General features: G+C 37.6%; 9 protein-coding genes across 9 annotated transcripts; 3 read left to right on the top strand and 6 right to left on the bottom strand.

The window, feature by feature from the left end:
* Positions 1-2,888: 2,888 nt before the first annotated feature.
* On the bottom strand, positions 2,889-4,832 carry LOC140242922 (uncharacterized). The gene has a single exon (XM_072322669.1). The coding sequence runs from the start codon at positions 4,830-4,832 to the stop codon at positions 2,889-2,891; it is 1,944 nt and encodes a 647-aa protein (XP_072178770.1).
* Positions 4,833-9,480: 4,648 nt separating this feature from the next.
* On the bottom strand, positions 9,481-10,365 carry LOC140242921 (uncharacterized). The gene has a single exon (XM_072322668.1). It carries the CDS (start codon positions 10,363-10,365, stop codon positions 9,481-9,483), a length of 885 nt encoding a protein of 294 aa, XP_072178769.1.
* A 132-nt stretch (positions 10,366-10,497) lies between these two features.
* LOC140242920 (uncharacterized) lies at positions 10,498-41,509 on the bottom strand. Its single transcript, XM_072322667.1, has 3 exons — positions 41,389-41,509; positions 22,403-23,028; positions 10,498-10,551 (listed from the first exon to the last, which is right to left on the bottom strand). The coding sequence occupies exons 1-3, from the start codon at positions 41,507-41,509 to the stop codon at positions 10,498-10,500; spliced, it is 801 nt and encodes a 266-aa protein (XP_072178768.1).
* A 5,782-nt stretch (positions 41,510-47,291) lies between these two features.
* LOC140242919 (uncharacterized) lies at positions 47,292-48,179 on the bottom strand. Its single transcript, XM_072322666.1, has one exon. The coding sequence runs from the start codon at positions 48,177-48,179 to the stop codon at positions 47,292-47,294; it is 888 nt and encodes a 295-aa protein (XP_072178767.1).
* Positions 48,180-48,934: 755 nt separating this feature from the next.
* LOC140242917 (ubiquinone biosynthesis O-methyltransferase, mitochondrial-like) lies at positions 48,935-61,084 on the top strand. The gene is made up of 7 exons (XM_072322664.1): positions 48,935-48,946; positions 55,853-55,992; positions 56,393-56,528; positions 57,152-57,298; positions 58,384-58,626; positions 59,915-60,074; positions 60,899-61,084. Exons 1-7 carry the CDS (start codon positions 48,935-48,937, stop codon positions 61,042-61,044), a joined length of 984 nt encoding a protein of 327 aa, XP_072178765.1. The 3' UTR covers positions 61,045-61,084.
* A 5,727-nt stretch (positions 61,085-66,811) lies between these two features.
* LOC140242659 (uncharacterized) lies at positions 66,812-77,881 on the bottom strand. The gene is made up of 7 exons (XM_072322416.1): positions 77,759-77,881; positions 76,388-76,716; positions 72,892-73,127; positions 71,335-71,485; positions 69,838-70,006; positions 68,743-68,910; positions 66,812-68,273 (listed from the first exon to the last, which is right to left on the bottom strand). The coding sequence occupies exons 2-7, from the start codon at positions 76,613-76,615 to the stop codon at positions 67,198-67,200; spliced, it is 2,028 nt and encodes a 675-aa protein (XP_072178517.1). The 5' UTR covers positions 76,616-76,716; positions 77,759-77,881; the 3' UTR covers positions 66,812-67,197.
* Positions 77,882-84,442: 6,561 nt separating this feature from the next.
* On the bottom strand, positions 84,443-88,205 carry LOC140242916 (general transcription factor IIE subunit 1-like). The gene is made up of 2 exons (XM_072322663.1): positions 87,544-88,205; positions 84,443-85,190 (listed from the first exon to the last, which is right to left on the bottom strand). The coding sequence occupies exons 1-2, from the start codon at positions 88,203-88,205 to the stop codon at positions 84,551-84,553; spliced, it is 1,302 nt and encodes a 433-aa protein (XP_072178764.1). The 3' UTR covers positions 84,443-84,550.
* A 3,641-nt stretch (positions 88,206-91,846) lies between these two features.
* On the top strand, positions 91,847-113,661 carry LOC140242915 (uncharacterized). The gene is made up of 4 exons (XM_072322662.1): positions 91,847-91,903; positions 107,688-107,882; positions 111,408-111,515; positions 113,499-113,661. Exons 2-4 carry the CDS (start codon positions 107,757-107,759, stop codon positions 113,649-113,651), a joined length of 387 nt encoding a protein of 128 aa, XP_072178763.1. The 5' UTR covers positions 91,847-91,903; positions 107,688-107,756; the 3' UTR covers positions 113,652-113,661.
* A 5,416-nt stretch (positions 113,662-119,077) lies between these two features.
* LOC140242660 (uncharacterized) lies at positions 119,078-127,900 on the top strand. Its single transcript, XM_072322417.1, has 3 exons — positions 119,078-119,199; positions 120,923-120,991; positions 124,076-127,900. Exon 3 carries the CDS (start codon positions 124,315-124,317, stop codon positions 125,743-125,745), a length of 1,431 nt encoding a protein of 476 aa, XP_072178518.1. The 5' UTR covers positions 119,078-119,199; positions 120,923-120,991; positions 124,076-124,314; the 3' UTR covers positions 125,746-127,900.
* Positions 127,901-144,179: the final 16,279 nt, after the last annotated feature.

Here is a 144,179-nt window from a genome sequence, read left to right as displayed (position 1 = left end):
GGCGTTTCCTGCCTTGGAGATCCCCCCACCGGATCACTTGCCGATGCATCCCGGTGAGCTATTATTCCAACCCCCTTTCTCAAGACAGTCACCCCCTCCCATCTCTAGTGATCTCATGTGAGACTACAAGCTGTCATTAAAGGTCCTAAAGATGATGTTCGAAATTGGACAAAGGAAACCAAACAAAATAAAATATCTTCCAAATCTCATGATATGGTATTAGAAGTCCAAAAAATGAAGAGAGATACAAAAATCATAACCTTTTTAAAAGTTGTTTTTGGGTGAAAATTCAAATATAATACATTTTTGACAAATCATCAAATTTATGTTATTACGAAAAAATAAGAGCGAATTAACCTTTGGTGTGTAAATATCAAAGTTAAAGTAGATAAGAATAGATAATGCCAAACTTGTTCAGCAGAATCTTGTCTGTTATCACTTAGGTTTTATAGGCCAAGAAAGCTAATAACATAAGTTTGTGTGATACGTAATTTGCAACACAAAAGCAATTACATGGTCAAGTGTCGTCGACATGATCGACTTTCTCTGCAAGTCACATTTTTTTTAGGTTTATTTTCCTCGTAAATAGCAAGTAGGAGGGGTACTTTTATGCTGGAAGTGTAGACACAGTGATCTACCATGTTCTATAAACAGGGCATAACAAACATCTCATAAACCTTTACTCCATGAGAATAGTCTTCTTGCGAGAGTGTACATTTACAGATTATTATGTCCTCCACTTTTCGCAGTTTTCATGCTAAGATAAAAATACAATCGATTTTTTTACAAGAATTTATTCAGTCAGCCGAAGCAAGGACGCATCGGTCGCCTAAATGACTAATTTTTTGACTTGGCCCCATCAATATTAATTTCTATTTTTACTCAATGTGGGTAACCACACTGATCATAATGCTTATTCTTCAAGATCATTGTCACAATCGGAGTATGGTTTACACTCCTCTTTCTGGTTTTTAGTCATGAAGATGTGAGTAAAGTTTGCAAGTGGGTAAAAGAAAAAGAAAGGTGAGATGAGGGCTGCTGTGTTTTCTTGGTACTGCTTTGAAGATTTGTTTTCTTCTTCTAGTTGATCTATTGACACTTCTGGGAATACACAGAGTAGGCAGATTTAGTCCCGTAATAGTCCTGTATACAGACTGTATAGTGAGCCATTTTCATGGTCCGTAACAAAGCATGTTGGAATATACTTTTATTCTTCTTACCCATTGAGTTCAGTACAGCTATGTGCCATCATATGCAAGGTTGGTGTTACCATGGCTTGGAGCTGTCACAGTGATACCTCCTTGATATAACAGAGGTGAACATAGGCCTACTCCTAAATTCTACTGTGAAAAACATCTTAGCCCAACTCCAATCACAAGATTTCACTCAGTACAAAATATCTCTGAAAACGTGACATCAACAATCTTTATTCAGTTAGCTGTTTTTTTTTAATGAAAAGTATAGTCGGTCTTGCATACGCTAGGTTTGACATTGTAAAGTGAATGCACAAAACAATGTGTGTATCTACAAAATGTACAAAATATACTGAAAATTTAATATACAGTGTCAATTCCAAACATCGCCGACATGCTACTTTTATTATCATCACACATTACGTTTGTGTAAGTCAACATATATAATAGTGCTTTAATTTCAAATTTACATAGTGTACTTCGACAGCATTTCTGTCGATTTTTATTTCATGTCATACAGTTTGGGGTGTGTGTCTCATTGGAACAGCGTGTACAGTCACATGGTCATAATTTGCGTGAAGTACGTGCTACCGTAAAAATTTTGACAGATTGCCGTGCTTTTTCCTTCACTGTCAATCAACTATTTGGTATTTTACTTATAGCTTGTTTTCAAAAGCAAGGATATCAATTTTGACCTCTCATCAACACTGAGACGAATGAAGTCTCCTTGGGTATCAATTTTCGTACTACAGAATGAAACTGTCCATACTTTAAGGTTTCCAGGAAAATATCCTCGTTTCTCTTCAGTTGCGAGATCCCACCAAAATGTAGGAAGAAATTGGAACTGAAATTTCCTAGATTCAAAGCCTTCCCATAACCGTTTGTTTGCTTGTTGTTTGTTACCTTCTGTGTTTCCGAGATTGTATTGAAAAAAACTGGAAGCAACTGGATTTCTGACAAACAGAGTCTTGTGAAAATCAGTTTTAAAGTCGAGCTGTGAAAAACTCTTAGATAATACAACAGGGATCTATACTTGTGATAGTGTGCAAACAAGTTTCTTGCAATCAATTTGGTTGTCCTTTTTCAAAGAATGATATTGTGAGATGATAGACGTAATGATGATTACAAAATATACATCTTATGACACAACCATTCTTTCTACATATTTTCATTTTTAGCTCTTTGAGAAGTACTGGATTAATCGTAAACTTGTCATCAGTCATGTCAGTAGATAGCAATATGACATGATCCTGTTCATTTGAACCTGGTCAGACTTCCAATGTGTCCTGGAAGAAAAAGATAATGTAAAAGAAAGGTAAGCTTTCATGATTAAAAAAAAACAGATACACTTTCGAGACGTCGGAATTTGTGCAGGTGGTATTAAGATAAATTTTCACGTTGAGAACATAATCCTATTATCTTTTAACATCTTACTTTCTTTTCAGTTTTACAAAGGGATGTGATGAGTAATCATTTGATAAAGTATCTTCATGATTTATTCATTCCTTTTATGCAATAATTCATCATGCACTATATCCATTACAATACGCTACATTGATAGGACAAATCAGTCAATCACGCAAGATTACCATATGTGGCCTTCTGGTTATTAAGACTTCACGATTAAGATGTCTATGGAGCATTGTTTGAATCAATCTGTTCACAATCTTTCAAAAACAGTGCTATATCCTCCCTTTATATTGGTGTCATATATGTATGATGACTAAAACTGTTCCTGGAAGACTTTGAATCAGTGCTCAAGGGTCTTTCGGTTTGTTCAATGCCGACGGCGTATGTATGTTGACTGTGTTCAGGAGACATTGCAAAGTTATCATGTTTCTCAGACGCAGGGGATACTATGGGGGTCTCATAGACGTGATCACTTGACCTACAGCTAGCACCCTTGTCATGCCTCTGATTTCTATCGTCAGTTTTCTCTGGGCGTTTTGCAACTGATGGGGATGATGCTTTGGTTTTGCGATTGGCTAGAATCTTAGCAAAGAGTGCAATAAAGCACACTGTCAGAATGACAAACGCCACAACACCCGAGACCACAACTGCTACAAGTTTTCCGACTGCCATCTTTGTTCCACCATCGTTGAGTCCCGTATCGGTACCTTGAGTTACAGGTTGTTTCCAGTAGTTGGAATCATTTCCTTGGTTGACTCCATCACAAGAGATCACAGAGAGCCATTCTGTCATTGTATTATTGGAGCCCTGGTCTACACTCTTACTGTCAAACCCATCTTGAGATGATACTGACACTTTTGTACCACGAAGATTGCAGGACATGGTAATATCAGTGTATGCTTTAGTATGAGAGTTTAGAAATATTACTTTGCATGTCACATTTTGGCTGACAAATGATTTCTCAAGATATCTGAATTTGAGGGAAGACACATAAGGGGAACTTGTGGTAATGACCAAGTCATCAGTGACATTGTTAGTGATCTCGTAATCATTAACAAACCATTGGAAGTACACCCAATCATTGGTTGAACACCTTGGATCTAGAGAGCACTGTACTCCTGTAGTGCTCCACGAGCTATCCACCTCAATGTTGTTGATGCTTAGACAAACACCTACAGATTGAAAATAATCATCCGGCGTGAGTGTACTGCTGCTGATGTAATAAACCCTGGTAACATTGGAACCTGTGCCTTCTAAATTTGTTGCAGAACATGTAACAACAATTGTCTGGTCATGTGAAAGTCTTACATCAGTGGGCCTATCTGTAACTCCAGGAACTGACAAAGTTACAGTCTTAGATGTTGCATCACATCCCCCTAGGATGCCAGGCGGTGAGCAGGACCATTGGTAGAGTGTCACGTCCGGATATCCACCTGCCATGCAAACTAGAGAGAGAGGATGAGAGGAAGAGATCTCTCCTCGCTGAGGATCCACCACCACCTGTGGTGGGCGAAGCAATCTGATTGGACCAATGGAACATTCCAACTTTCTGTCGGGAAAAGCGAACGGACTTGTGACCTGACAGAAGAAAATCATGTGGTCCATATTCTGTTCCATTTGTAGATCAATTCTCAAAATGCGTTGCAATCCTGTATCAAGCACTGTGGGATTTGGCAGATTAGCCTGTGGCTCTACCCTCAAACTTAGATCCACCGCAGGTTTGCTCCGAGGAACTTCACAGGATGCTGTCATCACTTCCCCAAGCCTCAGTTCTACCTCTCCACCTGGGCTACAGGTGAGCTCATCAGCACTTGGAAAGTACCCAACAGTCATTTTAGCTCTTCTCGATGACATGCATACTGGATCGGCATCTCCATGCAACTGAAAAGTATGGAGGATGCAAGTAAAGTATTGGTCAATCTCACCAACAGTGAAGACATGAAGCCGTGACTCCATTTGGTATTCATGTGTATTGAAGGTATCCACCTGCTTCGTCTGGTAGAGGTTTGGCTCAATTAGCCACTCCAGTCTCTCGGTGTCTCTGAAGAAGCTGAAAGCAATGCATGTGAATGAAACGTTTTCGCCTGCTGCTGCAAACGTGTCGGCAGGCTCCTGGCGAAATCTGTTTGATGTGGTGACACATGCTGATGATGCAAAGAGACACCTCATGAGAGTGATGAAGACGATCACATTCATTTTTCTTTGATTGTATTCGTGGAGAAGATGCATCTTGAGTGATTAAAGTGAAAGCACAATGAGCAGAAACAATATTCATACCACTCTGTGTTACAGCATGTTTGTTGTCCCGGTAAGATTTAGAGTCTTCGTGGTGTTCTGTTCCTTTTCTCATGCATCACGTATACATGGAACTGGATGGATAATTTATAGTCTGTAATGTAGTTGTGTTTCTGCTAATGATGAGTAACAATAAGATTTATTACTTGCATCCTATGACGTTGCGCTCTTCGAAAGCAAATTGAATACCTGCTGTTCGAGATGTAATATAATGAAGGGGCAATTAATAACTTGACAACTCGAGTACATTATTTGTGTGTGTGTTATGTACCCTTACAGGGGCAGATCCAGGAATTCCGTAAAGGGGGGGGGGGCGTTTACTAAATTAAAGGGCGGGGCGCAGGCACCCCTCCACCATTTTTTTTTTGTTTTTATTTCTTTTGTTTCGACAAAAAAAAAAAAAAAATAAAGGGGGCGTGCCCCCGGTACGGTCCTCCCTGGATCCACCACTGCCTTATAGCGTCTTTGAACATTAACTCTGTTTCTTAAAATTAGGATTCATTTCCAGTGACTTCATCAATTTCGTATGATGAAATCTACACCCTTTATATATTGTGCACATATCCGTATTAGGGATTACTCACATGAGCAGTCAATAGAACGGATAGACAAGTGGAAAGGTCTTGTAAATATAAATCTGAACAAAACTTCTTTGTACTAGAACAACCATAGTGCAGAAAGCGAATGAACGCATGTAGGGATAAAATGTCCAGGAGACAATACCGTGTATCAAGCTGTAAAGCAAAGGAAAAAAATGTCCATACGAGAAAACGTCAAGCACACACACACACACACACACACAAACACAAAAATGAAATGAATTAACTTGCCATTAATGATTACCATGATTACAATGGAGATAAAATCCTCAAGGAATTTCACATCGATTTCAAGTTTATATCTTTACTATTAATATTTTCAGGTCAGTAAAATGTTGTGGATCACTTTTGTATAACTGTCTTCTCCTTACTACAGGCCTACACGTCCAGCCTTAATCCGTGCTTTGTCCACTTTAATATTGAATCTTATCGAGTTTCATTCAGCAGCTTTCGATTTTGTGAGGTGTGGTCTTCAACTATACCCATCTTTTAAACTCTCAGTTTTCATCGCTTTAAAATAAACTCCTGTCGCTTCGTGGGTACTCATTGATATTAATGATGTTGCCTCTTGGACTGTCCTTGTTGGAATGCTTCTGTCTGTGACTAACACGTGATCTGTGTACCGCTGACATTTTTACCTGGTACTGAGTTCAAAGCAAAGTAAGTATACCAGTCTTTCCGGGGAATGACTTGCTATGGACAGTTCACTTCCTTTAAGATAATCTTCGCGCCGAATGACCTCTTGTCTGCAACTGTGTGGGTTTCAAGATGACGTTAAGCCACTGTCTGAAACTTCTAATTTTGGACATTTCGTTTGCAAAGATTCTGCTTGTCATAGAATCTGTTTTCAAAAATCGCCTGACTTGCTGTTCCAAGTCTTATTTATGATTAAAAGACTATATGTACTTGGAAACTAAGAATAAAAAGCTTAACGAAAGGTTAAGACTGGAAAAAAATATTTGCAAGATATAAATTGAGCATACATCACATTTTCTATTTGTCTCCGTATCAGATATATACAGGCAGCTGTGATACGTTTCGTTGCAAGTGGAAGAATTGATATCTTGATGCATATCTTCATAGAATAAGTGAGAATAAAAATTGCAATGAAGCTGTGTTATCGCTGAGAAGGCTAAAAAACTCCAAAAGATAAACGAATTAACATTTTTTTTTTTCATTTTATTAAGGATTTAGGATTGTTATGTGATTTATAGCTAAAATGTTCACTGATTTCTTGGTTAAGCAGACTATTCCATTTGCCGCTCCCGATCACAATTGTACGCTCAGACATTCCGTTTGCCAGGCAATACAATATTGTGCAAGGATCGTTCATCGCAATTCATCATCACATTTAATGATGAAACAATCTGCATGGCTACGCAGACCATGATACTCAAGCCTATGAACTATCCCCTTAATCTCGCAACAGATGCTGATGCATTACAAACGTACTTGCAACCAATTCTACATCTCAAAAAAAAAAACACAAAACAAAACAAACAAACTTTGATAACATTGAGAGGAAAGTCCTTTGTTAGTTCGATACTCCAAAGGACGCAGGTAAAGGGGAGACCTACCACTGTCTGAAGGTGACATTTCCTCACTTGATTAAGAAGTCATCACACACAAAGTCTCCGTGAAAGATTATGTCCGTTTATTAGCAGATAATTCTTCGGTATTACTCGGACAGCGAAAAGGTGTGATATCATGTGGTAATCTTAAAAAAAAAAAAAAAAAAATGTTGATATCTTCAGAACTGGACGTTCCTGACATCCAATGCAGTTTAGCTGCCCAGAAGAGCGGTCGGAAATTCCGGTTTCCTACTGTGACAACTACATACAGCTAGTATAAGGGTTCGCTGTCTTGCAGCTTGTAGGACCCCCTTGTTGACAGTGGTTAAGATGTTGATGTAGAAATCTAGTAATTGAAAGATTTGTCTGTCGGTTATATGCTGTGTGCAGCACAGTACACAGGTAGAGAGAAGCCGGAGCATTAAAAAACAGATCTCCTTTTCTAGAGTCGTCAGGCGCTTTTCAAACTAAAGGAATAATTATAATGTTTCAACGAAAAGTATCTTATAGAGCAAGTGTCTATGAGGTAGGATTGGCACATGATTTCAAGTCTTGATACGGGTGTAAAGTAGCCAAGAGCACACACATCCGACTCACAAAAACAACCTGCTTCAATAGATTCATCTGATAGGCCTATTTTACACATACTCTTTGGTTGACAAGGTGGTGGTTGTCCAATTAACGTCAACACAGGATATTGCAAGACATGAACCAATACAAACCTATAGACACAAACGACAATCTGTTAGAGGCATTATTGGCCATTAGAAGGTAGAATCAAAGACAGATTTGGTGAACACAATACTAAACTGGAGTTGCTAATACCCCCATCTCACTAGACGGCGATTCCGCTACGATCATCAAAAATCGACAAAGCGCGGCGGATCGTGGATTGATCGCTTTAAATCTTCTCCATCCATTCGTATCTTGAGCGGTTCAGAAGCGCGGAGGGTCGCCACCATCGCCATGGTCGGCGACCTCGCTACGGAAGTTTTGAACATGTCCCAAACTTCCGTAGCGAGGTCGCCGTGGTTTTAGAGCGTATCACAATCGCCTCACGAAAGCATTAAAAGCGTCACATTCGTAACTCTGACGGGGTAGCAACGCGTTAGGCGTAACTCAAGCGCATCGAAAGCAGCCCCCATCGCCCATGAAAATTACCACTTTTACAGTATTACGTAACAGGAACCAACCATGAACGATAGAAAGTGATTCACAGACCAGGAAGGTGGACATGGAGAAAAAAAGTATAAAATTCCTTTTTCCGTGAACGTATACTCAGTACGAAACTAATCTGTTTATTAAATTGTCTATTTGTCAGCATTCCAAGTCGATGAAAGTAAATTAAGTTGTAATCTTTTCAAATATATCTTTATAAAATTTTCTCATTGTAGGATACGATTTGTAGGTTGGTCGTAAGCCAGTTCTTTAATATTGTATACACATTACCCTTTTAATTGAGTAGGTGACTTAACTAACAGTGCAATTTCACATCAGGTCCTAATTGGTGTGTTCTAGAATGCTGTAAGAAGTAAGGGTAAAACCATATTCTGCATATATTGATGTTGGTGTGACACAGACATCTGACTGAAGAAATTCAATCATAAAACCCATTTTATACCCCGATCGCTTGAGATCGTAGCATGAGCCCGGCGTAAACGTATCACTGTCGCTCCGATCGTATCACTGTTGTAGCGAGGTCTTGACAAGCGTACGAATATCGCAATACAGTTGGTTTGATCGCAGAAACAGCGCGTCTTGTCGGCCTGGAAATGCGGCAACAACGTGGCAGAGTCGTATTATCATCGTGGCGCTATCGCCTACAGCACAGGTTGAGCGTAAAGAAACCGTAGTGTAATCGCCTCGGAGGCCAAAAATGGAGACGGACGGAGATCACGCCACGATTTGTCAAATCGTCACGGATCGCCATGGTCGCCTTCTTAGTGAGATGGGGGCCCTATAGGGCACTAAAAATGAAAGAAAACATCATCAAGCTAAACCTATATGAAGACATATCCAGTGATTTTTCCAAACTGACTGACAATGGGTAAGCTGCTTTTATCTCCTTGAAGCTCCAAGCACTCCTTTTTTCAAGCTTGCCTACCAGCATTTGAGACTCCAAAATGGTCTGAAAATCACACATTGATTGTTTCTGTGACACATGAAATTTGCGTTTCACTGAATTTCCATACGTACATAAAATAAAAAAGACATCATTCATCGTTTATTCAACTTCATGACTTTGCCATTTCTACATCTCTAGCAAATTCGTCATGTATTCACATTGATACAAAATGGCTTCACATGATCTCATTAGTGTTCTTGGCAGATTTCACCAACACTTCGATAAAATCTCTCTGCATGATTTACTTTTTTTACGCAGTTCTCCAAAGTTCTGTTGTAATGTTGCTTTTAATCTTTACACAAACGTCGACAAGCAAAGACGCATGTGCCGACAGTTGTAAAAACCATTGTTGGGACTGTGACTCCAAGAATGGCTTTTACGAGGGAGGAAATATGCTGCAACTGTTTCTCTAAAGATGTCTGCATATCATTATATTGCAGAGAGGAAGGTTGTGTAGGTGGAGAAGAAGAACACAATACCTCTTTACTGTGACTTTTATACTCCATACACGTACACATATCTACACCATTCTCAAATGTAGCAGAGCAACAGAATACAGGCTGATCTTTCTTGGTCCAAAACATTCCACTCAGATGGGTTCTGTTGATATTCATGTTCAACGGAGGCAACCTGAGATCAGAATTGAAACAGGCGATGTAGGCAGATTGTGTGCCCATTGTAGCGTGACAGTTTATAACTGTCCAAGTTTCGTCACTACCAAGGTAATTCTGGATAGAGAAATCTGATGGCGCAACACTGCCACACGTAGCTGGTCCTGGGGGAAAATCAATTGATATGTAATGACTTTGAGTCTCTAGAACCGTAGTCCCATGCATGTCGTATAGAACACAAAGGTACGCACTCTCGTCCTCTCTTGTAATGTTGGTGATACTCAGTCTCACCACTGTATCTTCACCCCTTGCTTCCTTAGATACCTTTATTCTGTTTGCCTGCTGAGCATTTAAGTGTTCTTCACCATTTTTGTCGAATAATATGTTTGAGCCTTTCCTTATCTCAAGAGACACATCGTTATGGTTGATATCAGGGAATGTATATTCTGCAAGTGCATCTTGCCCTTCAGTGAAACTTAATCTTATTGATTTAGCTGGGATGACATGAGTTAGATACACTGATATGACGAGCCATGAAAGTAAATTACGTAGACTTTCCATGATTTCCCAACTAGGCTTTGTACAGTCAGTAAAGCGAGATAGTGCTTAGAGTGTGGTATCCAGTTCTTTTTGCATTACCCACGAAATTTATATTTAAAAAAAGAAAATAGCTGTTTGCATATCCCGAGTTCCTCACAAGTCAGGTTGATCCGGTTGTGTCTCAGGGACCACAATGTCCGAAGTGGCCTGCGTTTTCATACAGGGGAGTTGTTAGAAGAGTCGAAAGCCAGTAGGTCTATATACGTCTGTTCCAAAGCCACTCCGAAATGAAATATCTGTCAATATTCCTCTGCAATCGTTGTCCCAAATAATGGCTGAAGAGATTTGTTTTGCCGAATGAAAGCTAATCGTACCTGCAAGAAGACATAATTTGGTGCGAATGAAGAGAATGTTTTACACACAAGTTCATACACCGCTTATGTACTTTTGTAAATTTATATGTTAGTATTAAGTGTTTCATTTCTTTTTTCTAAAGTCACCTTTCAAACTTGATCGATAGGGAGGGGAAAGAAGATCTAGTAAATTGTTTCAGTTGTATACTTTTTCTGTGATTGTCCCTTTCCAATTCTCATTATCGGCTCATGATGTGCATGCAGACAGCACCCTACCGAATACATCATTTTTATTTATTTTTTTTTAATGCTATCAGGTTATAATAAGAGAATTCTTATTGAACATAAAACGACATGGATGGATTTTTTTTTTTTCAAGATGACATAACAAGAACTGTTCAATGAGTAAAGGGTTGGAACAGTACAACAGATGAGTGGGAGAAGTGATTATAATACAAAGTTCTGTCTTACCTTTGTATAACTTTGCATTGTCCGTTTTCGTCATATTTTTGAGAGAAAATAGCTCAAAAACACCACTAGCTACTATACGCATAATCTAAGTTCAACTTTCAGATAACATATCGCAATACAATAAAAATAAAAGTTCAGTGCGATATTGTTGAACACCGGAAAATTCTCCTGTATACTTTCAGATATATTCTAAAACAAATTCATAAACTTTTAGTGATTCATAAGACAAAATACTCACCCTTTTCGTCAGTCTCTTGTTCTCTTTTGACTGCACCAACTGTAATTGTACTTTGAATAGTAAAGGGATGGTATACTAAAAAAAAAAAAACAGCCTTGTGGGAGGTTGATACAAAGAACAGTCTACCCGAAAATGTCACTGTCCCATATGAGGTAGGCCTGCATGTTTGTGCACTGTGCATTAGTTATATGTGACATGGAAAGAAACGATTGGACCATTCTCTGTTAATCTTCTTCTGATAGATTAATAGTCGTGCACTGTGCGTGACTTCCAGGCACAGTCAAACAATGGAATGACTTACTCCAATGATATTTTTTGCGGTACCGACAGAGCAAAGTCTGTCATAAAAGAGTAAAAAATGTAAAGTATTAATGTATCTGATGTCACCAAATGCACGAAGGGTGATATCGCACAGCACAAACTTTGTTCTTATATACAATATTGTTTCTGCAGCTGATAAGGTTTCATGACGTGATGATAACTGGCGTCTATGCACACAATATTGCATACCGGATGGCATGTACACATGCTTGATAATAACTGGTATAGATATAATTATAGACTTTGTAGAACAGTGTAAACTGCAGGTGTAAACTGCAGGTGTACGAGCGCAAAGTGCAGTCGAATGATAATGATAATCATTTTTTTTCTTTTGTCAATAGAGTGGACCTTCAGACGAAGTAAACATTACACGTATCTAACTACACAGATCAAACATGCCAAAGCTGTGAGCAAAATTTATATACTAGTACTCCATAGTTTCCTCGAACACACAACAAATCATTGTTTTTGTCCTTTTTTTTTTTTACAGAAGTGATAGCCATGATACTGTATCTTAATTAAAAAAAAAAACAAAACAAAACTCATCTGAATGATCCCAGGAAGACAAGTATGGCAACCATAATCTTGGCTACAATTCCACGGAAACATACGAATCTCTTCTTTACACTCTGCCGGCTGTCCTGAAAATTAAACAATAGGCCTACTCTTGGAGGGGAGGGGGAGTCTCATCATTCTATTGATGACCATTCAACATTTACTTGCTTTTTAATGTTAATAACTTAAGGTGCAATGTAAGTTAATTACCTGGCTTGACACGTAACCATGATTATGATTACAAATACATGTCATAAATAAAGAGTATTGATTCCACCATAAAGAATTTCAAAGAACACGGATACGTGTCTCTGCCTCGCTTGTGCTTGTGCTATCTGTTATAGTTCACTGTTGTATACTGGCCTGTATTGAGGTAGCATTATAGCTTGAAAATCATGGACTATATCATAATAAAAATTTATATATACATGTATATATATATATATATATATATATATGAATATTATGTTTTATATCATATAGGTTAATTAGATACACACATATATATGTATTTTATGTATCATATATTATTATGAAGAGTTTGCTCGCAATTTTTGAAGATTTTGAAGTACCGTCTCTGTCATAAAGTACAAAATAATACCTTTTAAATGATATATTGGTCACTACATATAAAGGTACATTTTTGAAGTTATGGTCAAAAGAAGCAAAAATGTTCTTTTTATTCTCTTTATTTTTCTTGACATTTAATCGCAAATATCTCCATTTGGCAAATATGGACTTATCGGTTTTTGCGAACAAACTCTTCATAATATATACAGGAAAGGTTGAGAATGACACAAGTAACAAACGATTAAAATTTTGGTAGTGATCCGAGAATTTCTGGGGAATTTATGAAGGATTTTTGATATTTTGACAGGTAGGGCCAATGAACTTGGGAGATCAAGCTGCGCATTTTTTTAGGTTTTAAGGACGTTCCTCAGTTGTGTTTGTGCGCATCCTAGCTGCGCAGGTTGGCAGTGACGTAACAAAGAGCGTAGAAGCGCACGCACGATGGGTGGAAATCACTGCTCTCTCTGGATGAGCCCAAATAGCTTTTCCCAGTGGTGGAGAGGAGAAAAATTTTCGTTGGGAAGAGCAAGATCATGGGTGGAAAGTAGCTGCTTGGCGGAGGTCTGCGCTCTCAGAGTGCTTTTCTAGCTTTTAATTTAATTCAAATAATAAAACCAAAAGAGTGCACCAGAACAATGAATTTCAATTCTTGAGAATGATGCAAAAGCCCATCCCATAGCCTCTCCATCCATACACTTGTAATTTATGAAACATACATAACGCCGTTTTATCATCAACATGTAACTTGCAACATAGAAAATGATCATCGTATCACATGATACTATCTCTGTTCTGCTCTTGTCTGTATGATTATTTCTATTAATGTTAACATAGATCGTGTAGATCTCCTGCATATCGTCTTAATAATCATATCTCTTTTATTATGGTGTGAGGTTAATGTTAGAGACTCCTCCCCCCCCCCCCCCCCCTTAAAACTTCCCGTTTGAGATATGCTCGGATTTTCTGCGATCAGTACAAACGAGCTTACTGACCTTCAATGCTTTTAACGAAAATTCCAGATTAACACACAAGTTTTGTACAATCATGTAGATAGTATAATATACTCTAAATAACCTGATACATTGTTCTTCCAACATAAGTTCAATGTTGCAAAATAATTTGATTCATTGGATTGCCATTTCCTATTCGAGCATTTTGGTTTTGGCGCAATCAGAAGAAGTATTATTGTCCTGCTGCATGATGAAATTTGAAAACTTTAGCGATCAGCTCAATTGCTTATACGAAAATTAAAACAAAACGAAACTCGCTATCGTTCTTGTAACTTATAGTGTAAGCGTGATAAAGAATCATACATGTTTACAACTTTTATGATGTCACCAATAAACTTCGATATACATTTCTCGAACACATGCGTCTCTATATCATAATATTCTGCAAATGCAATTAGTAAAATTCATACCACGATTATCTGTTTGCAAATTACAGTAATTGGAGCATGGGGAAACACTGTAACAGCAATTATACGTACTTATGAACTCATAACGGAGTTAACATATCCTGAGTTTCTCACGATCCAGTTTTCGATTAAGCATTGTAATCTTTTAGATGTTTATGTGTTCAGTCCTATATACACAATGTTTCACAACCATTTACCAATCTTGACGCTTACTGGTATCTAGTCATGTCGCCCGGTCTTGTCGACAAGTGCAAAATGTTGATTTCATGAGTCTGCTGATAACGTTGATTAATGATTGACATTAAAATGAACCCCTGATTTATTGCCTGCATGTTTGCAAAATACAACAATGTAGCAATGTCAGATATAATTTGATGAAGGACCCAAAACACTTTAATTTTGTTGTATATAATAATATCAATATATAAAAGATTTAAATGTTAGGCTCTTGTGTTTAAGAGAGAAGCATGTCTATCATCGCTCAAAGTTTCATGTAGCCCAAGATAATGTCTACACGTCTAGGCAATAAACATAGAGTTTGTAATGGTGATAAGGTACTCTGGAGCACGTATAGGGGAAGCATTTTATTGTCAAAATTTAATGTTGTCTGTTACTTACCTGTCATTACTTCCTGGTACTCAATGACTCTTTTTTTTTCTTTATATAATCCTCATTTATGATGGGGAGGGGTTATTTTACTGCTTGAAGTGTAAATGTTGACTTAGAGGTAGCGTTCATGGTACCAGATTTTGTAACATTTCATTAAAGAAATGCATGACTGTGGTTTATTCTTAAGGAGCCATAATATTTTACATTGGTTATTTTTAGAGCAACTTAAGTTTTCACAGACCTTTTATTTTCAGTCCAACCACATGAAGATTGTCGTTTCCTGTATTAAGAAATTTACAAAGCCAAGTACTAGAGGGAATAGAATATGATTTTTGCAGGTTTTTTTTTTTCTGCTATACTGTTTATGTACCATAATATTATTATAGAGCAGGGTGATAACGCATGTTTCTATTGCCTCTTATTATTTTTTTTCTTTTGGGGGAAAAAATCTTACTTAGTCTTCACTTTCAACTCTAATAACTTTGGAATTTGAGTTTGAATGAATTTCCACACCATGGCTTGGAACACCCTGATCAGCAAGGCTGGTTTCGCTAGGATTATGCCACTGCTTTAAAGTTACAGTATTAGTCATGAATACAATGATTTCACTCGTAACAGAGCCACGAGTCATGTGGCTCATAAGTCATACACCTCATCACACCAGTTATAAAAGAGCCAACGAATTATACAGTCGACGAGCTCGACAACAGAGGAAAAAAAAATGATCCCCGAGAGCGACATTAGACCATGGGGTTTAATGTACGCATGCAGGGTCTTTTTTTTCAAACTTTAGTGTTTCAATTCAATAACTTATGTTTGCATCACTAAATGGAAAGAAAATTATACAAGTTGAACTTTGATCAAATCAACTTTTTTGAACAATTCTAAGGAGAAAAATGAACTCAACGCAAAATATAGGCCTATGTGTACGAATGAACGTAATGGTATCATGAATTACATTAGTTGCCCAGTGTCGAGCTCTTGGGCTGTATGGACCTTTTTCCGATGCCGAGCTCTTAGGATGACCCCCTTTTCAACTTGGGACAGTATTGCCGTGTAAGAGCTGCGTTGAAAGAGCACTGAGATTAATGGTTGAGTAGGATAATTCATGTCCTGTATATATCGTGCCCGTTAAAAGTGGAGGCAGATAAAGGGGAGCCGACGGTGTGTGGCTGATGTTAAGGTTACCTGCTATTGACTATCCTGTAAAATGACTTCCAACAAGATTATTATTATTTTTTTTTCATTATTTTATCTTATTTCATTTTATTTATTTTTTTATTTTTTTATTTTTTATTTTTTTATTTATTCTATTATTATTATTATTTTATTATTCTATTATTATTTTTTTTTTTTGGGGGGGGGGGGGGGGGGGGGGGGGGGGGGGGGCTTCCTTACATCTGATGGCAAGTTCGGTAATTTTGTGTTTCTATACCGCCGTGCAATAATCGCGAATAGCCAGTATTACATTTGGGACATCCATGCATTATAAGCAATGCACCACATTCGTTTGGTTTAGTTTAGTTTAGTCTTCTACTTTTTTTTTTAATTATAAAAGACTATATATATATATATATATATATATATATATATATACATATATGTACGTATACTTCATATATATATATATATTTACGTGTATATATACATATATATTGTAGCGAACAACGGGGCCTTGGCACTTATGCAGACCGAGCCGACCGTCCGTTTGATCGAAATATACGATCACTCTATGAAGAGGATAAAACCTTAAGTTTCCTACCACTTGTACGTCACCAGTCTACACCTTGCACTTCACACTATCTGATTCAAAGGCACATTCTCACTTCTCACATCTAATTCACCCAACACACTGACCAGTGAATTTTCACTCTCACTCCCGACGTCGTTTCTAGAGTACGTCGTTCTCCGACGTTCGCCCTGGAAGTACGTCGTTTGTTCTTTTCATTTCCAAAGTACTGAACTTCGTTCTCCGACGTCTGTTCTGAAAGTACGTGGGACGTACTTGTTCCTTCCAAAGTACTGAACTTCGTTCTCCGACGTCTGTTCTGGAAGTACGTGGGACGTACTTGTTCCTTCCAAAGTTCTGAACTTCGTTCTCCGACGTCTGTTCTGGAAGTACGTGGGACGTACTTGTTCCTTCCAAAGTTCTGAACTTCGTTCTCCGACGGCTGTTCTGGAAGTACGTGGGACGTACTTGTTCCTTCCAAAGTTCTGAACTTCGTTCTCCGACGTCCGTCCAGATACTCAGTTATCCCACGGTGCAGCAAAGCCCGCTCGAGAATGCTCGCAAAGGCTGCTGGATGAGTTGTCATCTGCTGCAGAACCACCGGATGCCATCCTAGTCTCACCAGCATTCGTTCCAACCAGTACTTATATTATACTGAACACGAATGCATCACAATTTCAGAGGCGATGTACTGGAACACCAGCTTGTTTATTTACAGGTATAGTGTGTACATGCTGTCATTTCGAACATCGTATCGAGTACAACACACAAGTTCAATCTCAATCCTCCTCCTTTTTTGGTCAGAGTGTATGAGCAGAGTATAATGGAAGAATGTTTTTATGCACTTCACCCCTTTTTCTCTTACAGTACGAGGTTGCTTTTAGTACCTGTGTGGAATTATTATAGGCATGGTTATCAAATTCCCCTAAAATTTCCTTTATTCTTTCTTTATTTTACACAGAGTTAAGCTATCCCTTTAAACTCTTCACAGTTTGATTGAAATCATTTAAATCAAACATCAACACCATATTCAGTCCCATAACTGATCATGTTTACTAATTAATCAACGTTAATTGTCTAAAATGTGTCATATGGCCAACCTGTATACCACGTATACACACACAATGCTAAATGTATGTGTCAAACCTCTGTAACACAACTTTGAACTAACTGTAGGAATTATTGCTGCACTTATCATCCATACTTTTTATCACTATCTGAATCTCCACAAAAACCACTAATTGACAAATAATCATCAATACAGAAGACTGACTTAAAGGAACAAATCAAACACTCTTTTAGAATGCATAGCTTGTTACATGTATAAATCAGCACAAAGTAACCACGACTACATTGTGTTACTGAATTTATATGAACAAATTTCGCTTTAACAACTGTTTCGCACAAATTCCAAATGAAATGCACTACACACTACACAAAATAAATATCATTTTGTTACAATATATATATATATCCATCGAATATATATTTACGTATATATATACATATATAATAATTATTACCCTGCATCACAAAACCAACAAAAAGTCGCCATACATGGATTTTTAGTAAAGAGTAGGTTCTGAAAGAGCATGCAGACTCAGAAGATTTAAAACGATGTATACCTCAATTCAAATAGACTCTCCTTTTGAATCCTCTCCAAATACATTGGAAAGAATGCACACAATCTGGAAAATTGTGTACTTAGATAAGGGGCTCTGAAGCATAAAGTCTATTCAAGTGCTTAATCCGACACATTCAAACCGTGACTAATGATATCTTTCAAAGCAGTAGCATCATCCTTTCTAAAGTTATTGAAGTTGAAAGTGAAAAGTATATGTAAAGGATTTTTAACAAGTGAAAAGGGGATTCTATGACACACATAATCACACTGTCCTACAAAAAAGGGGGTTCAAGAAAAACTGACAAAACATATTTTCCTGCTTGTTTTATGATCCCAAACTTAAGCATAATGTAGAAGACTTGCTCTCTCAGAAATATGAGAAACTGTAGACTGACTGGGTTGACCCGTTTCACCTATTTTGAGTCCTTACACAAAGTCAGTGCGTGTGACTTTCGGATGGTTTGGGGATGCATGACCACATAATACTACAATGCCTCATCATAATTACTAAAAAAACAACAACAACAACAACAACAACAACCTTGCAATTAAAGATTGGTTTGAGATTAATGTAGATTGACAGAAACGTGACAGAAACAATTAGAAAGACTATGAAACATTTGGCCAAAAAAAAAGATATAAAGATAAAACAGTTCTTTCGACAGTCCTATCATAAGCATAAAGCCCGCCTTTAACAACATGGACAATATTCTAAAAGCGGACAATAACACGACACGTGTCACATTATGATAATATTATGAACTGTTAAAAGCAAGACAAATTGATACAAAATATTCGAAATATTCTTTAGTCTTGGCATGAACGCATCTCACTATGCTTGGATTTAGAAACAACAAAGCTAAATATTGAAGTTTTCTTTTGCATAGACTAAATTACTGAACTATGACTATAATAATGATGATAATGATTATAATAAGTACTTTATATACTGTAGGACATCACTCTTTCTTTTGTTCTAAACATTTTAGCCCTCCATGGACTATTTTCTCAATTTCAAAATTTTACAACTCATAATATTCAGCTTACACAAACAATGGTGGTGTCTATTTTGAAGGATGTGAAAGAAATAGTATAGATCGGTTATTGCCGCCACTTAATAAAAAAAAAAGTTCAAGAATTAAAGGGTGTTGATGAATTAATAAAGTCTTCTTGGAAAAAAAACCCACAATATATATGTTCTGAACGGAAACGACTGTTGCGACATGAATCGTCGCCTGGACGACATTTTTTTTTTATGCTTGTGCAGTGCCCAATTTTTGACCTCGGTGGCGACAATTTGTGATGGCAAAAACAATTGTTGCGACATAAATTGTCGCCCCGTCAAAAATTGTCGCCCCCGGCTCGGGGCGACAATTTGTGACGGAGTGTGTGTGTGTGTGTGTGTGTGTGTGTGTGTGTGTGTTTGGAAACTGTGCATGTGTGGTAGTTGTATAATGGTAGTGGTTTGTTTGTCTGTGGACGTGCGCCTGTATGCGTAGACCTACGTGTGCATGTGGGTACGTGACGTATGCATGTGTATAGGGTGTGTAGTGATGCGTGTTTGTGGGCGCAGTTTTGTGCCTGCATAAGTGTATAAATATCTGAGGGGTTTGGTGTACGTGGGCTACGTACGTATGTGTGTTGTGTGCGAGCGTTCGTGTGTCTACGTAAGCCCGCAGGAGATAAAAGGAACGAAACATTCAAGCGATACAATTCCCACAACACGCACAGCGCTCCATCACACACACACACACACGCACGCACGAACGGACACTCAATAATCATGTGCGCGCGCACTAGCATACACACTTCCTTGAAACCTCACCGTGACCGTGACCGTTACATGGCTTGTTTGCATGGATGTAGCCATGTAAGTTATGTTTTGGTATTTCAATGACTATGTCAAGAATGATACTAGTATTACCCAGCAAAATGTGCTTCGAGGGCGGGCGACAATTTTGCCGTCAGCCCTCATCATAAATTTTCGCCAGACGACAATTTGTGACGGGGCAACAATATTTAAGCCGCCAACTCCGTCAAAACTTGTCGCCTGTTTCAGGGGACGATAATTTTTGATGAGGCGACAATTTATGTCGCAACAAACGACATTTGGATAGAAGTCCCCCTGAAACGGCAATGTAGGAAAAGTATCACATATAGATACACTGTATTCGTTTCGCCCTGCATATTGGTTTGAGATATTTTCCAAGGTCACAAATCTATTAGCATTATATTGAACAGCGACTTCAGTGACACTTTGTATTAAGCTGTATCGAAAACTCGCGAATCATGTCGCGTATAAGATCTCCACCATGGAGCCATCATAGGCCATCTGTTTAATGTGACTATTCTTGGGCGCAAAATGAGCACAGAGCATAAAGTAACACTGCAATAAACGAAGTCATCCCATGAGACCGACGCCCACGAGTTAAACAGCCCACGTGTTCGACATCGAGAAAAAAAAAAGGGTACATGAGTCTTACAGCACATATTGTGCTTGACACTGAGTAAAAACAGCCCATGAGTTCGACATTACAACAAGGGGCCTGATAAATGTGTCGGTCTCGTGGGCCTAATTGTTTGCTTAGTGTTGAATTAATTTATCTTAAGCCACTGTTTACCACTGGAAGCAGTGACTTAAAATGTTCCAGTTATCACATTTGATGCATACGTATAGGTCAGTCGTATCACAAAACTTATTATCCTACATAACCACTATATACAAATTTCGGCATAAGACCAAAAACATAAGGAGATATCACTATTTTTCTCAATAAACCTTTTTTACTCCTACCTGTAGACTGATTATTCTAGAAACAATCTCAATAAAAGTATTGCTCACATTAAAAAAAAAAAATCTAACAATGTATCTTCATTGTAACATTGATTATACTGATTAACATTTTTACATTAGTTGTTTCTATCCCTAACTTATATGAATTTAGAACTATTTTGAAACTCTACAGCTGGGTTTTTGTTTCATCTGCAAATGGTAAAAAGTGCCTAATTTAAACTGATCGTTGGAATCCAAACCGGACTGAAGTAGGCCTATTGTAATGTAACGGGTGGTGTTACATGTGGAATGTTATTATGAAGCAGAAATGAAGGAGCTCAGGTACAGTTTTGGTACATTTCATCGATGCAAAGTGTTTATTCACAATCGTTCAGAAATATCATGATGAAGTTCAATGACAAGTTAAATGACGAGTATGTACATCAGAGTAAAATATAGAAGTATCAAGATGCAGGAGAGAGAGCAATATCAAGTAGAGGTTGACTCTCTGATGTCGAAATCATGATCTCCTTGGGGCCTTGGAAAGAACACTAAACTTGGAAATGTTCAATGGGTGATGGGTGAGAATTTTGGTAAGACAACCAATCAAAAAGGGATAACTAAAAAAGAGTGACCAAAGGGGTTGTCCTATAGGGGTGATGTTTGACCAATTAAAAGAGGGGGATTCTTTTGTGGAGGAGGAAGTATTATAAGATAAGGGGCAGACAAAGAGTCTGGTGGTTCACAAGGTGTGTGTATATAATCTTTGGGTAATTAAACCAGGGACAAAGAAGGGTTGTTACAAGGGTGATTGAATGACTCCTTGATGTAAACATCAAACAAGGGTAATTAACGACAGGAAATTAATAGTAAACAATCTTGGTGTTATATTCTGAGGTGAGTTTACAAAAACAAGGGAATTTAAGCTGAGTTGTTAATGAACAGGAAGTTATCCCCAAAATATCCTAAATATACATTACACTATATGTGCGATAATTAAGAAGGAAGCATGAAGTAAGAAGGGTAGAGTTTACTGGAAATGATTATTCACGCTTATTAAGAGTCAAAACAATAACTTCTCTATTTACGTATATCAAAATATATACCCAACACACTAATAGATTTAATGTGAATTAAGAGTCAAGAATTTACTTATTTCAATGCATCTCTTATGCATTGCTTTCCCCAATCCCCATGAATCTCCGTATAAAAGTCACGTAAGAATAAAATTACATCAGTTATCTTTTTTTTGTCGTTGTTTTACTTCTTCCTCTTTAGAATTACATAAACAACAATTGATAAAATAATTAAGACGAGAATGGCTATTGTAACGGAGTAAAGATGCCACAATTGTTTCTCCAATGATTGCATTGTCTGAAAGATGTCATATTGAGACACAGTTTCCATATAGGAAGAACACAAAACCTCTTCGCTGTGACTCTTATAGTCCGTGCATATGCACCTGTCCATGCCATTTTCAAATGTGGCAGAGCAGCAGAATACGGGTTTGTCCTTCATAGCCCAGAACATTCCACTCAAATGTGTTCTGTTGAAATGCATGTTCAAAGGAGGTAACCTAAAATCAGGATTGAAACAGGCGATATAGCCAGATTGCGTACCCATTGTAGCAAGACAGCTGATAATTGTCCAGATTTCGTCACTACCAACATAATTCTGGCCAAAGAAATCAGGTGGTGCAGAACTGCTACATCTGGCTGGTCCTGGTGGAAAATCCACTGATATGTCATTGCTTTGGGTTCCTAGAACCGAAGTCCCCTGACTATCGTATAGAACACAAAGGTAAGCACCTTCGTCTTCTCTTGTGATGTTGATGATGGTCAATTTTACAACTGTATTATCACCTCTTGCTTCCGTGGATATCTTTATTCTGTTTGCTTGCTGAGCATTCAAGTTTTCCTCACCAGTCTTGTGAAATAATATGCTAGAGCCCTTCCTTATTTCAGTCAATACGTCATAAGGGCTGATGGACAAAAACGTGAACTCCACAGACGCATCTTGCCCTTCTGTAAAACACAGTTTTATGGATCCGGCTGGTAGGATATTAGTTAAGAATACCAACACTGTTATGATGAGCCATGACTTTGAATAACGTCCACTGCCCATGGTGTCATATCTTCTTTACATTCGGCAAGGACAGATGTTCAGAATTTATCCCGCTCTGGTTTGCATTATGCAGAAAATTTCTGTTTACAACACAAAGTTGTTTCAGTTGGTACTTCCACAGGTTTAGGTACGTCCAATCAGGGTGAAACTGACTCAATTTTTTTTTTGTCTCAAAGTAACTCTAAAGGACCTCTGAATGTTTGAAGCGGCCTATATTGTTCAAAAGCTGTGGTGCACTCTGGAGGAAGAGTTGAGTTCAAGCTTTTGTCTTTGAATCAAGTTTGTATACTGAGGCGGCTGCAATGTCACACTGAAATGAGCCATCAGTCAATTGTTATTATGCAATTCTGTGATCCTGTGACTCTCTTGTCGAACACAGTCTCTGAAGAAATTTGTTTTTCCAAATAAGGTGTCGTACCTGCAAGGAAATATGTTTAGTGCAACTGAAGAAAATGTCTATACACACGTTTTCAAATACACTACTTCAGAAGATTATGCCTTGAATATTACATTTCGGCACTTGATTAAATTCATAATACTTTTTTTTTTCTAAAGTTGTATTTCAGCCTTGATAGGAAAAGTTTATTCACTGATTTTTTTTTTTGGCTGTTCTTGTCGCATGATCGCACCTCTTCACTTCTCATTACATTGGTAATGCATACAGAGACACACCACTGAGTGTCATTTTTTCGACCAGCTTACGGAAGATTTCTTATTAAAAGTAAAATTACATTAAATGATTTTTTTTTTTTCTAGATGACAAGGCACACTATACAATGTGTAAGTGCTGGAACAGTACAACAGGAGATGATTAGGGAATAACATAATACAATGGTTTTCGTCTTTGAGCGTTATTGAGAAGCAATTTCTTCAAACGCACCATATACAGTGATATACTTATTCTCGATATAAATCATATTCTTATTTTACAGTCACATCAATTTTCTGGTAGTATTAGCAGTACGATTAAAAATCTCAAATATACAGCGTTGGACGATTAGTTGCAAAAAAACAGTAATTTTCATAGATATTTCAAAACAAATTGAAAAAATGTTAGTACTGCTTTAGACAAGATACTCACCTATTTCAGCAGTTTCTCGCCTCTTCTAAGTAGAAGCTTTATTTGTATTTAGAATTGGGAAGGCATCCTCAATCACAGTCTTACATGAGATAGAGACAGAGAATAGTCTGTCTATAGCATGCAATGTCACTCTCACATAATATACTTAAGATATATGTTTGTAAATCATGGATACGTTACATGTTTTCTTATGACGTTGAATGAAATGATTGGACCGTTCTCTTTTAATTATCTTCTGAATATAGACTAGAAATCATGTGCTGGTCGTGACTTCAAGGCAAAGTCTAACATCTTTGAAATATACCATATCTACAGAGCAAACTCTGTCATATATAAAAAGATTTATACAATTCATAAATATTGGTGTTTCTGATACGTGACCGTATACACGTAATGTGACATTGCACACTCCAAGTTTGGTCTTAACTTGCAGCTATAGTCATTATACTGGCCTTTGCATGCATGCAACTGCAAACATTTGGCGTACATGCGTGATTAACTAGTGTACTCCTTATTCATTGTTATCACAGTGCAACTGCAATTTTTTTAAGACGGTAAGTGTAGCCCTTCATTTGCTTTTATCGATAGAGTACATGGACTTTGATATTTAAATGCAATATTAATGTATAACTGTACAGATCAAAGGGGAGAGCAGAATTTCCTATACATGTACTTCATAATCTCCAAACGTCGTTACACATTTTCATTGTGTGTGTGTGTGTGTGTGTGTGTGTGCGTGTGTGTGTGTGTGTGTGTGTGTGTGTTTAAGAGTAAAAACATGGTACATGTTGTATTGGCAGGTGTTTATGCAAAAAACAAACAAACAACAAAAACAGCCAAAAAATAGATCAAGAAGATTAATGTTGATCATGCTATGAACTGTCATTGTTTATGTGACAGTTGTCATAAAAGGTATCATAAGATGTCAGTTTTGTTTTGATGCTTCAGTTCAATTGAAGCATTTAAGAGATAACTCGTGTCACTGTGATTGTTTACATGTAAAAGCAATTAATTCCCATTTTTCATATATCTTTTACTGTTTTGTACACATATTATCCGTCCATCATTTAGTCAGCAAACAATGTTGACAGATACACAGTCACACGCAGGAGAAAATTAACTAAAACGATAAAAAAATAGACGCATCAAGATCACTTTCTTCCACATTTTACTGTCGAGCCGACGTAACATTGTGGTACCAAACAAGCGGCTGTATCACAGACTACAATGATCGATTATCATCGTTATATCGCTCTTCCACATAATCGATCATCCATCATGCTACACTGACACAGCCGTCGATCGGCGTACCTTTGAGTCAAAATTAGCTACTTTTCTTCTGTAATTGACAATGAAATTCCATGAAACCGTCAGATATGGTCCATCTTGACATTTCTGATAGCCACAAGAAGTTTTCATTGACAAATTAAGGAAGGAAATGGTAGGTGTGCATGGTGTGCATTTGTACATGATTACCGAGTATATTATATACAAAATATCGTGATATTTTGAGATAAAATTAGAACATGTACAAATGTGGAGGGGACTACTTAGAAGCACTGCTTGTTAATGTAGTCCCCCTACAGATTATAGACAAAATGATATCAAAGATATCAAAGATAAGGCGGAGTGGAATAACGAAAACACCATATATGCACTATTTACAAGGGCACAATTATGAACCGTGCTATTCAATTTCAATTCAATAGTTTATTTATTTCCATCATCACAAAGAAAGAAAAGAAAAAGTTGACATAATCCAAAGTGATACAATTTTTTTTTCATTTCTCTTACACTCGTCCGATAAAGGATTTTTTTTCAATACAATATAAAGTATATTATACACGAATGGTGTCGTAAAAAGAAACAATGCACTTTGTCATGGCAACAAAAATAGTAAATAATCACAATGATGGAAAACAGTGTTCCACTAAAAAAGCCACGCTTGTAAAACGTGGAACACTGGAACAAAACAACAACAGCACCAATTTGTTATACCAAATAGACATATTCATTTAAATTCTTCTATATACTATTGTACATTTTACTAATTGATATAATGATGTTGATACTATGAACAATACTTACTAGGATTTTAGGATGCAATCGTATAAACTATATAACATATCACATTTGTGGCACAGACACTATGGGGCCAGGTGTGCCAGGAAAATTGAATGGAAAAAGATATGCAATCGGCCACAAAAAAACATAACGACGACAACAACAATAACACAATACACAGAAATAACAAAATTTGAGGAAATGCACTCAGACAGATACTGGACAACGAAGAACGAGGAAAAAGTAGCAGGGGATATACAATGCTATACAATGCTATGGATATACAATAAGTAATGTAATGTTACATAGCACAGGTTTATGTACAAAGTGTTTACAGTGTTCATTATATACCATAAGAATAATGAATGATACAGAAGATAACCTTCCGAGTATACTTAATGAAAGTACTTCTATAGAATATCGATTGAAATATACAAACGTTTGATTACCATAAAACTGTTTATTAATCATTGTCAAGAAACACATTTTTGAGCTTATACTTAAAGCTATTTAAGCAGCTCTGTGCTTTTTTTAGTGAACGATCAAAGGAATTCCAAAGCTTAGGACCAGTAAACATGAAATTTCTGTTGCCAAAACTAGTTCTGTTTTTAGGAAGATGATGGTCATTCGCATACCTTGTTGAGTAATTATGTATAACATTATTTTTTAGAAACATTTTCTTAACCCTATAAAGCCCAAGCTATTTTGACCCCTTCCAGGCCAAAGGGGGGGGGGGGGGCATATTGTGCCCTCCCCCCCCCCCCTATATTACTTCTTTATTATATGATGTATGACCGTCATATTTGGCACATGGATAGAGGAACTCATACTCTTCATGACCCAACATTTGAAATTTCTCAAGGTCATCCACTGAGGGCGCTATTAGCCAAAATATAAAGAAATACATAGGAAATTCACTAAAATCATTTTTTTTTGTATTTCTTTATCCCGAGCATATATATTTTCATTTCATATCAATCATTTTAATATTTACTCCAAGGGAAAAGCAAGTCAACCTTCACTATTTGTTATGGTTGACATTTCTCAAGGTCAACATATGGGGGCGCTATTCATTACAATATAAAGCAATATATGAAACCTATGATATATTGCTTGGAATTAATGGATACATATATTGGTATCACATTTCATATTTCCAAAATATTGAAATTTTGAGTTTGCAGATTGATAATATGACGACAAACAAATGATATTACAGGTAAAGCTTGGGTGAAGATAACACAAAATAAAAGGGTAGTCTGTGGAAAATGCTGTATTTTCGATTATTTCTATTATATCTATTGTTTGATGACTATGTGATATAAAAATAAAGGAAATAATAAGAAAACCATTTCAGAGTAATTCACAACCATAATTACTTCACCATTTGGTCCTTCAGCAAATTCCAGCCAAGATAACTCCCATTTCATTAATTATTATATTGTTAACTGAAATTGGAACAAAAATCATGCAAAATCTGACAAACATGGTTGTCAGTTTACTGTTGCTATGGTAACCAGCAATATCGGACATAGCTAAATTATACATCAAAATGTTCGCAATAAGATTTTATATAATAAGAATTTTATAATAAGAAAATATGGTAGGGGGGCACAATGTGCCCCCCCCCCCCCCCTCCTTTGGGCTTTATAGGGTTAAAGGACAAGTTCACCGTCATAGATATGTGGGTTGAGTGAATGCAGCAATATTAGTAGAACACATCAATGAGAGTTTGAGCAAAATCGGACAATCCGTTAAGAAGTTATGAATTTTTGAAGTTTCTGATCAATCACGGCTGGATGAAAAGACTACTATAGCTCGTGATGTCACATGAGTACAACGATATAAAGAAAGAATAAAGAAAATTCAACATATTTCCATTTTTCTCGCATAACAAAAGAACACTCTGACTTCTCTCTTTCAGAAGGCAGGGGAAATGATATTAACCTTAACATACGTCAGTAGCAAGTCGAAAAAATGTGCACTTTATTCAAAAAGTAAAGTTTTGTGAAATTCTCTTTTTATTTTCCTTATATAGTTGTACGCATGTGACATCATACACTGCAGTAGTCTTCTCTTCCAACAGTGACTGCGCAGATACTTAAAATATTCGAAACTTTTGAACGGATTGTCAAATTTTCCTCAATTTTCACTGATGTGTTCTACTAATATTGCTGCATTCTCTCAATCCTTATGTATATGAAGGTGGACTTGTCCTTTGAATACAGCAGGGGTAGCATTAATTTCTACATTGTACATAAAACAACCCAGCTGAAGACGATATAAATCAGTAATCTTAAGAATGCGGTTTTCTTTAAACAAGACATCAGTGTGTGATCTATAAGCGGTAATGCATATCAATCGCATCGCTCTTTTCTGGAAGAGAAGTACCCTGTCCATTTTTGTTTGTATTGCATTTCCCCATGCCATTACGCCATAATTAAGGTAAGGAAGAATAAGAGTTTGATATATCATAAGAAGCACTGACTTGGAAAGAATCCGTTTAACGTAATTGATAAGGCCAATATTTCTTGAAACTATCTTGCAAAAATGTTATCAATATGACAATTCCAAGTTAGCTTATTGTCAATTGTAATAACGAGATATTTTGTAGTTTTGACTTGTTTAATGACAGAATTTTCAAAAATATCACTTGGTCAGGAAGTTGTTTAACAGAGTTACTAAATAAAATGTAATTGGTTTTTTGTTTATCTAAAGATAATTTATTTGCTTTTATCCAATTTGTTACATATGTAAGTTCTACATTTAAAACTTCTACTAACTTATTAGGATCACTGTGAGTATAGAATAAGTTTGAATCATCAGCAAAGAGGATAAAAGAGAGAACACTCGAAGAACATCGAATGTCATTTACATAAATAGAGAATAACAGTGGACCAAGAAAGTTTCCATTGGGAACTCCACACGTGATTGGTACCGTAGACGAATATCCATCAATGGTAACAAATTGCTTTCTTCCAGAAAGATAACTTTCGAACCATTCCAGAGCGTTACCTCTAATACCATAGTGCGCAAGTTAAACATCATAAAAGCATGCAGTAAACACCGAAATAAGTCGATATAGAAATATCTAATCAAGTAAAAAATCAAAATTTTTATAGTGCCATGGTTACCTCATAGCAAAGATGGTTGCCATGGTAACAACTATTTATAAAGAAAATAGTAATATTTTCATGAAAAAGCAAGAAAATATGACAAGATCGAGTGGAATATTGATTTTAAACTACTTTCATGATTATCAGCTTTTTTTCCGCTATGTTCATTTCACTTCCTTTTCGTTGCTATAGCAACAACATGACAAAAGCTGCCTTTTAAAGAAAAAATAGGTATTTCAATTAAAAGGAAAGTAATAATGAAATAAATTGGTAGATAGTACATTTCTGTAGAGTTAGATTTTTTTGTGCTCTTTCCCTTACTTTGGGAGTGCCGTACACGAATCCACCTTTTGCCATATTTCTAAATGACATCTTTAGCCGTTGCCATGGCAACAAATTATTTTCCTTAAAAGAACACGTATTCCTCATTAAACATCATAAAAACATACTGCGAATTCCAACAGATGTCAATATATACATATTTCTTTGATAACATTAAAAATCATAATTTCCGAAAATTATTTTCAGAAGATGTGTTCTTCTTTAAAAATCATGAACACATGCCGTTAAAACCAAAATGTGCCAAGATAAACATGTCTCTTTAATTTGTTAAAACATCACAATTTTTCAGTTTCGTAGTTACCTCAGAGCAATGACAGTTGCAGTTTATTACAGAAAATAATATTTTCATGTAAAAAACATGAAAAAAATGACAAGATTGAGTAACATATTAATTGTAAATTATAATTTTTTTTTCACTATATTTATCCCATTTGTTGCTATAGCAATGACATGAGAAAAAATGCTTTTTAAAGAAAAAAAATAAGTTCATCATCAGATAAGGAAAGAATATACGAAACGAAAAACATAGAAGTAACAACACAAAAGTTCAGTCATCTTCCTGAATTTCTGATCACATTGCACGTTCAAAACCTTAAATATCCGTAATAATGGTTAATGCCTAACATGGTTGCCATGGAAATGCATCAATTCTTTGCAAAAGAAAATCTTAAAGAAAAAAATGTTGAAATTATGGCATAAATTTTGAAGTATTACAAATTAACAAGACTATTCTCCATACATAATTCTGTTCATGGAAGATCATTTCTGTTCCTATCGCAACAACATGTTGAGGAATATATGTATATATATATATATATATATATATATATATATATATATTTAACCGTAGAAATACTTAGGGAATATAAAACACAAATAACAAGCGATACAAATGTGTAAAACCTCCCCAAAAGTTAAAATTTTCTCGTCATGATGTGCGCTGTGTCAGCATTGTAAATAATGTCTCCAAGACATTTGAAAACCTTAAATGATTATGATACCTTCCCTGTAGCAACTTCTAACAGATTGCTACAGAACTTTTATCCTTAAAAAAAGATCTCATGTTATTGCTATAGCAACAGAAATGATGTGGAATGAACGTTGTGAAAACAAAAGCTGATAGTAATCTTTAATGAATATGCTACTTAATCTCGTCAAATAGCTGTTACCATGGCAATCGTCATTGCCATGAGGTTGCTGTGACAGTCGGAAATTGTGATTTGTGATTTGATTGAACCGATATGTTTATATTGACTTATTTCGGTGTTTATAGGATGTTTTTATGATGTTAAATGAGGAATACATGTTATTTCAAAGAAAATAATTTGTTGCCATGGCAACGGCTAAAGATGTTATTTATAAATACGGCAACAGGTGGATTCGTGACCGACACCCCCAAAATAAAGGAAATACCACAAAAAATCTCACTATACAGAAATTCATTTTCTACCGACGTATCTTATTCTTGCTTTTCTTTCAATCGCAATGTTTTTTTCTTTAAAAGGCAGCTTTTGTCATGTTGTTGCTATAGCAACGAAAATGATGTGAAATGAACATAGTGGAAAAATAAGCTGATAATCAAGATAGTTATTTATGATAGATATTCCGTTCAATCTTTCCATGTTTTCTTGCTTTTTCATGAAAATATGATTATTTTCTTTATGAATAGTTGTTGCCATGGTAACCGTCAATGCTATAAGGTAACGATGACATTACAAAAATTGTATTGTTTTTAAATCTGATTACAGAGGGTTTATAATGAAATACGTTGGTGTTTACAAAATGTTTTATGATGTTTAAGGAAGAATATACGTTCTTTTAAGGAAAATAATGCGTTGCCATGGCAACGGCTGAAGACGTCGGTTAGAAAAATGGCAACAAATGGATTCGTGTTCAGCACCCCCAAAATAGGGGAAATAGCACAAAAAAAATCAAAATCTACATAAAATGTTAAGAACATTATAACTCGCTGTCCACTATACCTCTCCCACCAACTCCCCCCGCCCCTGTCACGCTACGAGGAGCGACATTGTTACCATTTTTTTAAATGTCCTCTTCATGGGACCCCCCCCCCCCCCCCAAAAAAAAAAAGAGAAAAAACAAAAAACAACGATTTATGGTTTATTTTCAGATGCCAGTGTGGTATTTCTAATAGGCTTTCCCAATTTGTAGCTAAACGGTCTACAGGATGTAAGTTCTTTTTGTTTTGTTTTGTGTTTTTTTGCCTTTTCTTCCTTGCTCCACTAGTTCAGTAGGTTAACTAGATATCTTATCAATTTGTAATCTTTTTCTACAATCATAATGCATGAAATTCAACTGATATTATTTTCCTCAAAATTAGACATTTTTTTTTCTGACAGAGAATAGCTGTTTTCATGGATGTATCTTCTTTATCCGAATCCTTAACGCTACCTTAATAGACGATTGCATTATTTTCTGTGAATTTATACTAAATCAACACCTTTGCAGATGACACCGCCCCATCCATATAATATAAAGCAGGAGTACATTGCAACATTGACCATTTTGTGAAATGTTTTCTTGTAAACTTCATTTCACAGCTAGGTATTTTTCTAGTTGGTTGATCTGATTGTCCACATCATTTTATCTTATTGTATTTTTCTTTTGTAAGTTACTGTATACAGGTATAATGTGTTTTGCGAAAAGGAAAACGGTGATGTTTGGCATTTTCGAAATTGATCTCATTTCATTCAGTTTATTTCATTTCGCAAGAAAGTATAGAATATGACATCTGCATATAAACAAAGTAAAGTTCAATGTGACTTTTGCATGTTCAAATGAGATTTGAATGCACGTCATTTGCTTACAATGAGACAAAACATACTTTAGATGAAAAAAAAAATGCATGGACCAGCGAAAACTGAATCGTAACCAAGAAAAAAAGATCGGAAATGGAGGGGGGACTGCTAAAATGCTTAGCTTGTAGAATGCAGTCTCCTCTTGAGTAGTAAACTAATATTGAAACATCTCATGTACTTATATTGGATTTTGTTTACTCTTTCACGAACACTCACACACGCAAACACAATAAAGATCTTGAACAGTTCAGGGCTGAGGGAGGGCAATCGATGGGGAAATACCATAGCACCTCTCCTTTTCCATCTCTCATATCATTCCTATACCATTATCTGGACACCCTATACAATTAATTGGTCTATAGGTTACATTTTTCATCCTATGCTGTCGGTCTTGTAGGCCTTCTTTGCCTAGTGGCGGTTTCGTGAGCCTCTTTTGCCTAGTGTCGGTCTTGTGAGCTTTGTTTTTGTATTGTCGGTCTCGTGAGCCTTTTATGCGTAGTGTGGAAGTCATGGGCTGTATAACTCGTGGGCTTATTTTATTTGATGTCGAACTCTTGGGCTTTATTTATTCAGTGTCGAACTCATGGGCTGTATAATCAGTGGGTTGTATGACTTGTGAGCTATATGACTCGTGGACTGTATGACTCGTGGGTGTCGGTCTCGTGACGTGCACCCGTCACATTAACGTCAACATAGGATACTGCAAGATATGAACCAATACAAACCTATAACGTCAAAAGACAATCTGTTAGAAGCATTTGGTCAATAGAAGGTAGAAAAAAGGCAGATGATAACTTATTTGAAGAACACATTCTATACTAATTAGTCGGACAGCAAACAGGATTTGCTAAAAATTAAGAACACTGAAGAAAAAACATGGGAGTTCTTCAAGATTAACCTATAAAGACGTATGTATTAAGACATTTTTTCCATAATTACTCAAAAGCTACATGCGTAAACTGACTTTATCTCCCAGCAGATTCTAATCACTCTGTTTTGTTTTACTCAAGTTTACCTACCAGCACTTGAGATTCCAAATGGTCCAAAAGTTACACATTAGTTAAATACTAATTGAAGTAATCTATAGCATGTTTATTTCTTTTGTTCTGTTATATTTTTATTTTTGCTTCTGAATATTATGTTGTATTGAATATTCAAAAGTATATAACGTAGAAAAAAAAATCCTTCATCTTTTATTCACTTTCATGACTGTCTTTGCCATGTTACGAATCGATGAAATCTGTCAGCCATTTTCATTTATGGAAATATTCTGCATGCATATTTTAATGTAAACAAATTGAAGCAAAAATGGAATATCGCATTTACTTTCTCAATGGATGTAAATGACATTGTAAAATTTTTGTCTGCATGTCTCATATTTTTGCTAATACCACGGTTCACTCGCATAAAGTGGCGGCATGGGAATAGAGTCCTCAGATTTGACATGTTCTAGGGACAGCTGTTCTTCCTTCGATCCGTCCGTTCTTCTGTCCGTCTGTCCAACCGTGCTTCCGTCCTTATGTCCGTCTGTAATGGATTATGTGGACAGCGTTACAAAAAAAGCGAGACTTGTTATGTACTCTCAGCAAAAATAAAAGAAAAGGGAAAGAAACACTCAAGTTAATATTTCTCATAGAATATTAGGTTAAAAGTTAAAGTAGTATATACCATATACCATATGAAATGTGTTTTAATTGGCTATCAACCATGGTAGGTCAATTAAAAGGGAAACTTTACGCATGAGTGAACATCTGTGTTTTTCTCTTCAAAAGCACAAAAGTAAAAAATTGTAAAAATTAACAAGATGTCATTCATGTGTAAATGCTCTTCCATGTTTTATGAAACAATAAGAACAAAAGACGAATCTAACACAATAATAAATTACCACTTACGTTGCAAACAGTAAACTATGATTTCTATAATGTCTTTGGAGCTCAAAAGACCAATAAAGGCTAAAATACTGGAGGAAAGTGAAGAATCTTCTGTTAAATCCAAATTCAAATGGAATGAGAGGAGAAGCGATATAAACAAAAATGGTAGGAATTTAAATTGACTTCTCAAGTTAGGAAAATTGTAATATATTTGGTTCTCATCATTCGTGCATGAACTCTTAAATGACTAAATCAAAATAATGAAATATAGATATTATGTTCATCCAATCATCTTTGTGCCCTTACTTCCTACAGTGTCCTGTAATTTGAAGTTTGAGTTGACATAAAATTTTTATTTTCCCCCTTTAGTTTCCAGCTTTGATTTTGTTTGAGGTTATAATGAGATAAAGAGAACGAAAACTTATTTTTGCTGTTTCATTCAGTTCTCTCATTGTGTTAATCTAGTCTTTTGTTATCATTGTCTTGAAGGGAATTTCCAAATGAAAGACATATCAATTTTTGCAATTTTTACTTCTGTGCCTTGAAGGGCGAAAAAATAATGTATTCAAATGCTCAAAATTTCAGTATTTCCCCCATATCATATGCTATGCCTTGAGGTATTTTCTTGAAAAATAGGGTATATAAATCAGTCGAGAAAGATTCTTTAGAGCAAGTTTTCGAATGTGAGGTCAAAGGTCAAAGGTCATGTGAAAGTGTTAAAGACCTAATAAAATGGTTTAAACATTTTTTTTTCTGAATGATGTAACAATATTAAATGTTAAATTCTAAGTAATTCTATGGTTGTGCGGGGTTTTTTACTGTTCTGAATTTTGTTCTATATTTGTTAACATAATGGATGCAATTTCCTCGGTTTTGGAAAACTTTCTATACTTTCGCCGCATGCGGCGCACTATCACTTCTAAATTGTGATGAGAACGGAGTCGTCGATATTGGTTGTCCGACCAGCCTAGCCATAGCCAGCGAGCTGGCAAGGCTATGCTAGCGCAGCGCAGCGACAGCCGGCCGGCGGCTAGCGCTGGCGGGGGAGCGAGCTAGCGAGCGCATAGCAGGTGCTGCGCTGCACTATTGTCATTGGCTAAGCCTTTAGACAAAAGAATATTTAATGAATTGTATCCTATTTGATACTGCCAATAATTCAGCTTACAACTGTGGTACGCTTGGATATCCATTATTTTCGGCAAACTCGTGAAATGGGCCCCACCACTGCGTGTCTGTACTAATACTACGGCGACTCGCCTGTTTAAATACTCGTGAATTCAGCCCGACCGTGTGGCGTTCATCGGGGGTTTCACACCAAGCTTAAGCACGGCGGTGGGGCTGCCTTCCACAGTCAATACTCCACGGCCAATTTAACCATAAATACAGCCCTACCTAACCCTAAATCCTAGGAGGACCTACCCTTGCTTGCTATAAACGCACGTTACGGTGCACACGCACTGCAGTGGGGCCTATTTCAAGGACAAGTTCACCTTCATAAATATAAGGATTGAGAAAATGCAACAATATTAGTAGAACACATCAGTGAAAGTTTGAGGAAAATTGGACAATCGATGCAAAAGTTATGAATTTTTTAAAATATTTGTGTTGGAACCGCTGGATGAGGAGACTACTACAGCTTGTGAGTCATATGCGTACAACAGTATAAAGAAAATATAAAAGAAAATTCAACATATTTTCACTTTTTTCGCATAATAAAAGAGCAATTGACTTGCCTCTTTCTAAAGGCAGGGGGAATAATACTTCCCATAACATTTATCGGTAACGAGTCAGGGGAATGTGTATTTTTTTCAAAAGATGGAATTTTGTGAAATTCTCTTTATATTTTCCTTATATTGTTGTACGCATGTGACATCTAAGTTATTCATACACTGCAGTAGTCTTCTAATCCAGCGGGCACTGCAAAAAAACTTCAAAAATTCATAACTTTTGAGCGGATTGTCTCATTTTCCTCAAACTTTCAATGATGTGTTCTACTAATATTGCTACATTCTCTCAATCCTTATGTTTATGAAGGTGAACTTGTCCTTTCACGATAGCCCCACCACCACTGCGTGTCTGTACTAATACTACGGCGACTCGCCTGCTTTATATAGGCCTAGACCTACTCGTGAATTCAGCCCCACCGTGGCGTTCATCGGTAGACAAGCACGGCGTTGGGGCTTCCTTCCACAGTATGATTTGTAGCATAAAACAAAAACTACTCGACCAAAATTGACGATCATTCTTGTTATCGTTTTTCTTATAGAAAATGGAGCATCTAAATTACTGATAACAAATATTGCAGAAACTGACCATGGGAAACTGGTTAGGCCTTTTTTTTTTTCTTTTTTCTTTTGAGCCACGACCCACCCTGTAACATATCCCCCTAGAGTGTAGCCTCTGTACTACTACCAAAGATTCTGCTTTTACTAGTCTATCTAGACCTAGTGGTAATAGTACTACTACTAGTAGCAGTACTAGTAGACTACTACTGTTTAACTTGGTCAATTTGGGGGTGCTGAATCCAAAAAAACTTTGGTTCCATTTTTCCAACCACGTCTTCAGCCGCCATTTTGAATTTCAAATGTCCGCCATAGCAAACTGTACTTTGACCCAATTCTCATAATGAGAAGGCTCAAATTTGATGAAAAAAGCATGTTTATGATGTCAGACATTCTGGTACACCATTGTCTGATACTGTAGATAGCATTAATACAATTTTTAGGCAGCCATCTTGAAATTCAAAATGGCCGCCATAGCTAAATATATTTTACCCATATCTAAGGTTGTAAGCATTATGGAAAGTATAAATTCGGGGTAAAAAGCATGCTTGTGATGTCAGGCATACTAACATATACATTTTTTTTTTAAATGATGGATTATTTTATTGGCGGCCATCTTGAAATTCAAAATGGCTACCATAACAAATGTAATTAGGCCTGTATCTCATATCCTGTACATTGAGTAAGGTTGTAATTCGGGGCAAAGAGCATGCGTATGCTATCAGACATTCTGAAGCATCTTTTTTTGAAAAGATGGTTCATTTTGATATTGAAGGTGGCCATCTTGAAATTCAAAATGGCCGCCATACCAAAACGTATATTTTGACCAATATCTCATGTTGCTAGGGGCTGTTGTAAGCAATAAACAAAATTCACATTTCGGGCATAAACCAGGCTTATAATGTTGAACATTCAGGTGCACTTTTCCCCTCCCTGAAATTGCAGATCACTTTCGAGACGACCATCTTAACATTCAAAATGGCTGCTTTTCAGCTAATATCTCTGGTTACAAGCAATCAACGGCGTAGCCAGGATTTGATATTAGGGGGGGGGGGCGGTTAGTCTGCGAGGGAGCGAAGCGACCGAGCCCGAGCGAGCGGAGCGAGCGAGGGGGGGGGGGAGGGTGTGGGAGGGGGGTTTCCCCCCCTCCCACGGTAAGAACTTTTTGCTTTTTGATGTTGTCAATGGTGCAATTTGATGCATGATTTTGCTCGTTTTATCGACGTGAAACAGTCCCACTTGTTTAAAGTAGCAGTATATTTTAGTGTAGATTTTTATAGAACAATTTGCCTATAAAATGGTATGATTCAAATACACTTCTTGTATAAATTCTTTTCACAGAATATCATGAACGCAACTGAACCCGAGCGAGCGGAGCGAGCGAAGGGGGAGGGAAGGGTGTGGGAGGGGAGGGTGTGGGAGGGGGGTTCCCCCCCCCCCCCCCACGGTAAGAACTTTTTGCATTTTGATGTTGCAAATGGTGCAATTTGATGCATGTTTTTGCTCGTTTTATCGACGTGAAACAGTCCCACTTGTTTAAGGTAGCAGTATATTTTAGTGTAGATTATTATTGAACAATTTGCCTATAAAATGGTATAATTCAAACACACTTCTTACATTAATTCTTTTCACTGAATATCATGAACGCGACTGAACCCGAGCGAGCGGAGCGAGCGAGGGGGGAGGGGAGGGTGTGGGAGGGGGATGTCCCCCCTCCCACGGTAAGAACTTTTTGCATTTTGATATTGTAAATGGTGCAATTTGATGCATGTTTTTGCGCGTTTTATCGACGAGAAACAGTCCCACTTGTTTAAGGTAGCAGTATATTTTGATATAGATTATTATTGAATAATTTGCCTATAAAATGGTATAATATAAACACACTTCTTATATTAGTTCTTTTCACTGAATATCATGAACGCGACTGAACCCGAGCGAGCGGAGCGAGCGAGGGGGGAGGGGAGGGTGTGGGAGGGGGGTGTCCCCCCTCCCACGGTAAGAACTTTTTGCATTTTGATGTTGTAAATGGTGCAATTTGATGCATGTTTTTGCGCGTTTTATCGACGAGAAACAGTCCCACTTGTTTAAGGTAGCAGTATATTTTGATGTAGATTATTATTGAACAATTATTTGCCTATAAAATGGTATAATTTAAACACACTTCTTATATTAATTCTTTTCACTATCATGAACGCGACTGAGGGGAGGGTGTGGGAGGGGGGTGTCCCCCCTCCCAGGGTAAGAACTTTTTGCATTTTGATGTTGTAAATGGTGCAATTTAATGCATGTTTTTGCGCGTTTTATCGACGAGAACAGTCCCACTTGTTTAAGGTTGCAGTATATTTTGATATAGATTATTATTGAATAATTTGCCTATAAAATGGTATAATATAAACACACTTCTTATATTAGTTCTTTTCACTGAATATCATGAACGCGACTGAACCCGAGCGAGCGGAGCGAGCGAGGGGGGAGGGGAGGGTGTGGGAGGGGGGTGTCCCCCCTCCCACGGTAAGAACTTTTTGCATTTTGATGTTGTAAATGGTGCAATTTGATGCATGTTTTTGCGCGTTTTATCGACGAGAAACAGTCCCACTTGTTTAAGGTAGCAGTATATTTTGATGTAGATTATTATTGAACAATTATTTGCCTATAAAATGGTATAATTTAAACACACTTCTTATATTAATTCTTTTCACTATCATGAACGCGACTGAGGGGAGGGTGTGGGAGGGGGGTGTCCCCCCTCCCAGGGTAAGAACTTTTTGCATTTTGATGTTGTAAATGGTGCAATTTAATGCATGTTTTTGCGCGTTTTATCGACGAGAACAGTCCCACTTGTTTAAGGTTGCAGTATATTTTAGTATAGATTATTATTGAACAGTTTGCCTATAAAATGGTATATCATTTAAATAATCTTCTTGTAATAATTCTTACACTGAACGCTGTCTGCAGTTCAGCAATCAAACAGAAAAAGCATGCACACGAGGGTGTAGATAGGGGCATATCCCCTCCCACACGAAGGTGATTTTGCGTTTTCAGACCTGAAATTCAGCGATCTGGTGCAAATTTTTGGTGCAATACTTTTTCATCGAAGAGTTAAAATCACGGAATTTAGCTCTTATTCCGAATGTGCACCATCTGTGTGTATGTATAAAGTCTAGTGAGGTAGAGCTTAGGGGAAGGGGGATTCCCCCTCCCGCTCGCGGAGCTTTTGCGTTTTTAGAATTGAAATAAAGCGATCTGGGTATAGCCACAGTCTACTTCTATGCATGGCGAAGGGGGGGGGGGGAGGGGCGGGCGAGCGTGGGCGAGTGTTATCTCCACCCTTCCCTTCCGATGGAGCTTTTGCCTTTTTAAGGTTGAAATTGAGATATCTCGTATACGCATATTTCATGGAATCAACATTTGGGAAATCACAAAAAAAAAAAAAAAAAAAAAAACTGATGGGGGGCTGAGGGAGGAAAGGGTCGATTAAAAGGGGAAATTCCCCTTATACACGAGGGAACCTTGAGTTTTCGGAATATTTAGTGATAAGTCTTGTGCACTCAGAATTATTCATGATATATATATATATATATATATTTTTTTTTTTTTTTTTGGTAAATGTAAAAAGTGTACTAAGCTAGAGAAAGAGGCACAGAGGGGGAGGGTTTGGGAGGGGGATACCCCCTCCCAAGCACGAGAGATTTTGCATATTTTGAATTGAAATTCAACGTTCTGGTGCACACTTTGAGTGAAATATTCAAAAAAAAATATCTTATTTGATGAAAGGTTGCAAAGGAGACCCGCTTCATGTGCATGCATACAGTATACACGCATTTTTTTTCCGCCTCCCAAATCCCCGGTCCAAATCTTAGGGGGGGGGGGGGGGGCGACCGCCCCCATCGCCCCCCCCCCCCCCTGGCTACGCCAGTGCAAGCAATGAATGTCTATGGTGGCTTACATTGTACGTTCTTTTAAAAACACACACATAGGGCCTATACATTCTGTAATAATGGATTATTCGCATTGGTCGCCACTCTTGAAATTCAAAATGGATTTCGACCATATTTGGTACTGTAAGATCATTAAACTGCAAACCGAAGCATGCTGGAACACTCATGTGTAAGTCAATCACTTCAGTGAATTGCGTAGGCGGGACTACTTCCTGTCCCGTAGGTACACTGCCATGTTGAAATGCAAAATGGCAGCCATGGGAAACATTCCTTTAAAAGCGTAGCGTTTAGGTAAAAATTGTGAATGGGAAATCATGTGATTCTGACGTCAAAACAAATGACTTTCAAAATAACCCCTTGATAACTGTGTCTGAGTGAGTATATGCCCCGTTTAGACGATTTGGTTGTAGAGTTTACAATAATATTAGCCCTATATTCTAAAAATTTGTGGGATAGTCACTTTAATAGATATAATGTCTTCTAGGCTCATTCTCTGCATGAGTTCTTGAAGTCACAGCACTTTAATGCTGTACACGGGGAGGATTGGTTCTATAAAATTCTTCCAGAAACAATGACTTTTGCATTTCGTTGATGTAGGAAGCTCCAAGTATTTTATTTAACAGTTTATGGATACCCTCTGGAAATAGCTACAATGTAATATATCATATTTCCCTGTAGTAGATGCACAAATTAGGTTGTGAGAGTTGACGAGGTTTGCTCTCTCGATGTGTTGTATCAAGACTCTACTAGGGTAAAGCGGGAGATTGTCCTGGTTGAAGTCATCCACGCCAAACTTCTGGAAGACATGGACTGTGTCATTTCCATTCTGCATGATTCCAGGTTCAGATACTTCTTGGTCCATCTGCATTTTGAGACATCCTCAATTTTTCAGCTTCAGCCAGCACCATGAAAGGCATGAAAAAGCAGACCTTTATACTTGTTGTTGTTTTTTCACAACAAACTGCAGAACATAATCTCTCAATAATGTCAATTGTACTTTTATCATTTTAACAATTTTCCAGTGATGGAGCAGACATCATGCAATGCACTAAGTAAAGCAAACTTACAAGATCCATCAGGAGAATTGAAATGTCAGTGTATACGTAATAATCATCAATATCTCTGATTCTCCCGTTGCTCTTGAAGTAGCATCTAATACATACAATGGAATGAGGCTATCTGTTTCCTCGTTGTGAGTGACGGGTGACAGCTCCCATGGCATCTTTGATGAACCCTTTGTTTCTTTTCTTTCCGTGATGTGGTCTCTGTGTCAGATAGAAATGACTACTCAGTATATTTCAACTTTCAGGCCGATTATTTGGCTCAGTTTTGTGGATTTCTAAGGCATGGGTATGAAAAATGAACTTTTGTTAGTGAGAATGAGGAGAAGGCAATGAAATTATGAGATGAAGAGTGATTGTGGAATTACTTAGAACTTATACCTTCCGATAGTTGTATCGTCCAGCAATGACTGGATAATGACAGGTCTATTAGACTGTAGAACTCGTAGAAATGTTTTGAGAAGTTGGTGATCCTCTTATGCTTAATAACTTTGGATCCAGTCTTATACATGGTGTATTTTGATTGCATGAGCTGAATGTCTGGCCTTTTAATACTATCCGCCGAGAAATGAATATATTTTCATTCTCTTAGATACGAATTTAGTACAGAAGATGAAAACTGCCCTTTTTGTCTCTTTCTAGAATATCCCCCTTGCATGTTTCCGATAGCTGAATGCCAAACACCACATTCATCAGCTTCAAGGCAGTGACAATTTTTGAGATTACCCTCATGTGATGGTCTTCTAAATTGAGGAGGAATTCTGATGCATGCAAAGTGCCACAGAACTGAGCTATTATTGCTCCTTTGTTGTTTTAGAATCATAGGCTGTATACAGCAGTAAGCATCTTGGAAGTCTTAATAATTGAAGATGACCCACTCAAGGGCAATCAGGAAAGAGGCTACTCATTCCTTATTCATTCTGCATTATTCCAGAAATATATCTAGTGTCTAGCAAATCTGGTTTCAGTTTGTGGCCAACAAACAAGCTTGTGAATGGGGTGCCTGGTAGGGTGACCGTGGCATTTCTTGCCATTGCGAGACTTTTCCTTGTTTGTCTTCAATCTCTCGAGGCAGCATCAAGTTTTTGAAGATCACCTTCAATTGTATCAATGGTTGCTTTTGTACAAATATTGTACTGACTGGGATTAAATGTAATCATTAACGAGGTTCCACGATGCAAAGTGATGTGTTCCCTGAGAGGCAAAAACAAACCGCTTTAGCGCGCAATTCGGGAACCGCATATACCCGCCTGGCTATATGGGATGTAACGCTTACATGCTTGCTTGCCCACATGTATGGGACAGGGGTATGCCCCCCCCCCCCCATGCTCAGTTTTTGCCCCTCAGCATGGCTTGATGACATCATTGGAACCTCGTCCTTACATTTTGCATTTATGGCGACCATTTTGAGAGATGGCTGTCATTTTGAATTGAGAGATGGCTGTCATTCTGCTTGAAATGGAAATGAATTTGGTCTAACTAGAACTATTCTGGCATATTCATCTAAGGCGCTTACAACAGTATTATATGTTTTCTATACAGCAGCCATCTTGAATTTCAACTTGGTTACTTGTCTAATGATCCACAATTAGGGAACAGCTGTACTGGAACGTTGGACACCACAAGCATGCGCATTCTTGAAAATTTGATGCTGCTACAATAATTGCAAACTAGGATATGGGTAAAAACGCTACGGCGGCCATTTTGAAATTCAAGATGGCAGCCTACAAACTGGACAAAACAATGCACAATATTAGAAAAAGACATATCAGAGTGTCTGACATTACAACGTGGCATTTTGAACCAAATTTAAAGCTTCTACAATGCTCACTTTATGAGATATGGGTCAAATTACAGTTTCCCATGACGGCCATTTTGAAATTCAAGATGGCAGCCTAGAAATTGTATCAAAACAATCAAGAATATCAGAAAAAGATATATCAGAGTGTCTGACACCACACTCATACATTTTGCACCAAATTTGAAGCTTCAACAATGCTCATTTTATGAAATATGGGTCAAAATACAGTTTGCTATGGCGGCCATTTTGAAATTCAAAATGGCGGCTGAAGACGTTGTTGGAAAAAATGGAACCAAAGTTTTTTGGATTCAGCACCCCAAAATTGACAAAGTTAGCCAATAAAATCAATTTTGGCACAAAAATCTCACGGGATTACATAGTAGTCTCTACTATGATCAGTGGGAATCAGTGGGAATGCTGGGGGATGATTGTTCAAATCCTTGTGGAATTCGTTTAAGAGAACTTATCTGTTGTTGTGTGAAAATAAATTTGCTTCAGAATGGTCTCATATTCAAGTAACGTGCACTTTGATATTTCCAGGTTAGCATGCCTGGACAGTAACGGGGCGATCGTTAACGGGCCGTTAACGATCGCCCCGTGTTCAACTAGAGCCCTTTCAAGACAGCCATTAAGCCATCAAGCTGAACCTCCCTGCAACAGACCCTCTGCCCCATGATGACCATGCAGCCATTTGACTACTTCCTTGTGGGAGATGATGCTCTTGCGCTGAGGACTTGGCTGATGAAGCCTCTGTCATTTTGTGGCATGACTCGCCAGCAGCGAGTCTACAAGTAAATGTGTTTGGGTCTACTAGTGCTGGCGAATTGTCTGCATTTTGATCACTGGAGGCATGTATAACGAGCAGGAGAATTCTTGTTCCTACCACACTTTTTGTTCTTCCTTTTCGGCATTTTACAACTATTACGCCTCCAGAAGAAAAATAGTTAAGTACAAGTCTCGAAGAGCACAGGTAAGTAGGCTACACATTCACCAGCAATTCAGAGTCCAATGGAATGAATGATATTTTCTAACATGGGTCAGGCATTTGAATGTAATCTGCACCTATAATAATAGGCTACGCAACTGTAAGCAACACTACGCAAATGTATGCCAGGCCTACGCAAGTCTACGAAAATGTACGCCAAGTCAACGCAAGTCTACGCAAATGTCTACGTAACAGTACGCAACACTACGCCATGTCATACGCGAGCACAAAAAGTGTTCTGGTGTGAAAGGGGTTCGGTGGCGTACTGTTGCGTATAGATGGCGCACAGTTGCGTAGTGTTGCGTAGTGTTGCGTAGACTTGCGTAAAACCTGCGTATCAGAGCTCTACGCGGAGGGTACGCGAAAAATTTTAACATGTTTAATTTTGTGCGTACATCTTGCGTACTTATTTTGCGTCCCTCGGCGTCCTCTTACGTAGAGTTGCGTTCTCACTGCGTATAGTGGCGTAGTGTTGCGTAGTCACTACGCAACACTTCGTAACACTACGTAACTCTACGTAAAGGGGGTTTCACACCGAGCTTTGCGTAGAGTTGCGTAGAGTTGCGTAGCGTCTACGCCGAAATTACCTGCGTACTCATGAAAAATAATCATGATGCTACGCGTAGGACCGGCGTAGTCCCGGCGTAGTCCAGACGTAGAGTTACGTATGGTTGCGTGGGAAGCACGTATCTGCGTAGCGTATTTTGCGTATAACGGGCGTAGAGTTCGTATATATACGTAGGCCGGGCGTACAGACTGCGTAGAGTTGCTTGCAGTTGCGTAGAGTTGCGTACCGCCGATTAATGTGTTTGATTTTGTTTGATAGATACTTTATTTTCTGCAAATCAACATACATAAGAAATTTAAAACACAGTCGTTTGACTTGCACTAACACCGATATGATAGGGAATTAATAATATAATATACAGTACGCATGGGAGGCCGGGCGGCGTACGCGCGTGTACCAAGCTAGTAATCTAAGTGTTATGCTGAGCGGCGTCTGCTAACTGAGCACAACTCCGTGCTTATACGTCATCAATCGGTTCAGGGGTGTTGGTCACGTGACTATCTTTTTCGCAAAAGCTGGAACGAGGTCCTTCAAAAATGTGATATTTGGGGGAGTTTCTAGAAGCGATAAAAACCGGAACGACACTGACAACATGTTTACATTGATAATCATGACATATAATTATTTTACATTTCTTTTGCATATTAAAACATTTTGCGAGCATTTTATTAGGTCTTTAAAAACTTCACCTTTTCTCTATATCTCGAAAGTGATTCAAGGTATCCTCATGGAACTTAGCACATATTTAATATCATGTATTGCCTCGCGATGATTCTCTTGTTAATTTTGGGGTCATGGGATCAAAGTTCAAGGGTCAAAAGGTCAAGGTCAACACCTTAAGCTTAACTATTTCCCTCATACATAGATGTAGTAAAGTTTTCTTGAAACTCGGTGTATACATGTATTACCAAATAGAAATTCTCTGGGAAAGTTTATTTGCTAAAAGGTCAAAAGGTTTAAGGTGAAGTGAAAGGGCTACATTTCACTTCTTCCTCCATATCTCGGAAGTGGCTCAAGGTATCATCATGAAAATTCGTACCTATCTATGCATGTACTGCCTGTCGGTGATTCCCTGAGTAATATTTTAGGGCCGTCGGGTCAAAGTGCAAGGGTCGAATGCCAGGTTAAAATGCTAACATTTGTAATATATGTGACCGTGCCAAACAAAACAAACAAAAAGTCGCACCCTTTGGTTTTACGTGAGGGCTCAAAAAAAGGTGAATTAATGGTTCAACCAATTCAATCTCGAGCTTTTCATATTTTCTGAAAGAGCTATCCTTCTATATTTTTCTTCAATTTGGGATCTTAACATGAATGGGAAAAAATGTGTTTCTAATAGCAGTTTCTCTCGGGAGTAGAACGATCAGGTATGTCTCACAGTTACAGGCCACTTTTCTTGTCTTGAAATCCTTTGCACACTCTTCACTTTCGAGTCTAATAACTTTTGAAAGGATGACGCTACTGCTTTGAAAGTTGGCATTGATCATGGACAGAATGTGTTGATAGAACATGCTCCAGTTCATTTTAATCTAATGATCTCTTCATTGTTATTGCTCCGGTGGTTTACATCCTGTATTTTGTCCCTTTCACTGTACAGCTAGCTAGATATCACGGGTTGGTAAAGATTAAGCACTTGAATGGACAGTGTACTTCAGAGTCTCTTTTCTCAGTTCACACTTTTCCAGAGTGTATGCTTTCTTTCCAGTATTTACGTAGGTTAGGGGAGGCCATTTGAATTGAGTTATACATAATTCTAAAGCATATGAGTCTGCTCTTTCAGAACCTGCCCTTAACTAAAAATCCATATCTGGCGACTTTTTGTTGGTTTTGTGGTCCACGGTAACATTAGTCAATGCCGAAGTTACACCTTTTCTCCATACTTAGGAAATTAGTCAATGCAAATAAAAGGGTTAAAGTACAAATAACAATCGTCAAATCCCCTAATACCAGCTGTCTTATATAATATAGCTATTGATCCGAACCTATATGTATTTTTATGTACTTCTCATAGGAAAGTGAACAATCACCAGATTTGTGTTTGTGACAAATATGTCATTTTTTTTTTTGCCAATTAAGTGAAACTGTCATCATACATTGTCAAGACGTATATAGACTTACTAGGAGAACTATGCATCATGGTGAAGGCAAAGTAGTCACCATAGCGACATTTCTAGGTTAAAAAAATGAGATATATATATATATATATATATATATATGTAGGCCTATATAATTATATCAAGTTTTCCTACCAAAAAAACAAGTACGGGCACAGGTACTGATACAGACGGCCAACGTTGGTACAAGCACTCCGAGAATGGCTTTTACGAGGGAGGAAAGATGCTGCAACTGTTTCTCTACAGATTGCATGGTTTGCATATCATCACATTGCAGAGAGAGAGGTTCTGTAGATGGATTGGAAGAACACAAGACCTCTTCACTGTGACTTTTATACTCCATACACGTGCATATATCTACACCAATCTCAAATGTAGCAGAACAGCAGAATACAGGCTTGTCCTTCTTGGTCCAAAACATTCCACTCAAATGGGTTCTGTTGATATTCATGTACAGCGGAGGTAACCTCAGATCAGGATTGAAACAGGCAATGTAGGCAGATTGTGTTCCCATTGTAGCGAGACAGTTTATAACTGTCCATGTTTCGTCACTGCCAAGGTAATTCTGGATAGAGAAATCTGATGGCGCAACGCTGCTACACGTAGCTGGTCCTGGGGGGAAATCAATCGATATGTAATTACTTCGGGTTTCCAGAACCATAGTCCCCTGACTGTCGTATACAACACAAAGGTATGCACCCTCGTCTTCTCTGTTGATATTGGTGATACTCAGTCTCACTACAGTATCTTCACCTCTTGCTTCTTTGGATACCTTTATTCGGTCTGCCTGCTGAGCATTTAAGTGTTCTTCACCAGTTTTGTCGAAAAGTATGATTGAGCCTTTCCTTATCTCAACAGATACGTCGTTAGGGTTGATATCAGGGAATGTATATTCTGCAAGTGCATCTTGCCCTTCTGTAAAACTTAACCTTAGTGATCCAGCTGGGAGAACATGAATTAGATATACAGTTATGACAAGCCATGAAAGTAAATTACGTAGACTTCCCATGGTTTTCTAGCTATAAGCTTTGTACAGTCAGCAAAGAGAGATTGTACTCAGTGTGATATCCACTTTATTTTTGCATTAACAACGAAATTTCTATCCACAAGTTTGTTGTTGTTTTTTTTGCACTCCCAGAGCTTCATTAAAGTCCCTATAAGTCAAGTTGATCGGGTTGTGTCCGACCCTACGGCATCACAACGTCCTCACAGAACTGTGATGCACACGGAGAAGTTGTTTAGAAGAGACCCATTTAAATCTTTGTATCAAGTCAGAAGACGGCCCTTCCACAGTCGGAATGAAATATAAGTCAATATTGTTCTGCAATTGTTTGGTTCTGCGATTCTCTCCAATCCGGTTGTCCAAAATAATGGCTGAAGAGTTTTGATTTGCTGAATAATAAACTAATCATACCTGCAAGAAGACGGAAAATGGTTTGAGGCGAATGAAGAGAACATCTACAGACAAGTTGATATACACCTCTTATGTATTTTTGAAAATTTGTATACATAATGTTAAGTGTTTGATTTTTCTTCCAAATCTTCACTTTCTTTAATTCTTTAAAAAAAAAATCTAATTTAAGATCTAATGAATATATTTTAGTTATACTTTATCTGTGATGGCTGCTTTCCAAATCTCATTATCGGCACATGATGTACATGCAGACAGCACACCACTAATTGTTTTCTTTCTTTTTTTTTTACCAGGTTATAGAAGATTTGTTATTGAACGTAAGAAGACATTGATGGATTTTTTTTCTAAAGATGGCATTACAGGTATGCCTACTGTTCAAACAGTGAAGGGTTGGAACAGTACAAAAGAAGATAAGGGGAAGGAACATAATACAATTATCTAACCTTTAATTTTGCTTTGTCCATTGTCCCCTTTCGTCTTAAAGGACAAGTTCACCTTCATAGATATGTGGGTTGAGTGAATGTAGCAATATTAGCAGAACACATCAGTGAAAGTTGGCGGACAATCCGTTCAAAAGTTATACATTTTTGAAGTTTCTGCTCAGTCACGGCTGGATGAAAAGACTATTATAGCTTGTGATGTCACATGAGTACAACGATATAAAGAAAGAATAACAAAAATTCAACATATTTCCATTTTTCTCGCATAACAAAAGAACACTTGACTTTTTTCTTTCAGAAGGCAGGGGGAATAATATTACCTTTACCACACGTCAGTAGCAAGTCCAAGAAATGTGCATCTATTCAAAAAGTAAATTTTTGTAGCATTCTTTTTTTATTTTTCTTATATAGTTGTACGCATGTGACATCATACTCTGTAGAAGTCTTCTCTTCCAGCAGTGACTGCGCAGATACTTAAGATATTCACAACTTTTGAACGGATTGTCCGATTTTCCTCAACCTTTCACTGATGTGTTCTATTGATATTGCTGCATTCTCTCAATCCTTTGTATATGAAGGTGGACTTGTCCTTTAGTTTTGACAGAAAATTTTCAAAACACACCATCCAAACATATGAACAATAGTAATTGTTTCAACTTAAACTTATTACTTCAGTTTTCCCATAATATTATCGCAGTACAAAAAAAAAAGAAGTTAAATTCTATATTGCTGAGCTCAAGTGAACTCCTATCTTCAGGGATGTTATTCTAAAACAAATGCAATTATCTTAGTAACGCATTAGACATAATACTCACCCTTTCATCACTTACTTGCTCTCTTATCTTGACTGCGGCAACTTCGTACTTAGTAAAGGGATGGCATCCTTAAGAACACTCTCGAGGGATATAAGAGACAGAGAACAGTCTGTCCAGAGATGTATTATTATGGTACATATCATTTGTACACTATGCATACGTTACATATTACTTATGACGTCGAATGGAATGATTGGACCATTCTCTGTTGTGTATACTCCTTCTAATGACGTATTGTATAGATTAAAAGCCATCTGATGGGTGTGTCTCCAAGGCACAATCTAAACAACGGGATGATTTCCTGCAATTAAATTTTTCGTGATATTTATCGACAGAGCAAAGTCTGTCGTAAAAACATAAAATTTATTATGTATCTGCAGCAAAAAAAAAAAAAAAAAAAAAAATTGCTCATGATTATCTCCAGCCATTAAGGTTTAATGACGTGATATTTATGGCTTCTATAAACATGCATTTATACACCCATAACATCTATAGGGCATGCATGTATGATAATGACTGGTAGTCTTTCTATAATAGTGCAACAGATTACAGGATGTTAGATGTTATACCGAATTATTCAAATGGGAAAAGAACCATGGGAGCTGCCAGCAGGTATGGGAAATCAATACAATATGAACATTATTGAGGAAAACATAATGCACTCGTCTTTTCACTCTGTCGGATGTTACAGATTTTATTTAAAAAAACACGGGGGCTACTTTGTTTAATCAATCGTCATATACTACCTTTTGTTGTTTATGACGCATGGTGCAAAATGAGGTAATCACCTGAATTGACACGTAGCCATGATTTTAAGATCATAAATTCATGTAATGAAAAGTCTAAATTCCACCACCACAAAATTCAAAGAACATGAACATAATGAAGAAAAGGTGTGTTTGCTTTGCCTGAGTTGATAAATATTAGTTCACTGCTACACACTAACCTTTTTATTTTGTTCTGCTTCCTTCATTTCATTACATTACATTTCTTTTTTTAGCAATACTAAACATCTAAAACAATTACATGCACATAATGAAATAGTATGAGTACAATGTAGAAACGAAGAACAATACTGTGAAAGTAAGAATACTTCGCATCACTTCAAATAATGTTGAATCAAAATTTAAGTTGCGGGTGATGGAAGAGATATGTTGAATAATCAAGCTTTTATTTTACAGTCTCCTCGTGACAATAATAGATAACTAATTACTGAACAGCTAATAACACACAGGAAGCAATACATTGCTACGTTTTGATATTTTATTTTATTTGATAGCTTTAAAGCTTGCAAATCATGAACTATAATAAATAAATACCCTGAGGCTCATTGTGTGTGGTATATAATCATAGTGAAAAATACAACAGACTGGAGGCGGACGCTCTTCTCGATTTTGTTCTCCATTTTAATCGAGCTGTCGACATGATTGTCACCATTGTAATAATTGTATAATGAAGAGCTTGCTTCCAAATAGCGCTAAATCTATTGAAAAATGACGGATTATAGCGCCTTTTGATCGCAAGCTCTTCATATCGTGGCATAATATTCCATTTAGACACTTATTGTAATGTGTGTTCCTTTGGTAGATAATGACGAAGGCCTGATGACAGGCCGAAAGCTCAATTAAAAGGGAGAACACAGGGCCGGCGGAGCGTTTTGAAAAATGGGGGGGGGGGGGAGGCCTTCAGCTCATCTTTCTCTCTCGATTTCCAGTTTTCTTCAGCTGATAAACAAACAAACAAACAAAAACAAGACACACACGTCTTCAGCGAGAAAAAAATAGCCTTACCGCGCTCACACTTCAAGGTCTCTATTTCTTCTATATTACGCACTTCCGGGGTAAAAAAGTGGGGCCCAAAGTGGTGACACCTTATATATTCCTTTGTATGGTGAAAAAAGTCCCCCCCCCCCCCCCCGGCCATGGAACAAGATCGACAGCAACGTCCGCCTCAAGTCTAATTTCTTTACAGGGGCCCCAATAGCCAAGCGTGCAGCTGCATTGTTGGCTTCACGCAATTATACATACAAACTTTGTAATATTATAGAGTATTGATCACTTCGTACAGAAGTGCATGTGACGTTAATCGAGTAGGGCCTACAGGACATGTATGGATGAAATGTTTTTCATGGGGTGATAGAACAGTTTTGATAGAATATGATTTACGTTCCCTATAGGGTCTAGGACAATTACTCTTGGGCGATGACCCTGATGGGCAATTACCCCAGACCCTTCTCCAAACCGAAACACAAACTCTAACCCTAAACCTAACCCCAACCGTACTCTAACCTTATCACTAACCATTATTTACCCGGGGGTAATTGTCCGGGAGGGGGGGGGGATTGCCTTTAATACGGTTCACTATATTGGGGGGATGCAAGGAAAAGGACACCACACACACACACACACACACACACACACACACACACACACACAATCTGTCATGACATTGTGTGGTGTGCTTTTCTCCTTTATATACACTCAGCAAAAAAAAGAAAGTAAACACTTTTTCAAGTTTAGATTTATCATAGAATACTTGGCTGAAAGCTAATGTATTATATACCATATTAAAGGTAATTTAATTGGCTATCAACCTAGTAGGTCAATATAAAGGGAAAACTTATGCGTGAGTAAACACCATTGTTTTTTCTCTTCCAGGACACAAATGTAAAAATTGCAAAAATGAACTTTTAGTTGTCATTCATGCGTATGTGCTCTCCCATAGAACAATAAGAACAGACAACAAATTTCACACAAAACGAAAAATGAATTAAGTTGAAAAACTAAATCTTTGATCTCTATGATATCTTTAAAGCCCAAATGATCAATGAAGGCTAAAAAAATGGAGGAAAATAAAGCATCCTATGTCAAAACAAAATCTAAATAAAATAAGAGAAAAAGTAAAAATTAACAAAAATGGTACAAATGTGAGCCTTTTTTTGAAATTAGGAAATTGTAAATAATGTGTGGTTCTTGAAATTGTCACATGGATTCTTAAATCACTATATTAAAAGAAATAAATAAAGAAATTCTGCTCATTTAATCATCTTTATGCTTATTATTCCCTATGTCATTTGAAGTTTGAATTGACTGAAAATTCTTATTTTTGCCCTTTAGTTCCCCCCTTTTTTTTCATAGAGGTTATAAAGATATAAAGAGAACAAAAACTTATTTTTCCCATTTCATTCATGTCTCTCGTTGTGTTAAAGTGGTATTTTGTTGTCAATATTATCGTGAAGGGCACTTGCAAATGAAAGAGAACATATCAATTTTTGCAATTTTTGATTTTGTGCCTTGGAGAACAAAAACGAATGTGCTTACTCATGTGTTAGGTTTTCTTTTTGATTAAATTATTAGCTTAATAGCCAATTAAATTTCCTTCAATATGGTATATAATACATTGATTTTTATAAAGATTTTCTATGAAAAATATAATCTCGAAAAAGTGTTTACTTTCTTCTTTTTTTTTTTTGCTGAGTGTACTTGTCAAATCATTCCTAACTGTAAATTATATAGAATGCGCAGTGATTGGAGCCGAGGAATATGTGAGAGGGGATCCCCATCTGCACGAGGAAGTTTTGCATTATTTAGAACAGAAATCAAGCAACCTGCATGAGGCACACTTCATGTGGAACATCTGGGAAAATTTTCAATCTAAAAGGTGAAATAATTCGTTGGCTATCTATTTAAATTGCAAGAAAGAGATCAAATCAAACAAAATTAACTTGCATAAATTATACAGAAATGGTTTTATTCAATGCGGGGGGGGGGGGGCATTATTTTTCATGAAGCGTTTTGTCCGACAAATTTGTGGGGCAGATTTGCTCTCAGCCAGTCAGATGCAAGAATTTCAGTAGCTTATAACAGAAAAAAAAATCTACAAAGCACTTCATGAAATGCCACCTGGGCCCCGTTGCATAAAACCCTTACCGCTGGACTTACCGCTCTTTTCTAGCGGTAAGTCTTCAGATTAGCGGTAATTTTTTATAATCCTTGATGCTGATTGGCTGTGACGCCTAATTTTGACGGTAGTTACCATTGAAATTCAATGGTAGACTTTATGCAACGGGCCACTGATCTAATAATTTGGAACCCTATTAAACGCAGCGACCGCGAAAAGGAAGGATGTGGGAGGTGGATATACCGGCCCTCATTATACGCGAGGGAGCTTTTGCATTTTTAGAATACATTTAACGATCTGGCACACATGTCGTTCCGTAGAATATTTGGAAAATTTCAGTCAAAAACAAAGTAAAATGGTATACGTTGATTATAAATTCAAGATGTAAGGTACAAGGCAAAACAAAAACAAACACAAGAATTTCTGACGTGATTTTCTGATTTCTGTTGTACGATATACTGATGAATTTTCAAAATTGCAGGCTTACACGTTGTATGTGCTGTAGTAATCTATGAATGCAAGCCAGCGACTGAGACAAGGTAGAATTTATAGGAGGGGATAATCCTTACCGCGCGAGGAAGCTTTTGCATTTTTAACACGAAAATTAACCGATATGGGGCATACTTTTGTATTTTTTTAATGAAAAATTTTCCATTAAAAATGGTAAGAGGATTCCTTGGTTGTTTACTTAAGTTTCAAGAAAAAGCAGAGAAGTAGAACAAACTACAGTTAGTACATTCTGTCATTGGTTATCTCTCCTTTACTGGTCACATAATTTGAAGCTCCCTGATCTACGAGCGAAGAGACCGAGATATTGAAATGGGGATGAATGTGAGAGGGGGGAATTGCAATTCGACAATCTGGTGTGCACTTTTGGTGGAATATTTGGGATATTTTCAATCAAGAATGTGAGGAAAATAATTGCACATGGAAATGTGAATGAGATATCAGTTGGATATTCTGTTGTGCGTCTTCATTTTCTGTTTCAATCTTGCGGCTGTGGATATAGTGCTCACCGGCAATCAAAATAAACGGCAATAATAGATATCACTAATAATGTCACTATAATTCTCACAGCGAACTATAGGATAACGTGAATGTTATTGGCAAATAAGAGAACTTAATGAAATTCCTCATCGGCTCGTGATTTTCTTGCTTTGCTGATCAAAATAATTTGAAAGTCTGATATCCGAGTATAGAAAATAGGGTGTCTGAAACCCCCGTGCTCACACACTATTTGCGAAATACGACCATTACATGGTTGACTTTTGGTCAAAGTCATGTTTTTTTTTTCTTCATGGAATTCTTTAGTTGAATTTCATTATGAACTAAAATAGGCATCTGTATTCTTCTCACTATGCTTCTGAATCAGTGTTTGGACAATGGCGAAGAATTTTCATGGTTGTTCCTTTTTTTTGGGGGGGGGGGTCAGAGGGGTGTCCAACTTGGCCCTGCTCTCCAGTGGAAAGGAGGTGGGTTCTTTTGAACCTCCAAACATATCTTTTACTGAATATCCTATGAGAATTTAGTACATTCAAGGAGGTGAGACTCACTTCCCTGGTACAAAACCGAAAGTCAAAAACAAACATCCACGGTTTGTAATGGGTTTTTCCAAAGAAGCGCACGATGTGTTATGTAATACATGTGGCCGAACGAGAAATGGGCGAGTTTGTTGTTGTTCGTTGATAGGTTGTCTTCCGGTCGTTTTCAAGGAACAAATATAAAAAATAAAAAGATAAAATAATTTGACAGAGTATTTTGCCCACAAAAAGTGTTCTACGAGATATTCATACTAATATAAATATGCAATTTTACTTTTTTCAAGTACTGATAGCCATTTATTCATCATATTTAACTGTGTATTATGCCATATCAGTTTTTGCATGGCCGTCTAAATTTCCCAAACGTCTGAGGAGAAGGTCTATGCCTATGCCTACGACCATGCCACGCTGAATATATTTTTCGATTTCTACCTCTAATCACTACCAAAATGGCACATTCAACTTGTCTTCTACGAGGATGTGTGCAGTCTAGGTTGTTTTCCATACAGAAAAGAACACTTGTAAGGAAGAACATGAGCAAATTTCATTCGAAAACCCTATCGCGTTTTCAGTCTAGCGATAGTGCCGTGCTCCGCGAATTGAGCAGCGGCTCGTCGCTCTGTACTTCCCCGGCACCTCCCCGCTCCGCTGCTAAGGAGCGGTGGAAGTCGATTGGAGCTGCTACGTGCGGAGCAGGGAAACGGGAAAGATGGTGAGGTCGGAAAAGGTCGAATTCTCCCTGTTTGTGATAAATGAGAAGAAGTTAGGCGATCCAGAGATCGGAGGGCCATTTGGTCTTTTGATGTAGACCCCTAGTTCACTGAATGATGTTCTCTATGGTTGATTGATGATAATGTTTGCTCTTTGACTTTTGTTTACACTACAGTTTACCTCGGGCCTCAGTAAGTACATTTTGTGTAGCACAGTACTCGTTCTAGTGCCAGTGATTACCATGTGAGCTATTGACTATTATTAGTATTAGGCCTACTATACTGTATGTAGGTCAAGCCAGCTTGTGTCTTCTGTGTATCGTCTGTCAGTGCCTATCATGAAAGACACATTCTTGTCCAGTCTAACCTGAGCCAGAGGCTTCTCTTTTCTCATATATGCAGGCTCTGTTCTTCATCCTCTCACCTTCACCAATTTGATGAACAGCATGTCAACCCAAACACAACATTGGACCGGGAGGAGTTGGAAAAATTCAGAATTCTCTCTCAGCAGTTCTGGAAGGAAAATGGAGATTTCCAGGTGATATGTTATTTTAGAGTTATAAGCTTACATGTCAAGCACAGATTCTTTTTTTTTTTTTTTAATTCATTGTTACATTGCAAGTAAATATCTTTACGTCCATGAAGCAGAATGACCCCCATCACATCTTTCATTTTGATCTCATTACAAATGATGCTCAGGTCATAGTTGGCCAAGTAAAAAAAAAAAAAAAAAAAAAAAAGATTTTAGTTTCTTGCGTTGTTTCTTTGAAAAGAGGAAGATAAGGGCACTTTTGTTTCCTTTTCCAAAATGGCATTATTTTGTTCCTAAAATCAACAGATTATAGTGTCTTTTCAGCAAGACTTCAATATTAAATGCCCCACCAGGTAGGTAACATGTAGGCTGTGCATGTGCTGAGGTTCAACACCTGAAAACAGTGAAATCAATCCATAGTTTGTCTTTAAATGTTATCATTTATATGCAGACAATTTTTTTGTTTTTAATGCAGTGGCTAAAAACAATGCTAGTGAGGAGGATAAACAAATAATTTCTTTATTTTTGTATTTATTTATTTTTTTCTTACTTGGCCTCTTATACCATCAAAAATGTTTAAATAATAATATTTTTACCAGCTTTTCATTTCTTTTTGTCTTTTATGGTAGGCTCTCCATCGCTTGAACGAACTAAGAGTCCCTTTAATCAGGGACACCTTGCTGAAGCAGAGAGCAGAAGGTCGCCATAGCAACACAAAACCACTTCATGGAGCTACCATTGTGGATGTGGGCTGCGGGGGAGGAATTCTCTCTGAGGTGAGAAGGATGAGAAGGCGTGGTTAGCTTGATATGATGATCTAAGCTTTCTACCACCAGAGCAGTTTACATTACAGTATGTTTATATGCCACATATTGTCACCTGTTGCAGATCATTTAATCCACTGAGGATGGACTGATTTTTGCAGATACAATGTATTTGTTTCTTGTGGGTTTTTTTTTCCATCATCATTATTGTGGCATTCATTTTCATGTGCATGTTTGTGTAATACCGGTACTCACTTTTTCTACTGCGCCTTGAGCCCATTAGTTATGTGGAATGGGTGCATTATAAATACCGTGTATTATTATTATTATTATTATTATTATTATTATTATTATTGTTGTTATTATGATTATGATTATTTTTTTTTATTATTATAATTATTATTATTATTGTTGTTATTATTATTATTATTATTATTATTATTATTATTATTATTATTATTGTTATTATTATTATTATTATTATTATTATTTTGCTACAACAGGCATTTCCCATAGACACCTGCCCGAGTATACTCCGGACTCGTCCTCAATGGGTTAATTAACAACCAGCAAATATGAGCAGTCTCCACATTGTGTATCCAAAAGCACAGATTTTAAATCCCGTCGTGTGTTATAGCACTGGGGTTCACCTGGTTGAACTAAAATAGATATGTATTTGAAATGCGCATTGAAATTTTCCAATACTGTAAAAGTGGAAATTTTCGCGGTTTTTGAAATTTTCGCGCGTTTCGCGCAACCAGAAACCAGCGCGAAAATAAAAGCACACGAACATTTTTGCCTGCCATTATATGTTCCTGTGTGTGATGTCATGATTCCGCGGAGTTATATACACGCGAAACTCTTCTTACCCGGCCAAGCGCGAAAAATTAGTCACGCGAAAATATCCACTTTACAGTATGTTTGAGTAACTGTCGTAGGAACTTAAGGTGTTAGTTCATACATTGTACCTTGTATTTTGCTATTAATGATAGGTAAATACATTGTATGCAGTATTTAAGTATGAGTCACTATTAAGATTGATATGTATACATGTATTCTGCTTATTTGCTGTTATTTATATTGTGTTTTCCCAATAGCCTTTGGCCAGACTGGGTGCGACTGTCATTGGCATTGATGCTACACCGGAGAATATTGAAGTTGCACAGCACCACCTGAGCCATGACCCAACTATCAGAGGAAATATCAAGTACATATGTGGAACCGCCCAAGATCTCATTGGTACCGAGAGTGAGAAGTTTGATGCGGTGGTGGCATCAGAGGTGATAGAACATGTCACAATGAAAGATGACTTCATACAAACGTGTGCAGATCTTGTGAAGGTGAGTACCATTGTTAAAGGTAGGGAATCCCATTTGCATGCCTTAAATGAAGAGTTGTATAAACACAGTGGTATGTTGAAGAGAGTATCATTTTAGAAACTCCCATAAAGTATTGAAAGTGGAAGTTAACATTTATTACATTTTTATTGACCGTTAGATTTTGAATTGAATTTTTTTCGGGGCTCACCGTAAATTCCAGTACATTACTAGGCTACCTTTGCAGACCCATGCACTGCATGTGTGTCCATCATGTGTATTTTGTGAATAAAGTTCATCAAAACTTAAAAACATTTCTATATACATTCTTGCCACACACTCTATATGTTAATACATCAGCTCTTATACTTTTAGATTTGTGTTTATAGATAAACGAATACAAAAGACTGCAACAAAAAGGCTTAAGTGTGGCTGACACACAGAACTACTGAGTAGTTGAGTTTTGTGCATTATTCAAATTGTAGATAACTGTTGACTTCCAAATTTCTAAGCAGTGGCCTAAACAAGTCCACTGAGGTTCATATTTAATGTTTTGCTGCATTTTAGGAGTTCTGTAAAAGGTATCCCCTACCTTTAATCTGTACATGAGCCACTCTTTAGTTGTGTGGATTTTTCATATTCATACAAAAAGATGTGATTATTCCCTCCTTTTTTGGTAAAAATTCTTTGCTTAATTAATGGTTCACTGCCATATTAACAGAATGGGACATTTTGAGAGATTTGGTTGAGATTTTGAAGGGGGTACCATTGACCCTTGCTTCCCCCCCCCCCCCCAAACACCTTACAGAACGTTCTGTGGTCCGTGTCTGGGGTATGGTGTGCAATAATGTGTGTTCTGCCCAGTTCCTGTATTTCCAGTGTCACCCTACTCTGCCGTTTAAAAGACCGCTTAGCATGAGGATACCATGCAGTGAGAGGCTTGCCCAATTCAGAAATGTATGTTTGACAATCCCCATATTGAATTGTGTACATAATCTCTAAAGGGGGTACCATTGACCCACCATACTGAATGGGGAGGGTTCTTTTGGAATGAAAATTGTGTACTACGATCAAAATTATTCTACAATTTTGATCTCAAGATACCCCAAAACGACTCATCATCCTGGCAAATTGCATTAAACCAAGTGCATAGTTTCTTCGCAGACCCTTTCCATGTATTGAAAGAAATTCCAACAGTGGACAGAGGGAGCCCTTCTGAGAATTAAACTATGTTTTGGCTTTGAATAAGTAGATGTTGATTGTCAGAAACCTGTGGCCAGGGACTGATTATTTCTGCTTGCAATCCATACAGCCTGGAGGAAGTCTCTTCTTCACAACCATCAACAAGACCTGGCTCTCCTACGCCTGTGGGATCTTCTTGGCAGAAAGGGTCTTGAGCCTGGTCCCAGATGGGACTCATGACTGGAACAAGTTTGTGAGCCCGGCCGCCGTAGGACAGTCACTAGAAGACAGTACGTATAAACATGGATTTTATTTGCAAGCAAGACTTATTTTGCTTGTGATTTGCATTTTAGCAATTCTCTGTTTGCAGAGACTCCAACTCTCCTACTTTCGACGGGAGATCTCCCGCCGAAAGACCATTTTTGCAGAATCTCCCATTCTTCCACTTGAGATTTGATTTCTCACTTAATTTCATTGTATGTTTTTTGATAAAATAAGCCTTAGATAGCGCGAGAGAGCATGTAGAACCCTAGACCGCAAGGAACTTCGCACACATCAAGTTGGAGTCTCCCGTTTGCTAGGGGTTTCGGGTGAGAGAATCTCCAGATCAGAAGGTGCTTGGGGTTGGAGTCTCTGCGTTTGATTTTTACACACACATTTCAATCCCTCCCCCCCCCCCCCTCCACATTATTTTATCTAGGTATATCATAGGATTATGTGGGAAACTTGTAATATGTTTTTGTGTGTCCTGTGATTCTGTGTGAGTCCGCTTGAAGATGATTGAAATGAAGATTAATTATATTTTTGTACACAAACCAGATGAAAAACTGCTCAACCACTACATTACACATAGTTGTCAATTAGTTTTAGTCTCTACCCTGTTACAATTCAAAACTTTTCTTATGTAATTGTCTTACCTGATTTCAATTGATCTATATACTTTTCTATCAAATATATTTTTGTACAAAGCATCATCTTAATATCTTGATGGAATTTCCCTCTGATACTGTCTTTTTTTCGAAGATGATGTTTAGAGCACTGTGGAAAGACACCACTAAGGCAATGTATTAAGTTCAGTCTTATTGTATGTTTGTATCATGTCTTGTCTGTGCAGATAACTGTGAAGTGAAGCTCACCCATGGCATGCTGTACAACCCCATCACCAAGAGATGGAGTTGGACAGGGGACACTAGCATCAACTACGCCCTCGTGGGGAGGAAGCTAGAAAGGCCACACGAAGAAGACATGGCTGGTGTATGATGACAAGACATCAATTTTCTTTCTTTTTGTTTTTCGTAATCTAGTGCTGAAACAACTTATGTTTTTGGAACCAGATACTTCCAAAGTTGCTGTCTTTACACAGCAGAAAAGATGACCAGGAAGCCAGGATGTGATGTATCTCTGCATTACTGTGATAAAATCGCAAACCGTGAAGCAGAGAAAGATACAAAATGAAGTGATGTGGGTGAAGCGTGTGGACATTGAGGTTTGTATTAATATCAAAACTTTGATAGTTCAACTACCACCTGCTGAAATGTCAATGTTGGACAGTGTTTTGAACTCGAAGCCTTTGTGACTTTATGAAGCTTGTTCCTATGGTGTTATCGACTGATCTGTTCAATCTTGTACAGTCTTGTGTGTGTGACTGCATATTACCCTTAAGATACATTAATTTTATAGTTGATATTGTCTTGTGTAATTAAATGTTGTACCTTTGTTCCCAGAACAGTGATATTAGCACAGCTTCTATCGGGCATACTGAGTTAGATAATGTCATGACCTCATAATTTCTCATAGGGAGAAACAGTGATGAACAATCAATGTGAAAATGATGTTTTCATTGATAATGTATAGAGGTTTTGACTACCCCCTACCCATATGTTATCCCTGCAAAATCCCATTTTATACAGTCGTACATTTGATGTGAAGAATATAACTTTTTCTTTTTTCTTTCATGAAAGACGAAAATACAGCAACGAAGTAAAGACTGAAGGTCAAATACAGACTGAGGTGATAACATCATTACCTCAGCTAATGTGCACATGCAATTGTCATCAATATTTATATGTTAAAAGCACATGGTAACCCTCCCCCCCCCCCCCCTCAAAAAAAAACAAAAAAGATTCTTATGAAGCATCTAATCTCAATGAAACCTTTGCTGTTCTTTCCATCATTGACTTTACTTTTTAAATTCAACTTGATAATACTGTTCAAGTATACTTTTATTCATTGGATACAGTCAACCTTTCTTAATTAACCCGTTGATGCCTAGTTTTGAGTGTACTCTGGCAGGTGTCTGTAGAAAATGGATGTTTGAGCAAAATCAGCTCAGCATAAGTTGAAGAATCGCTTTTAAAAGTCAAAGGTCTTTTCAAGTCCTTTTCTCTTTATATTCTAGTGATTTTAATCCCTCATAAGTTCATTTCTTTTTCTATTAGTTGAAGCTATTTCCTCAGTCCAAATAGAATTGACTTAAGCACGGTTGACTGAACTTTATCAAAAATCAGTCAGACTGCCTTGGCTTGCAATTTGAAATATGACCATGCCTATCAGTATGTATATGGATGATTTCACATCTGATACTTTTTGTGTGGATCCTTCCAAAGACCCATTGACTTTTGTGTTCAGTCTAAAAAACGAGCAGAAAAAGTTTTTGTCATAAAGTTCAAAGTATTTGACGTTTACAAACTTTGAAAGCAGTTGTATTCAAGGGAAACGTGCGAGTGAAACAGCACATCTACAGCTGTATAGTCATTGGAAGAAAAAGTCAAAATCATCCATTTTTTTTTTTTTTTTCAAATGACTGGATTATCTGTTGTGTGGTTCAGTCTTGATTGCCCTGATGGGTGACTGCAAGACTGCCTTCATGTCACTTGGGCCAGATTATAAAAGGCAGCTTGTGGGCATTTTCATGCATGCAAGAAACAGCTTCTCCAATCATACTACCCAGGTGTACTCCTTGCATTGCTTGTAGAATCATGAGGACATGCCAAATGTGGTTCCATGACCTTTTGATCTTGTGTGACAATTGCTCCCATGAAATATATCTGCTCATTAAGCCAAACATTATATTCTGCCCCCAAACATACTTGTAACCCTAACCCTAATGCTACTCATCACATCAAACTAAACCTAAAACCTTATCACAACCGTAACTGTTACCATAATGTCCTTGGAGAAAATAAAACCGGAGCAGTTGCCACTGGAGCAAATTTCTTGTCACCCACAAGTGTAGGGTACTCGAGAAATGATGTCCTCACATCTGTATGCAACAGGACATGGGTTTGTGTATACAGCTACAATATTGTACAAGTGTATCTGTAAAAGCAGTGTTGCCAACTGATGCTGCCCATAAAATTGGAAAAGACCATAAAGATAATAAAGAGAAGTGAAGCAAGGATTCTACCGTGTGTTTGCCCCTCGTACAATGTGAAATCATTTTGTCGTACCAAATTTCAGGTGTGTAGAATCATTGCCATGATTCAACATGTACTGCTGGAATTTTGACATTGGATTGTGTATCATAATCATGGAATGCTATGCATTCTGTCTTATGCAACTGCTGTAAAAGTTGATATTTTCGCGTGACTAATTTTTCGCAATTGGCCGGGTAAGAAGAGTTTCGCGTGTTTTTAATTCTGCGGAATCAAGACATCACGCACAGGAACATATGGCTAGCAAAAATATTCGCATGCTTTTATTTTCGCGCTAGTTTCTGGTTGCGCGAAATGCGAGAAAATGTCAACACCGCGAAAATTTCCACTTTTACAGTACCGCGTAGTTCACTATTCAGCTACATTTTTTGTCTGATTTTTGGGAGACTTTGGTATTTATTCTCTCCCTTGACACATTAAAAGTGGATGATGATGATGCAAAGGAAGGAACAAAACAGACTTGTTTCTGTTCTATAGATTTTTATTGTGTTAGTTACACAAGATTACAAAAGGCAAGACAGATCACTACTTAACGTGTTTAGGAAGATTTTTACACACTGTAACAACACCAAGTTCAGCCATAAACTAGATTTGTTATAAACATGTACATCTACACGTGTATCAAATCTCTGGTATTACTGCAGAAATGAACACAGACAGGAAGAGATACAGTTGTACTGTACATTTGAATCACTGAGTGTGTTTGAGTATGTTCAAGCACTCTCTTCAAGTGTACCTACAGCTGTAGTACCTTACCATACTGTAACAGTGCGAGAGGAGTGCTTGAACACTTCCAAGGTGTACCTTACCTTTAATACCACACTTTGGCAGAGAGCCGCTCAAATGCAAACTGTTCAAATGTGTACTGTACCAGAAGTGCTCATAATGCATCACACTATGTCATAATACAAAAATTTGATTTTCTTTTAGAGATGCCTCCATGAAACATACGGGCACAAAGTGAATGACCCTGTTGCTATGAAACATGAGTCTGCTCTGACTGGAGTTCAGTATAACTTGTAAGGTAACTTATCTCCACAGAGAGCTGGAATGTTTTCAATCTGGCATGTTAAAGTTCAGTTTGGTTTGGTTCTCTTTTGAGCTCTTGAACACAGGCTAGCCCTTTAACCCGTTGAAGACGAGTCCCGAGTATACTCGGACAGGTGTCTATGGGAAATGCGTGTTGTAGCAAAATCAGCCTGTCCTCAACGGGTTAAAAAGCTGCTTTCTGGCTTTATGAAGGACTCCAATCAAGTCCGTGCAGAACATTACATCTCCTGAATAATATCAGCTCTGCTTATCCCTACAGGAACAATACTTTAATAGCAACCTGACTGACCTCTGAACAATTTTATCTTCTCCTAAATGTATTATTCATGATTGTTTGACACACAGAAGCTAAATTTCATGTCATATGAACAGCCCAGAGAACATTTTAGCCTGATGAACTCACTTCTTCAAAAGCATATTTTCCTTTTCTCTTTTTTAATAATCAAACGTATACAATGTATGTGTGTCTTGTCAGTGTAAGTACAAGTTACTCAGTTGCAAAGGATTTCAGTGACAAATTGAGTTGAAGAATGACATTGCGTCAAACAAATCTCATTACGATGTACACATATCCATATCAGGTTAATACACAATAAAAACAAAGCAGGGATACTTTAAATAGGGTATAGTTGAACTATTGACAGCATTCAGCCTGAGTAAAGTAATCATGGTTCTTACTTGTGCACAACTGAAATGGGCATCACATACTGTAAAAGTGGACATTTTCGCGGTGTTGAAATTTTTGTGCATTTCGCGCAACCCGAAACTAGTGCGAAAATAAAAGCACGCGAATATTTTTGCATGCCGTAGGTTCCAGTAGTTGATGTCTTGATTCCACGGAATTAAAAACACGCGAAACTCTTCCTACCCCGCCGAGAGCGCGAAAAATTAGTCGCGCAAAAATATCCACTTTTACAGAACATTCTGTACTATGGGAAGAAAGAAAAAAGGTTTCATAAATGTACAGTTCACTGTACATTGTACATAGTACAACTGTACATGAGAAATGCAGTGAAAGTGGTCCTTGGACTCATGGATTAAGAAATACATAAAATTCTTCATAGTAATTGACATTTGTTATATCTACAGCCCAAAGCATTTTTATAATTAAAGATTTTTTTGTGCTATCATGATAGATAAAAACATTTGCAGTGACAACTGTTCAAATCAGCTCTGTTCACTGCAAAGAGAAGTGCACATACAGAACTGACAAAAACATGAACAAAACATAACAAACCAAGAACAAAGCAGCTTAAGACGATGTAAAAAGGAAAAGAAAAATGTTACCCAGCACACAAACATGAAAGACTCTCATATCAAATGTTACAAGTGCGCAGCAGCCTTGATGCCTACAATGGAAGCCTGCAATTAAATATCCATTTATAAATATTTTGCGTGCAGTGAGACACATTGAATAAAGAAAACTCTGTGGAGATTCATATTCCTATACATTCATCAATAAATAAATAAATCGTTCTGAAAATCTGTACGCTGTTGGCATGCCCAAAGTTGGGTTGCATATTATCATCACATGACAATGCAGTGCAGCCACAACGTGCCGAACTATAAAGTTTGTTGCCATTTCAATGAACATGCAATCTTTTTTTTGATTCCCTACATGTACAAGAGCATGATCTCTTCCAATAATAACTTGTGAATTTACAAAGTTTGCAGGAATGCTTGTCTTTTCAGTTTTCTAAAAGCCTCGTGACAAAAAAAAACAATGTTATTTTCAAAACATGATTATTTCAATAAACAGAAAGGATGGGCTTTGTGATGATACTGCAGGTTCAATCCAGTTTTCATAGCGAAGTGTTCATCAAAGCAGTTTTAACCCATTGAGGACAGTTTGATTTTGCTACAACACGCATTTCCCATATTGTAGACACCTGCCCGAGTATACTTGTGACTTGTCCTCAATGTGTTAAGAATCAATGACTTGTGTGTGGTCTTTTTACAACTGTTACATGCTGACAGATAACTATTCATCTTACAAGCAGAGTAGTATTAAAAGTGGTGCATCTTGCATGGGATAATATCATGGAGAAGTCCTGAGCTTTGCTCACACAAAAATATTACACACACCTGGTAACAGTTTCTCATATAAGATAAATATTTATGTTATTCAATGTTGACCCAAATGTATTGTCACTAAAGACAAAATATTTGACCATCTGAAAAGTAAGATACAATGTTCATGTAGAACTCCGTACAACTGGTAAATCTGATAGACATATGGGTTGACATTATACAATATGATGTCGGCTGTATAAGTAGACTACAATTGTATTATAGAAGTTTTTTAACCAGATCATTGCACTTCAAACAAAATGAGTTCTACTGGCAGTCATCCTTCTACAGACACACAGAAATCTGAGCAAAACATATACTTTATATATCATCTGTTCTACTATTAAATCATTGTATTCTTGAAATACATGTATATACATATATATCTGTACTGTATCTTTTAGGAAGCATATCACAACAGACTGCAATGGTTATGCCTAAATCAAGAACCACATCATGATTAGTTACACAGTTTTTCTTGTCTTTTATTTACCAAGTCTTCCTCCCAGTATGCCTCTGATATTTTTGCTTGGTATTCACATTTCAAATATTGTATTTAAGGATATTCAAAGAGTATTCCAAGTGATTCAAATTATGAACAGTTTACTTGTTATGTTTGCTACACTTTTAGAAAAATAAAGTGGACATGTAAAAGGCAAGTGATTGTTCACAGCACAAAACTTTGCAAAACTAGATTTTTGAATTACTTTCTCTGAATCTCCTGTTTTTCAAAATAGCTTTAACTTGGAAGACAAAGCAAAGACATCTTTCCCTTACACATTCAGCACCCTGACAAGATTAGCATCATTATATTCATTCATGTACATCTGTGAAAATGTGGGTTAGCTTTTGGGTTCCCTCAATGCAGTGTATTTGGAGAGGACTTCTCTCGTTTCCATAGCAACCAGCGGTGCGGAGAGAAGGGGACAGGTGAGCCGTTGTTCTCTCTGTTAAAACGTGAACTCACAGCAGGCATAGTTGACATGAGAGGGGATACCTCTCTTTCTGCCCCACCCCTCTTCAGCTTGGGTTGAGGAGCAGTGGAGGGCTTTGAAGGCGAGAGTCGTGCACCATCGGTTCTTCCAACACTGCCAGAAGATGATGCGGTGCTTTTTGTGGATGCGGAAGAGAGTCTTGGAGGGTGCGGGGTACAGAGGTCAAGGGGTGGGCTGAGAGACTGGCCGGTGTCCTGGACATTGACAATAGACAGCTGGGATCGGCTCCTGATCTCCTGTGAGAGGTGGAGGTTGCTGAGTTGGTGAGAGGTTGGGCAGGAGGGCTCCCTGGGATCGGACCCATCATCCTGAGTCCGGAGAAATGTCTTTGAGGGACTTGTTCTGACCCTTGCATTATTCACCTCCCCAGAAGACTTCTTGCCAAGAGACACTGCGCATGGACTTTTAACAGCCGTCACCATCATCTCCTGTGAACCTGTTCGATGGCTGTTATCGCTACATGTAGAATGGCCAAGGGTTGAACCAGGAGTAGTGCCTACGCTGTGGTCAAAGGTTCTGTTAAATATGGCATCACCTTCCTCCACCTCCACCTCCACCTCCTCCTCGTCCTCACTGAATACAAGGCCCTCATCGTCGTCCTCATTTGGAGCTGTGTCTGCTGTACTCTTCTTATTGTCTGTCTTTGCATTGCTGTGTCTGCGTTTTCTGGCCGCCGTATTCCTACCAGTCTTCTTCTTGCGCTTCTGACTGATGCCTTTGGATGGTGGGTAGGACTTGGAAGACATGGTCAGACCATTGATAGCTGCAATAGACTTTAAGGTCTTGATGTAGGCTGCCATATCTTGCATGAAGTGTGGCAGCCTGATGCACTCCAGGCGAGCCATTCTCCGTATCCGTGGTAACGACTCCACACACACTTTCCCGGCATATAGGAGATGAAAGTCTATATTCTCCAAGTTTTGAAGTATTTCAACAGCACCTAAGGATAAGAGGAATTAAATGTGTTATTCTGTTTGTCAAATGTCCAACAGTTGCCTTACTCAATAAATGAAATAAATATATTGTACAATATTAGGGCCTAAAGGTTTTTTTTTTTTTTGGGGGGGGGGGGAGGATGAAAATTTAACAAACAAACAAACTTTGAATGGGGTTAATGAGACCAATGCAATAATTCATTAGAACTCTGAGTAAATTCAAACATGAAAAAAGTTACCCTTTTGCAAATAAGTACATAATAATATAGCCATGCTTCAAACTGTTGTCTAAATAAGGTATAGATGTGAAATTACTGAAGAAAAATGTAAATATATTCCATTACTCAATATTCTCAACAGAAGCATATTTTTTGTTTTGATCCAGATACATATGTTGATTAAATAAACTTTACTGACACAGAGAGAACTACAATAGATTTGTTCCCATTTGAAAATTCCACTGTAATCTCTTACCTTTAAAGTAACACTGGTCGTTGCCATAGCCACCAACCCCTCCTGGGTCCGGTAGGCTCCTCTTTACCCGCATCACATAGCGCCACCGGAGCTCTCGGTTCTCCAGGAAGTGACCAAGATGAGCAAAGAGCTCCTCAAAGGTCATGATGGAAGCCTTGCAGGCTGTGTCTGGAAAGATAAAGGTCATATCTATCTCATTTACTAATGGTACACTGGTTTCACACCCCACAACTTCTAGTTGAACCTTCTTGAAACACAGTGGTCTCCTGTTATAACAAAGACTTTGGGACCTGCAGTTTTCTTTTGCTATATCGACATCTTGTTATAACCAAGCATATAAACAATAAAAATACATAGAGTGGATAACATTGCAGCCCTAATTTTTACTTCGTTGTAACCAGAATTTTCTTATAACGGTGTTCGTTAGAACGAGAGTGCACTGTAAATCAGAAAACAATTCTCTTCAATTTTTTTCCATCACATGAAGTCAACATTTACATTGCAGGTCAAAAGAAGTTGATTTCAGATAAGAATTTGTTTCTATCGGTTATTAAAACAAGATGTATGCAAATGAATATTTAATGTTGTCGTTTATTTGTAATTGTCAGTGTTGGCAGTTATTACAGTTAACAATTTCAAGCAAGTATTATAACTTTGACTTAATTTGTTTTGTCAAATGATTAGACTGATAGGATTTTTGTAAGAATCATTTCAATGATTATTATACAGAACTACTTGGAACTTACCATGATCAATCTGTATCCACAAAACAAACAAAAGCTTCTGCAAATAATACTATTTAGATAACACTTTCTTCAATTGAAGTCACAGAGGAGTCGAGTTTACAGTTACTGCAGTCCTCAATACAGTCATATGGCTGTCGCTAAAAACACCACTGGTTCTAGTTTAAGCCCTCTTTCCATTGCAGAGATTCTGAAGAAGAAAAAAGATTTCTTAACCTGTTGAGGATGGATGAGTCCCGAGTATACTCGATCTATGGGAAATGCGTGTTGTAGCAAAATCAGCCCGTCCTCAACAGGTGAAGAAAAAAAAGATCACACACAAAGTTTGTTGGTCCAAGGACACATGACTTACAATATATGAGAGCTGGAATCCACAGAAACTTCTGATTGGCCTGGATCAAGGTGTTGATGGTAGCCAGCCCTTCCTCTGTTTCTTGGAGACGGGGCGACCGAAGCCGTTTTAGACCGAACTGTTCCCGGTTTGAGTACCAGGGCTGTAGTCCCTCATTCAGTGTGCGGAACTGGGATATTGGTTGCTAGTCAAGGTTAACTGTGACCTAACAGTCCAGTGGGGTGTTTCATCAGTTTAGTCAGCCCTCACAAGTTGTCAGTCTCTGACAATCTCAGCAAAATCTGTAGATTTGATTGGCTGAGAAGCTCTGGTCACAATGAGTGTTACCATGGTGATTGTCAGAGACTGACAACTTGTCAGGGCTGACGAGTTTCATGAAACGGTTCCCAGGAGTAACAGATCCACCCACATACTACATGTAACTGCATACCTCATTCTGCAGTTTTCTTATTATCGGTATTGAGCTTTACAGTTATCAGTTTATTACTTCTTCTTTTTTACTAAAAGCATCAGCAAATCAAGACTTGCCGAGGACTGTAATCATATGGCAGTTACTCCATTTTCAGCATATGATAGGATGAATATGCATTGCCAGATTGTGTGTAATTGACGTATTATTTTTCAATGCTCAATCACTTGCTTAAATGGACGTACAGTACTGGTTGAGGTGAGGATTCAGCTTGTAATATTTTGCGAGATATTAGAAGCCACCCTATGAAATGATAAAGAGCATACAATTCTAAGGGGAATCAAAAGTTTATTTGATGAAAATCGGTTTTGAAATGACTAAGATATCTAAAAACAACAACCAAAGAGATCCTAATAAAAGTTGTGGCCTGGTAATTTTATTAGGATTTTTTTTTTTTATATCTCAGCCATTTCAAGACCAATTTTCATCAAATAAACATTGAATCCTTCATGAAATTACATGCTCTTTCATATTTCATGTGAGGATTTTCATTATCTCACAGAAAAAAAAATGTTATAAGCCTGAATCCTCATCTCAACCAGTATTGTAAGGTCCCTTTAATTTGAAGCCATTCTTATGGAAACCTTACTTTTCATTTACACAACACATTACTTCCACAGTACTTTTTACATAAGATATCAGGGACATAAACAGATCTACTCCACAGGCCAATATCATACAGGGACTAATGGATCACTAATCAGTAAAGAAAAGATACACAGAGTAGATTTGAAGACATGCATTTTGCTCGCCAACAAAACACAATTGGGTACAGGTACTGTAAGACCAGAAATGTTCACATACATTTTTGTGAATTTCGCAAGAGCTAAGATTTGCCAAAATAAAACGCCCGCAAAACTTCCTGTCTACATTGTAATGCATTAGATGCCAATGGCAATTCACAAAATGTTAATGCTGCACAAAAAAGGCTGTCAGCTCCAATTTACAAAAATATCATACCATGAATATTTCTTGCTACACGTCATACACAGCCAAGTAACTACAGTCCGATATGACGGAAAGGATACAAAGTGTGTTCCAATCTCGTGGTTTGCCAGGCATATGATCCCCTTCTCTCTTAGGAACAGGTTCTCACTCGAGTCCTTAAGCCAGAGGGAGTATTTCCTGGCCTCAGGTCTGTTGGCTTTGGTGCTAGGACCACACCACACCATCTTGGCGCTGTAAAGGAGGGACAAACATATTGGCGTGTGATTGCTAGCTCTAAGAGCATTGGATCATTTTGCCCTGTTCTCTCTACCTCAATCTACTTCTGTACTCTAGTATAAAGAGTTATATTGAATTCTATTGATTTGATTTGATTTGATTTGATTTGATTTGATTTATTTATTCTTTTGTATGGCATAATTTTAATTTATTTAGCAATATAATCAAACATTTATTATTAACAAATATGATACTCATTATAATTTATAGCTGGTATCTACAGTGTACAATTTCAATACTTTTCATATCACACAGATTTGTGACAAAATTACAGTACATGTGTTATGAATGGTGACACAGAATGGTCACCAATAATAAGTTATGACGTATAAGCTTGACAATTTGGCAACCGATGATACAGTACAGAGCCTGAGATAGATTCCCTTTTTACGTGCCATAGTTCCATACTTCATTCCATCCTCAGGCTTGTCTCACGAAAATGCTAACCAATCCAACTTCTGTAACTAACCCAACAAATATTGCGTACATACTGGTCTGATTCTCTGCACATTCATTAAGAATTATCTCATTTGCATCTTCAAATGTTTCATGGAAGTGAAGCTAGTAAAGATTAGGGCCTACATTTTACACCTCATTTGATGAATCCTCAATTCTGATTGGTTGAAGATTCCCTCGCTAGATTTTTCTATATACTGCCCTGCAGTCAGCTAATTTTTTTTTTTTTTTTTTTATTAAGATGTGCATACACTGTGTATAACACCATACATAATTTCTCTGACCAGTAGCACGACAACTTCATTTCAATACTTACTTTAAGGCATAAATATCTTCAACTAAGTGGGCTGCAAATATTAACTACTTCTTTTGGGGTCATGGTTAAAACTATTTGCCCTCAGTAATTTCTCCATGGTAAATGCCCCTCATCTGGCATAGCACTGGCATAGCAATGTGTAAATCACCTCTGGACAAATGGTTTTATTCAGGCCCCAAAAAGAAGATAATATATTCATATTGCAACTGATTGACAAATTGCCCTACATCAATGTAAATAAGCACTGAATTGATTAGTGTTTTAGTAGTAGCCATGGAAAAAAAAAAAAATCACGGTTGTACATACTCTAGCAGGATTCGAACCTACAACCTCCTGATTTCCGGACAGGCGTCATCTCCACTACACCACTAAGCTTCCGCCTGACAACAAACGTAGGTTCTAATCCTTATAGCATGCAGCAGATAATACTGCTTAATCATTTAAATTCTTGAAATTCTTCCGTGGAGATGTTTTCATTGCAACTTACTGACAAATTGCCGTATGTAGACGTAGATTTCATATTAATATCACAAAACAGGATTTTTCTTGTTCTTGTTTTTGTTTTTTGTTTTTTGTTTTTTAAACTGACCTGCATGCAAGGTCCCTGGCCCAGCCGATGGTGATGTGACCATCAGCTCCATTCTGCTGGAGGTAGTGGCTGAGTTGCTGGCTCGCTGTCTCCCGTGTGATTCTCTCCCCATACATCTGCTCCACGCACAGGTTGCTTGTGCCATACTTGTGACGAACCTTCTCCAAGATGTGTGTTGCAGCAGACAGGAGATCGAATTCAATTTCAGCCCGTTTGGTCTGGGAGAGTTCTTCAATCTGCAATAGAGTAGCGACAAAAGTGGATGAATCAAATGAAATAAAAGTTGGTATACCTGATGTGTACAATGTATGACAACAGACATTGAAAACTAATCACATGTGGTGTGTCATCACATTACCCATAATTATGAAGTCGGAGATCATAAAAGGAAGAAATATATGTGTAAAGTCTACTTTGGTATAACCTGTACAGTTTTCTATTCTACAGTTAATTTTTTTTCTTATTTTTTCCTGTGAAGTAAGCCAATTATACACTGATATACAGCTTAACATCTGGGCCCCATCATTTCATAACAAGTTGATATGATAGCAACTCTTGCTGGAATGGCAGTTGTCATGGTAATGACAAGAATCCAGCTTCCTAATTGGCTGTTGCTATTGGAAGTTGCCATTCCAGCAAGAGTTGTTATCCAAACATCTTTTATGAAATGGGGCCCTGGTGTATTAAAAAAACAAAAACAAAAACAAAAAAAAACAACAACCAAAAAAACTCCCCCCCCCCTCAACATTACATGGCTTTCATGATGACGCTTCACACATTTTGCAGTAGGTTGTGATGAACATGTTATATGGAGGAAATTATTGCTGAAAGGCAGCAATTTGGAGTCTACCATACATGTATGCTTTACAATTCATAGATGTTTTCTGGTCCTGATATCTTGGCAGCATGCTATTTATTGAACCTCCTCTTCTCAATTTTGTTTCATAGTTGATATTCAATGAACGGAATTACTCAATGTCATACCACACACATCCAAAGCAAAATCTTAATCAATCATCGTATAGGCTACAGATAACTCTTAAGTAAGCATGTATAAATTTGAAATACATTGTAGGGTTGGACCTACTACTAATCGACCGCCTAATGTTTATTTGCTTGATAAGAATATTTAACACTGAAATTCACGTAAAAAACTTGACCTACGTGATTGAGAAAATCCAGCTCTATCAAATGCCGTTGTTCCCTTGTCGATTCGAAGTTTCAGTGCAAAAATATCGCCGACGAACTTACGTGGCCTCGTTTCAGCTCCCCGCGGTAAATCGCGTTTTTAGGATCGACCGCTGATTTTGCATTGACAATGCACGTAAACCGAGTTGTATTGAACACCGTGTTGTATGAAGCTTTTTAGAAGCCTTTTAGAAACTTCCATAGACATTACATTGTGCTGTCATTACGATTCGGTGAAAATATTCATTCGAAATTTTGTCCTTGATTAAAACCATTAATGAATAGTGAATTATCGCGTTTTCCCACACCATCCTAATCTACATTCAAAGCCAATCCATTTTTATGTGCTTTGCGCGCAGAGAAGTGCGTATTAAGTGTTCAGTGCGCGAATTATACGCGGTCGGTTTCAATAAGGGTGGTCGATATGTAGTAGGGCTACTATACTACATTCAGAGCACACTGGCCTTTCATTCACTAGGGTAGTCATTAGATGTTGCTAAACTTATAAAAATTGTAACTGGTGATAAGCACAATCAGGGTATGCAATCATGACTTTCTCACTTTAAAAAATTGTAACTTCTAAAAGAATGCACCAACTGACTTAAAAATTCACATGCAGCATGCTAAGACATCAGTAATCACATGTGGTAAGACAATAGCTAATTTCTTCTCATTTACTGTTAATTATTAAAGATTAATTACCAAAAAGTCCCCCAAAACCCACGTAATGCGTCAAAAAAAGCGTTTTACAACTTACGTAAAATCAAGATTTGAGGTCCATATTTTAAGTCTACCCCTATGTGTTTGGTATCAAATTAATGGATTTTTTCCTGGCATTGCTTGCATGCAATAAAAAACAGTGGCTCTCTCAGCTGGAGAAAGTTATAAGGTCTGAAGTCCCATCCTGGTAGGAGTGTAATGCTGGCTTATTTTTGTGACATTGTGACCTTTTAACCCATGCTGTACAGCTATACATGGAGAAACAGCTTATTCTTCTGCTTTTCCTGAGAGTACTGAAGACACACTACAATATGGTGCGCTGTTTGCCAATAAATGTTCAGCCAGTTTTGAGTTTTGAGCCATTTTCAAATGCTGAGTAAAATAAGTGCAGCCGTTTTTCAGTATTTTCAGTGAGGTATATCCTAATTTGACTACTTTAAAGAATCTTTTTCCCTTATTGAATATCCTTGTTTTTTTAACCATGAATTGTACATATGTAGAAATCTATTGTGTGAAAATTTTAGCAAATTTGAGCAATAGGAACTTATTTTTTTATATTTTTACAAATTGCTGAGCATAAAAAAGTGTGATACACGCCCATGTTATACTGCATGAAGGTCATATGATAAGTGTTCAGTGTTCATATTTCAATGCTTGTTCAATTTCTAAAGATATCATAAGCAAAAACATAGTGTTTTGGCTGAATATGTCATTGTTTGAGTGTCACAGCTTGGATATCAACTCGAGTCATCATAAATCTCACGTTCATTCTTCTATCTGTGTTTACAAATATGAGAATTGATCCAAACACTGTGCGCACATTCAAGGTCAAACTGTACAGATAATTTTTTAATGAAAAATATATCTTCCAAAGTACCAGCCCTAATTTCATAAAAATTTGTAATAATGGCCACTATATGTCTGTTACCTATTCCTGAAAGTTTCACCTCTTCACTCTTTGGCAAAAGTGAAATATGATAAAATATGTAAAAGTGGTTTTATTTGAATTCCAAATAATGCCTACAAAATTGATCATCCATTTCGAGAAGTGAAAATATGAAATTCATTCACATTTTGTGATAATGTCATGGCTATGTACTGGTGGTGAATGAAAGGGATATTAATCAGGAATATCTAACAGCAATATCAGATGAAAAAAAACATTCTCCTTTTTTTTAATGAATTTTTCCAATATATTAGTCATTTCAATGTAATTCGACACCCCTAATTTAAATGCTAATTTATGCGCAGTTTAATGCAAAATTTAGACTCTTTCTTTACATGAAATGAAAATTTGAACACTCAGCTACAACAAACAACAAAAAAAGCATTTTCACCAAGTTTTTTCATTTTTGCCCTGTTACACAATTGCATACCCTGATTGTGCTATGGACCAACTCCAAACCACTTCCAAACAAAGGTGATGCAAAATATACATTTACATTAAAGCTTACAGAACATGCATAAATATATAGTTAATGAATATACTGTAAATGAATCATCATTTCGTGTCATACCAGAGTGAATCAAAGAGGGAGATATAATCTTGGTGGTAATTTAATATAGAATGAATATAAGTAGTTCTCACTTTTTCTGGAGCCACCTTGAACTGGAAGTGGGGGGCCACGCCGTGCTTCAGGAACTGCAGCTTCTGCTCTTCCAGGTTTAGGGGGTCAATTTTTGATCGGAACCTGTTGGGCGTCTCGTCGTACTTCTTGATGACAACCTTCTTTGGAACGTGGCTGCGGTGGTGATGTGGCAGACCGCTCTGGACGGTGTGATTGCCACTACCACTCCTCGCCTTCTTCCGCTTCATGCTACCACAGATCGTTGCTGATGGCTATACGTCCATCCAAGCCTCCTTATACTCATAATCTCCAGTAGTCACATCATTTTTCACTCCATTGCATCACTTTCCTGCACACAAGGAGAAATGTTATAATAAGTACTGAGAATAGCTATATGTATACAATTAAATTGTTGTCTTTAATGAAAGAAATGAAGAAAACAAGAATTCGTTGCATTTACACTGATGAAGGGCAATCTGTCAATCAGTTACAATAAAAAAGTGACTCGATGCAACAGCATCAGAAGATATTTCAAAACATTGAATTGCCATGCCTATAATGTTGGAATAAAAGTGCATATAAATCGATGCAAGGACCACTGGATTAGGTCGGTAGACAAAAGTCCTTTAACTACGTCCTTCAACCTACAATAGCTGAAGGTGCAGGTTGTAAGCCTGTATTGATCTAAATAGCAATAATAATGTTTCATGTCACCTGCGCCTGCTAGCTGTGCTGTGATAATCATACTACTTAGGGTTGGGGGTACCACGTATCGACACCCTAAGGATCTGTAGCTTGTTTATTCTAAAAATATAATACAAATCCGCCTAATTCTTACCTCAAATATGCCATAAATACTGCAGTTTTGAATGTCGTGACCGTCTCGTTGATTATGAATCTCCGTTTTAAAATAGCGCAATTTTAGTGCGTGCGTTCCGTTTTCTTCGCGCAGCTAAAAAGGGAACCTTGCGATCGGCACCCCCTCTCCTCCATAGGTATAGGCCTACACGTGAATTTCACAGCATAGGTAATACACGTGAATTTCACAGGCCATAGGTAATACACGTGAATTTCACAGCCATGCGTCGTTACTGATCGGATGTGCAATTTTTAGCTTGGTTTGTTTGAGTTTGATTTTCGTTTCTTCGTTTTTATTGTTTTTATAGCTAATGACACTTAATCCCGCGCGTACTTTTTCGTTCTATACGCAAACAGCCATGATACGGAGGGTGTCGATGGGAAGGTGCCCTGTCGATAGGTGGTGCCCCAACATACTAGGACCGTGACCAGCCCAATTTTGTGTTACTAATAGCAAAAGACAATGTGCTTTTGGTCTTTAATACTATATTCTCAGCATTACGAGAGCAGTATTATAAAACATTAGTTCATACCTCTGCAAAAGCCGGTACCCCTACCCATCATGTGAACACTCCAGTTCTCCCCTCACAGGCCTGAGCGATTCGCCGCTCACCGTACCTCGTAGTCCCGGAGAAGCGGGCAGAGAGAAAGCCAAGTGACCGGCGAGTCGAGTAATACAGTATTCATCGCATAATCGGGCATCTGATAATCGGGAACCTCGCTTAAATGACATACACTTCCCAGAAACATTTCCAATGCACGTTATTTTCACTGGATAATCGGGCGGGGACCTCTGATAAACGGGACAATTTTTCTTCAAGCGATCTTTGATTTTGTTGATATTTTACACAAAAAATCTACCAAAATACCACAACAATATTTCAAAGATTCCCTATCAGTTGTCGTTTACATCAAACTTACAAAGCAAGCTTCGGACTGGTGTGTTTTGACCTCCATCCATCCAGTACACATACATTTCAGCTCGCTGCCCGCCTTCGCTTTTCTGTACATGTGTATATATGGCGAGCTAGATCGCTACATATTGACAACACATGTACAGTGCAGTGATCGCGGTATGTAAAGTAAACAATGAAGCCGTGATGATTGAATGATTGAAGGACTTTTCATTGACGTTCCCACATCAGTTCTGCGTAATCATTTCCCATGGTTGTGGATATGTATTTATACGGAACGCCCTACGTGTCCAAGAATTCTACGAATATAAGAAAGTGCTAGCTTTTAATCCACATATTTTGTGTTCGAAGAGAGGTGACAGAAGAAGAACCCGGTTGCGATTACTCTACATCATTGCGAGAATGCAGGGAGAGCTAGAGGGTCGCGCCGAGGGGAAGCGTGGTTGTGTATTCATGTACATGTACAGTACGTCAGTATATGCATGTGTGTGTGTGTGTGTGTGTGTGTGTGTGCGTGTGTGTGCACTACATGTACATGTCGTATGCCGTTAGTGTATGGTGAGTGCTCATCGCGAAATCGGGCACCCCGCTTAAAGGGGCCGTGTTTGCTACTCCCAACCTGTCCCGATTATGCGATGAATACTGTACCAAACGTTGAACCGCGGCTTCACAGAGAAGCCGGTGTGTGGACGTCATAAAGGTGGTGCGCGCAAGTGACCCGACTTTACGTACGCGTACACGCTTGAACGGTCACTTGGCAACAGAGCTCGTACGCACTGTGATTGGCTATTGATTCTCAACCGGTCATGCACCTGTTCGTGAGTTCTCGAGAGCGCACATTACATTATGACTAAACTTTATGAACAGCAAAAACAAGAGCCTGCTATGTTGAATTCGTGGACGGACACAATGCCATGGACACTACCCATGCACTCTCTCCGAGCTTTGGCCGATGGTTGCCCATGTATCATCATCGTGATTACTTTCTTCTGTGAAAGAGCACTTACCATTATTTTATTTTCTTAATCTTTAAATCAGCCTGTGTAATCACGATATGTAAATAATAATGAATGTCAGCGTTATTTTATCCTTTCTCCAGGAAGGTGGAAGAGGATTGTTTTCTTGTTCTTTTTTTACCTCCTATTGTAGCTTGTTCTTCATTCTTCATGCAGATGTTCAATGGTTAATACATGTACATGTACATTGTTATGAGAATTATCAGCTAGGGAGAGATCTGATCCATGGGGGAGGGCACTCCGGGTGCACGCCTCCCCTTTATCTTTATTTATTTATGTATTTATGTATTTATTTATGTATCTATTTATTTATTTATTTATCATTATTACTATTTTTGCTTGTCAGCCAAGGAAACCCGGAAGTGGTACTAGAAATATTTTTCGCACCACCCCCCCCCCCCCTCTACAGAATTCCTGGATCCGCCTCTGATTATCAAATAAAGTCTCAACAGTATGTATGTTTGGCAATACATCTTACTGTATTCGATTTTTAACTCTAAAAGTGCATGATTATAAAGTTGAGTTAAACAGCAACAAAGCTATAAATCAGCAATTTATGTTAAAATGTACAATTGTGTACATAATTAAAATCATCTCTGATGAAGATTATCAATAAAATGCATGTGTGCAAAAGTATGCACAGGGGTGCAAAGATCGAATCAGACCACTGCAAACATGATCCAAACAGTTTCCTTGAACGAGCCTGCATAATATACAGGATACATGTACGTAGTCTGAAGGTGAGTGTTTGTCAGCTTGCACTGCTTACATTCAAGATGTGATACAGCAATAATAGTCGGGGAAAATAAAACAGCCATCTAAAAAAAAAAGTGTTAGAACAAAGACATGAACTGCATTTTATTATCCTTCGAGTATATAAACAAGGAACCAACAACACTGATGCTGGACTCCAACATTGAGCACACATTGCATCAATTCTTACAAACATTCCTGCAGATAACAAACTCCATGGGAAACAGAGAAAAAGACAATACCATTGTACAAAAAAAGATTCCTCTGTTGAAGAGACAGGTGTCAATGTTGAGTACACTATAACTTGTTTCCATGAACAAGTTCCTCACAAAACACATTTAAATAAACAATGTTCTATACAGCATGTCAATTAGTAACAAGGAAAAGTAGAAATTACGCGGTGCGTAATATATGTCCCCGCCGGAAGTAGCATTTTGTAGCAAAATGTGCAATATAGGTAAAAAATCAAGGTCAAAGGTCAAAGAAGTCAAAGGTCAAAATTCTGTGTAAAAGTTTTGAAGCCCTCACCTAGTGCCATCACATAAAGTAAACGGAATCGAAATCGGGTTAGAAATGGCAAAGGAGTAGCATTTTATAGCCAATGTACAATACAGGTCAAAAATCAAGGTCAAAGGTCAAAGAAGGCAAAGGTCAAAATTCTGTGTAACGTTTTGAAGCCCTCACCTAGTGCCATCACATAAAGCAAACGGAATCGAAATCAGGTTAGAAATGGCGAAGGAGTAGCATTTTGTAGCCAATGTACAATACAGGTCAAAAATCAAGGTCAAAGGTCAAAGAAGGCAAAGGTCAAAATTCTGTGTAGAAGTTTTGAAGCCCTCACCTAGTGCCATCACATAAAGCAAACGGAATCGAAATCGGGTTAGAAATGGCGAAGGAGTAGCATTTTGTAGCAAAATGTAGGTCAAAAATCAAGGTCAAAGGTCAAAGAAGGCAAAGGTCAAAATTCTGTGTAACGTTTTGAAGCCCTCACCTAGTGCCATCACATAAAGCAAACGGAATCGAAATCGGGTTAGAAATGGCGAAGGAGTAGCATTTTGCAGCAAAATGTACAATATAGGTCAAAAATCAAGGTCAAAGGTCAAAGAAGTCAAAGGTCAAAATTCTATGTAGAAGGTTTGAAGCCCTCACCTAGTGCCACCACATAAAGCAAACGGAATCGAAATCGGGTTAGAAATGGCAAAGGAGTAGCATATTGTAGCAAAATGTACAATATAGGTCAAAAATCAAGGTCAAAGGTCAAAGAAGGCAAAGGTCAAAATTCTGTGTAGAAGTTTTGAAGCCCTCACCTAGTGCCATCACATAAAGCAAACGGAATCGAAATCGGGTTAGAAATGGCGAAGGAGTAGCATTTTGTAGCAAAATGTACAATATAGGTCAAAAATCAAGGTCAAAGGTCAAAGAAGTCAAAGGTCAAAATTCTGTGTAGAAGTTTTGAAGCCCTCACCTAGTGCCATCATATAAAGCAAACGGAATCGAAATCGGGTTAGAAATGGCGAAGGAGTAGCATTTTGTAGCAAAATGTACAATATAGGTCAAAGGTCAAGGTCAAAGGTCACGACTGAAATTCTGTGTAGAAGTTTCAAAGCTCCCATGTAGTGCTATCATATAAAGCAAACAGAATCAAAATTGGCTCATAAATGACAGAGAAGTAGCAAATTGAAGATTTTGATCACACACGGACGCACACACGGACGCACGGACGGACGCACGGACGGACGGACACACACACGTACGGAGCCCGTTTCATAGTCCCCTGCTCGAACTCGTTCGGCGGGGACAATTATATTCTTATGATGACATGTACACCTGGTACCTGGAGCTTGCAATTATTCAAATTTACACTGGTCTGTGCCTTTAGTTTCACTCCTTTGATAAAAACACTAAAACCATCGAAGTACAATGTAATTTATGTTCAAACATTTCTTGTGAAGCAGATTCCCCTGCAATGGAAATGAGTTGTTAGAGCTTTACAAAACATCACAATTAGATGAGATAGTGTAGTACAGACCTTTTTGACTCTCATAGGATAAAGTCCCCATTGTGCCTGTTTGTTTGCAACAACTTCACAACAAGATGATGCACCCACTCAACTTCCCAGTGAAAAGAGCAACTGGTCGGACTAGCATTTCTGTTCACATGAAATCATACTTGTATTATTCAGTGTTACATGATAATAGCATCAAATATCATTCTGCAATTTGGGAGCACTAGTCGTTTTATTGCCCTCTCACCAATTCTCAAGAATATTATATGAACTAATACATCAATCATAGTTTGTAGATAATGAAGTGAAGGTAATTGTCCACATGAAACAACATTTTTTAAACTCATCTACAAAAACTTTCTATTAAAGGGGATGGCTAGTAACCGATCAGTGGGAATCAGTGGGAATGCTGAGGGATGATTGTTCCAATCCTTGTGGGATTCATTTAAGAGTACATTATATATATACTGTTGTGTGAAAATTATTTGCTTCAGAACAGCCTCATATTCAAGTAATGTGCAGTTTAATGCCCTGTCACTGACCAGGCACGCTAACCTGGAAACATTAAACTGCACATTACTTGAATATGAGACCATTCTGAAGCAAATAATTTTCACACAACAGCAGATATATAATGTACTCTTAAATGAATCCCACAAGGATTGGAACAATCAACCTCCAGCATTCCCACTGATTCCCACTGATCAGTTACTAGCCCTCCCCTTTAACCTGGAACGTTGTCATTACATAAAACAATAATGGTATCCTTGGATCTTGCCTCAGAGGGGACATTTTGTTGCCTTCATGCAAAAAAAAAATAAAAAAATAAAAAAAAAAATCATTCTGAATACTAGTACAAGTTCAAATTTCACATTCACTTTAAGTTTTAAAGGAATGGTATAATTTTGGTTGAAATTGGGCTTCAGGTTTCTATAGGCTTTTTTTGTCAGATAATGAGAAACCTCACATGAAATATGAAAGAGCATACAATTCTAAGAGGAATTCAAAGTTATTTGATGAATATCGGTTTTGAAATGGCCGGCATATCCAAAGCAAAGGGATCCTTATAAAAGGTGGGGCCCACCTTTTATTAGGATAACTTTGTTTTACTTTGTTTTGGATATCTCAGCCACTTCAAAACTGATTTTCATCAAGAGGTTTCTTACCTTGCAAAAAGTTGAAAGCTCAATCCTACATTGTAATCTCAACCAATACTGTCTGCACCATCCCATTAACATACTGAGATATACAAAAGGAAATGCTGATCTACACTGTACAGCTGTACATGTGTATTTATTTGCACTAAGTTTCTGGATGGAATCCTAACGGTTTACTCTGCACCAACACTTGAGGTATATTTCATTGCTTGCCACTGCTTAGGTTTTATATTTGTATTCACAAATACACCACTAGGCATAAATCCACAAACAAGTTCTGTTTAAAATTGAATTAATATCATCAAGCATTCTGCTTTCAAGATGAACATAGACACACATACAATTAGACACATGATGTAAACATATGTACACTATACATATGTATATGGGGAAGGCATTAAAAACTAGCACATGATGCATTAATGTGCATGACTTACTAATGTTGTGATGTGGAGTAATTTGTGCAATAGCAGTATAGGTGTAGAGCATGAGGATATTTCATGGTGTACTTCCATTGCTTGAATTTCATTTTTTTAAAGGTTCAGCCTCATTCTCTCATTCTTTGACAAGAGAAAGGATTTTTTTCCACTTTCATAATAAAAGGATTTCCTCTCAGCTGTCAAGAATACAATGGATTGTATTCTACCAATCCAAGCAAAGAAAAAACTATATTTTTCTTAATCATTGCATAGAATTTGTTCTCCTACATGTAGCTTGCACATTTCAGCACAGAGATGATAGTTTGTGGAATCAATGGACAAAACTTACAAACACAGTTTCATCCGGTCCATGGATAATGCAAGATTCACCTTAAGTAAATGTATGTGACACTTTGTGTGTGAAACAAGAATCAGTTCATGCAAACACATGCATGGACAAGTACACCTTTTTTGTGCTTGCTTTACAGTAAATAGACAAGGTTGAAACCATCGATATGATTTCAGCTATACCTCTGTGACTTCCTACTGAGCCCCTTATGATAAGTTCAATGAGAGAAGTGCAAGATTAAAAAAAAAAAAAAAAAAAAAAAAAATTCATGTGAAATTGTTCTTGTACTGAGAAGCATGGCTATCAACAGCAAGGCGACACAATCTGTGTATTTTTTATTGATGAGGATTCACCTCCCCCCCCCCCACACACACAAGGAAAAAAAAAAAACAAAACCTCAGTCATAGAAAGGCTGTGGCAATGTTCAAACTTGATACATTCTCTAACAAAACTTATTTTCAGCTTCTTAGCTTCATCAACATGTGGTAATAAGCATTCACTGCCTGCACTTTCACAAATGAAGAAGTGAGCATACACTTAAACGAAATTGCCCTAATGACACTGAAATTCACTTAATTAAACTGACTGACCCAGGCACAAATAATGATGAACAATGAATTATGATTTAACCTTGCATTTTTCAAACTAGTACCAAGTGAAATAAACACATCAGAAATAACAATGCTGCATGAGGTGGTGTTGCAAGTGCGTGTCATTCGTACAGGTCTGCATGAGCCTGTTGTGCTAGTCTAATGTATCCATCCTTTTCAGCGGGAGTCATTTGCTCAATGAGCTCTGATGTGATATCTTCCAGTGCAACTGGTCTCCCTGCAACCATGACGACCATGTCTTCCTCCTCTTCTTCTTCCTCCTCCTCCTGCCTCACTGGCATCCCCCCATCCATAGGCACACCAAATGCAAATCTATCTTCTGTCATGAGATGGTTTGTCGCCATTGGAAATTCCTCGTCGGAGGCGCTGGCATCGCTCTCATTGTCGCTGTTCGGTTCGTGATGGAAGCTTGGCCGTTGCCCGACTTTCCGTTCGTGAGCTAACAGCGCCCTCATGATCTCGCCCTCATTTGCCTTATCGCTGTGCCGAGCACCGCTCTTCTCACTGGGCACCGCACCGCTAGCTGAGGGTGCCATCTCAATGATGGCACCATCTACTGTGCTTGCAGTCATCCAGATGGGGCGCTCCTTTGGTGCTGGCTGGTTCTCCGCAGGTCCCTGATTGTCTCCTCCGATGTTAATGGTGACATCCTGGTGGTACAGGTCTGCAGTGGTGCGGTTGCCCTCTCTCCATCCATGCTGGGGCCCTCCAGCATTGACACCCCTCTCCCCTCCTCGTTTCCTGCAGATCGACAAGATTTGGAATCATCATTACTCACAAGAATATTCATTTTACATGATGTCAGCACAGGTGAACTCTAATTTCATGGTCTATTTTTTGACCTAAATTTATGACTTTTTCAAAGAAAAGAATAATCATAGAACTAGAAAAGCACTCTGAGAGCGCAGACCTCCGCCAAGCATGCAGCTCATTTCCACCACTGATCTTGTTCTTCCATAGAGATACAGATCAGTGATTTCCACCCATATAGATACGTACATATGTAGCATTGTGTGCTGAAAGTCACCCGATTTCCTGATATAGAAGCCTTTGTTACGTCACAAACCCTCAGCTGCACGGTGCGCCTCGCCCTAGCAGAAACTAGAGCACGCACTTTAGTGCGCGCATGCAAACTTCAAATACGCGCAGCCTGAACTCCCAAGTTCATTGACCCTACTTGCCAAAATATCAAAAATCCTTCATAAATTCCCCAAAAATTCTCGGATCACTACCAAAAGTTAATCGTTTGTTACTTGTGTCATTCTCAACCTTTCCTGCAAGTTTCATCCCAATCCATTCACTACTTTTAGAGTTATTTTGCACACGGACAAACGAACTAACGAACTATATTGTAACTAACGAACAAACCAACGGTAACGAAAACATACATACATTGTAACCTCCTCCCTTGGCGGAGCTAATAAGCTGTGTCAAATGCAAATAAATTTTTATACACATATCAACCTGATTCAAGATTGGTACATGTCATGATACAGACAAGTGGTATTTAAAGGATTTCCATTCCATTATAGAGATACATGTTACATAAATTTACTCTAACTCAGTCATATTTATTTGTCACAGTCTCTGAGAGGGGTTTTACCTTTTGTAACAAATTGAACAAACTATGTGTAAAATATGCGCAATAGAATTGAAGTTTTCATTCTTTGTCCACTTCTACAATCTCCCATTTGTGACACACTGCACGCACAGAAGTTGTGTACAGTGTAGGCCCTGCTTTTCTCACTTACTTTTCTACATGTACCTTCTGTTTTTGTGTTTTCATGTATCTCAGTGGATCAGTAAGTAGATATCAGTAAGGCACTGGATGAATGAGACTACTGTATGTGATAGTTGCTATTTTGTAGTGTTCATTGGTGGGCAGAACATACTGGCAGCTTTCCCAAGGGAGAACGTCATCACATCAATGTTTAAAGCCATATGGTTGAGTGTTAATACTTTCAGTAAAATTAAAATGTTCATGTATGTCATGCACTGATTGATTAATAACCAGCAACAAATAATTTGTAAGACATGAAACAGTGTGTGAAAAGTACATTATTTCAGGGAGTAGCATATGCACACATATTTGAAACTTAGTACTTGTAGGTACTGTTTTCATGAGGCAAAAAGCTGTTTTGCGTGTGCCATTGAATTTGTGTTGATGTTGCCCATATGAATTCCAAAGAAAATTCAATATAATCCTGTACATTCCTTTCTCAGTATTTTGACTAAATGACATGAATATGATGATCTTAAAATCAGAAATTATACATGTATACAGAATGTTCAAAACCACAGGATATGATTTTTTTTTTTTTTTTTTTTTTTTTTTGGGGGGGGGGGGGGTTGTACTTGTAAGTCCCTTAATAGCATTTCAAGCCTGTTGCATGAATCTGTTATTACCCATGTCAGACATCTGAGCTGTGGTTCTACAATATTTGCATTCGCCTCATTTTCAATGCCAGGACGAAAAAGAGGGATATCTTTCTTATATCTACCCCCCCCCCCCCCTTTTACAAATGCCCTATGGGATTTACATGTTAAGAAAGAGGGGAATATGGCATCAGGACACTTGAGCACTCAGTGGTGAACATTTGCTGTTGATGAGAGTTTTGCAACAGAGGGCAAATTCCCATACGTTAATAAGTAAGAATAGAGGACGATCGCTGCAGCTGCCTTCTGTATGTCATGTGTGTGACTGTGTGCACTATATGCAATGCTTGCTGCTTGTCTGGGCTGTGCATGGTATGGTTGCAGTCCAGTAGTGTACATAGAGCTTGGGTTGGCGCCAAGTGGAAATTGTCACTGGGAATTGTAAAAGGTTGATATTGTTATAATTTCTATACTCAAGATGCCTGAAATGGGTAATAATAGTTATGGATTGGCTACTTTTGGGGGATACAACATTAATGGCCCTCACTTCAATCGCATTGCCCTCGTCTTTGACTTGGGCAACACAATTGTAGTTCAGGCAATAATAATGTCATATTCTCCTCAAGGCTAGTCGATATTATATTGATGTCAATAATCATCTTTAAAATGTTACTATTGATCACCATGTTTAGACTACTGCTCAAATCTACAAATTTACCTTGCATCAGGTAACTGAACAGGAGTTGGTTCTAGGATTTCCTGAGCTAGCTTGATGTTTTCAACATCTCTCAGCAGATCGAAGATGGGCTTCATCTGTTCGTTAAATTTCACCATCTGCGTGACGGAGTCTCTCCTGGGCACAGCGCTCTCATCCTCCTCAACGCTCTCCCCACAGTAGGTGCATTTCATGTCCATGGAAACGGGGTCGAAGAGGAGTTGGGCATCAAACTCGTTGTACGTCTTCGAGCACTTTGTGCATTTAAACAGTGCCTTGCACGTCGAGTCCCTCTCTCGATTTTCAATTTTCTGGCGCATGCGGTCCAATTTGAATCTGACCACATTGACAAACGTCTTGTAGTTGATGTAGTAGTAGTAGTGGCGGTTCGCTCTCCCGTCTGCTTGGGTCTCCACCCGCATGACTTGTTTCAAGAGCTTGTCATTCTTTATCTTCATGAGCAGAGTTCTGAGTTGCTTCTTGTCAAACTTGAGGAGCTCGGCGAGATCATCCTCCTTCATGATGGAGTTGCGCACGAGGAGATCCACTATCAGGGCGTGCTCGATGGAGTAGAAGCTGCGCATGATGAACTTGGCCAGACGCTTCAGTTTGTCAGGTACCTCTGTGAGAACACCAGGCTCCGCTGCTGCTGCACCGGCAGACATCTTCTACAGCTCTCGGTGCCCACAGTGAACAAAGATTTCTAGGAAGAAAGATGAGATAGCTGGGGATAAGAATTGTGTTATCTGAAAACAAGCAAACAACAAATAAAACACCTTCAAAATACTAAAATTTGTACGATCAGTAGTGCACAAATTTACACATTTACTAAGCACTTCAACTTTCTGCTTGACAAACTTTTTGAATTCAATAAAAGAACATAAAAACACCTAAATCACAATTGGCTAATCTCTGATGGTAGTTTGGTATGTTATACAGTTCTGGCCCAAAAATATCTTTTGAAAAACTAGAATTTAACTCAAAACACCTCTCTCATCAAGACTATGAGCTGTAAGATTTTCAAAATAAAACTTGACTGAAATAATAACAGCCGGGTCATTGGAATGTGTTTATGAACAGTCCAAATATATCCTCATGCACAGGACAGTTTATAAACTGGATTATAAATCAAGACGTATCTTTGAAAAACAGTATGCTTTCTTCACATTATATATCACATGTTCATGCATGAAAGGACAGACAGAAAATAATATGCTGTGGAAATCAGCCCTGGCGCTGTATCAATCACACACGAACGCTGTTTGATGGGGCCGCATTCACGAGTATTATACTGTGCAAGAAAGTCCTACCGCTGTGCTTATGTACCTCTATATACCACTCCATGGGGCTGAAATCACAAGTGTAAAAGAGAGTCTTGCCTGGTAGGTGGATAAGGAGGGAAATAAGCCCAAGTAGTACAGTGGCGGGGCCTTTATTCCAAGTATGCCCTTGAACCCTGTGTACAATGTACAGATAGCAATTTGAGTTACAAATCATCCTCGATCACTTTGAAATGGTCTTTCTACTTTTCCTCAGCCTGACCACAGTGACAGGTGTACAGCGACAGGGTTGTGTATGGTGAACTTTTCCTTCCACAATTACAATACAATAGCCAGCATTATGTCAGACAAGATAACCAACATCACAATACTGTTTTATCAGTCTTTCTGGTAATATCCATTTACAGCAAACTCAAAACTAAAGTACCACTGACTAATGTTAGATCTACACATACGTGTGAAATTGTATTCAGTTTAATGGTGAATGTAATTACTTCAACAGCATGCAGCCCATGAATGTTTGACAATATTTTCCTCTTTCATTTCATGTACACCTGTACAAGTTGTTGTAATTTGAAATCTAGTAATTGGTACATGTATGTATAGTGGACATACAATTGTAGCTGGTTTAAACTTTTTTTTTTTTTTTTTTAATAAATAGCTCCAGAGGTCCAGAACATAAAGTCTAGAACACTCTGTCTCTACATTTCTTCTAGCCATAGTCTAGAATTCTAGTCTGAGCCTTAAAAAACAGCACAAAAAACAAAAAACAAAACAAAACAAAATGGTTAAAACTTTGACTTTTACTACGGTACCGTGGTTTCAATCTTCTTAATGTCTAAAACATGGTTTGCATCCAAATAATAGTGAGTAAAAATTATTCAAAACTGAAGTACAAGAGCTTGGCAAGAGTTCCATATGTACAATGTACCCCTCCCCCTCTTTAAACAAGGAAAAACAAAGAGATCCTAATAAAAGTCTTGGCCTGTCAGTTTTATTAGGATCACTTTTTTATATATCAGCCATTTCAAGGCCAATTCTCATTAAAAAGAAAAAAAAAACATTGAATTTTCCTTGAAACTACATGCTCTTTCATATTTCACCAGAGGTTAAACCGCTCTGGCGTTCAGAACGGGCTGATTTTGCAACAACAGTCCTCAGTTCAACGGGTCAATTTGTAGATTTTATAGGACTTTTAGGTTTCTCATTATCTCACCAAAAATGTTATACGTGTAGACCTGAATCCTCACCTCAACCAGTACTGTACAGTCCCTTTAAATTGAAAAAAAGACAAAGAAAAAAAGAATAAATAGGGTCTAGACAATGTACAGTGTAGGCGATAGGCTAGGAAGTAGGATAGGCCCAAGTGTTAATGTAACTGTTATTGTTAGGCCCTACTCATGTTTTCTAAACGTTTGACTTACCTGGCACATAAAAAATCTGATTGAATTTTCATAGGTGAATGGCTTTAACTTGTTAGTGTTAGCATGGTTAGGATAACGTTGACCTTGGCAGGGTGACCATGGTGACGCGGCCCCGGATTCCTAGGTTTACCATTGTGGGATTACTGTATGAAACTAGTCAAATCGTGATATCGGTCCCCTCTCGTTCTGCGTGTGCGTCTCCACTAGAACCTATGTGCAAAGTCTATCAGAGGTTGGAAGAAGTTCCCGGATATTTAGTATTGGCTATGTCGAAATGAATGGCTGTGAATAGAGTGGGGACCTATTTCGCGAAAATTCCATGAAACTCATTCTGAGAGCTCTAGAACTAGAAGACGACAACTCAACACAGTTCGGTGACACTGTCAGTCACTGATTTATCTTTCGTTTTGTGTAAAGAGATTACGATATGAACAGTAATTATCTGTAACGTTACAAATAGCCCGACCAGACGCTGTTAATACGCTACGCGATTGCGCTACAGCGGCGATAGCCCGACCAGACGCTGTTACGCTATGCGAAAACAGCCTGTCGCGACGTACCATGTACAGCGACTGGGCTGTGTATAGTTACAGCGGCGACTGTACAGCGGCGACTGGGCTGTGTATAGTTACTGTACACAATGCCTAATGAATGGGACTACAGCAAGAGCACTTTACCGGAAGAAAACATGGGGGTTCAGAGACACAACTCCCATTATGAAGCTTTATGAGATCTACAAAGATACCAACAGAACAAGAACAAGAATGCAGATGTTACCATCCAAATCGTATACTTACCACAGTTTCATACCATCAGAATTTTCCGGGTCTGACCCATTCGCCTCCAGAAGTGTACGTTGTGTTGCTTTTGTAAATGGACAAACGCATAACGATGCTCGCGTGTGTGGATGTGATGTGAGAGGGCAGCAAATCCATTTACATCGCGCGCGTCACATACGCATCACCGTGAAAGACTGAACAAAGAAAAGAGGAGGGAATGGAGGAGTAGCGGAAGAAGAGGATGGATGATAAGGAAGATTGAAGGTGACGGTTCAACAAAAGAGATTCAATCTGTGCTATGTAGTATCCTATATTTAAACCCATTTCATATTGCAAACACAAACCTGAATGTGATGACGGTACTTGTAAGCACAAATGATCTTCAACCTTTTGTACTCCTCTTTATAACATACTGAACTATTATCAGGTTTATTACGCCGAAACACTTAAAAGTTCCTAGAAATTTCACGACTTTGAAGGATTATTCCTTCACCTACATCAGATGAAAAGCTTCTTAAGGAGTTGTTGGATTTTGTTTTCATTTCTTTTCGAGTAAAAGTTACGATTATCAGTCCTGTCATGCCAGTCAGTGTCATGATAAAGTATAGAATATAAGATCAAACATATATTTTTATTTGCAGTGTGAGCGAATATAGAACGAACTGCCTGCCGTTACAAACTGCCATTATTCTTTCTCCCTTCACTTTCATTATTGTTGGTCACTGCCTGCAGCTATGTCAAACCTATGCAGATATCATATTGGCGCCTGCCCGCGGAATGATGTCAATGGACGGATCTTCAATCTTGGTGCCAATGACGGGAAGCAAAAGGCGTAAAACTGGATATACCTGTATGTCGTTACGGAACTTAATATAGGCAGGTGATGTCTAATTTCCACCATCCTGACCCCCCCCCCCCTCCCTTTTTATTTTTTTTTTTAAACATACGATTCTTGAATACTAATCCTAGCTTTCAATAAGCAAATACGTACAGTAGATTAATAGGTGAGATACTTTTTTGTATTTATGTTTTCATTTATTTTTTTCAATGATTTATACAAATAGCACATAACAATCAAATGTAACATTACAAATGAGAAGACAATAAAAAGTATTACCTTTATTATCAGTTATCTCTTTTTGTGGAATACAAGCAGAACAGGATAGACTCCTATAGTTGTTGTTGTTGTTGTTGTTGTTGTTGTTGTTGTTGTTGTTTTAAGCAGAAAATTTTATTTACTTCCTCGTTCAAACTCACTCTTCGCATTTTATTCGAATCCACAGTGACCGCAAGTTCTTTTCTTATATTTCACCAACAGAGTGCAATTTCATTGAGGTAACATACTTTCGGTCGAACAACAAAATTACGTATAACAATTCGGAACGCAAACGCATTTACAGACTGTATGATATCTAATCTGACATTAAAGAAGCAATATTGACTTCTATCGTTATACTGCTTTTCAGTCACTTTGTACATATTCATTGAGGAGAATGTTTGTTTTGTAAAGAAGGTGATGCATGTTTGCTTTCCAACTCATAAAGTATTCAGTTAAAGGGATCGTATATTTTTGGTTGAGACATAATTTCAGGTTTCTATCATTTTTTATGGTGAGATAATGAGAAACCTCTTATGAAATGTGAAAAAAAGATGCAATTCCATGAGGAATTCAGCGTTTATTTGATGAAAATTTGGTTTTGAAACGGTTGAGATATCAAAAACAGAGCGATCCTAATAGATAGTGGGACACATCTTTTACTACGAATGTTTTGTTTTACTTTGTGTTTGGATGTCTCAGCCAATCAAAAACAGATTTTCATCAAACAAGAATGAATTCCTCTTGAAATAGTATGCTTTGTATTATTTCATAAGTGGTTTCTTAAGTAGCTCGCAAAAAAAAAATAAAAGTCCAATCCTCACCTCAGCAATACAATTTTATATACCATCCCTGAAAGTTGTTTTGCTCACTTTCTGTTGAGTTGCAGAACAGAAGACATTGTCACATAACCATAATTTTAGTTCTTATCAAGAGCTACATGCTTGGCTACTCTAAATGTTTTTTTTTTCTTTTTATCTACTCCCCATCAGGCATCAACAAACAATGACGATAGTCATGTGCAAAGTAACAAACAGTTCTCCGTCGACCAGTTTAAGCAAAACATGAAATTCGGTTAAATTGCGATTGGATGTTCTTTCCTTTTCTTGAGCGCATATACGAACAAGAAAAATTATGCTCTACATAATTTACAAGTATTATGTAGCTATAATACAATTAATAACTTTCACGAATAGAAATGATATCAGTGTCAAGCATTCTAACCTATGCGCTCAGTTTAATGCTGCGTTAATGATTACAGTGATCATTGCCACCATTTTATATTTTGTTTCAAGATGACTAAAGTAACTTTATTAGTGGAAAAATGAGTAAAGAAATTAGGATTCCTACTTAAGTCATCTTGAAATGTTAATGTTGTCAATGATGACTGCATGAAACTAATACTTCATTAGTTTCGCTGTCTTAACTTCATGGGAATAAGTTTGCTCTCCTCGAAAACGTTAATATTGATTAAATTTATTAAACCTGTTATGAAAAGCAAAACACAAACAAACAAACAAACAAAACTCCACTTCCGCTTAGATGGTTGCAGGATTCTTTAGAAGTCAACCGTTGTTTGTTATTATTGAAAATAACAATGACAACGCCTATACATGTATGGAGGAAGAGCAGTGCTATAGCACAATCGATATTGATGCTTTAGTGAGGCTACGTATACCTTGTAGTCCATATATCATTATCATCTTATATTTCATAATTGAAAAAACAGCAACACTGTATAGAACAGTGATTAAAAATAATATGATCATACATGCATATATACCACCTATGAACTCTGCAGGGGGCATAATCGGCGGATACAGGAGGTGTCGTCAGTTACGTTATATTATCTGATAATTAGCTTTGATGCTCTGTATATAATAAGGAGATCTGCCCGTATGACTAATTGACATGGAAGAACTCACCTTGTTTTCCGCATTCTATCTCATTCAAGATTGTAAATCTTAAGTGCGAATTGCTGTCTTTGGAGTGAAAATTTGGTTGATATTGACTCTGTCCTTTTGTTCTTGCTTTCTATTGGATTATCCTTAATTAGCTTTGCCTCTTCCGCTGAGGATCGGAAGCGAGAACATGAGCCTGGCATCGTTGAAAACATAATATAATTATCATAGTTAAACGAAGAAAATGACACTGAACAAACTAACAACAAGCATGCGAGAACAAGAACAAAATATTGAATGACCACATTGCAACAACTGAATATAGAGAAGAGCAGACCATGAACAAAGACTCCAACCCCAAGCACCTTCTGATCTGGAGATTCCCCCGCCTGAAACCCCTAGCAAACGGGAGACTCCAACTTGATGTACGTGAAGCGCACACCACGAGTGCGAAGTCCCTTGCGGTCTAAGGTTTTAGATGCTCTCTCGCGCTATCTACGGCTTATTCACATGCAATGAAATTAAGTAAGAAATAATTTCAAGCGGGAGAAATTAAATCTCAAGCGGGAGAACTGGAGATTCTGCAAAACTGGGCTTTCGGCGGGAGATCTCCCGTCGACCGAGAGAATTGGAATCTCTGCATGAATGCAGGGCGGAGAATTGTGAATGCTTTGAGAGAGTATCAAGACAGAAGTGTTTGAAGATGCCGACAAGAGATCGTGTTGCGACGTAAATGGCTTTCGTGATAGTTGCACCATTTAGGCTTCTCAAAAGGTGCTTTCTTGTTGACTATGCTGCATGTAAAAGACGTGATACCCTGTTACTAGTATGGCTATTTACAATACTATAGAAATTCACTTTTCTAGGTCATAGCCAAGCCTACATAATATCTTAAACCTTAATTGGACAATACTTTGATTTAAGATGCATCATTATCAATCAGATGTAAACTTACTTTTGACACTCGGCTATAAACTGATTCTGTTCAACAAGAGCCGTACTTAAGATACAATGTAGTTGTTTTTACGACATACTACTATTTCAATACAAATTGACACTTACAAAGAAACAGTTGTTTTGTTTTTTATGTATGCCTGTTAATGAAATTTGTATTTTTTATATTGTAAACTGACTGTTTTGAGTGCACCAGGTGGGTTGGGGAGGATGGCCTGAGGGCCTAAATCATTTAGTTGGCTCTTTCCAGACCCGGGCTGCCCAACCTGGTGCCCCCTTACCACTCCAATGTACAATTTTCTGATTTCGAAAAATGTATTTGTGATTGAAAGCCGAATAAATAATAATAATAATAACTATTAATTATCATTTAAAAGGGGTGAGAGACATTTAAAAAAGTTTAGTAAGATCTAACTATCAAACACTCAGTGAGTTTTCTTTTTTTACCTGACTAAAACTCCAAATTACGAAGAGTTTCTACCATTATCATAAAATTAGAAGAAGTTTGACCCATCCTGAAAAAGAGGAACTTTAATACGCATGATTAAATGATTGAGGAATGAATGTTGTCTAGATTAAAGGTAATAGATTATGAAAGACACAGCCAGAGAGAATCTTATAGGAATAACCTGCCCATAAAGCAGAGCATCCACAATAAAAGACGGTCCAGGTGAGAGAAGGTGAAAAAGCAATAAAGTAGTCCCGCCATAGATAGATCATCACATTCTGAAATATGAGAATGAATGAGGGAAATGAAAGAGAGGAGAAAGATGAGATGAACAATGTTTGCCGTGATAGAAAAACATAACAGAACACGACGTCAGTCATTGTTATTCAGTGTTGGTTAAGGTTTGGGTTCTTTAAAGCCAGTCGAGACACAATTAAATTGTTCATTGCTTCGAAGCTGGTAATCATGGTACTGGTAAAACTACTGGTGAATAGCTGAATTATGTAATTCCTAATAGAAAGCACCGCCCCGTTGCATGAAGCCTGAGAGTGTCACATATATTGATATCGTTAATGAGGAAATACGTAGTGTTTTCATCTCTATCTTTTTTAACTTTCATTTGTAGTCATTTATCATTAGACTGTATCACCTATTACCAATTTATGAGATTAATATGAGATATTTATTGTATTGTGACTATATCATACCACACAGCCGTGATAACGACCGAAAACATGGCAGAGTGGAAAGTGTGGGAAAAGCATCGTCACCTGATATTGGCCCCTTTATTCACTCTATACATAATACATTATCACATTATCTAAATCATATATTTTAAATCGTTCACCATGTGTTCACGACTTGCCAAATGTATACACATTTTCACTCCATGTGGAGTATTACAGGCTTCGGCTCGCGGACTTCATCAACTTTCAACTATATTTTCATCTCCATTTAATAAACAGGGTACAGAATATATTTGTAATACAATTTGAAATACGTATATTAACAAAATACATGTGACCGTGAGTAACAACATAATTGCATTTTTTAAGGTATATGCATAGTACAAGGATGGGAATGGAAATGGAGGGTCCCATACACTAAAAAGCAAAGCTTGTACGATGTGACTCTCAGAAAATACATAAGAGAACGAATAATGACTTAATGAAGCTACAAACAGATATATGAAACAAAATCAAAGAAACCAATGTCAACTGACATGAAATCAAATTAGATAGGAAAGAAAAAAAAAAGAAAAAAGGGGAAAAAATAAACTACAGCATGCATCCGCCATCGTGTTTGTTTGGTGGAGCTTTCGTTTTCAGTGACTTCAACTTCAATGAAATTCCTGCCGACGTATTTTATCCATGACAAGTCAGTTTATAGTCATTGTTTATTATTACGACAGAAGACAGAAGACGACGTAATACAGTTCAATGCGTGGTTGACACTCTTGATATAGCACATACATAATAATGTACCAGTACTACACCAGAGTCCACCTGGAATTCTTCTCAAGCTCATTTTGAATGTCATTTCTGCACAAACACAGCAACTGTGTTGCTGTGTTTCAGAAAAACAACTGTCTTCTTCCTTTAGTCAAAAAAAAAAATGATTATGTCACATAAAGTTGTAGAATAAACATAGGTATGAGTTTCTCCTATAAATACTGTGTATCTGTCTCCCTCTACAAATTAAATTTGTTAAGATCGCAACTGCTGATCTGTAGAAACCAGTGGGACTCGAACGTGTCATCATATCTACTGCTTTCCGGGCAGCGACACTACCACCAGGCTGTCCCTGGTTGCCGGCAGTGACACGATGAACATGAAACAAATACCCAAACTCCGAAATACTGACATTGTTATGTTAATTGTCCAAGGCGGACAAGGCATATTGAATGAAAGAAAGATATTATTCAATTTGTAGAGGGAGACAAAATGAAGAAACTCACTCATGAGCCTGCACCCCTCTGAATAATATATCTTTCTTTCATTTAATATTGTACCTTGTCCGCCATGGACAATTAACATAACAATGTCGGAAATTGGGAACTTGGGTATTTGTTCCATGTTCGTCGTGTCACTGCCGGCAACAAGGGACAACCCGGTGGTAGGGGGTCGTCCCACTAGACCGATACTCACGAGTCATACAGCCCACGAGTTCGACATTGAAAACAGGTCCATGAGTCAACAGCTCACGAGTCATATAGCCAGTGAGTTCGACACTAGGCAAATAAAGTCCAGAGGTCGACACTAGGTAAAAAGAGCCCACGAGCTTGACAGACACAACACGGGGCATAGTGTGTCGGTCTCATGGACCTTGTTATCTTAGTGTCGAACTAATGGGCTGTATGACTCGTGAGCTGTGTAACTCATGGGATGTATGACTCGTGGGCTTTATGACTTGTGAGTGTCGGTCTTGTGACGTGCACCCGGTGGTGGAGTGTCGCTGCCTAAAGGAAGCAGCTAGTAGATGACAGGTTCGAGTCCCACTGGTTCCTCTTTTTCCGATAAGTTTGTTATAATTTTCAGATCAGCAGTTGCAATCTTAACAAATTTAATTTGTAGAGGGAGACAAATTGAAGAAACTCACACCTGAACCTTTACCCCTCTCAATAATATCTTTCTTTCAAACATAATATTATACACTTCGATAATTTTCCCTGATATTTTCTGAGTTCACCACCCAAGTAAAGAACAAGACTAATTGCAGCGGTCCGCTGTGCATTTCACCCAATTAATCTTTGACAGAATCATATTCCTCTGTTGATGCATTCAATTCAATTCAATTCAATTAAATCATAGTTTATTTCCAATCAACGAAAATCAAAACATAGTACAAAGTAACATGTCATGAAATAATATTGTTCAAACATTTGAAAAAGATTCATGTAGTATCCGAGAGAAATAATATAACATATATATATATATATATATATATATATATATATATATACATATATATACAATAATTAGGAGGAACAATGCATATATACTTCGTGGGCGTGCGGAAAATAGATTCGTTTATGAAAAATAGTGATCCACTAAAAAGCAAAGCTTGTGGGACGTGGATCGCTAGATGAATAATGAGTAAATAATATATTATTCGAGGTTTTTTTTTTATAACTACATGTATTGTATTTAATATAGATTAATTCAGTCATTTGTAAAGATATACATGTAGTTATATTGAGATACGTAGGTCGGAAAAATTAACGCTGTTTGCGTGAGAACGAAAGAAGTGTTTTGAAGTAATAAATTGTGTAGATAATGGTATGTTGTCAATTATTTTCCTACACACACACACACACACACACGAAGATAATTCTAAAATGAAAATATGAGATTAAATCGAATCAGATGAATGAACAAACAAAAACTCAAATCAATGAGTTCAGAATAATGCTTGATATTCCTCAACAATTGACCGTTCAATAAAGATAGAAATAAACACTAATTTCAGTAAGAAAAAAACAAACCGTAATTTCCTCCCCAGCTGGTATTGTTGACGTTAATTGATTATGGCACATGACAGAACCATTTTAGAGGAAAGAAAATGATTTGGTAATCTTGTGTCCCTCATACTTGTTCCGGGTTCAATATAGGAATACTTCAACGCAATATATTGAAAGGCAGTTCATTTTCAAGTTCTACCCAAAGAGTGATGTTTATATAATAAGATCACAACAACAACAAGCATATATATGACAATTCAAATTACATTTTATCAGCACCACTTATTAAAAATCTCATCATTGAAACGAATATTACATGAATTCCAAATAAGCACACATCACATTCATTTAACGTCAATACAGTGATTTCGGGGAAAATGCACTCAAAATTTACTTCACAAGGTCATTCTATAAAAGAAGGACAGTAGCTGAATATAAGCCAACAGAATTGTCATGACCATTTTTTTTTTTTTTTTTTTTGCAGACGAAATATACCCCTTCCATAAGCGCAGTTTCGGTACGCTAGTTTGTGTTGAGAGGTTGTTTACCTCGAATTCGAATAACGATAACAAAAAAGGAGTATCAGGACAACCAATCCACTTCTGCTTATATTATGTCAATTTGTATTGCTACATATCTGTCGTTAATTCTCCATATAAGGGTTAGATATCCCGTTATTTTTTTTTTTTTCGAGAACATGTCAGGATTCAATTTGTTCATATCATCCTTTCCGGGTTATAAATTAAAGCAGGCAGAAATCCATCGCTAGCAAACCCCAGGCCACGGAGTCAAACTCTGCTATTCCATCTACAGTAGATAGGAAAACACTTTATCTTCGACAAACCACAGCATAATCTATACCTCTGTCCGTGCAGGTTGTATTCCGACCGCGAAGGTCGGAATCAGGATTGTGATACAGCATCATTATACACCTTCGGGCCTGTAACGGGCAATCCACAATTTGTGGTTTGTGGTGTTATCGAAGTGCACGTACGTCTCCTTAACTCGATCACGTTATAAGGTTGCGTTACAAGGACAGATTAAAGCTTCTGTGTATAAATGTATCACACAGCAGCTTTGTAACACAGACTACTTTTGAATATAACACGACTTGGAAAAGAGTCTTTCAATTACATGTTTTTTTGAAAGATATCTTTTATCATAGAGCTAAGAATCGTAAGCTCTTAGTGAGAATTTGCATGCTAAAATATCCTTTTTGATACGACATTCGTGAGCCTTTTTCCAACTAAATTTGGCCGTTCAACCATAGGCCTACTTTCTGATTGGGATGCATATACAATACCCACTGACTAACTATCTTGTTTAAATGTGTTTTGTGCTTAAACAGAGCACACAAAAAATAAAAACAACATCAACAATAACAACGGCAACCACAACCACAACCACAACAACAATAGTGCTCACCTGTAACCCATTTTTGGTCCTTATGGTTAGACTTTAATTCAGGGGCTTTATTCTTTTAAAATATATGCATAAAAATCGTTAGCGACTCCATAGCTCATTCGGATTTGCGTCTTCTAATCACTTTCCTTTGAAATGTACGTCAAGCAAATTCAATCCAGGCCTCTAAGCATAAAGAAGTAAGGCAATACTCTTGACACGCTCTGCCGCTTTCATGTCGAGCCTTCCTGAATACAAATGCTTTAATTAGAAGATGGAAACTATACGTGTTGGAATATGTAAAATCTCCCGAAGACGTGAGTAACGACTCTCCCATGTTGTCAGCTTTCGGAGAAGGAAAGATTTGACTAACAAGGTGCGTCGTTGTTTGGAACCAAACAGGCTTTTGATTCTCCAGCATGAGCTAAGAAGAAAACTGGATGTGACTATTTAAACTGTTTCTTTCCGCGTAACCACGTGTCGGTGAATGAGAAAGACGCGTGATTTTGAGAGGGGCATGAAGCTGTGATAACTGTCTTGTCTGTCTGATTGGTGAGTATATCTGTATACCATGTTATTTTCGCGTACAGATATTTTCGCGAATGAGGGGGCCATAGACGTTTTCGCGAGATGTTGTTTTCGCGAATTGACGCAAACGCTTAACGTAAATGCACTATTACCCAAGCGCATGGAGACATTCTCGCGTGTTGTTAAATTTGCGATCCAACTGTGATTCGCGAAATTCGAGAAAATTAAACCCTCGCGAAAATAACAGCTTATAGTAGGGGATGGAGGGACGAGCTGAGAGATGAATGCTGAAGGCAAAGGTTCAGATGGAGAAAAAAAAATGACAAAAATGACAAAAATTGAGAGAGCACAGACAATAGACAAAGAGAATGAGAGGGTAGAGAGAGAGAGAGAGAGAGAGAGAGAAAGAGAGAAGAATGAGATGAAGGACTTTGTAGAGCTGAGATTATGTACAAATCCCTGTGAATGTTAAGAAAGTGTTATGTAATTTCATGAAGATACATAAAAACTATATACACTCTTCCGAACGGCGCACAAGGCAATAATTCTATTAATGACACAATCAATTACCGACATGATACCAAAAGGATTCCAATTCACAATTCACTATAGCATTCACGAGCATCTTTATGAATTCTGCGAACTTAGCCAAAGTGCCCAATCTATCAAGGGGTATAATATAAATCCATGAAACTCGACTATTTAATTTGCAGAGCTCCTTCTTTATAGCTTCAATCCATTCTTGTTTTATTGACGTCACTTCCTATGTATTTCCCAATATGGGACGTTCAGATGCTGTTTCGCCCCATATACACCCAATCACCCCCTCCCCCCCCCCCCTCCATCCACCCACCACCATCGCCAACATCACGGCGTTTTTTCCCCCTTACATAAGTTAGAATACACACGATCTATTTGCATCGCGCGTGCGTCGATCGAGAGATTGTAAAATTCGTTCACGCCGACTCACGGAAATGATTTGACAGGTTCAACGAGAAATCATTCTGTCATTTCGCTTCCACTCGGCAGAGCGCGCCAAAAGTTCGGTGTCTATTTGTTGTATTAACCCTGTTTGTTGGAAACACTCGGCTTTCGGTCAGGGACTTCTTCATCCTCGGAAACATTTAAACCAGTGAGTTATTCTTGTTCTCTTTTTTTTTCATCCCTGTCAATTTCCATCTCTTTTGTTTTCATTATACATATCTATCAATAATGTCGTGTGCTGTAGACGTTGTCTTTTTATACAGTTTTGGTTAAAGCATGTTCCTCTATAGTTTTATCATGACGTAGTGAATGAGATCATTACAGGAGAATCAATTCCTGAAATTCAATTTAGCACCATATTTTAGCAAAGATTTATATAAAATGTAAATAACTTTGTACTGATCCATTTTCTACGGGAACAGATTACAATCATTACAGAGCGAAATAATATACCTAAAGAGTAAGAAGCAAAGGATCTCATGTGAATGCAAAATCCTTGGTTTTAATATTCTAAGCATTCTGTGCTGTGTAATTGATACTAATGACGACAACAGTATGTGAAAAACAACACATTTATCTTTTCTTGACATAACGACGTTCAAGAGTAGACCAAGATTTAAAATAAATCCCTGTAAGCCGAGTACTCGACAATGATGTGATCATTGTGGCATTTACTTCAATCTTCATGCCTAACATTTGCCTAATCTATCATTCTTTCTTATTTGACATAGGCAACCACTAACGTAAACTTTATGATTATGAGATAGAGATTTGCTACTTGATATTTGGTATTTGGTCATTGAGCAATTGAGTGTATGAAATCAGGAAATATACGGCCAAGGCTTTGACATTGGCATAAGGCTATATAATCGTATTTTAGTTCAGGGAATGTTCCTTCTGTACACGAAAGCTAAAGACCATCATTGTTATGTGCAGTGTCGAATGTCAGTGAATATTACATATCAAACTTTATAATCGGCCACTCAGATAAATCAAATTGGTCAAATAACGTTACAGACACATCTCGCTTTTTAGAAACATGGAGAGAAACATGGAAAGAAAAGTGACATGGTTATTAATTGATATGAAAGAACTACTTTTTTTTCTGATGAGCTATTCTACATGTGAAGGCGGGATTTGACTGTCCTTTAAATGTATTACACAGATTTCAGGGATTCAACTAGAAATACAGAAATTCAGTTGATATAATAAGTAAAAATGTTTAAGTGATAAAATTGTTTTCTGTTGAACATTGCAATAGGAAGATGTACGGTATGTTTCATGAATAAAAGTGTGATAAACTCTGAGTACTCAGGACGTTAATGTTCAATCATGTAACTACGATGAAGTATAAATGTCCCATGTTTGCTTTGACCGAAATTATAGAGATGCATCAAGAAAAAAAAGGCAGAAGTTTCGTTCAATTTGGACATCTCTGAGACAGAAACCTTTTTGAATGTTCAAGTTTGTATATCGCTACCAAATTTTCATTAGACAGCGGTAATTGGTAATGGCTGCGACTACAAAATTTACGTAAAATAAAGGTGGCTTTCATATGTCACCACCTCACAACATTCTATTTAGATGTATCTAATGGTACAATTGGTATAAAGAAATCACATTCATTATTACAAAGATAAACCGAATTAAATCCAACGTTACTAGATTTTTACAATACGGAAAAAATAGATTAAAGATAACAACTCACTTTTAATTTGATTTGAAAGAAGAAAATTTCATTTCATTTGATATAGTATACAGTAAAAGAGTTGTGATCAATATCAAAGCACTTGAAATATTTTGAATTTTTTTTTCACTTTCTAAAACATAGCATTGCACTTTAAGTATTTTGAAATCCGACATCAAATGAAGAACGTGACCCTCTAAGCACACGCCTCACTTCTCTCAACTTTCGCGAACGTTCATTGTTTGTTTGTTTTTTTGTTTTTTTTTATGTTTTTTTACGAACATCAAAATTATGTTCTTTTTTTCCGACTCGGCATTCTTCTTTGCTTTTCGAAACACATCTTCCTCCGATTAATAAACTCCTGAAGACACACATAAACTGAAACAAAATGGAAATTTTCTTTCTGCGATTTTTCTCCACTTTAAGAATTGTGACACGGTCTTCCTGTTGATTTCGTCTCGGTTTCCTGCAAGCATTGTCGTGCATTTTAATACGACGAATTAAAGTCACGTATGAGTAAGAAAGACAGCCAATTCTTAGATGCCTTCTCACGTACTACTAAAATCCGGCTTACTTGATAGCAGAAAATTGAGTTTGTGACATGTCGACAGCTTTTGAATATCAGATGGGGAAAAGAAAATGACTCTCTATATACCATGACCGGAGTAACATTGACTAATTGACCTAGCGGTAAATGAATTTGTTTGCATCGAAGTAGATGTTGTATACGTCCCGCAAAAAAAAATCATGATCTAGCGGTAAATTAAAAAAAAAAAGTAGATGCATTTGATTGCATTTAAGTAAATGTACACGTCCCTTAATAATTTACAAAATTTATATCCGTCGTTAGTATGTATTCATTAAGCATTATCGCAGAATTATGATTTAATGAGGACATTGAATTTTTCATAAATAACTGTATTCGGATATCAAAATGACTATTATTCACTGAGAATGAGAGGTACATCCTTATTACTTCAGACTTTTGTCTTGGTCCTTCGCTTTGATGTACCTATTAAGATGACAGGAAAAGTGCTTCCAAGCTTGTACTCAGCAATAATAATGTGCAAAATTAGATAACATAAAGATTTGTAAACGTGTTTTTTTTTTTTATCTTAAACATTAAATTGAGCATGACCTAAACCCAGCAAATTATCGCATGTGGTACATTGAATCCTAAACGTTGTACCACTTAGCATACTTGTTGGAGTTTTAAAGGGAGAAGGAAACCGCAAGATTAAAGTGGTCCACGTATGGGTTTAACGGGTCATGTGAGATGTAAGTATCGTTGCTGATGTGAATTCGGATGCGGAATGGGACCCACCTCATCTGGTAGTCATGCCTGCAGGGATTTACGGGCTCCATCTTTCCATATACACCCTCCCGCTTCCTGAATGGTCTTGAAGAGCAATGTTTTCCATTAGACTGATTTAATCACTGCTCTTCCTGCACGCATGCCTGGAATTCGACAAGAGAAGCCAGACTTAATTGAAGCTTCTCTCTCAGCCAAAATGCCGTAATTAAAATACGAAAAAAAGTAACAACAGTTCTTTTAATCTATATGAGATTATAACAACAACATCAACGGTGCTTTTTTTAATCTTTGTGCTATATGAACACATATCTTACGCATCTATCCAGCATAATATTATATTATCTTTATGAAGTTTTGAACGCTTTGCATCACCTTTGTATAGGCAACTGGTTATTTTTTTTTCTCCTGAGTCTTGTGAGTGAGATAATAAGACTGACATAGCAAGGAATGGTTAAGTTGATAGTTATCTGTCTGCAAATATTGAATTTAAGTAACTCTGCAGTGTGTCTAATTTGTGTGTACAAACCCATGGACAGCATATCAGTGAATCATAAGCAAGTTTTTTTGTTTTTTTTTAAGTTCTCAAATACTATCAATAAACTAAAGCAGATTTGGTTTTGTATTCAATTAGTCACCTATTGTTTTAACAGCATGGCATTAGAAAAAGAGAAGAACTTTTAATTTTTTAATTGAGTACCAGAAAAAGATGTGTGTGTGTGTGTGTGCGCGCGTATGTTTGTGTGTGTGTTTGTGTGTGTTTGTGTAGCAGGGTGTATAAGGCTGTCTAGACTTTATGCCTCCGTGAAGTAGACAACATTTGAAGCGAGGTATCTGGCTGAAACGTCATTGTGAGTCAAGTCAAGCACTTTGAATTGCTCGCCATTGAGAACATGAAGATAAACATAGGCCACTTGAACATACCATAACATACGTGAATAGGCAATACTAAGGCCTGAAGCCAGAATTACAGCTAGATTAGGAAACGAAGGGGGGTATGAAATGAGTGAGAGGTGCGAAGGAATTAGAGGACTGTGTCGCCTTTTTCAGCAAAAGTCGGCTTGACAAGCCAATTCAGAAACCAAAAAGACCATTATTAATGCCCGGTGGCTAACATTGTTTCTATTCTTGCACGACGAAGTATACGGATAGAAGGACAAATAGAATGAGAGAAGGAAAAGAAAGAAAGAGAGAGAGAGAGAGGTGGGGGGGGGGAGGGAGAGAGAGGCAGATAGGGACAGAGCAGAAAGCGGAGATAAAGGTGGGGTATAAAGGTGTTATAGGGTGAATATGTACAGTCCTAAACAAGGTACCTTTTCTTTGAGTTCATCTTTTACCTCCTGGTTTTCGTTACAAATTATTTCAAAATGACATCAGAGGATTGCATCTTGTTCTCATAAATCAGATATATTATAATCAATTATTGCATAATGAAGCTTTACAACATGGCATTGTTAAAACCAACATATCAATTCAATTTTAATTTTCATACGTATCTTGATTCGATGTAACAAGTGTGCACGCCATTTCTAATGACATTTTTTTTTCCTCAGTAAGCATGTGCCAATCTGTTTGACTTCTTGTAAGAAATGATTACACATCAGCTTAATTAAGTCACACAGTTAAAGGTCCTGTTTACCTTTGGGAGCAATGATTAAAAAAAAAAATCAAGATCTCACATTTGATGCATACGCGTGGGTCTGTTCAGGGAGCACCTCCCTGGTCTGTTGTATCACAAAACATCCTACCATATAAGATTTTTGCAAGAAAGCCTAAAATATAAGGAGATATCAGTATTTTTCTCATTAAACCGTAACTGTAGACGGTTTAGTCTGGAATCATTTTTACTATAACTATTGTTCACATTTTGTGTATTTAACAATACTTAAAATTGATTATACGGATTCAAGTTTTTACAGAGGTCGTTTCTATCCATAACTCACATTTTAGACCTATTTCAGAGCACTAACGCTGGGTTTTTGTTTCTTCTGCAAATGGTAAATAGTATGCCTTTAAGCACTACAATGTATGCTTTCATCTCAATGTTATCCTTGTATAGTTCATAATAATCGAATGATCTGATTGTTTCGTATGGGTCATCATGTAACGTCATCTTTGCTAAAATTGGCGTTCTTTTAGAAACAACAGCAACAACAAAACATATGAGCTGATAGATAATTGTTTGATATTTGGATAGAGATCTGTCTGATATTACTGCCAGTTCCCGAGTTCATAATGAATACGATGTCCCTCTGTGTTTCTTTTTATAGCTTTCATTCACATGACCATTAATGTTTTCCATAATTGTTGGTGTCAATCCTCGTACCCATGGACAATGTTGTGAGTTAAATGCATCAATACATCAATTGTCTCAAAATGTGTCGTAAAACTGAACACTAAAAAAATATCTCGATTGAGAGAACCTCTGTTAACCATGTCAAGTCATTTGAGCTTATTTAATTTTACATTTGTAGGAACGAGTAATCTAATTTAGATGATTCTGGTCATGACAGTACAGGAGCAATACTAACACCATACGTAAAAACTATAGAGGGGGATGAAATGCACGATTGATAGAGATATGACGGTGTGAAATTCATTGTGTAATTGATATTATCTCAGATTAAGGTGTGAGTCACCTGACTAGGATCGTTTGACTTCTTCATTCCAATGCATTCATTCGTATTATTCTTATACGAATATAGATTACAGTGTATGCTTGTTACAAACAAAAACAAGTACAAGGCCCTCGTAACATTTAACTGGTCGCAATGATATCATGAGATAATACACTGGATATTTTAACACAACCAAAAACGGCGTCGTGATGTAGTGACAGTTACATTATGGTCACTGATGTAAAGATTTCATTGTCCACATTAATGAACGCCAGGTGGACAGCGGGCGCTTTGAAGGCTCCCTATACACTCTCGCGCAGGATTACCGTACATCGAAGGAAACCATGGCCTCTTGGAGCTGGAAACTCTACGTGTGTTGCTTGTCTCTTCTCATTTTCTTCGTCTTCTCCACTTACCCCGGAGCCTACGCCTCAGAGCGGTGTGAACGGAGGGAACCACAAAGTTTTCAGGTAAACAGCAATTATTATACCTGTTGCAAATATTCCTGTATCAACCAGTCCTTATGTAGACCTATATACCTATTTTATTATGTTTGTATTACGACCCTCATTATTATAGAAAAAAAAAACTATAGTACCATTCAATTCCCCATGTATTTTTTCCCTACAAATTAAAGTATCGGATTTAAAATTCTAAACGCTGAAGTCTCGCCTGATGATTGTCGCCATATCAAATCCATTTTTTTAGAATGTTGAATTCTCATGCATCTCATTGTTCTGTTGGGTAAATACATGAACTTCTATCAAAATCCCTGTAAGGAACATTTCATTATGTGTTCATTGTTTCGTGGATTTTCATGATCAGCACAGGTCTCAATTAATTTTTTGTTCTTTGTCCCTTTTTGTGATCTTTTTTTTTCTTGAATATTTCGATTATTTTGTATTACGTGCGACATCAATGACTTCATTTATAGTTCATTTTGTATTACGTGCGACATCAATGACTTCATTTATAGTTCATTTTGTAGATATAGTATAAATTTTCCCTCTTCATCTACACTTTGCATCGTCCATCTTTGAAAATCCAAGCAATAAAGTGTAATGTAAGGTATCATCTTTGAACCCACTGCAAGAGAACCTTTTACCATTACCGTCCTGTAATTTTGTAACGCAAAGAATTTTGCCTCGTTAATAGCAAACGCTATATGTAATGAAAATGATTGTAGTTCAATGTATTTGTTCTTGGCGGTTATCGGCTATACGGCACATCGTATACGATGCCTGCTATAGTATAGTTTGTATGTAGTGTGTAATATGATAACTTCGACAAGAATTAATTTTCTTTTATACTTTTCAAATTTCTGAACGCAAATTTCTGGTTTTGAAGTTGCTCCATGTTACTTTGCAGCATTTTGTGCACATATCAAATTATTTGGTCAAATACCAAGGGAGCATTTGTTGTTGTTTGTTTTTATTAACCATGAGAAAAATTTTGTTCATTGTCGATAAAATACAGTACCAGTGATACTTCGAGAAGATGCGAAGATTACTTAAAACAAACTGAATATATTGGATTGCTTTTATTATAGAAAACGTACAAAATGTTGTAACTTGCTTTTATTGTTCTCTTTGTCTCAGTGTCTATAAACTGTCTCGGAATGTATATTCTCTCTGAATATAACATTTGTAAATCCTTTGACGTGTTTCTTTTTTTTTTTCCACTGCCTAACACCAACCCCCAGAGATTATCAAATTTAGTCAATTCATGTTCGGTGTGGATGTTCGCGTTGCTGTGAACGTATTTGACCCACATGTGGATTTGACCAGCATCCACATGTGGCTACATGTTGTCCCCACTCACATCAAGTAGTGTGTACGTGCATAGCCTATGCAAATGCAAAGAGGTACAGTGTACTATAGGCTAGGGACTAGGGTACCTCCTTGTAGAGTACAAAAGCCAATGGGGAGTGCATGAGCACTATGGACATGGCCACATTACTTAAATGTCGAGGAGCAAAATCGAGATCGTTGCATTTTGGAAATGTTAAGAAATTTGTGGATATTTAATCCTACTTCCACTTGCCCAGTAAACCAAACGTTCATCACTGCGTCTTTTCACATTGACTTGACCCAAACGCAATCGCTTTTTTGTGGGTTTGTTCGTTTTTCGTCGTGCAAAAACATTCCTGCGCGTTTACTTCCACTCGCGGTGGTGTGAAGTTAAAACTACTTTTGGGAATTGATGTTATTTCACAGGTATCACTTGCATTAATCCGACGGTAGGTGTTAGCGCTAGATTCAATGCAGGTGAGTTGCAGATATCATTAGTCAAGTAGCAATATCTCCGAACATGAATGCACCCAATGTATAATGGTTAGAACCTCTTGTTGTCGTGAAGGATCCTGCTTTCATCCAACATCCAACAAAAAAAAAAGTGAAAAAATACAAAGCATGCATGAAGCAATCATATTATTTGATTAATTGAAAACAATGACAAAAAATAAAATTAAGGCAAAGCGAATTGTAGAGTAGGGCCTATTAATAATAAGGTATGAAATGTACACTAAGTAGAATAACTGATAACATTAGGTGTATGCTTTCAATAGCGTAACATATTATGAATTATTACCTATACGAGGTAGTTTTGCGAGGCAATTGCAGTTGATATTCTGCAGGGTTAAAGGTCAGCAGTTGTTATTTTGCAGGGTTAAAGGTCAGCAGGCAATATTCGTTCGCCTCTGCCGGTTTTCGCCACGTCGCTGCGTGTCGGTTTGTAGGTCCATGGTTACACACACCTTACCGTACACAAAACAATGTGTAAAAACAGTGCAATCTTCCGGTTTTCACCATTCACTTCGCACAGGGAGGTGGGAAGAGAAAGAGTGGGATCTCTCTCCCCACCTCCCTGCTTTAAATGTAAACATTCCGATTGTCCACGAAAAGAAAACATTCCAGGACGTCGCTGGGTGTCGGTCTAAAGGTAGATCTAAAGGTAGTCAAATGTGGCTTGATTTATATCATAGTGTATAGCCGTATTCACATATTTTCTTAATTTACCTAGGGGATAGGTAATAATTATGATATTGACTGGCCTTGAGGGAGATACCAGATAAATATTGCCCGCACTGAAAGAATATTGCCCTCGTCTTCGACTCGGGCAATATTCCTTCAGTTTGGGCAATATTTTCTGGTATCTCCCTCGAGGCCAGTTAATATTATATAATTATTTGAGTGCATATTATGCAAATGGAGAAAGGCGATGTTGTGTAATCTTAAAGAGGAAATCCAGTCCAAATATAAGTTATTCTGATAGAAAAGAGTTAAATTTTACAAGTTCAATAGTAAAAAAATTGACTGTAATCGGATGAAATATAAGGAAGTTATGACATTTTGAAGTTTTGCTAATTTCTGCAAAATAGTTCTTGTACAGTGGATATGAATATGCAAATGAGTGAGCTAACCATGTCATACCCTCACAATTTTCCATTGATCATGTACACAAAATGATGAAAATTCAATGTTTCTGTCATTGAAGTCTCAAACATGACGTTATTCCTGGTTGAATAACTTCAGAATAGTGATCAGTCAGATATATCAGGATTTGAGCCTTGGGCATAATTGCATTTGAATGAAAAACTGGACATTTCAAAACTTTATGTACAAAATATATGGCAAGTTGTGAGGGAATGACATGCTCACTTTGCCATTTGCATATTCATATTGACTGTTCAAGAACTGTCCCCCCCCCCTCAAAAAATAGTGAAATTTCAAAATGTCATAACTTCCTTATTTTTCATCCGATTTCGATCAATCGTATACCACTGAACTCGTAATAATATTACTCTTTCTTATCAGACTAAGTTATATTTGGAATGGATTTCCCCTTTAACGATTTCAAAAAATTGACCTGAAGACTGGAGTTGCATGTGTAATGATAGCAAACTCAAATTCCATCTTGGTACAAGGGAGTCTCACGCACGTCGAATCGTCTCCGCCATCAAACGACTTGTATTTTTACCCCCCCCCCCCTTGCAGGGATTTCAGACGGCGCCCTCATCGGTCATCAGGAGACTGTTAGCTGATTACTTACAAGCGAGAAAGATGAAATCACGGACCCGAGTTAGCTCCATCAGACCACGAGAGGTGAGCTAGAGCTCAGTGCCTTATCGGTGATTTACGTACACGATGCTCGAAGAGGAAAAACAAAATGTAGGCTTTTTTTATGCCTCCGCCAACGAAGTGGCCGGAGGCATTATGTTTTCGGGTCGTCCGTCCGTCCGTCCGTCCGTCCGTACGTCTGTACGTCCGTACGTCCGTACGTACGTCTGTCCGTCCCGTTTTGTTTTTGTCGATATCTCAAGAACCGTGTGGTGGTTTTGCATCAAACTTAGTATGAGGGTATATCCTGGGGGGATAATACTTTGTGTGGATTTAAGGGTCACAGGGTCAAAGGTCAAAGGTCACAGGTTATTTTGTGAAAAAAATTGAAATTTCATGTGTTTTTTCATATCTCGCAAATGGTTCAAGGTATCTTCATGGAACTTAGTATATATGCTTGTACCGATGGGCAGTGATTATCTAGGGAAGTTGGGGGTCATGGGTCAAAGGTCAGGGGTCAAAGGTCAAGGTTAACTCCTCAAAATATAACTACTTTCCTTATTATTATGCAATGCCTGAAGGATTTTTTTAAAACTTGATGTATGCATGTATAACGCAATATATTTTCTGTGGGAAGTTTCTTGCCAAAAGGTCAAAGGTCAAAAGGTCAAATGTCAAGTGAAAGTGCTAAATTGCACTTTTTCCTCCATATCTCAAAAGTAACTCAAGGTATTGTCATGAAACTTACATATTTATGCATGTTCTACCTAACAGTGATTCTCTTTGGAACTGTGGGGTCAAAGGTCAAAGGCCAGGTTTCGATAATACTATTTTACCATTGATACTGAAATTATACTTTTTCTCAATACCTTGAAAATTACTCAATGCATAAACTTGTAAAAGGGTCAAAAGTCAAGTGAAAATCATCATTTCCCCCAAATACCTGCACTCTGACGTTTTAATCATTCATCCAATTGAACCTAGTTCTAGGAAAGTGAACATTCAGCACATTTGTGGCAAAACTGTCATTTTAATATTTTGCCAGTTGTGTGAAACTGTCATCACACATTGTCAAGACATTGTACTATAGACCTATTTTAATAGGAGAACCATGCATTATGGCGGAGGCATACACCAGTCGCCGTAGCGACATTTCTAGTTTTTTCATTATTTCTTTATTTTTCGGGCGAGTGTTTCGAAAGTGATCTTGGCAGAATCGTAGCATTAGTAGTGGGGGGGGGTCTGAGTGTGTGTTTGTCTTGGCTGAAACTCTCTGTAATATAACTCCACCAACGTTTGTTAGTGTATACGTTTGTCTACTGACGGTGATGGGAAATCCGATTGCATATACCTCAGGGTTGATGCAATGTATAGAGGTATCAGATAGAAATTACGGTGTGCATAAATGCATATAAATGTATACGTGCTAAGTTCATAGTTAATGGTTCTCACTCATGTTACAGATGGGTCATTGGTTACACATTCAGGCCTCTTAAAACAAATTGCAATGTATATAGTATGTACGCTTCGGAAAATGTTCTGGATACTTTGTAGTAGGCAGGGGTGGCGGAACAGGGGAGGGTCCCCCCCCCAAAAAAAAAAGAAGGGAATGTGGTTATGTTTTTGCCACAGTTGATGAAATCTTGAAGTGTAGCGCGGGTAAGGCCTGTGTGTGTGTGTGTGTGTGTGTGTGTGTGTGTGTGTGCTTACCAGCTGAAGAAACCGGGAAATGGGACTAGAAAGTTGTGCTGAAGGGCTTTTTAGTTTAGTTTTGTTTTGCTTTTATGCTCGTTAGCTGATGAAACCCAAAAATGGCACAAGAAATACCAAACCTGCCCCCCCCCCCAATTAAAAAAAAACAAAAAACAAAAAACAAAAAACAAAAAACAAAAAACACCAAAACGTGGCGCCGGCTGTGGCAGGTGCTATGCGGTACTATCATGTAGGCCTATACACATACATGTACAATCTATGTATTGACAAACATGAATCACTGAATCCTCCATCGCTGCTCATCCTGCTATCCAGGTGTGTATCACTCAGGGAAACGAGTGCCAACCCGGTTCTTCCACCCCTTGCTGCGGTCGTATGGGCTGCTACACCTACTCTGGCGAGGAATGCGGAGAGGGCGACAACTGCATCTGTCGAAATAACCAATACCACCGCGACCCTTACTTCTAGACCCACATTTCATTCGGACCTCCACATCCATAGCGTTTGACCCATTCTATGAGCTGTGGTCAGACTAGCTTTTTATCTACCAACGCGTATCTTTGATTATACTTTATAGTTGTGTATGTTACAAGAAGTTTCATATTTTTTTTTGTCTTTATACAGCTCTATATCTCAGAGTAGGCCTACATTACGTTATAGCGGTAAAGTGACTAAGTGTGTGCAAAGTGTTGAAAACTAGAGTGGCAAGGGTATTTTCCGTAACAGTGTGTTCATTGCAAGACACCTGTTTCAGACACCTGTTTCAAGTGTGACATTTTCTCCCTTTTTTGGGAGGGGGGGGGGGACATTCTGCTCAAAAGGTGGACCTTGTGGCAGAGCTTTATCTTCAAAGGTTCAAAGGTTTTAATTTATTTTCATTTCCATCAAATAAACAGGGAAAATTATATACAATGCATAAGTAGAACATAGTAATGATTTAAAAAACGTTAATTAACAAAGTGCATTTTGATAATGAGTAACAACATACATGTATTTGTATTTTTTTTTCAAGTACATACATATGCATAGTACATATTAAATAAGGATGGGAATTAAATCTACTTCACAGAGGTGTCTGCTTTTGTGATCAACGTTGTATAAGCTCCTCTTTTCAGTAAATTAATCCTTTTCATCGATACAGTTACCTTTTGTCAACATTGCAAAGCATGCATTGTTTCTATTCGGGTTTTTTGTTGTTAATCATCAATTCATATCCCTTGTATCAAAATTTTATAATCTGCATTGCTTGCAAATTGTTAATAAAATATGATTTCTTTAATGTAACTATACTTTCTTTTGTTTCATCTTTCTGTTGAATGGAAAGAAAAACACAATTGAATTGAATGAATGAGTGTAAGATTATTTGAGACGGATTGGATTAATGGCTTCATGACCTCTGAATGACGATCTTCACTAGAAGTATAAGTAATCTGTACAGGCTCCCTGGGGTGTTTCAAAAAGAATTTGAGATTGACTATAAACTATTGTATGCTCTGTGTGTGTCTTCAATGTTGCTCAACTTTCTAATGAAAACGAAGATTTTAGAGACTTTTATTCATGTAGCCACGGATAATACAACATAAGACATATAAGATAAAAAAAGCAGGAATTATCTGTAAACATTAACGATAATGTTAAGTGGGTGGTAATTAGGCTAATAAAATTAAACAGGGAATTCAATGGCATAATATTTTTTAGTGAGTCTTAAATTAAGTTCGACTTCGTGAAACACCTCCTGTTGCAATAAAGATGCACTTAAGCACAAGTTAGAAAATCAGACTTATGTTAGGTATCAGGCAATCAGCATTGAGTATTCAGGCTCCTATGTATATTTTTCCCACCTATGTTTAATGATTTAATCTCAACTTTTATGTAACATGGCCCAGATTCCTTGCAGATATCTAACTAAAAAAATAAGGATTGATTGAATATAACTGCGAGATAGCAAGAACAATATTGCCAAACACCTCCCCCTATATACAACTTTAGTATTCGAGCAGGATTTAGTCTTGCACTGCGGTATATGTGCTTCTGTGAGTGGATGTGGGGTTATGTGTGTGTATGTGTGTGTGTGTGTGTGTGAGAGAGAGAGAGAGAGTGTGTGTGTGTGTGTGTGTGAGAGAGAGAGAGAGTGCGTGTGTGTGTGTGTGTGTGTGTGAGAGAGAGTGTGTGTGTGTGTGTGTGATGTGTGTGAGTATGAGTTTGTGGATGGGTTTGTGTGTGCATGTGTGGACCTTGAACGCTCCTGTCAAAGATGTTGCAGCGAGTTTCGGCATGAATGATCAAAACAACCAAAATGTTTCATTTCAGCAGCTGTCGAGTGTCAGCTTTCGTACATTCTTTTCTATTGTTTTGTGTGCTATTTTAAGCACCAATCAAAAAACCCGAGATGATGGAAGTTGACAACATATTGCAGGCATACCAATCTATTGTCAGTTTTAGCGTCAACAGGTGTCAAGTTATTATTGTTACTAGACGCATATTCTATTGTTTGTTGAAAGTTTGTTCATCTGGCTTATCTACCATTGATAATGACAGCAGAAGCACTTGGTTGCAAGATTTTCGATTTATGTTGTTACACTGTGTGCAGAACATATTATTTCAATCCTGTATTCATGCACTAAAATACACTGTGAGTGGTCATGAGTCCGATGGTAGAGGACAAGACATGCAAGAAATTATAAAAGATGGAAAGCCCTTTTCAACTCCACTTCATCTCCTTGGATAAGGGAGTTCATGGTTGCGATTTGCGCATGTGCAAAATAAAGGTCAAATGAGAATGTTTGTGTATTTGCCATTGACTTTCAAACGAAAAGAATCCTCAGGCAAATGAGGATTTGGAATGTTAAGTTGTGTGTTTCACCTTGTTAGAACGCACAGGTGAAAGTGATTCATCAATAATGTGTAACAAAAGCTGCACACGCATTTCATTGACATTGATTACAAAGGTGGCATGCTTCAACAAAAAAAAAAAAATGCTCTGTCACAGGTCCTTTCCATGTTATTTGAAATTCTGTGGTGTAGGAGTCCAATGAGACATGCGCTATAAACCATGAACTCCCTTACTTGAGACTGCGCCTCATTTTTCTCTGAATGTAAAATCCATTCACACTTGTTTTTTTTTTTTTTTTTTTATTCACGTTCCATATTCCACATTTCGTACAAGTTTTATATTCCATTTGATTTGAAGCAGAAAAGTTTTTTTCACACAATGGTCAGTTTGAACCAATAATGCACAAATGTATAAGGACATAATGATTATAATTAACGTGTAATATGAGGAACCCACTAAAAAGCAAAGCTTGTAGGATGTGGGTTCCAAAAATATAACACAGGGTTTTAGTACAGTGTATCAAAGTCACTTGTTTTATACATCTCGGACATTACTAGTATTTGGACTTGGTCCGAGCCGCGGTCTGAGTACAACAGCAAATATTTCTATGAGAGTGAGGCGCATGGGAAACTTTGAGATTGATAGGGAGCCTATGATAAAGTACTTTGCATATTTGGTGACGTCAAAGCGCAATATCCAACTGATTCCTCTCATTTTTTATCACCTTCTTTTCTTTTGTCTATTGTCCTGTCTTGTTTATAACATAGATTCGATCCTACCGCATATATTATAATAATTATAATCTGAGTTTGCCTGAATACATGAATATATAGCATAGAATCATCAGATACGATGCTGAAAAACAGTTTTGAGGTCTGCTGCAATCAAGTACGGCATGCTTGCGAAACAAGTGTTTTTCGTGTCACTGGGTCTCAGTTGTACATGAATTTTATGTATACAAAGGTCAAATCAAACACATACACACGGAAAAAAAAATTCCGATAAGCATTCGTGGTGTTGTAAGAAAAAAAAAAAATGTTCTGTCGGGTAACAAATGAGATATCTCAATTGCATTTACCATGTATATGTATTTAAATGACCTTTGGAATCTACACTTCTTGCATCAATTGTTTGTTATCAATGGATGTACAGCACTATATTCATACAGTGTACCTCACATAACGATTGTAGTCCGCTTATTCAGAGCAAGGAGGTACTAGGCTCGCCTAGTACCTCCTTGTTCAGAGTGCGGTTGTAACTTGTACTCGCGTACTCGCGAACATACAACACACCCAAACACACACAAATACTAATATCCGTCACCAGTCCTTTCGGAAGCATAGACTATGATCTTTTGAACTGCCGACTGTCTTTGAACGCTAAATATCCTGTATTTCTTTTTTACATACATTCCTACGGCATATTGTTATCAGCGTGAGGTCTATAATCTGATATCCCCTCATTGATCTTGTCACATCGATGTTTTTATTATCACGTGACGCTGGTTTCGGAGCTGCACTATTTCTAGAACTCCCTTTAGCATACACACACACACACATACACACACACACTAGTGTCTATATGTAGGTCCTAAACAACACAAACATAGCATCTATACATTTAATTAAAGTTACTGACACTATTGTCAAACGAAATTATGACAACTAAAAGTTGCAATAATAATATCGTATCACTCCAGCTCCAATTATGATGGGGTTACTTATAAGTTATGAATATTTGTATTGTGATCATTATGAGTTATAAAATTGAAGAAAATAATTAATTTAAGGTTAATAGATGAATAAAGCAAATATACATATTCATTACGACCTTAATGCGTTTTATGGTATTCAGTTCAGTTCAGTTCAGTTCAGTTCAGTTTTTATTTCTGCATTTCAAAATCAATACAAATCCACAAATCAACAAAATACTTACATAGTCATTTACACAGCTAATATTCGTAACGTTTGGATCTTACATACATTTTTTTTTTTTCAAGAACGAATATCATATATGAAAGGAAGCAATAGGAAATGATAAAAATGAAATGCAGGGGACCATCATCATAAGCTAAGCTTGACGAGGAAGATGGCCCCAGGTAAAGAGATACATAAAGAAAATCTTGCCACTCACTGAGTGGGGGTAATTGTGTGGGGGGTAATACGCTCTAATTGATCAATTAGAGCGTATAGAAATCACAGTAAAACGTAGGGGTGTGTATTGGAATTCCGTCATAGTTGTTTAGATGTTTTTTCGGGAATACATAACGATACCAGTTCATATTTTCATTTTCCGAACGCATTCTGATAGAAAAGTTTTCTGGTCATTTTTCAACATAATATTTCATCGCAATTCTCTAAACAATAAGCCATCTCTTACACCAGCTTTCGAGTGTAAGTGTACTATATACACATTATCGTGATTATTACATAATGTGTATAGGCCTATACACATTATATAACATATGAATATATATATATATATATATATATATATATATATATATACATTTTTGACCATACGTTTGGGACCCAGGGAACTATCTCTCGCACTATATATATATATATATATATATATATATATATACAATGTACATATATGATTATTATTATTATTATCATAATCATGATATCCATGTAAACACTTATTCTGTTATATGCACATGCACACACATGCCAGCACATGTTAAAACACAGACGTCGCAGAATGTGTAAATAATCAGCAGTTCTTATTTCTAGATTACCTCGGATTATTTTTTTTCTCCCCCCCCCCCCCCCTGCACTTCCTGGAATGTATACACACTCTGCACCACGAGGGATCGGGTTCTCACCTCCCTGGTTGGATAGGGGCGAGGTATGCAGACGTGATTAACAGCCATGAATACCACGGTTTCTGTTATTGTCTGTGATACATGTAGTGGCATTACCAATACACGTTGGCAGCCTCTGCACGCCTGACGCATGACGCACTGCTCGCTATTTCGCAATCCGCATGCGGGAGAATCCCACTACACCTTCGTTCGGGACGACCAGAACAACGCCATATTGCGTGTAGCGTTGAACCAGCATCCAACGAAATAAGACACCGAGGTACGGAAACAGAGATGTAATTCTCTCTTCATCGGACTGATATTGTAAGGCGAAGTCGATTCTTTTACATGGCATGTGACATGTTCAGAGCATGGTAAGTACTGTAAAGATTAATTTATAAACCGGAGATCTATGTTACCTTTCTTCTTTGCTTGAATTCCTCCAGTCAGGAGAACTGCCAAAGTTGCAGAGTTGTCCAAGACGCGAGGTTTGTGAATGGATAGTAGACGATGTCACATGATTACAGTGATACTTTAATACACAGTTGTACGTTTGGTACGTATGTCAAGAAGAAAGAAGATAGACTGAAACAGAGAGGGGATTCTCCAGTCTGAGAGGGAAACGGTGGATTACAGTCCATGCACTCCAGCAGCAGCAAGATCCAAGAACAGTGAGTCTGGTAAAGCATTCAGGTGGTATTGCAGTTTTGGTGAGATACAGTATGTTTCCTATCCTTTTGGCCACTTGGTGAGGAAGCTGTCTCTGAAGGTTTTATGCAGTGAGCATTCACCCACCAAGTGGGTCACTGTTTCGACATACAGCCACGAAAAGGCATTCTGGACTTGTTTTTACCTCTTATGTCAATTTTGGTGTGTATAGGCGAGAGTTGAATGAGTGCATGTCCACGGTCCCCGCTGACCATTGAGCTTTGATGGGTATTGCTGGTCGGAGATGTGGTGAGTGATTGATAGATGGCCCAGGACGGTGGAAAGTAGGTGTAGTGATGGTTTTGTGCCCACTGTCTTCTCGGTGATGTCCATGCGATGTTCTTTCACAGCACATTAAATTTCACCATGCATCTTCAAAACTGAACTTTGATCGACTTTTTGTGGGGTTTCTTTCTGAAACACACCCGCACTTTTCTCATTCATAGGCCCTATATATATAGGGATAAAGCAGTGATAAAATATGCAGGAGATCGAAAGTACAGTTTCAAACATTTCCACAAAATCATGGACGGAGTGACTTTTGCTTTAGGCCTACAAGATTTTTACATTGTATTAGGTGAATCAACTTTCGATCGTTCTATTTGATATAGAATAAAAAAGTAAAAATTACCCGATATTTATAATGTTGAAGGATTTAACATGAATCTTCAGATTGCTCAAAAAGAGGGCGTCATTAAATCGATCCTGATCATCAAAAGTTGAAATGCACCTGCGAAATTCTATGTGCATCAACAGAACACTGACAGCTGCTCGAATATCTATTATAGCCAGTTGGAACTTAAGGATTATTTGAAGCTATCGTGTATATACCCGAACGGTCCCCTGGGATCTGTACCAGGAAGTTTGATTTGGGGTTCGACGAGAGTAAAGTTCGGGTAATAAATTACACAATTTGGGTTAATTTGCGGATGCAGATTGGAATGTCGCGCTGGATCTGATGTCCACAGTATGCAGCGGGAAATCATTCCAGAGCTGGGAAGAAGATTCTGCAAATTGTTTTGATGAGCAGTGGAAGGTAGTTAACTCCTTGACATGTGTTCGCGTACTTCTTGAACTTTTCTATACCTCCTTCATGACTCATGTACTTGGTATGACATTCATTTACAATTATTGCTTATAACCTGGGATACTTGCATCAGAGGAACACTTAAATGATACCTGATCAATCTTACCAAATCCTTTCGAGCAGTTGAATACGTTGCCTCAGTACTGAGTTAAATTCCAAGGGTTTGAAAACCAACGTACCCAGGTTGCGCATACAGATCTCAACGAATATGTTAACTCGCTACAATTGTCTCGTACTTGAATATCACTTCTCAGTCTTAAAATAATTGAGATTTATGTGCCTTTGTTGCTTCGTTTAAACAGGTGCACAGTCGGCTGATTTCAAATTGCTGATCGACAAGGTGTCTTCAAATCAATTCGTCGCAATTCCAGGTAACTAGCTGACGTAGGACATAGATAAGTGTTGTTTTTATTATTATTATTATTTCTATTTTTATTATTATTATTATTATTATTATTATTATTATTATTGTTATTATTATTATTTATTCAGCCAGATGAGAATGACAATAAACAATAACATAACATATAATCACATGAAAATAACACAATACAAGAACACAGTTACACTGTTTACGTTTGACAAAGTATAAACTGGGAAGCAATACATGGGCTAGGGCTCACAAAAGTAATCATTTCACTATTGCCCTTAGGCATGTGAGCCCTCATGTAATGCATTCCCGTACACATATGCAATAACTTGTAAAAAAAAATACAAATACACATTATCAGAACAGACCAATAATACAAATATCACATTATTTTGTTTTGGTAGTCTAATGATTAAAGGGGTCCCGTTTCTTCTCTTCCCTTCTGTTTGCATGTTTTTATGTGATAAAAGCAATATCGGTAACAAGTTCAAGTTCTTCTATTTAACTCTTTCCTTAAAAAAAACCCACACAGAATGAAGGCTTTACAAATAAGACAAAACACACTGGCACATTATCAACCATATAACCCTATATGTAAAGCAGAGAAATCAACGACAACAACAAAATGGAGAGAGAATTATAAAAGCGCAAGGGCTCAGTGGAAGGCTGATTGCCGTAAATAAAATTTGGCCCTGATGACAAAGAATTCATTCAAATCTACTCATTAATACACACACACACACACACACCACAACATTCACACTATATAAACTAACACATTGCTTTAAATACACATTAAATGCACGCTTTAAGTACATTACTGCAAGTTATGTGATTCTAATTCTGATTTCATGAGGCATGTCATTCCATATCAGGGGACCTCTGTAGAAAACAGAACTTCTGAGCATAGAGGTTCGTACAGAAGGGAGATGATAATGATAAAACAAAGGATGAGCAAAATATCCTAGATGAAACCTTTCAGCATATTGAGATCACCTTAACCTTCATTTCGGCCTTCCAGTTTCCTCCAGAAAACGTGATTACAAGTGTTAAATGCTTCGTTTTTACACTGGAATTAGAACTACGCATAAAATGGCGGATCATCAAGACTGCTGCTATTAAAGTGCACCAGAACATCGTCAGGTGTAGAATTTCAGTTATTTCAACAACAATCAGTATTTGAATAGTGAATGAAAAAAATGAGTTATACACAGTCAATTCATATTTTACGAATTTAATTAACGGAAACTTTAATTCAAAACTTTTGAAGAGATTGTCTGATTTTCTCAAACCTCATTGATGTGTACATCTATATTCTGTGTTCACTGAATACTCAAAGTGTATTTTGGGTCAATTCCCTTTCAGCCTTCACCTACCACGTCCATGTTTACTCGCCTCCGAAAGAATGTCAGTCGTTTGTTTCCTCTCAATCAGTACGTCTACGCAGTAGTGCATATAATCTATTGATGTAGGCGTATCCTGTGTCGTCGTGGCACACATGACTGAATTCATTGTTGCTGTAGCTACGTCCAGAACATTGCATTCCAGCTGAACTAGGACTACTCGTTTTCCGGATAATTAAACGAGTACACTTCAACTACGTCATTATGGACGACCATAATATGAAGAGAATAATTTAAGATCTTATGAACTTTTTTTTTCACTTTTCCATCACAAAGGAGCACTTGGCGTACACCTCTTTGAAAAAGCAGCGGGAGAATCATATTACTCTTAACATAACAAATCGATGGAATAAGGACTTTCTTATGAAAAATGAAATTTTGTGGAATTCTTCGAATATGTTTCTCTATATTGCTGTCCATAATGATGCCATGAAGTGAAGTAGTCTCCATATCCAGTAATGAAGGAACCAAAACTTAAGAATTCATATCTTTTGAACAGATTGTCCGATTTTGCTCACACTGTCATTGATGTGTTCTACTAATATTGCTGCGTTCAGTCAATCCAAATTCCAATTTGCTCTTCGATTTTCTTTAACACGATGTGAGCAACTTCTTCAGATTGCTAATTGTAATTGTCTTTAACCAGTTTATTAGTACCCATTACTCTCTGGTGTTTTTTTTTTCTCTCTCTCTTTTTTTAAGAGCCAGAATATTATCATTCGTTATTTCTGTAGTTTTTATATTATAAGCCTAATATTTTCTCTTTCCGATGAAAGTACTTAATAATTGATACCATTCATCTAAATATTTCTTGGAACCAGTTCCAGCTAGACCTACGAAATTCATCTTGATAAGTATTTTTTTTTTCTCCCCTATACATTCCACCTCTGAAGACGCTGAAATTTGAGTAATCCCTTCAAGCAGGTTTAGCTCAGTGGTGATTTCTTCCTAATCTTTCTTTAACTGCAATGCTTTACCTATCAATAGATGATTATTACGCATTGTCCGATAAAATCACGGCCGACATTATCTCGAAAATGTTTTCGGACACTTTGAACTTGACAAGAAGGCCATTTTCTTCACCTCAGGGGATTGATATTCAAGCTGAGGTCAATTTGAGTGTGAATCAAAATAGACAGTTTGGTGAATGGATTTGATTATGTTATAAACACACGTATTAAATCTTGTGGGAGCATGTCAGTATGTGTATGACCTGTATGTATATACAATTTTGTAATCAATCCTAATATTCATGTGTGTATGTAATGTGATGTACGTTATCATTTCATTTCTCCCTCACGTCTTTGTTTTGAGACCGACAACAGAGATCCTAACTAAAACTATTTTCGGAATTGAATGCGTATAGACCGGGGGACGTTTCCCCTGTTCCATTATAATCTAACCAATGTTATTTCATATATCGGTAGATAGTATACATGGGTTGTTGTTTTTTCCCTTCATGGAGAAACTACAAGTTTGATGAAGGCCTTACCTGTAAATGTATATTGGCAAAGGTTGTTCATTTTTTCGGCTTTGTCCACGAAATGCTCAAATTCGGAAGTGTTTTTGTTTTTGTTTTTGTTTTGTTTTGTTTTTTGTTCTGTATGAATTGTACATCAAATAAACGTTGCAGTTGTGACTATAAATGTGTAAGGCATTTATTCTCCTGCTTGTGTCTGTAGATGACGAAGACAGCTCACCATAACAACCATCTCCTGTTTGCATGATGAGCACTGCGTGTGAAAGATGTGTCCTGACGAAATCGGACCGTCCCTAGCTCTAGGAGAAAAACCGTCTGGCATCTGGAGAAGGAAGTCCATCTTGTAGGCGTAAAGCAACCAATCAATCAATTTCCACAGACTGTGCTAAGAAGAAAGGAGTCGAAATATTGGACATTACAACTGACCGACGGAAAGACATCATGAATTCCGATTTGATAAATCGAGGAGTCGCGAAGATACACAAACTCAGACAAGTGGAGGAAGAAGTCAGCCAGAGTGCAGCCAAGATCCGCGCCCACCTGACAGAGATCACCGGAAGGATCGCCGCGGCCGAGGGGGAGGAAAGAAAGCAGGTGACGGACAAACATCATCAGCTCGTCTACAGGATCAACCTCGAAGCCGACAAGGAGATCATGAAGATCAATCTCATGAGGAGATCAAGACTGGAGCAGGCTTTTAAGGATGCCAACGACTCTTGCAAGAAAATTCATGATAACACCCAGATTCTGGCTTGCGAGATTGCCGGAGCTCAACAGAGAATTGATGAGTATGTGAACAGATTGAAATCCAGGCTTGGTAAAGAGTCGAGCGCCATCAACGATGCGCATGTGAGAGTTCAAAATCATGTCACTGTCGGTGGAAAAAGGTTGCCGAATGATTTTCAGGAAGCAGTGAGGTCGCTGACGGGATATCTCGACGAGGAATTGGTCAACAGTAGGAACATAACTGAGATAGCACGAGAAGTGGAGAAATTGCAATTCAAACGAGGGCAAGGATACGACATTGGGAAACTAGAGGGCGTGGAAGACAGGTGGCTGCTGAAGAAATGGGATTTATGTCAGCCTTTGACGTTACTTGGCTGCACGGGACCAGATGAAATAGTGTTTGAATATGACGGAAGTTCTGTCTACACAGCAAACATCAAAGATAAGAAAATGCTAAGAGTGGCGAAAATATCTGGTACGTCGGTATTGACAACAACCACACCTCTTTCCGGCGGGAAATTTGTCGCCGGTACCACCAACGACACTCTGGAACTATTCCATCAAACAGTGCCTGGTGAATGGCGGTATCTCAGGGCCCTTGGAGACCAAGTCAAGAAATTTAACTACGTCGCTGTGGACAGGGGTGGCCTGATCTTGGCAGCGCAGTCCAATGGTTCCACCATACACGTCTTTGAGCCAAATGATGGGGGACCGATAGGAGTGGTCACCCTGGAAAACGAGCTCAAAATCCGCGGCCTGTCTGCCATGCCGTCGGGACCCATTGCTGTGCTGACCAACGACGGCGGCAAGCGCGTGCGGTTCTTGGATGGCTTGGGTAGAGTCCTGTTTTCCACCAACCTTGGCGGTAAGAACGTCACGTGTATCGCGGCGGATCGGGTCAAAGACTCCCTTTACTGTCTGCACCACGATCCTCGCTGCGGCGTGGTTGGAGTCGACGAGATTTTGGTCGGACGGGAGGCGACACCGGAGCAGATCATCACGCTGGATTTCAAGACGCCAGTCCTCACACCGTCTCTTGTCGTCCTGTCATCGGGAACACTCGTCATCGAGGCTAATGACACCCTGTACTGCTACAAGAAAACGCCATATTTGCACCATCTGATGAATGAACTCAACGGCAAGTGAGATGATAACCTTCTGGAGGAGTGTGTGACAAAATTCAACTGGCACCTGATGCCGTTCTAGTGTCAGCCCCCCACCACACACATTGTGACTTGCCTATATCAATAGTTGACAAGTGAAAAAACCCTACAACTTTGAACTACAATGCTCTTCCTGCCACTGTACTTAATGTTTATGCGAACATGTACTGTTGTATAAACTATTAACCTTTCTGGTTAGTAGGCCCTATAATGTGTTAATCGTTACACGTGTATAATGTAGAGCTGAATGAAATGTTAGCTCTGGACGGAAAGAAAGTCAGTGAGATAGTGTCCTCTTAAACTGTAGTGTACTAAGTAACAACAGAATAACAGATTATGGCCATAAGCCGATGCACTGCAAAGTGAGCGAGTCGTCATTTTAGATGCAGCGTCTATACGTCAAGTTTGCTGTTGTCGGTAGACGTCTGTTTGAAAAGTATTGGTTTTTCATCGGAAATAGACAACTCAAGGTAATGGCGAATTAATATGGATGGTCTTTCGGTAGTTATCCAAGAACCAACTTTGTGGACGTCCATCGTGTACTTTTGACCAGAAAATCATAACTTCGAACCACAGCACTCACTTTGTAGAACATTGGAAGTTGATTATAAGCTGTAAATTCACCATTATCCCGTACATCTTTGAATTTATTCGTATCAAAACAAATGCAATTTATACAGAAAAAGATAGCGACTACCAAATATATTCATTTAATACTTTGTAATCCAGTACTCTTCATTCTATAAATAAAAATGATAATAATATGATACAGGTACTACAATATAATACATTTGCAAGCGGGTGAAAATCAATATATTTATAGACTATAATTAACTGCGTTGAAAAGTGAAAAAGATGCTGTTTTTGATTCCGAAACATCAAGTCTGTGGTCAGTTTGTCTTATAGACTTTTGAATAGGACCTATCAATTTGTCGTGAGATAAAAAAAATAGAAAAAGTAAAGCAGGGTGAATAAAATCTGGATAAATGTGCGGCGGTTGCCCGAAATTATTGTGCACCAACATTTATTCGTGACTATTTTAACAGTGGCTTCTGAAACAAGAGCTCACTAAACTTTGAATATACGAATACATAATAACACTATGCATTGCGAAAACCACCTTGAACAAAATCGCTTGTCGTCCAAGTCATATTTAGATTTATTGAATAGCTGTTTATTTCTTAGGCCTAATGCACTTTTGCTTTTATAGTGACGTACATGTATATATCGTTGTACATTGTACTTTTGCTGACATCGATATTGTTGTTGTTACCGTTGCTGTAGTGTAAATCAGTTTAATTTGACTTTACTTCATAGCCCTACAATACGGTATTATATTAAATAATTTTCAAGAGAACTGCGATCGTTTCACGTCCTTGTGGTAAACATTCTGCGACTGTAAACAAGAAAATATACATGCCACTTGCTCCGTTCGTCGCTATTTCAAACATAATTATAGGCCTACAGACGCGTTTACACCAGATCTGTGCTTTGATTACATGGTCGTGAGCTTGTATCGTATCATTTCATTCTCCCACTGTCCTTATTAACAAAAGATATTTACTTATCGCAACTATTCAACCGGATGTCTTCTATTAACGTCCAGGAAATGAATGATGTGTGATATGTATCTATTAAGCAAATCAATGCTGGAGTTCATCTCAGAGAGGTTGCTGGTAATGGAAGCTGTTATTGCAGGTGCCTCGTAAAAGTGTAATGTGTACACATTAGTACTTGCATTGCCCTTGCCTCATATCGGATAAGTACTGTAAATTTGCTGAATGCATTCCCCATTATACTTCTAAAAATTAGGAACTGAAACTGTGAATGTTGGTTGTTTTTTTGTCCCTTATTTTCATGGTTTTCTTTGTTATATTATGGAAACGGGTCCGGAGTATGAACATGTATGCCTTCGGTATCCTTACATGCATTCATTTCCTGCAGGGGAATCAGTACACTTTGCTTATTACTAAATTGAGGTAAGATGATGATATACATAGTATACTGTCAAATATTGGAAGTGGTATGTTGTTGATGTGTTGTGTGTGTTTTTTTTCTTTATCGTTGTTTTTACCACTGCATGGAGCATGCGGTTTGGTATTTTATATGTTAGGTACATGTAGAAAGTGTGTTTATTCTTTTTGTCTTGTCTCCATTGTCTATGCAACCATTTGAATTAAATCCTCTTGCTTTTGTACCTTCCACGTTCACAGAAATTCTCGGTCATTCTTGCAAACGCCTCCGATAAACGATTTCAACCATAGTTTCACACCTGACATCAGAGATTGCAGTTGGCCAGTGTAATGGCAAGGCTTTCAGTGTGGCATATGCCAACATGGCCTAAAAAAAAAAAAAAAAAAAAAAAAAAAAAAAAAAAAAAACCTTCCTGATTTATACATGGTTAAAAGGACGATTCCACCTTCATAATAGAGGACTAAGTGAATGCAGCAATGTTGGTAGAACACATCAGTGAAAGTTTTGGGGAAATTGGACAAACCGTTCAAAAGATGAATTTTTAAAGTGCCCCTTTCCTCACAACCGACATTAACCTCTCCCTACCTGACAATACATACGTGTATTAAAAAGTGGCATTCCAAAGTTGGATTACACGTGTTGGTGCCATAAAATATAAAAAGAACTTAAGCCCATGCTGTCAATGCCAAGTTTTTGTTTGTTTGTTTGTTTGTTTGTTTGTTTACACAAATTTTCTGGTTCCTCGCCCTTTATCGAGTGTTCTTGATTCTAATCAAGAACACTTGATAAAGGGCGAGAAAGAACTTGGTTTGGCAGTATGAGTTTGAGTTGTTTATATATATATATATATATATATATATATATATATATATATATATACATATATATATATATATATATATATATATATATATACATATATATATATATATATATATATACATAATTATGTATATATATATTAACATACACATTTATGAAGAGTTTAATGCAAAAAAAAAATATCCATTTTCGGTGTTAAAGGTTTAAGTTGCTGGTAAACAAAGAAAATAATGTAAATATATATGATAATCTTATATAATACAGAATCTTAAATGATGTTAATATATATATAAAAATTATAATTACAAGCATTGTGTCAAACAGCAGCAAATGCTTTAATGAGAATGACTGGTTTTTCTAATCGTATAATTTTTGGAATAGGACTGTGTTCACGGTAAATCTTTATATTTTTTTATAATCAATACACTGGTAGGATAAAACATATGGAATATGGTTATTATAATACAACATTTTTTTAAATTCATTTGTAATGATATACAATATAGTTTACACTAATGTATAATTATTTATTTCGACCGCAGTCTTTAAATAAAAAATAATATTTTTGAAGATATGATTCCTTGGAGTAAGAAAAAAAACCCAACAAAAACAAGCGTTCAGCGAAGCATCTCTATGCAACATTTTTCTGCATGCAAGACATGAGGCACAACATACCAAAACAAAGGCGATTCATGCACATGCAAAGGGAGGAGGGAGGAATCAAATTGAACTATTAGAAGAAAAAAAAAGTTCCCAGTCCTGCTATGGACTGAAGAGTACTGTAATCTATGCACAGGATTTTGTAATGGTTTAAACAAAAGAGGGCGCTCTTACTGCCATACACTTTGAATCAAACGCGGCTTCAGGGTTCGGCGAGACCGCTCTCAATTTGCATTTATATCGGAATATGAGTTTGAGGGTATTTCTCTGCGTTTCGCCAAACAACTATAGGTCATGTAGAACGTACCCTTACATATAGGCTTACATCGTGTATATACAAGTGGGTAAAATAACAAGGCAGCACGGAGCTATTAACAATTTTTTTGCTGCACTGTCAGTGACTGTGTATTGTTGAAAATCTACCGGTATGTCCAAACACCAACAGTCTATTTCTCTGATTTATATGTACTTTGGACTCTCACATATTCTCCGCTAAATAACGGTAGCTGGACAAAGTGTTATCGGAAATACATGTATAATCCAACTTTGAGAGTTACTACCGTCACTCGCTTTTCATTGATTCTATGGATTTCTCTTCGTTCCAGAAGTCGCATTCTCACCCAAGGGTTCAGCAACCTTAAAGCACATTTTAGCCGATGTTTATCGTCTTCTTCCTGTTTATACTGCCCGTGCGCTCTTTGCAGTATGTTTCACTACGGGGCTACTATCGCAGGTCTCCAATATCACACATGATCTGTTACACACCTCCTCCCTCTCTACGTAACTCATATTTTAGGATCATGTTTCGATACTTTCAAACGATCCATCTGGGAGTGTCCCTATAAGAAGTGAAATGCAACCCTTATTAGCAGTGAGCTGTGAAGCTAACGCACTGCATTATGACCTCTTATCCACGGGGAGTGGTATCTTGTTTAAAAAGGTGTTATATCGTAATATGTCTTAATATGCAACAAACGCCAAGTAACGTATTATGTTATGGTACACATGTACTTGAATTACTGAACATATAATATACAATACATTTTTATGTAAATTCGATATTATACATTTACGTATACGTATACTTTTCTTTCTATTTGGAATCTTAAAAAATGAGGGAGATATAGATAGAGGGAGAGAGAAAGACAGAAAGAAACACGAAATCAACATATTTGGACAAAGCTATGCTAAACACGATAAACGTAACACTTCTGGTCGAGATGTCACGATCATTCTCTTATGCGTTTCTTCTGAGGGAAATAAAGTTTTGATTGCGCAGTGTATTCAAAACAGAGTAAATGTTTCTGCTTCAGAAAACAAAGAGAGAAAGAGAGAAAGACACGAAGTCAGAAAATATAAGGAATTGTGCCAAACTCTTCAGATGGTACCAGTACTTGAGAAAAGTTACTGAATTTGACGCAATAAGGTTTAGATTGATATCGCCAGAGTTACCTAAACACGCACGCTTACCCCAATAGACAGTGACTTGATGGACGACAAGATTTACGGCTTGTTTAACACTTTTCTCACCATTGGTAACCAATTTGTGCATAATTTCAACGGATTATTGTGGTGGTGGTCCTGAGGAAGTTAAGGCTGTCATTTAACCAACATGACCAAGATGATATTTATTTGAGCTCGTGATACGGAGTGTCTCAATAACTATTCCGATATTCTGTATGAGTCCCTGGGACGCCCATTATGAAACGGACGTAACACTCACACATACACAACATTCAACTCGCATTATATTGACAGATACATCAGTTTGCATAATTATCATAATACAGATGCGAGAGCGCATTCCAATACAAAACGACCGAAACGAGATTATTTTTCCCCATTTACTAATATATTTTCTCTTTTCCTTTTTCCCAGTGGTTTTCATATTCATTTTTTTTAGGTGATCCGAGTATCCTCTCGGATCACCTTCTGTATCTGTACGGATTCTTTGTTTTTCTTCTTCTTTATTTCTCCTCAAAAGTTGTGCAGAGGTTAGCTCAGAAAGTGCAATGCCTATCAATTTCAAAATTATACCATGTATGCATCATGTCCCAAAGACGACAAATCTAATGTATCACTGTGATCAGTCGACCGTGACGTCACTGTGACGTCATTATATGAAAACACATTCTCAATCATATCTCATTAATGGAAAAGAATTTTTCAATGAAATTTACGTCACATATATTTCAAGTTATGCGAATTCTGCTCATGTTCTCAAAATTCATATTTTCTCTTAAAACGTGCGCGTACGCGCGCGTTAAAATATTTGTATGCTCCAATCGAGCTCAAATTTTTTTTGCACACGTTTCAGACCATTTGGAGCATTTTTTGAAAAATTGAAAAAATCGGACGGACGCGTACGCGCGCGCACATATGCGCACACACAGCTCATATGCAATTGAAATTTCCCGTTTTTTCACACGGATCGGATGTCTGAAATGTCAAGGAATATTTATACCAAGTTTCAAGTCAATCCGACTCAATATGACGTCATACGGGCCCGTCAAAGTTGAAATTCCGCGCGCGCGTCAATGGCGATATACAGTGCAACTATGCCAAAAAACTGCCAATTTTAAATCCGATTTTACTCGTCAGGATGGACGGTGACCCCCCATTTTCTTTACATATTTTGAAAGCTGATGAGTTGTACATGTCATTTCATGGGGTGGTAATGCTGACAAAATGATTAAAAGATAGCAAATTTCTTAATAAAGTAAAAAAAGTGAATTTTCAAAATGACGTCATCAAATTTCAAGTTTATTCGAGCATATCTCACTAGTCCTTTGTCAATTTTCACCCAGATTTCAGTATGTTGTAGCTTATTTAATGTTCTTACAAACATAAAATAACAAAAATTTGATTGGATAACGGTATCACCTCGTAAAAATGGATTGAAAGTAATCTTGTCAAATTTGACCAGTTTACGTGTTATCTCTATGGGAGTGCAGTTTTTCTGGAAATGAAAATTGACATGACTATCTTTATCGAGCACTAGCTCATTTACCCTTCGATAAATTTCTCCCAGATTTTAATATGTTGTAGCTGAGACTTTACGCTACCGTAAGTGTGCCCTTCATTTTTTCATACGCTGTCGGGATCACGTCAAAATTTTTGGTTGAAATTCAGGCTTATCTTCGATGTGTTGAGATATTTCTTTCTTTCTGCAACTTTCTTTGCAATAACTCAAGAAAAACGGCCTCTATCACTTCCATATTTTCGACATGTTAAGTTCATGTCACGTAAATCATTTCATAAAATAACAACTACTTGATCAGACATCATCTTGGGTATGTAAATTAGGGTCAAAGGTCATAAGTGTTTCATCCTGTATCTTAGTGAATACATGTTCTATCTTTCCCATATTTTGCACACGCAAAGACCGTATTACAAGGATCATTTCACAAAATAACTACTTTTTACTCAGATGCCATCTTGTCTGTGCAAATTGAGGTCAAAGGTCATATGTACTTCTTTTTGTATCTTCGTTATGACGTGTTATCTCTATGGGAGGGAATTTTTTTAAATGTGAAAATTGACATGATTGTCTTTATCGAGCACTAGCTCACTTGACCTTCGGTGAATTTCTCCCAGATTTTAATATGTTGTAGCTGAGACTTTACGCTACCGATAATGTGCCCTTCGTTTTTTCATACGTTGTCGGCATCACGATAAAAAACTTGGTTGAAATTAACGCTTATCTTCTATGTATTGAGGTATTTCTTTCTTTCTGCAACTTTCTTTGCAATAACTCAAGAAAAACACGCCCTATCACCCCCATATTTTGCACATGTTTAGTTCATGTCACGTACATTATTTGATGAAATAACAACTACTAGATCGGACATCATCTTGGATATGTAAATTAGGGTCAAAGGTCATAAATGTTTCATCTTGTATCTTGGTGAATACCTGCCTTATCTTTCCCATATTTTACACACGTATAGACGATGTCGCGAGAATCATTTCACAAAATACCCACTATTTCATCAGATGCAATCTTGGGAGTGCAAAGGTGGGTCAAAGATCATATGTACTTGTTGCTGTTTCTTCGTTATAGTGTATGCAGAATTTGGTACCAAACATGGCAAATATGACTCCCTTTGCTAAATGAGAATGCAAACATCACACGGCCAATGTCTCTAAACACAGATGGAACTTGTATGGTCATGCCTATTGCAATAAGGACTCGAATCATTGATTAAAAAAAATCGGATCACCTTAATTTGTCAGTGATGACAAATTACAATCTCTAGTTTTTTCTTCTTATCGGAGGGAGCGGAGAGTTCACGTAGATGTTAAATGTCCCGTTCAATTCGTCGGTGACGACAAATCACGTGACATTATACGTCACTTAAAAAATGTACTTAATCCGTTTAAGCCCTCGTCTCGAAACCACTGGTGCTCGTCTTCTGTCGACAGTAAGCTGCTAGGCGTCTGTTCGGTAAAGTCTGTCATGTAGGTATAAGACCTGAGATTAGTCAGGTTCCCTGGATATGGGAACCATCGTGATTGCATAACCATGTTTGAGTGTCAGAATGAGATTTCAGCTGAAAAGCTTTTCCCCGAACGTCGCTCATTTATAAATGAAGACAGTAATAATTTTTTTATTGCATCAGAAGACCGCAATCCAATGATGAATGTCAGTTAGTGGCAATATTAGTAAAACAAGAAATGACGAGTATGAATAAGACTAGGGGACAATAACTGTGAGGAAAACGAAGCGTAACAAAAGAAAGAGACGAACATAAAATTTGCGAAAGAAAGCAAAAGAGGAAATACATACAAATTCGCAGGAGCAATTGCAGGAATTTCGAGCAAACTTTCTAAATTTCTGTATACATTATGTCGGTTGATAAAATGATTTTATGCAGCAAACGTTATACAAAAGTTGAATGTCATTAATGAGGGCTGGCTAAAGGAAGATAAGAATAATCAAACTTAAAGGGGCTGTACAGTACTGGTTGAGGTGGGGATTCATGTTTTTTGATATCCTAAGTGAGATAATGAGAAACTTCTTATGAAATATGAAAGAGCATGTAATTTTAAGAAGGATTCAACGTTTATTTGATGAAAATTGGTTTTCAAATGGCTGAGATATCCAAAAAAGTGATAACAATAAAAGACTACAGGCCACAACTTAATTAGGATCTCTTTGTTTTACCTTGTTTTTGGATATCTCGGCCACTTCAAAACCGATTTTCATCAAATAAACCTTTGATACCCCTTAGAATTGCATGCTCTTTGACATCTCATAGAGTGGTTTCTGAATATCTCGCAAAACTTTAAAAGCTAAATCCTCACCTCGACCAGAACTGTACACACCCTTTAATGCATGATACGTCACAGTTGCTCTTTTTCTATATTATCAAACACACATGGGTAATTTTTCACATTTATAGCGAAACTTTAACATGTTTAATTACAACTTTGACAGCTTCACTTCTTTCCCTTCTCTTTCATTTGGCTTCATCTCCCAAAGTAAAAGATGCAAAGTTCAGTAAAACATGATAAATAAAACAATTAAAATTCACACCTTCAATTAAATGTGTCAGCAGTGCATACTACATTGAACCACATTATTTTCTCAATAAGTTTACAGAGGAAGAATATACTTAACGTCTAACGGACACAGATGAACATAGGCAACCGACCAGATATAAAAACTCAGACAAGTATTTGGAATTGTCTAGGCCATTTGAATATTTTTCGGAAGAAACTGTCAAAAAGCTACTTGTACCGTGCTTGTGATGCCACAGTGAAATTCTCATGTGACATTGAATCTGAAATTACAATTTCTGTAGACATGAAATAAGTTTCCGTTCATGTTATTGGAAATAATGTAATTGTAAACAGTGATATCGTATTCCGATACCTTTGCTTAGTTCTCAATATTACCTTCATACATGTATATGGTGGCTTATCCTCAGTTAGGATTACTTGAACCCCATATCTAACCAGCGCTTAGCTCCCAGGAGAGGGATTACACATTGATCAAGATAAGCTAAACGTGATTCAATTCCTATAATCCACGTTAGTCACGTGGCTTAATCCAGAACGCTGAGAGTGTTGAGAGGGATTATAATCCCGTCCGGGTGTATCAGTGGCAGAAGAGACAGTTTCCTTTTCTTTTTCACCTCAATTGAGATAATAGTCTGATAGGAATCTGCTCCTAGAGCGTCGGGCGGCGGGCGGGTTGGGTGGGAGTGGAGAGACCCTCCCCCTCAAGTTGTCTCGATTATACCCTATTGAATGTACAGTTTACTGTGAATGGAGGTATGTATCGGAACGGCGAAGGTCATTTTTTTTCCGATCAAATTCCCTCCACTCTTATCCTCTCCATGGAAAGATGATGTATTGCCTGTTCAGGTAATGACGTCTCTAACAGTTGCTGTATAGTGTAAAATCATCAGAATGTCTTGTACCAACTAGATTTTAACCCACTCTGTATATCTTGACTTTTGACTTCAAGTTTCAAGTTTATTCAAAGTTTCCACAATACAAAAATTACATAAGAACAATAATATGTAACAAGGAATACATTGTTGAATATATGCGATTAAAATAATTTGCAGAATATTTGAATATAAATTGACAATGCATGTAGATACATGAGCCTGTTTGTAGTCCTACCTATTCGGTCGTTGACTTGGTAAAATCGAGGTATCCCTCCCATTGTTATTTGCAAATGAAAATAAATAAATCAATTTTCAATATTTATATGCTATAAACAATGGTTGTAATAAATGTCAGATCCTACACTTCTTTACCAAATATCCGTAGTTTGACTTTCCATAGTGTCAGTTAAAAAGTCATCAAAACTATTTAAAAATCTGAAACATATTGTTGCATCTGAAAGATGTTGCCTTTGGAGCAGAAAAGGGATGAGAAAGGTGGTTGCGAGTTGAACATTTAAGAGAAAGCAAGTAACAAAAGCGATGACTACGATAATAGTCATGTCAATGACATCATCATCACGTGACCTAGATTATATGTTACTGACGTCACAATGACAATGTACGGCGACACTTTGGCAAAATGATAGAGGCGCGTCATAGGAAAGTGTTTGCAACCAATGCCATATTCCATAACTGTGTCATTTCGAATTTCAATTGCTTTTCAAGGGAAATATAATTATCTTCATAATGACTTTGCGTATGATATGGTATGTATGACTCTATCCTTCTGCAAGTCTCTGATTGCATAGAACAGCTGTAGAAAGTAAAGAAATACATTTGTATCATATTGAAGCAATTTATTAATTTCATTTTATTTCAAAATCATTGAGGACTTCGGAAGAGCAGATTATCTCATTATTGTCAAGACAGTTAATATTTGAACTGATTCACATGAAGACATGTCCAAAATATGATACAATGTATTTTCATTTTAACAGTCATTTGGATCTGACTGTCTAACTGCCTATAACCTACCACTCTCTTATAAATGACTTTTTTTTTTCACCTTGAATGAATGTTCCTGTGTAGGGAGAGCTCCCATTTAACCCTGTCCTTGCCGTTGATATCCTGTTCATATGTATTGCCAATGGCGTGTTGAGATAAGGGTCCGTAGAGGGTTACTTTTATTACACCCTGTCAACAGACACCAGCACACAGGCGCAGTCGGTGTTCTGTCATCGACCTGCGTCATCCATGTGTCACCGTTGAACGTAAGAGGGCGTGGTTTGTGTCGTGGTAATCGCCATCCTTCAACATTATTCCGAGGGCATCCTGGAGCAATCATGCATTGAGCGTAAAGATTAGGCGATAGGCAAAAGAAGAGAGAAACATGGATATGCAATGAGGTTAAATGATACAATGTTCTCTCAAGAACTAGGGTTCAATTGGAGTCTGCCGATTAGGCATATGTCATGTAGGATGAAATGAAATTGGCGCATCACATGTTACGTACCTTATAAAAGTCGAGATAGAACTTTACAGGATATCTTTTCTTTTTATTTTTTCATGTTAATGTCCACGTATGTATGGCAGCACGCAGACGCATTTTAACATTCTCTTTTGAATAGGAGAGTTACGGAAATAGTTTCATTCTATGAATAGCAACAATACATAGATGATGACTGGCGGGGGAGGGAACATTACCGAATGTTCCAACCGAAGGGTTTGGAATGCTATTGAGGGAGGTTATAAGTCCCGAGAGGAAGTCGAGGGACTTATAGCCTCCCGAAATAGCATTTCAAACCCTGAGGGTGGAACGTTTGGTAAATGTTCCCGACAACAAAAGTTATCATCTGTTATATTATATGGGTTAGTCAAATCTGGTTTTCACATTGTATGGAATACTATAGTAGGCAAATTTATCCTATCGATTGCGTGAAAAATATGATCGTTCAATCGTTTGGTATCGTTTGTCATTTGTTACGTGAAAATGTTTTCCCATGGGAGAACATTACAAAAATGTTCTGCCCATGGGCGAACATAAAATGTGCCTCCATAACGTGACTGTGTTTATCCAATCACTAATCGGTATTTGACTAACCCATTTAATATTTCATAATGTGCTTGTAGCCATTTTAGGGAAGAGATAATGACTTCTCGGCTACTCTTCGAAAAAGAGGGGGAGAAATTGTTAAGGAGAAATCGAGTATAAATAGCCAAACCATTCAACGTAGACTGCATTGTATGATTCATATCTAAGGAATCATTTACACAAGAGTGTCATGTTATGTTGTATGTGATAGAGAGAGGAGGCCGTGTCTGTGAGAAAGGGAGAGAGAAAAAGAATGGAAAAGAGAAGGGAGAGAATGAGAGAGAGAGAGGGAGAGATCGAGAGAGAGAGAGAGAGGGGGGGGGAGATAGAAAAGAGTGAGATAAATCTACTAGAGAGGTCTGTCCTTGTGTCATTGAAAACTGGGAGGGAATATGAGGGCAGAGAAAAAAATGATAGAAAAAAAGGGTGAGGTTGACCTACTATAGGATGGTGACTAAAGTAATTACATCTGTTACGAGGATAGAAAGAAAGAAGGAAAAGGAAGGGGAGAGAAGAGGAGTGAGAGAAGGTGAGAACGAAAGAGGAGAAGAGGAGAGGGACAGGAGGAGGGGGAGAAGGAAGAGTGAGGATGACCTACTTAACGTGGTTTATATAAATGCATCACCAATGTCTTCACAGAGGAAGAGAATCTTGACAGCAGAGGAACAATGAAGAGGAAAAAAGGATCACGAAGGTCAGTCATCTCGAAGCTCCTACTTCCTACTTTTCTCCCCCCCCCCTCTCTCTCTCTACCCCTCTTTCTATATCTCTTCAAGAAATGCAGTCTTCTTTCTATTCTTTTCTTTATTTTTGGAACCCATTTTAAAAAGGGCTAAAATTGGATGCAGCAAGTCACCAGCAGACGTCACAAAGAGAATCAATGATGAAGACAGAACTCGCGGCCGAATCTGACACACTGGCCGGAAATCCGAGAGCGACACACCGGAACACTCATGGCGCACAGACTGAAGAAGGGGCGTTTAATATTGGACCGCTGTGCCGCAAATGGGCAAGACAGACACACGATATTCAGGGGACAGAACAAATATAATTGAGACACAACCATATGTCATCCGAAATAGCCGGAAACTATAGTCTGAAAGGTTCTAATTATCCTACTCAAATCACGCTGAAGTTCCAAAGATCACAGTTCAAAGCCATAATTCTTGTTTCGAGTAATACACCCACCTCGTGCAAGCCTAAAATGTATTACAAAAATATGCCATATGGTATTAAGAAAACTTAAGTCATTGTGTCTTGACTGCTGTGATATGTATTCAAGCAATAATCTCCATCACTTTCACAAAATGCTGGTACATATTATGACAGGTTAATGATGTAATTGATACTCTCTCCTTTGAATGCTCTGAACGTCTAGCCATAGAAATGAGTGTACTTTTTTTTTTTAACTATACACACATGGACAAATTTTGAAAACCTTAGGATGATTGTCAGACTTTTACATTTGAACAACTGAGAATTAGTTATGCAAAACACAGAGTTTCAGAATTTATAGTAATTGGGATGAGGAATAAGAATGTGTTCAAAATTTATAACAAATTGCAATTAACAAGGACGATGACAGTGTTATATGTTTAAGATTTTTCAGAGTAGGGCCTATATGTATTGGTTTCTCTGCTCAAGGACGACAATAAATTCCATAAATCTTTATGGGGCTGTCGATTTGTGTACTACATGATGTGAAATTATGAAAATCGTGTGGAATTCCCCTTTAAGGTCTCCTTAGTGTCGAGGTCTAGACTATGATTTCACCTCAGAAAAAGCATGTGAGTGTCTTTGTGTTTGTATGTGTGTGTCTGTCGGTCTGTCTGTCTGCGTGTATATGGGGCTCGCTTTAAAAAGGTTACAATGGCGTAAAGGCACAAAAGATCTGAAACCTACCGAGACCGGGAGATATTCCGGGGCAATGGAACTGCTTATACCGGGTGCTAAGTATGGCTTTAATTTGTATATCATTTGTAACAATCAGCGCCTGCCGTTTCTGTCTTAAATATTATACCTAAAAGCGACCCATTGAGGAAACAATGTACCATTCTCGTCCTTTTTATAAGACTCTCAAGCAGCTTTCCAAGGATTGCCAACTGGCATTCTTATGGCAGCAAAACGTTGCAGAAACATTTAAAGGGGCATTCCGGACGATTTTCATAATTTCACATCATGTAGTACATAAATCAACAGCTTCATGTATAGATTTGTAGAATCTATTGTGGTTCTTGAGCAGAGAAACAGTACTTTCAAAAACCTTAAACAAATTACACTGAACAAAGATGATGACATAGGAGCCTCACATATCTCAGAAATGTAGCAGTGTCATTCCATTACAATACCGCATGCTTGCAAGCTCACCTGTGTGTAATCTATGCATGCCTTCTTCTTTTGAGCTGCTTCCTTGAGCCACATCTCATGCATTCTTATGGTGAGGCTGCCATGTCATCATCCTTGTTCATTGCAATTTGTTATAAACTTCGAAAATATTCTTATTTTTCATCCCAATCATCATAAACCCTGAAACTCTGTACCCAGTATAACTAATTTATATATGTTCAAATGTAAAAATTTGAAAATCATCCGGAGGTCTCCTTTAATGCGAAAATGTCACTCTGTCTCGCTAGACGAAAATAGACCCAAGAGGCGGATGTGGTTTGTTTACACGAGTGTAATTTCAAAGTCTGCTAGCCAAAATATGCTTGTTAAACAGAAGAGACCTCCAATGTCTAAAAATGTCACTTTCTGTCTGTCTGTTTGGTCGAGGCAATTGGAACTCTTTAAGAACAGGTGAGTTCCACGATGCATTCAATTGTGTGCGTGTCATACGTCTTTCTGGCCATTCTGACGATCCCGGTCAACACGGAAATCAGATCGATCAAATCAACAAGCAAAAAAACAACATATGCAAGTTTCATTGCAATTGAAAAACAAAAACAAAAAAAAAATGTGAAATTTAACTGTTTTTCCTGCTTCCCGAAACAGCGATATTTGTCACAATGACATACACAAACGGGATAAAAAGCTGATAATATATATGCTATAAAGCTAGTTTGTTATTTAAAGCTCACTTATACATTGTTACAAATGACCTTTTCTTCTAGGTTGGTTAGGCACATCACTCCTTTTTCCAAAAAAAAAAAAAAAAAAAAAAATGTGTCATAACGCAAAAGCTTGCCCGACGTAAGAACCCATGCAATCCATTTTCAAATTATAACAAAACTTGCGTAGACCAGGGGTCCGTTTCATAAAACTTGTTATCAGTGACAACTGCCACATTTCTATGAAAAATTTGCTCTCAGCCAATCAGATGCAAGGATTTCAGTAGCTTGTCACATCTGTGACAACTTGTCACTGATGACAAGTTTTATGAAACGGGCCCCAGGCGACCAGAATGGTCCGTCATTATTAATGACATTTTGGTAAGCATCCTTTTCATTGTTTTGCATTGAATGCATTGACATTTGTGTGTGTGTGTGTGTGTGTGTGGGTAGGTGTGTGCGTGTGTCTGTTAACCTTGCCAAATACCCCGCCTGCTGTCAGGCGCATGTGTTTGCTGTTCCATGACAATTGCTCCTGCGACAATCAATAATGCTCCCCTGGAAGATCTGCACGCTCAGCCAAATACAAATTCTACCCACAAATATTATCCCTAACCCTAATCCTAATCCTCACCTCAAACTAAAACTAAGACCCTATCACAACCGTAACCCTAACCCTAAGTCCTTGGAGAAACAAAGGCCGGAACAATTGTCACAGGACAGGAGCAAATTTTTTACCGTGTCAGTGTTGGCAAGCATCTTTCATAAGGATTACTTGAATATTACATCACAGATGCTTATCTCAGTGAATTTAAAAACCAACATGCCTGTTGCAGGTACAACATTTCCCCTTTTCTGCTCATGCGCGAAGTGGAATTACGAACTGGCTTATTATCGCCTCACCATACGTCTGCATGGGTTTCTATACAGTTAGAAGGATACAAACACACTTTGGGTCATAGTTGGTTAGTGAACTACCAACTTTGATAGAGCCTTTAATATCCTCTTTTAAAAATTTTTATTTGCCTATCTTCAGTGGAATAATGATATGTTAAGAATCAATTCATGAATAGAAATGCCATTCCATAGGAAAAGTCGACGTGGATGAAGAGCAGCCCACCTACCATCTTAATACATCCTGCTAATGCAATTATCAACATTGTTGTCCGGTGACAGACCCAAAGACAATGTCCTAAAAGTTGCCAGTCACAAATTTATTTGACTGATTATGTGTGATGTGGAAACTGCAGAATATTCCACCTGCCGAGACGAACCACCTGGTAAAACCGCGCCAATGTCACATACAGACAATACATGTACATAGCACAATCAATATCTACTGGAATGCGACTTGGCACAGGTGATTTCACCTGTAACACCTGTGAAAAAGAACAAAGCATGGCGACTAGGAATGGATTTAAAAAAAAAAACCCAAAACACGTAGGTCGCGTAGATCAGCTATTGGATAATACCTCAGTCCGAATCAATAGACCTGTTTACTTGAAGTATATCATACTGATATATGCATGATATTTATGGTTCTTTCCCCTGTTAGGACCACGAAACTCCGTGCGCTGTAATAAATATTCAATCTACCTGTACCAAGGAGGTTTGAGAAATGTAGTAACAACAGTCTCATTCCCTTTCATCCCATGTTTCATGCCGCCACTCAGAAATATTTGAAGTATGTGCTAAACTGGAACTGCATCACAGATAGGAAGACAATTGATTCATGCGGCATTGCATCATGACTCGTCACTCTCAAAGGAAGATATGCCTTTATGATGGTAATTGCTTTTCGCCGTCCCTTCTTAGAAAACAAGTGGCACATTAATAGTACAGGCACGGGGATGTGCGAACAAAAATTGTACAAACATCGATGAAATGAAAATCAAAACTACACGTTTTTACATGACTTTATACTAATCTAACATGTAAATGAATAAAGAACTATACTCGAAAATTATACCATATCAGTTTCATTTGTCGGAAGCGATCGGAAAGATGATAAAATCGGCTTTGCAGTGAGAGTACAGTTTCAAATATGTTCATGACATGATACAGCTCAGGTTTACATTTTTGCATATAATCTTGGACGAGATTTACTTTTGTTTCATATGCTTTATCATTAAGAAAACATTCATTCTATTTGACAAACAAGCAGAATATAGACGATATAATGTTAGAGGTTAAAATGAATCTTCAGATTGCTCAAAAAGACGGCGGCATGGAACCCTGATCATCAAAGGCACAAGTGCACCTGTGGAATTCTTTCGTGCATCAATAGAAAAATGGCACCTGTTTGAATGATTATTGCCAGTTGGAACTCCATCTCTTAAACCTCCTTGCCTGTACATAATACTCTTTAATAATAATAATTATAAGAAGAAGAAGAATAGTGGCTACATCATGTGTAGCGCACAGGTCCACCTTTCAGTGCTCATGCCGCTTCAAAAATGAAAAGATAGATATATACATGCATACATGTTCAAACATGACAACAGAGAAGAAACTGGCAAACAACAAACAAACATATACCAAAATTAATGAAGAATACAGATTATTGTATGCATGTATTGGTTGTACACATAAGTTCTGTGTCCGGAAAGCCTGAGGCAAGCCTGACAGCCTGAGCTGAGCTATTGTCAAGACAGGTCTTAATAATACATTTATGCATGAGATTTGAAACTGATTTATTCAAACGGGATTTAAGTGCAATAGATCCTATCCGTAATGTATGTATTACAAGTCATGGATATTTCTTTTCCTGTAGCCTAATAACGAAGCATTTTCATTCACCCTGCTCCCTAACATTAGCGAGCTTAGATCTGCGTCGCGAACGCTAAAGACGACGCTACTGGGCTAAAAATGGTGTTCTGCACATGTGTGAGGCAGCTCTTTTCATTGTTCAACCCGGAAGCCTCCGTCGTCTTGGCGTTCGCTTCACAAATCTAAAGCCCTGTTCCAAAGGCAGCTAGTTGTTGCTGGGTAGGGCAAGACTCCGGCAAGTTCTGAGGTTGTTGGGCAACTTTTGTGAGCAAAACATGCATAGAACTTGAATACATTAAGGAAACGGTCTATCCCGCACCGGATTTAAGTTGACTCTAAATTAAATTTCCTTTTATTATAACTCACATGGAATCATTTAAGAAAAACATTTTCTTTGTACCAATCAAAACATGATTATAACTATAAACATGTTTGTGGCTGAACCAATAGGAGAGTTGTAATGTGATGACGTCATTGCTTCTTTTTTTTAAGTTGCATGTGCTGTTGCGACTAATATCATTATTTCCTGCACACATGTGGAAAAGTAGAATTCCATTACTTTCTTATTTCAACTTCGATTAAGATTAAACATTTCTCTTTTTTATATAAAGCACACTACCTTTCAAAGTAAATAAAAGCAAACAAACAAACA

Source organism: Diadema setosum, chromosome 19, assembly GCF_964275005.1.
Source record: "Diadema setosum chromosome 19, eeDiaSeto1, whole genome shotgun sequence".
In the NCBI taxonomy this organism is placed as follows: Eukaryota; Metazoa; Echinodermata; class Echinoidea; order Diadematoida; family Diadematidae; genus Diadema; species Diadema setosum.
This window is presented reverse-complemented; position numbering and strand designations above follow the sequence as displayed.

Bases quoted from the DNA above. Each gene is read 5' to 3' on its own strand.
- LOC140242915 (XM_072322662.1), top strand. From the start codon at position 107,757: ATGGCCTCTTGGAGCTGGAAACTCTACGTGTGTTGCTTGTCTCTTCTC. The intron at 107,883-111,407 runs GTAAACAGCAAT...CCCCCCTTGCAG, and splicing joins GGGAACCACAAAGTTTTCAG to GGATTTCAGACGGCGCCCTC. The intron at 111,516-113,498 runs GTGAGCTAGAGC...CCTGCTATCCAG, and splicing joins GCTCCATCAGACCACGAGAG to GTGTGTATCACTCAGGGAAA.
- LOC140242660 (XM_072322417.1), top strand. From the start codon at position 124,315: ATGAATTCCGATTTGATAAATCGAGGAGTCGCGAAGATACACAAACTC.
- LOC140242916 (XM_072322663.1), bottom strand. From the start codon at position 88,205: ATGTCTGCCGGTGCAGCAGCAGCGGAGCCTGGTGTTCTCACAGAGGTA. The intron at 85,191-87,543 runs GTAAATTTGTAG...GTCGATCTGCAG, and splicing joins GTTCAGTTACCTGATGCAAG to GAAACGAGGAGGGGAGAGGG.
- LOC140242919 (XM_072322666.1), bottom strand. From the start codon at position 48,179: ATGGGAAGTCTACGTAATTTACTTTCATGGCTTGTCATAACTGTATAT.
- LOC140242922 (XM_072322669.1), bottom strand. From the start codon at position 4,832: ATGCATCTTCTCCACGAATACAATCAAAGAAAAATGAATGTGATCGTC.
- LOC140242921 (XM_072322668.1), bottom strand. From the start codon at position 10,365: ATGGAAAGTCTACGTAATTTACTTTCATGGCTCGTCATATCAGTGTAT.
- LOC140242917 (XM_072322664.1), top strand. The intron at 57,299-58,383 runs GTGAGAAGGATG...TTTTCCCAATAG, and splicing joins GGGGAGGAATTCTCTCTGAG to CCTTTGGCCAGACTGGGTGC. The intron at 58,627-59,914 runs GTGAGTACCATT...CAATCCATACAG, and splicing joins CGTGTGCAGATCTTGTGAAG to CCTGGAGGAAGTCTCTTCTT.
- LOC140242659 (XM_072322416.1), bottom strand. From the start codon at position 76,615: ATGAAGCGGAAGAAGGCGAGGAGTGGTAGTGGCAATCACACCGTCCAG. The intron at 68,911-69,837 runs GTAAGTCATGTG...TTATCTTTCCAG, and splicing joins GATTCCAGCTCTCATATATT to ACACAGCCTGCAAGGCTTCC. The intron at 68,274-68,742 runs GTAAGAGATTAC...TCTTATCCTTAG, and splicing joins CGACCAGTGTTACTTTAAAG to GTGCTGTTGAAATACTTCAA.
- LOC140242920 (XM_072322667.1), bottom strand. From the start codon at position 41,509: ATGCAGATGGACCAAGAAGTATCTGAACCTGGAATCATGCAGAATGGA. The intron at 23,029-41,388 runs GTAGAGTCTTGA...TGTGTTTTACAG, and splicing joins CAATCTCCCGCTTTACCCTA to AAGGGCAAGATGCGTCTGTG. The intron at 10,552-22,402 runs GTGTCTCAATAT...ATGAAAACGCAG, and splicing joins GTTCTTCCTATATGGAAACT to GCCACTTCGGACATTGTGGT.